Below are 121,896 nucleotides of genomic sequence, written 5' to 3'. Positions count from 1 at the left end.
CACGAGGTTTTTTTCCCTGATTCTCTCCCCCATCCCAGGGGTGGGGGGGGAGTAAGTGAGCGGCTGCGTGGTGCTTAGTTGCCGGCTGAGGTTAAACCACGACAGATGTCTGCTATTAAATATACCTACTGTCTTCTCCTGCAGAGACCTTTTTCTTGGAAAACTAAAACTAGCTGATGTGAGAACATCATGACTTGGGGGCATCTGACTCCGCTTTTAAATACCTGAAACTAACAATCAGACATAGCTGGAATTTATTACACTACTTTTAATCAATAACTAACATTTCCTTTCATTGGTAAATCCTATATGCTGGAAATATGGTATTTACAGTTATTTTACCGTGTTTAAACGTTCAATTTCTTAGCCTATAAAACATGGGAGTTTTTTAATTAATTTGGGTTTAATTTTATACAGTTCAGGCAAAATTGCCAAACAAACACATAAAATGAAGTGACTTGCTAAACTAAGAATTGCAGTCTTTCATTGAATCATCTTACATTCTTCTTTCTAAAAATATGACGTGTTGTATAAGAAATCTAGCTTTCATTTTTCAAGAATAAATTGCTGCAATGAAATGCAGAAAATGATTTCTTCTGCATATACAATCTGGCTAGTAATACAATTAGAAAAAATTTTAACAAGTCACACTTTAAAAATTCATGCAAAAATCTTGATAATATCTGTAATTTTTCAACAATTTTATCATTGCTTCCCATTCTTAAATGGGTATTTTGCAAAATGATTTTTCAAAATATGAGATACTAATAAAAATTCCATTATGTGACAGAAAACATCATTGCTTTCAGAATAAGTAATAAACATTTAGAAACCTATTTTCAGCGATATTTTATTAAAGTACATTGATTGCATGTACACAGTAAAAAGATTAATGAAAACAAAAAAATTACATGGAATTTGAAAATTGACAATGATGTAGTGACTGGTTTTCTTGAATTTTTGAACTAGATCTCATTTTACCAGAAACCACTTTTTTCCTGAAACAGTTATTAATTGAATTTTAATGTGAGTATTGCTCATTTTTGTCCCCAAAGCACATATCTCCAGGTATTTGATAGGAATCAGAACATGGCCTAAAACTGGTCAGTACCAGTGCCTTTGAAATTAAGTAAGAGGAGCTCATGTTGTATCTAAATGAGTTTATAAGATTTCTATTAAAATCCCTTTGAGGTTTCATTTTATATACATCGTGAAGCTGCCTACTTACGGGACTTTTTGTTACAAATGCAGACTTCTGGTGTGAGTCTGAAGATTTCCATCACGGGCAGGTTCTTCTTGGCAGGGCCCATGGCCGGGCAGGGTTGGGCTGTGAGGAGCTGGAGGCCGGCCCTGCTGCAGCATTGCTGGGGCAGGAGCTGATGGCCCTGGGGGGCTGAAACAGGATCCTGGGCCGTGGGCAAGGTGTGGGGAGCCCTGGAGGAGGCTGGGCAGGGACAGTCAGGTCCATTGCTGCCCCCAGGACCCTGACACCCTCTTAATATGGCCCCTGGATGAGCTAGTGTTGCTTCACTTCCCATGGGTAGCCCTGAGGTTGGTCCTAGGCCATGCCTCTGCCTGTGCCCCAGCTTGTGGAGCGGAGCTGACATGCTGCACCCCGCATGGGAGTATAGCAACGAGGGCGCTCCCCTTACCTTTCAGAAGGAAATTAGATGTTATTGCAGGAATTTGCCTGCCTAGAAACTTCAGGATTTGGCCCAAGCTGCTTTTTAGACTTTATATTGGGAAATTGCTTCCATTGTCACTGAAGTGCAGCCATCTCATGGGGGAGGTGTTGGCTGTTCAGTTGCCCGCTGGAATCCCTCACCACTGTTTAGGCCGAGTGGCCCAGGAGTAAAAAAAGCTCCACATCCAACTGAGACTGTAAATGGAACTTATTCAGTAGACTGTATTTACACAAGCTGGCATCTACTCAGGACATCGCTGGTAACATTCCTCATTTTTGTAAGAAGTTGTCATCATATTTCTAATGAGCACAAAGGGATGTGGGCACCTTTGGGTTCTTTTAACGCCATGGTTGGGAATTTGCTTAACTCTGACTCAGTGGGAAACGTGCTCTTCCCACCCACACTGCTTCTGGGACCTCCCTGAACATTTCTGAGAACCTTCTATCCAAATACTGATCAAACTATGCCATGCTTTGGAGAAACTCCACAAGAGAGCAACCAGAATGATTGGCGGTCTAGAAAACATAACCCATGAGAAAAGATTGGATGAGCCAGCTTTGTTTAGTTTCAACAAGAGAGCTGAAAGGAGATGTGAACAAAATCTTCAACAGGCTGCTGCAAAAGTGGGTGAATAGTCTATTTTTTGTTGTCATGGTGAATTGGACAAGAAACAGTGAGCATAAATTGCAACAAGGAACAAAGTAAAAGGTTTGAAGAGTGGAGAGCTGAAACATCTAAAAATGCCCCAAAAGCTGTCAAATTTCCATCTCTGGAAATTTCTAAGGAGGTTTTAAATGACATCTGCAAAGAAGGGGAAAAATGATCTGACAACTTCTCTTCTAGCTCTATCATCTATGATTCCATAGCCCACAATGGGTGGCTGATAAGATACAGCCTGAGGTACCCATGTATATCATTGATGGCTCTATTTGTCATAAATTGATGGAATTTTATACATTTGTACATGCACACACACACGTCTATGTATGAAAAAATATCAAACCCAAGTTTCTGAAATATATGGCTAAATGTGATTTCACTCTCTGCAGGAATTACTGATTGTAACAAATTGAAGTATGTCTTCAGTAGCGGTGCCATTTTACCAGAGGAGGCACAAGCACTTTGATCAGTCCTATCGCAATATTCAGACAAGATATGTACTTGAGGAATATGCAGCAAGAAAGTAAGTGCCATGTATTTCACATATGGAGCACAGAGAGGTTTCTATTTTGGGTAATCAGTTCTTAGAATCAAGATATTTAGCTTTCCCCTCCGCCCCCAAAATTGTGATTTATTCAGAATGGTAGTTTTCCAACTCCTTCCATTGGGATGCTCCTTGTCTATAATCTCCCACCAGCATAGCTAGACTTTCTAGCTATGTTGCATCACACCTGCACAGACATTTTAGCTCAGGATCTGCCCTGTTTACTACCTCCAAGTTGGAAATTCTTCCTTTTAGGCTCCCATTGAAACTCTGACTTAAGAAAAATTGCCATGAAATTTATTGTAAATCACAGAAACAGTTTTTTACCCATTCTTCCATATGAATTGAGGATATTCCTTCTCCTGAAGTTGGCTAGTCCTAATTATAGTTTTTGTCATTCAATTCCCTTTTTTTAAGTTAAATAAAGGTTTAACTCTCTCCTGTGAAATCTCAGAGTTTTAGCCACAAGATACATGTTCTTTGTGTCTCAAAGCCTGGAGCTTTGAATCTTGGTTGCTTAAGAATCACCATCCTCCCTTCTCAGTAATTAAGATGCCTAGCTAGCCTAGCTAGCTGTCTAGCTTGTCCAGCTTCCCTTATGAAAGAGGAGATTTTATGCAGAAGGTTTTGTGAAGTATAGAAAGGCAGGAATATTTAGAAATAGTCAATGTTATAGGGATTCTGTGTGATTTGTGTGTTAGACAGGCTGGTATCCTCGTGGTTCACTGAAGTGCTATCATAGCACTTGAATGACTGGAGACTGAGATAAGTATAAATTTAATAGAACTGAATGAAATAAATTGCCTAATGATCCCCAGTGACAGATGATGGGCATTAAGCCCTTGAAGGACAAGTGAGAAGCAGCACCCTAGTGCAGTCAGTGAGGAATGCAAAGTAGGTTCCTCACTGAACAGTGTTCAGTCATGGTATTCAGCTCATTTAAAGTAATTTCTTTGACTTCTGTGAGTTCATGTTTTAGCAGAATTCCTGGGTTATAACAATGTATTTTATATTTGAAGGGCTGCTTCCAGACAGGCTGCTTATTATGAATCAACTGGCTTGGGAAAAACGACATGTAGACTCTGTGCCAGGAGGGCACGCACCTTGGCTCATGAAGCAATGAAAGAATCCAGGAAAAGGTAAAGCTCTGTTGGTCCCATCTGACCTGTGTAGTGGCTCTGGTCCCATTTAGTATCGCTCTTTTGCCAGGGCTCTTTTCAGAGTCGACAAGACTGGAGGCTTCTCTGTCACTGTTCTTCACTAATCTATTTTGGCTGGAATACTAAATGACTGAGTGTCACTTTCAGTCTTCTATTTCAACCCAGGGTTGTTACCCTAATCCCCACTCTGACCCTTGAAAACAGCTTTAAAACCAAAGTAAATTAGAATCTGCCTGGGATCCAAAACTCATTTTTGAACAGATCTAGTCCACTATTCCTAAATTTCTCATTTGGATCAATTTAAACATTTTGAGTTCTTTCTTTAATATCAAGAGGGCTTACTGTCACGTCTCAGTTACAACCTTGATATGAAGTCCTATAGTAAATGTGCTGACAGCAATATTCCTGTTAGTGAATTTGACTGTTTCTGCTCTGCCATGCTCTACAGTGACTGTACGAAAGACATAGAGAATTTATACTACAAGAATAAATTCTGCCTTGTTTGTAGAAAATGTGTTGCAAAAATCATATACATCTGTATGGTTCTGGTACTTTGATTGTTTTGAAATATATATCCTAGAAACAGAATGTTCTAGGAAAATCAAACTAATTTATATACTCTAATTTATTTTTTAAAAAACTGTCTTAAATTTTATCAATATAAAAAAATACATGGCAGAACAAGGCTGGTATTTAAAGTACATTGAAATGGTACAAAGAAATATTTTTAAAATACCAGACAAATAATGTCTTGATCTACTGTTCACCGAACCTCATGCAAGTCTTCTCATTTGCGTCATGGCATGTTGGATTATGCTTTAAGAGTCTTGCCATATTCTATGGCAATGTTGACAACTATAATGACAGCAATGTTAGAAATGTCTGACATTCATCTCGCTTCTTTTGTCCTGTTGGCAAGGCAAAGAGTAGCATAGGCTACATACTGAATCAGCATGAATGCAGGAGCTTGAGCTAGCTCCTCCTAAAAACATTTATAAATTGGGGTTTTTTTAGGAATTCCAAAAAATATATGGAGTTAGATTTTCAGGGAACAACCCACAAATTTCTCAAAACATTGTCTTTTCCTGGTAGTTTCTATAATACTTCCCGCTTACCCTTGCCCAAGGACAGCTTTTTTGCATGCAGTGGTTCATCAATTCCTTGTGAACTCCTTGGTCTGTATCTTTCAGGTGAGGTCATGGAGCTTGCAGAGCGTAGATGATGATACATGATACAGCCCATGGAGCTAGCAGAGCTTCCCAGGTGCTAGAGTCAAAGGCATACCATAAGCAAGGCCCAACTCTTATCAGGGTGTGAACAGGCACAGAATATGCCTTCACTCCTCTGCCTTCTTGTGTCCATGGGAAGGAAAATTAGGGGCCAGAAGGAAGCCAGGCAGGTTCTTGATTACCAGAGGACTAAGACTGTGGGGTACCATGTCAACGTGACCACGCCAGCTTTCAAGACCTGAAGCTATGGCACCACATATACGGGGGAAAGAAAATGAAGGAAAATTCATATTCATTTCACGTGCTCATTAGGATAGGCAGATAGACTCTAAGTATAATTCCTAAACTAGATTTTACACCTTGCTGATATGATTTCAGAGCCCTCGGTCACCTAATGTGTATGAGTGACAATCTTAAAGCTTCATATGGGTTTCTCTTACCTGGTATTTTTTCTTGTCCTACAGGACTCATGAACAAAAGTCTCACGCAAGTGAAGAGAAAAGGATCCGGTTTGCCAGTGAGTTGTCTGCTTTGGAAAAAGAGATTCACACAGCCAGGCACCGTGCTAGAGAACATCTGGATAAACTTGCTATACAAAGGATGGTACAGTGCTGAACCTTTTTGTTCCTATCCAAGCAGAATTATAGGATATACTGAAATTTAGGCCTGTGTTTCAAATACCGATAGTGATTTAGCATCTTTACATTTTGTGGATTTAAGATTAGACCTTCTACTCCATTTGAGTCTGGTGCTAGACGCTTCTTTTCTTTTCCTGTGTTTAATAGGTAGAAGAAAATATGGCTCTGGAAAGACATGCTGTTGAGGAAAGTATAAGTCGAGCTCCTGAAATTCTAGTGCGCCTGAGGTCTCACACTGTCTGGGAAAAGATGTCTGTGAGCCTTTGCTTCACTGTACAAGGATATCCTACCCCTGTTGTACAATGGTAAGAGACTGGCCTTTCCTAGCCCTCTAAAAATGTTGTTAAGCTTTTTTCATTTGGAAGTTATGGCATAACTGATAAGTGTCACATACATAATGGCTATGTTAAACCCCCTTTATAATCCTCATAGATGTGCTGGATTGTAGCAGTTGATACTGCAGTGGAACGAGTGGGAGGACAGCTTGCTGAGTGGTCCTGTGCAGTGTGAGAAGCAAACTCGAATATTTCAGAAGGCAGACTGTGGAAGGCATTCCAGTCTTTCTGGCCATTGAGTTCCCTGATGATGAAATAGCAAATGGCAAACACACAGAGCTCACAGGCTACTTGCTAAGCCTGGGTAAACTTGCATAGCACCATTGTTGTCATGGGCTGTATCTGTGTTCACTTTGTGTCAGCCTCTGTTGAGGGGGACATGAATGTAACATCTGTGAAGCTGCCCTCCTCTCCAGAGAAGTGCTGTCCTGTATATTTGAGAGCCCCAGGCTGGACTGTGAAGATCTAACCTGAGGCACAATCCTGTTGCTGCTTCCCTTGGTTGTGCTGAAGTGCTCCACTGTGATCCAAGACAAAGCTTGCTTCCCATCTTGTGTCAGGGCTAGCGGACTGGAAAGTTCAAGTCATATGCCATCTTCTCTCTACTTCACTGCCTGCTCTTCTGGTTTGGGTGCACATCTTCTCTTTGCACTTTCTTACTGGAATGATGATCCCCCTTTGCCTTCATGGCCCAATGTGTATCTATCCATACATACTGGAAAATACTTTATGCAAGTGGAAAAGATTTATAAAGAGAGCTTAAATGATAGTAAATGATATCTGGATGTAAAAATCTACTAAATTAATGTAGTGAATAGTAGCTGATATTAATGAGTTCATTTTTTCTTGATTGTCAGGTACAAAAATGAGGAATTGATTACCCCTGCGAGTGCTCCAGCAAAGTACAGAATTGAAAGCAAATACGGAGTACATGTGTTGCATATAAACAGGTAGATTGTTCTGGGGAATATAACAGTTTTTTATACTCTACACCAAGTATTTTATATCAAATACAATTAAAAATTCACACACAGGCTGCAAGAGAGTTGTTAAATTCAGCACATTTCTCTGTTGGTACTCACACGTTGGGTAGAGAAGGTTCACTAAGCAGCTGAATATTAGAACATGAAATGAAATGAAAAATTAGATATTTCTATTATTTAACTCCAGCAATCTACAAGAAGATAGAAAAGAAGAGGTAAGTAGCTGAAAGAATGGTAGTTCCTTTTTTACTAGAATTATATCTTCTCAGCATTCAAAGTGGAAAATTGTCTGTGTATTTTATGTTCTTGCCATGACAAAGCTCTTTAAGGTAAGCAAAAATTCAGCTGGTCAGGGCAAGGATACCCAGTCATCAGTATTTTTTTTATTATGTGTTAGGTTCTGTTTACTTTTTGATCTCCATTTTTTTGTTCTCCAACAAGTAAAGAAGTGTAATTTTTTTTTTTTAAAGTTTCTAATTTAATTAATTTTATTTTTCAAAATGATGTTAACCTTGTAGTATAGAAAATGCCTGGGTAGAACAGCTTCCCAAAACTAATCCCATGCTGTCCTAAACAATTGAAATATTGCATGTTACGTGTGACTTGTACAAGTTTTTTTTAAAAATATAAAAACCCAAAGAAAAATGATGACATGACTGTGTTATTTAAAAAGAAAATTAATATCTAGAGCAGAGACACAAAACCACCCTTTTAATTTCTCCATAACATGAGCATCAGCTGTGCTGAAACAGCTGGAATATTTGTGGCTAACACTTGGCTAGCCAAACATTTAATCTTCTACCCTGTCTCCATCTGTCAGCAGTGGAAGCAGCCCTGAGCACAGCCTTGTGGCATTAGTACAGAAAATAAGTGCATCATTCCTTCTGCTTTTGGGAAGGACTACTTGCCTTTGTCATCCTGCAGCAAAGACCAGCCCAACTGTCCACCTTTTCATAGCTCAGGGAGCTATGGGAGGTACATATCCCTGTACAGAAGCTGGCAGCAAGAATCACTATGTTGTTGCTTCTTAAGGGATGCTTCTCAAGGAATAGCAGTACTTATGAGTACTTCTAAGATACTCATAGTCTTCTACCCCCAGGCCATGGGGGCCCCCGGACCACTTGCTGACTGCTCTCTGTATCTGTGAGATGTCTCAACACAGCTGGTCCTTCCCACCAACATTACTTTTGGAGATAAAAGCAGGAGGTTAAAAGATAAAAACTGGTTGTCCTCTTGCAATCCTCTCCCTTACAGAGGGAAAATGGAAAATGCTCTTCTTTGTCTGGATGTGTGTGAGTGACAGTCAGGAGATGAAACTTTGGTGACTTCCTGCTGGTGAGTGACTGTGACTGTGTTTATTTCCCTTCGTTAGTGTCCATGAGCAACTGCTTGGTGAGTCCAGATGCCGGATATGTAGTACGTAGGTTCCTTTTGTGACATGTTGGGAGTAAATTGCTTTTTGAAGAAATGAGAATCAGTGTTGATGCTGCTTTCTGAGCATTTGCAACCATCAAGCTGAAAGGTACTAATGGCTTACATCCCTTTGGTGCTTTTTTTCTCTTTCTTGTGCCAGTTATCATTCATGTAGACACCATCCACAATCAGCTTTGGGAGTGTTCAGACCCAGTCATATTTATTCAGACGTGCCACAGAGTCATTTATTGGCACCCACTCAGGTTCCCACACCCACCCATTGTCACCCACTGTTTACTAGTCCCAGACCTGTACGTACTCATGCAGGCTCCCTCACCTTCAACCAAGCTGCCATCTTCAGAGACTGTTGCTCCATTTCTTTTTCATTCTGTCTGGCAGTGTGGTCTTTTTGCCACCTAAAGATGCCTGGCTGCTCTCCCACAGGTTTCCCTTCTCCACTTAAAAGGATACTGAGGGATTGTAGACCCAGAGTTATTATTTATTTACCATAGATTTATACAGTTTATTAAATTAAAATTTCTAACCTTGAATTTATTTCTTTATTACTAATCTATTTTATTTCTAAACTTGAGCATCAGCCATATTTTCTGTCCCAAAAGACAGAAAATCAGCATGCAGGAAATGGAAGAAAGTTTTTATAGTGCATTACTAATATTAGGTGTTTCTTGTATTGAAAACAATGAATGTATAGGTAGTGGTTAAAATATATATATTATTAATGTTTTTATACAAATGTGTATCAATTAACTCTGGGTCTTCCATACATATCTTTGTGCACATATATTTGGAGTATTATTTTTTTTCCGGGAAGCAGAATCATTGGGATTTTCTACCTATCCACTTCTGTGCTCTTCTCAGCTGTTCATACCAAAGTGCTGAGCTGCATGTCATCTGATCCTCAGCCGCTCAGAACGGCCTTGGAATTTCTTGGCTACCTTTCTAGTGCTTCAGTGAAGCTCAGGGAACGAACTTTTCCTTCTGATGCAAGTGTGATATTTATTCCTATGAGTATTCCTTGATCCCAGTGGAAAAATTCTTGAGGCACTAAAACCAGAACGTCACCTTGTCATCTTAAAGTAGTAACTGGACACAATTTCATCCCCCCATGTTTGCTGTCTTCCAGGGCCCATAAGCCTATACAGCAGCCAGATCATTTTCATTTCTCTGTCTCATATTTTTATGATGCTCTGTGCTCAATTTACCACATTTTCTGCATGCATTCAGCGCTATTATTATCATATAGTGCCTCTTTCTTGCTCCTTTTAGGCTTCTTCAATTGGGAGCTTGAGCTCAAGGTCTCCCTTGAGCAGTAAAGAAAAGAGGTTTGGAGTTTCATTATATTTTTTGCACATCTTATAATTACAGGACAAGAGATATTGCCAGCCTGCACTGGGGTAGTGGTTCATCTCATCTTTCATCTCACTTCTAATAGATGATTCAGAGGAGACTGTGAGGAATCCTCTGAGGGAAAGCTACTGGTAGTTGAAGTGATTGATACGTGTCTGAGAGTGTGAGGGTTTGTTTAAAATGTATTTCTTTATCCCACCTAATTTAACTATGGATAAGCACATAATACAAGAAATGATTTCTCTATCAGAGGTAGTCAAGATGAGGATGCCCTGTTGCTTTATAGCATAGCTGCAAAATGTTTTCTGCCTTAGTGTATATCTTAGTAGTTAAAAATCATAACATTTTGAATTTCTTAGTTGCTGCTACTTGTTTAGCAACAGGTTTTGGGTTTTTTTTGTTTGTTTGTTTACTGTGATGCCTCCTTAAATGAATCACTTTTAGCTTTATGCAACTGTGAATGGCTATATTACACTTCCTGATATGTTGGCTGGGGCATAGAGGGGACAGCAGTATGCTCCTGACTGGGGGCATTCCTGACCCCCACCTCTCAGTGAGCAGGCAGGTGAGCTGATGGGGGCTGGAAGGTAGAAAGAGCAGGGAAGGAAGTTTGCTTTTCCAGAGCTCTGTCCGTGTGATGTGGCTGCACAGTCTCACCTATACAAGGCTCAAAGTTTGGCAGTATTTTGTCTTTTATTAGGGCCCTCTCCCTGTTTCATTAAGTCATTGCTTAAGAAGTGCTTGTAATTGCAGCAGAAAAGGTTTGTGGTTGCATCAGCAAAAATGTGTGGCAGTGCCAGCAGAGTGCAGTGTAATACCTGCTGCCAGTAGGCAGAGCTAGCCCTCTGATCAGGCGCTCAGCACCACCAGCATTGCTTTAAAAAAAAAAGCTTAAAAATTGAATGATCCTTCTCTTCTAACTATTCTCATTTAACAAATGACACTGTGCAGTCAGTACAGCACTATTTTAGTTTGATTAGGCACAAAAGGCTTGAGATGATTTAATCTGGAGACACAGAGAGTGAGGCCTGCCCTTTCTCCTGCTGTAGATGGAAGCAGAGCAGACTAGAGGCATTGCGGCAAAGGCAGTCCTCTGGCATAGAAGACAGAGCCTTTGAGCTGTATAGGGTTGATTGGGTGGTAAACTGCAGCTCCCAGGGTTTCGCAGGTATGCAGTACCAGTGAGTGTATAGGCAGCAGGCATGGTGTACTTCTGCTCTTCTTTCCTTGCTGGAATGCAAACAATAGCCCCCAAATGAAATGGTCAGTGCTCTTCTGACCTGTCAGTCACTGTCCCCTGTAAGATGGAATAGTTGGGAGCTTGAGGAAGTGTCCAACTTGTAACAGAGGTCCCCTCTTCAGTAAAAACAAACCCCAACCAAACAAAAGAATCAGTCAGATTTAGTCTGACCTGAGAATCAGTACATGAGAAGGTAATCTTGTAGAGTATTTCCACGTTTTGATATCATATAGCCATAACACTGAAAATTTTGTCATTTGGATTCAAAGGAGGCAATTTTAACTCTGTAATTTACTACATTCTGCTTCCTGTTCTTAACATACACTGAATTGTGTTCCAATTCAGGCAAAAATGTTATTTCACTTTTAACTCCTGTGTTTAAATCTACACTAGGCAGATGGATGAATATATGCATTTTAAACAGATGTATCTGCCTGGGGAATATTCCCTGCACAAACATTAGCACTTCAGAACCTCATGTGGATTCAGGGCAATTTAATTTTCACAAAAAGTATTAGTACCTTGGGACAGATACAGCTCTGCACTCACACTTCATGCTATCTAAATGTACTCTATGCATATTTTATCTGACCTTTGTAAAGATTGGAAAACACATTCTCCATCATGATGCAAGAATAACTGTTGGAGAGACCACACCTTGCCTCCGGGGTACTTCAAATATCGTTTCTAACTGGTCTTGACTCAATGCACTTTACAGTGCAATTTAGGAAATCTAGAGGTTTTAGCATACAGGGAAGTAGATAGTTTCCAGGACAATCCTCAGTCTGAGCATTATCTGGCATGAAAGGAGAGTCAGAACCTTATGTGACTTGCCATCCTGTCCAACTTGCTTCAGAGTGGGTATTAAACAAATGTGCTGTGTAGCTCTTACTAACCGCATACACTTCCAATATCAGATTTGAAGGCATTCCACTGAGTACTAGGCTATCTAAGATGGTTTGATTTCTCTCCTGGAGAGTCAGAGTAGAGATCATAACAAGGAACTGTAAAATACTTTCAAAGCAGTGACCTCCAGAAAATGGGCAGAGTTGTTAGGACCTCTTAAATAGCAGAAGGTGCCTGGCCTGGGGAATTGTTACCTGTACGTTCGTAACAGCTGTTCAGTACCTTGTTTCTCTTCATAAAACCAAAGGATGTTGTAAGAATGTGGTCAGTAACTTCTTTCTTTTGTTCTCCCTGAGAAAATTAATTATCATTCTATCGGTAACTTTTGTCAAATAGTTGTTTTCAGACATTGAACTTCTTGGGCTAAAAAGACAACCCTTTTGTGAATCCCCTGTCTGTTCTAGAGGCTTTTAGGATCATATTCTGTTTTCTCTACCTTGGAGACCATCACAAACAGGAAAATCTCATCAAGAGATGTATTGTGCTGTTCCTTATGAGAGCAAAACTATGGGGAGGGGATTGAGATGAGCACAGATATATATCCATTTAAAAAATTAATCGGGTATCTGCCATTCTGCTTCTTCATTTTAGGGAGACAACTTTGCAGTTCTTACACCTCTAAATTTCTGATGCTTTGAGTGGTCTAGCACAGACTGGGGCCTCGCGTTTGTTCAGAATACAGGTTTCCATAGTTTCTGGATTATTTTTACGCCACCTTGTGGTTAATGATAAATCACTCTTTAGATCCTGAATCCTGTGTAATAATTCTTACAGAAATGAGTTCCTATTGACTATTTTATCTGTTGTTTTTCTGGAAAATGAAGCCAACACTGAGAGCAGATGATGACTATTTTAAAGTGATAGTTAATCAGAATTAACCTCAGTTAAGATATATTTTATCCTTGTTGTCAACACTCTGTAACAACAATGAAATGTTAAAGAACAGTTAAGTTGGATTTGACAGAAGCGAAGCAGCCTGAAGTAATGCCTTGTTTATGTGAGGGAAAGACCTACTATAGCAATGGTGGGGTAGTGTTCATCACTCAGTTATGATATGGGTGCTGCATGCTGTCTAAATCATGTCCAGCCCAGGGATGGATCAGCACCTCATCAGCAAACGCAGTATGGCTCCCCCAGCGCATGCCCTGCCAGAGGTAAGTGTGCACCATCCTCCTGGAGGGTCTAGCTCGCCCAGGAGAAGGCTGGACACGGAGGTGGTAGCAAGACACTGTGCACCTCTGTAGGTCTTTGGGCAGGATGGTGAGCGGCCTGGACTGTGGGCTGGAGGGTAGGAAGCCTTTATAGGGCATGTATGTGGGGACAAGGACTGCAGGGTACGCTATGGCATGTACCTGCCACCAGTGCCTAGGAATTGCACGCCTGGACTCTGCCTGACATAGTAAGTTAAGGATGTCCTCTGCCACAGTGACCTCCTAGCATGGGATGATAGACTAATTCTCTTGTCCTTCAGGACAGGACTGTCAGGACATTCAGACTGTTTTCTGGAAATGGTCCCTTACTATCTCCTGAGCTGTGTCTGGGAATCCTTTTGGCGAGCTGGTGCACACCGAGGCATGCCAAGGGCTGTTCTAACACATCAACACTAGGGTGATCAAGATCCAGTTTCTGGGGACAAATGATCTAACACTGTTTAATTTACTAATACATATTATATGTTATTAATTATACTATATACTATGTACTATGTGCTATTTACTGTATATTCTACGTATATCTTCTTAAAGTAGGGATGTAGTGCAGAGTGATGAGAACACCTTACAGTTCCAGTACAGTTAATTCTTCAATGCCCCTTCTTGTAAGAAATTTTTGAGATACCTCATTTGTTGTTAGCTTGTTTCATTATAGCAAGACACTGTACTGGGCTGTGATAAATGTATGAACTGTGTACATTTCAGTATAGAGACATTATAACATGACTTAGAAAAAAAGCCTGTACTGCAGTTTTGCCTTCCTTTTGGCATTTTATCACCCAAGTGTTAAATAGTGTGAAACTGGGATAATAAAAAAAATGTTCTTCTTTAAGAAGTTAGTGCAAAGAAATGTCGTCAAGTCTGACAGCTTTCAAGCAAGTCCAGAATCAGTTAAGCTTTATATAGATCTGTGAACAGGTATTGGCATTTTTTTAAATCCTTCCTGAAAACAGCAACAAAAAAGTTAAATAATATCAAGCCTAGTACTTCCATTCTTTTAAATTGTTTTTCAGACTTACTTTGCCTGTCCAGACTGTAGTAGGGCACTCAAGGGCTTCATACCTAACTGCAGGCTTTTTGGTTAAGTGGCCTAATCTTAGGACTTACCCCTCTGTCTTTGATAATTAATTGTATGATAAACTTTGTATTTTACTGCTTTATTTTGTGAAATGTGTGGCTGAAGAATTGCCTCCAGGAGGAGCTGTTAGTCCTGTATGTTTAGAGAGATAAATCTCGATTTAATAGAGCTTTCATCAAGTTGTGTTTTAGACGTCACAGTACAGATAGTATCATTTTTGTGATATGACACTGTCCAGAATATATGCAAGAGCTGAAAAATAGGTGTCTGATGTGCTTGTCACAGGTGCTACATAACCCCAAATTGGCATCCTGTTATGCAATTTACATCAAACACTTTTACATATTCTTTCTTCTCCCACATCTGGGATATATGACCTCTTAGAAGACAAGTGCAACCAGAATTTCATCCCTCTCATCTGGAAGTTGCCAAGAAGATACAAATTTGTTCTTCTGAGAGGAAACTAAGTGCATGAATGCAGAACATTGTATCTCATCACTGGAAATTTCTAAGTGATCTCCATTAAATGCACTGCTAAATGAGCTACATAGAAGCAGGGTTTAATTGTGTGTGTTTCAGAGAGCACTCTGATTAGCTGATGGCTCAACCTAATAGAAATTCCAAGAAATAAAAAAAATCAACAATTTTGTTTGACAGACATATTGTAGAATACTTGACTAATGGAAAAGCTCAAGAAAAAATATTGAATTGGACCAAATAAAAAGTTTTGTTCATTCAAACCCAAAATGTTTTATTTCATATTAGAGTATTTAGTATGTTTCTGAAAGCAAGCAGAATTAAATTCTGAAATAATTCTTTTAAATTAAAATATTCATTCTGAAATGTAAAAATGAAGTAATCTACCTTTTTCAAAATTATTTCTTCATCAGGACTAAGTTCTTTCAGCAAAACTGAGGAAATCTCATTCTACTCAAATCTGCATTTGACCAAAAACTAGTCCAAAATATTTTTGACTTTTTCTAGTCAGTAGTTACTTATATTTATATTTATTAGAAATTCAGCAAATAAGTTTATTTCAACTGTAAATTTGAGCAATTGCATCAAAAATATATATTTGCACATAGTTCAGTTTCCTTTCCTTTACTTCAATTTTATGTCAATAGTTTTTCTCCTGACTGACCCCATTTTGAATAAGAAAACAACTGGGACATCAAAGTTTGTACCTATATCTTACCATCTGGCCATATATCTGCTAATGTAACTTCCTCTTCAAGGAAGGATGTAGTAAGTGAGACAGTCCATCACTGGGTCTTATTTTACATGAAGTAACTATTTTTTGCTTTATTTTTCATTACATTGTCCTGGCATAATAAATATATTTTCTCACTAAAAAATATGTCAAACCAAAACATTTATGCCAATAAACAATTTTGGTCAGTTTCCCTGGTTTTGTATTATTTCCTCTGGACTGCCTAAGAGATATGAGAGAGGCAAAAAATGCCAGTATCTTTCTGCTGGGAATAGCCATAGAGGAATTTCTGCAAGCATCACATGTACTTTTCTTCCATGTCTCTTTCTTAAAATATGTGGCAGAAGGGCAAGACGGATTAAGGCAGAAGGTTACATACAGAAAGGGAATAGCCAGATTGGCATCCTCCAGCTATCTCCTTTTGATCATTCTCTAAAGGTCATTTCCAGTTTGCTCAAGTTAACACAGCCTGCACACTAAGCTGTGATAAAACTGCAGTAAAAAAACAGTACCAGCCTTCTGACTGTCTTTCATCAACGTCTTGCACTGTGTGACACCAGCAAAGAGCTTTATACGCTTTCCTCAGGGTTGACGTAGCTTGGTTTGTAATGTCAATCATTAAGAGAATTTTTATTTGTGTAAAAAGTCATCTGTTTTCCTCCTTCCCCTTTTCAGAGCTGATTTTGATGATTCTGCTACCTATTCGGCAGTTGCAACAAATGTCCATGGGCAGGCGTCAACTAATTGTGCTGTGATTGTGCGAAGTAAGTCCTACCTCATGATTAAAACAAGAAATAAATACAATGCTTATGTCATTGAATGTTTATTGTATTTTTATTTATAGGGTTCAGAGGGGATGAAGAGCCTCACCCAGCTGGGATAATGCCCTTCCACTGTAAGCAATTTTTCTTTTTGCTTAGGTAGTTTATGTACTCTGATAAGAGTAATGTTTTACAGATGAGAAAATTGGATACAACTTGCTTCTTCTGGCTTTGCTTTCTAAGCATTCAATTACAATAGGAGCTGTCCAGATGCTTTTGCTTTCCCAGTTGCATTTCTAGATCAGCATACAGTATAATAGAGAGCTCCATCTCCTCTTCAGATCAGACAGTAATCTGTTTGTGCCAAGTACAATTTACTTATACTCAAGAATGTTTTCATTTTCTCATGCATAGTGCCCCTGTCATATGATGTTTGCTTTACCCACATTGATGTCCAGTTTCTGGAGAAGTTTGGAGTCACCTTTGGAACTGAAGGTGAAACACTGACCCTGAAGTGTTCTATGTTGATCACCCCAGACCTGAAAAGATTACGACCTCGTGCTGAGTGGTATAGAGACGGTAAGTTAGTACATTGAATAGAAGCTACCTGGAAAATGCTGGAGGAAACACTGAGGACACAGATCAGGCTTAGAACATGAGATTCTTAGAATTAAATTTGGAACAGAGCAAACAAATATCTCTAGTTAGAATTTATAGACCTGCACTCTCTTTCAATTAAGTGACTTGGTCAACCTTTTCTTGAGCACACATTTACAGCAACAGGAGGTAATTTCATATTATCTAACAACACAATAGTTAGAACATTTACTGACTAGGTGGAGATCCAAATTCACTTCCTAGATTTGACCATGATTTATAGTTGAATGCTGTGACTACTGAGCTGAAGGGTACTCACAGAGCAGTAAATTGAAGTTTGAAGCACTGAGGTATGGACGTGAGCCTCCACTTCCATCTCACTCCAGTATTTATTGTGAATTTTATATTAAAAGCAATTTAATGTATAGTTCAGAAATACTTATAGGAGCCAGGCCTGAAACACATGCCTTTGCTCTGCTGTTTAAGTGCCATGTTAGTAGGTTGCTTTCCTTGCCTCTTTTGTCAGTGAAAAACTATGGATGCCAAGTGAAGCGGTCTTAACAGGAAGTGCTGAAAATAACATCACTGAAGCATATCATGTACTCTGGTGGATGGTACACAAACCCTGCATGAGTAGTGTTTGTTCACTGCACCAAAAAAAGGTCTTGAAACATAAAATTAACTACTTAAAGTTTAACGGATAGCAGGCTATTGTAGATATTTAGCTCACCACTTTTCATCAACCACAATCTCTGTGTAGGATTCTAAAGTAAATATTCTGCCTGAGGATTTAAGGAAAGCCTTGGTTATTTGTGAATGGTGAGAACTTTCCCCAAAGGGACCACATTTGAGAATAGTGGACTCCCAAGACTGACATTTGGACTGGTACCAGGCAAGCAGACAGAAATTTCTATAGCTGACAGGATGTAATGCATAAACTAAGAATTGACAGTAAGATTAATCAGGCAGTCAAGAAAATTCAAGATTAGGAAAATCAGAAAAAGGATGCTTTTATTGCTGCTAGTTATGCCTTTTGTTTCATGTACATCATAGTTTTACATAGATTTGCATCTGATCCTTCAGGGAATGGACTGCTACTTACGGTTTCATTCCTATTTGTCTATCACTGTGGATACTTCATTGTGATGGAACTATTAGATGCTACTAAAACAAAAAATATGAAATAATAAAAATGACTTTTTTTCTTTGGTGAATAACCTAAAATCTAAAGCTCATCCTTGAACCAAGATTCTGTTCCCACTGAAGTGTACAGGGATTTGTAATCGGTATGAATAATCGCTCACCTCATTCTGAGGTGAGCTAACACTCTCAATGGTACCTTTACTTTGTCTCCTTCTGGGCCCAGTTTCTCAAAGTGCCAAACCTCTGAAATTTTGGGTTTGGAACTGCAGCTATGACGAACTGCTAATTTTCAACGGATGCCCCATATTGTTCCACTTTTCATCCCGTATGAATTTTTCTTGCATTATGGATAGTTGAACAAAAGCTTACGGCCCTTTCAGTTTAACCCTTCATAATGCCAAGATAATTCCCTCTTGATATGTAACATTATGCTTTTTGTTTTCCCCCTTATTTGACTTAAGTTTACCTTCCCTGTGAAAACCTGAGATGAAAACTTGGTCTTTTTGAAGCCAATAGTTTTTTTCTAGTGAGTCAGATAGGCTTTCATCTCATTATTCTACTTATGTTACAGGATGCAAACAGATGATGCAAACAAGCTTAGATTTGTCCTTCGTTGCATGTACATGGATCACAATATTTCCAAGAGGTGTACAGATGCATCAACTGGCAGAACTTGCTCCCTAACACAGCAGGAATTCATGCACTGTGAACGTTTGCTATGTGCTACAGTTCCCTATGTTGAGTCTCTTGAGAGCTGGAGGCAAAGCAAAAATGTAAACAATGAGAAGGTTAATAATTTGTTCAACATCACGTGCTTTAGACATTCTGGGTTTTTTTGAGAGGTAATACTTCATTCTACTCTTGCATTAAGACAAACTGTTTTTTTCCTAAAATTTTTCGGTTTGTGTTAATCAAATAATAACAACTAAAGCCCTGAGGTGGATACGTATGATTTACTTCTAATAATTATACACAAGAGAAATATGTGTTTATCCAGCATTAATAAGCTTCGCGCAAGTGAACCTTATTGAGGATGTCTACTAGACTCCTAGGGGCATATAAGTCAACTGAATCAAATCCTCTAAAATGGTTTAGGATTTGACAAACATGAATATGATGTCTGTAATTCATGGCCCACTTAGAACGATTCAAGATACTGAAAGAACTAAATCAAAATAATACTTCAGGAACGTATATCTAATCTGGATATGAGTTCAGCTGGTAGCAGGAGCTTTCTGTTATTGATCTCTAATGTAATATAAACATTATAAAGCTATATGCACAAGCATTCTGCAGCCATTTATATGGTAATCTAGAATAAAATAATTGAATTCAGGGGGAAAAATCATGGAGTGCAGAATTTAGCTGAAACTTCAGCAGATCAAAATACATGATGAAAAGAAGCTTCAGTATATAGTAATTACCCACCCTTTATATGAATTTTCACCAGAGTATTATTTTAGGAAAATTATCTCATGCACTGAAAACAGCATGTGAGGCTTGAGTCACACTGCCTCCGAGGGTTAGTCTCCTGCAGGTTTGTTCTTTGGTAAATTCTGGGAGAAGTGACAGAGAACAACATGTGAATAGACTGGGAATATGAGCGCAGTAGTGAGACCTTGTAATTGTAATATTATTGTGATGGCAGATGCATGAATACCTGCTCTAGTAGAACTTCTGAATAGGCTTGTAGCCTCCAAAATTTACTCTTCTTCTTGGCTTGTCTAGAAAGTCATCCATCCAGACTACACTAAAAAAGAGAGCCCCTGCTTTCTTAGGGGATCTAGTGGGTCTTTGGCCTTGTGTGAAGGAAAGAAGTTTTTCTGCCCTTACCAAACACGACTGCCTCCACAGTTTCTGGTCTCAGGTACACATAAAGGGTGGAAATGGATGATTCTGGCCTTAACAGACAATACAGGCTTGCCTACAGTTTCTATATATTCAAACTAGAGTATTCACCATTCCGCTCAAGCTTGGAGTCTAAATAAGTGACCTGCTTTTCGGAGGTGCTGGTCACTCAACTTTGTTTTTTCTTAAGGATTTTCCACAGAGCTCATGCATTGGTTAAAGTTTCTAGGTGAAGACATTTTCTGATTTCATTTAAAGTACTTCATGTCTCTCTACACAAAGTCTCAGTACTATTGTGACATGCATGACAGAAAGGGGACATGCAGATTTTCTAGGTAAGGGTCTCATGACTAAGGATCTCATGGGAAGAAATGTGACTGAATTTACTTTGTATGCTTCTCAGAAAACAACTGTATGATTTACTGCTGTAAGTTTTAGTAGTGTGTGTCTTCCAGATGTTTCATTATCTGAATGTGTGTCATTTTTTTATATCTTCTTATGCAGTTCAGCTGGTAGGTGGGATACTAATTCCTTTGCAATTGTTTGAGTGTTTGCTCCAAAGTGTATTTAAGCAATAGAATAATAAACATTTATAGATATTTAGCTCCTTTAAACACAGTTCTGCTGCACTGATTACAATAAATTAGTATGCAGTAGGTCTTAGGGAGTTAAAAATCAAAAATAATCCAATCAATTATTAAAAAGGGTGATATGAGAAAGTCCCTTGGCTAGCATAAAATATCCTGCTTATTCTTTTGCTCTGGTTTCACTAAGCAATCAGATTAATTTGCATTAATCATGGGTCACCACCTCTCACCTGTGAGAGATTCAAATTTAATTTTATTCACTGCTCAACAGGCATGCCTTGAAGATTTAAATTTAGTGTCTATTTATAGCAGTCTTCAGATTAAACTGAAATCTGGTCTTTAAACTTAGAGGAAGAAATTGAGTAATCTGACATTTGACCTGAACAGGCAGCAAAACTTATTAAAAATGAAACAAAGTTCCACCCTGCATTCATTACAGGGTATGGCAGGTTTTCATGTCATTGTTTCAAAATGTGAATAATATTTTTCTCTGTCAGGGTATTAAAAATTATAGTGATGGAAATTCTGTTGTTGGCACTGCATAGGGTCTGAGACCTCATATTCTCTAAAATTCACTGATCAAGTAAGTTTAGAGAGACGCAGCTCACTCTCTGTAGAGTTTTGATAGCATCAAACACCATCACTCTGAATAAAGCTGGCATAAAGGTTAGTTTGTGCTCCTGATTAGCACAGAGCTGCACTAGGAAGTAGGTAGTTCTGGCCAGCATAGTAACGTGGCTGATGGGTCTTCTCTTCCAGACGTGCTGATAAAGGACTCGAAGTGGACGAAGCTGTATTTCGGAGAAGGCCAGGCAGCTCTTTCCTTTACCCATCTGAACAAAGATGATGAAGGTTTATACACCCTGCGCATGGTTACAAAAGGTGGAGTGAGCGAATACAGTGCATTCCTGTTTGTCAAAGGTAAACTTTTCATCTGTTTCTTGAGAAGAAATTAAAAAGAGCAGTAGAAAGATTAGTTTTATTAAACAATCCCATGTAATGACTGAAATACAAAAGAAATCCAGCCTTGTGGTATTTCATAGTTGTTTGATTTATATAGCAGTCTGTGCTAGAAAAAACAGTCACCTTGCATGAATGGGGAGCTTCAAGAGGAGCATGTTCCTGAGGACATTTTCTTTCCTGAAGAACGAGATAAATCATTCTTGTGAAGAAACAGCTTGTTTCTTTCTTTACCATCTCCTTTCCTGGTAGGAAATAAACATCTTTGCATACTACCAGTCCTCACTGTGATGGTTTTAGCTCTAGAGATTGCCAACTGGGAATGAGCCTTGTTGGGCATTCTCATATCCTGTGCGTGGCCTTAGGAGGAGACACAGGAAAAAGCAAAAGAAATATTCCCACCACTATACCAGTCACAGTCATCTCAATAATCAGTGAAAAGAAGCAAAGTAAGAAATTGGCTCACTGAAGAGATACAGTTTTCACAAGGGACATAGATAAGAAGAGGTAAATGTATTAAAATAGAATAAAGGTCAGAATTTTCCCTTACATTTGCATGCACAACTCTCAGTGAAGTGAGAATGAGCTTCCACATGCACCCGTGAGCAGAACTTAGTTTTCACTTTTTTATTTTTTCATTGAAAGATGAAAATATCTGTGACTGAGCAGTTCTTTCACTCTTAAATACATTGGACAACATCCCTGATGGTGGCAAACTGGAGCACCCCACTGAAGCCATTGGAGCTATATTCATTTTAAACCTTGTTCTTGGAAATGTATTGGAATATATATGTCTTGCAGAAATGTCATCCAGACAGTTTGTGTGGGGTGGAGGGACATGAATGTTTTTTCAGGGGGTTGAGATCCATCTTCCTCACAGGACTAGTGCAAGGGCTATATCAGCTTTGCAATATGTCCTGAACAAGCCACTCTGCCACCCTGATCTCATTGGAAACAATTTGCTAAAGTTTTCTGTTTCCCAATTACCTTCTAAGAAAGAAAGTACCCAGGTCAAAAAAGCCAACTAATATATAATAACTTTTCTAGAAGTTTTTGTTGTAGTGGTGGGTCGATTTTAGGTACCTCTATTGTCCATTTTATACTATGTCTTATCCCTTTGCATGCAGAGGACCCTAGACTTGAGCTATGTCCTCTGGAGTCTCTAGTGTCCTCTGTTGGCCGTCCTTTTGCCTTTTTTCATGTAGGCTGTGATCTGATACTGAGCACCAGCCACCTCACAACTGGTCGCGATTAGAATCTATAAATTTAGACTCTATACAGGGTGTTTTTGTGTAATAGAAACCTTTCTTTGAAGGGAGAGAACTTCACCTGTTAGGAGACTTCATTAAGAGTTGTGGGTCCACATCAGTCAACATCTCTCAAAATGAAGCCACAGAAGGGTATCTTAATGGTGGAACATTGATTACTTATGCCTGTTAGTATTGTAAGACTTTAAATAAAAAGTAGCCTTAGAAATGTACCAGGAGTTTGCAAATCTTTTATTCCTTAAGAGATTTATTTTCCTCAGCTACTTGTTCTTTACTGAGTACCTTGGTCTGATAAGTAACCCACTCAGACACAGCTTTCAGTAGGAAAGAGCATCAAAAACACATGGGGTAGTTGGGCTTTTAATTCTTGTGAAAAGTAATAGATGTTTGATACCTAAACTACTTTTCTGTCCTCAAAAATATCCCCGAACATTTTTGTTTATGTAGAGATATAGACATTATGGGTCTGATTCATTAGTGCAGTGAATTAGTGTGTAATGAAATTTTTGGGCTCCCATTCATATAAACAAATAGCACAGTGAACTGGAAATCTTCCCCTTTGTCTTTGTGATAGGTTTCAGAGGAGTCAGGGTCAAAACTGATTTATTTTTATTTGTGATCCAGATGCTGATGCATTGATCGCGGGAGCACCAGGGGCTCCGATGGATGTTAAATGCCATGATGCTAACAGAGACTATGTTATTGTTACTTGGAAACCACCGAACACAACCAGTGAGAGCCCAGTCATTGGATATTTTGTTGACAAGTATGTAAACATTGGGATTTATTTCATTTTGTTCATTGCTGAAAACATGTATGTAATGAAGAAAAAAGAAATTACCATTATATTCTTCAATAAGTGGGTTCTTTAGATGTGTTTTTACAGACCCTCGGCACTGGAACTCAGTTGCCTAGTGTGTTGAATTACTAGATTGTTCCCTGGCAAACTTTTAGCCCAGATGATCTAGTACCTTCCCAGGAAGTTCTGGGCACAGTCTGGGAGTTAGCAAGGGCCAGGGGCCATTCCCAGTAATCACTTGCAGGCAGCCACATTTATCAGACACTAAAAATGTTCAATAGTATGGATGTGGCCAAATCAGAGAATAAGCCCTGGCAATATTTAATTTATAGAAGCCAGAATCCGTGGGCATCTTAAATTAGATTTAGTCTCTTTAATCTGTATACTGCAAAAGCTGAAATCTAGGAGTTATTACATTATCTTTTTATTTCTGCCTTAACAGAAGGGAGCTCAAGGCATGGGCTCCTGGGAGCTGGTAGTTTAAATCAGACTGGCAGTCCTCTCTCCTCCAGTCTGCTTTGCACTTTGCTGGGGTTTCAGCTCAGTGCAGGCAGCTGGGGAACAGGGGATCCAAGTGCTGTTTTGCATGTCTCTTCCACTGAAGTGCATGCTTACCCCTCGTAGCCAGAGCAGAACATCTGATCCTTAGTGTCTGAAACTGTCAGTCAGCAAAAACATTACTGAAATGATTTCATAATGTATACTGCTCTACACTTAAAAGCAACATTTGCAGCTCATTGCTATTTGCTACCCTGTAATTTGGTCTAGTTCAGTGACAACTGTCTGGGAATTGCTGGAAAACATTGGCTTATGAATGGCAGTCAGTATGAGGAAATTAACTTAAGCCCTGGGGACTCTACCATTCATATCCAATTTTTGCAGTGCATAGATCATGTGAGTATTTCACCTATTTTGTGTATAACCTAGTCAGCTGTGCCTTTTGACATTTTGCTTGGATTACTGCAGTGCCAAGGAGCCCTTGATCATGACCCTATTTTTCCTGGTACTGTCAGGGCAAAAGGCAGTCTTCTCCACAAAAGTTTACAGTGGCAGGACACAAAACAGATATGTACACACAAAGGAGCCAGTATGAGGACATCACTCTGCTTCTTGATGACTCCTACGCTCTGTGGCCCAACCATTGTTGGAGGGAAAAGCACAAAAATGCTTGCCTAAAAATATGACAGGAAAAAGATGGAAAAGATTAGATGAATGTTGCAATTTCAACATGTTCTGTGGAGATGCATGTTAAAAATAAAACTGAATAACTTATTCTTTATATGACAAGGAAGAGAACCAAATGGAAGGGAAGCAGAGAGTTGAAAAGGCCAAAAACCATGCAAGAAAAATGACCTTTGCAATTGCATTATGAATAAATATGAGCAAGGTGGGAATTGGTTGTCTGATCAGAGGAAAGAGTGTATAAAGTGTGTGACTTTCATTAATGAGGTGTATGGTTTAGGTCCTCAACTTAGTGAGGATCACTTCTGTGATTCTGACTTGGTGTGGGTATGATGGTATATATTTATTGTGGGATGATACTGATAAATGCTGTTTTCTGCCACTCCAAGATGTGAAGTAGGTTTGGAAAACTGGGTCCAGTGCAATGATGCTCCTGTAAAAATCTGCAAGTATCCCGTGACTGGTCTTTATGAGGGACGGTCTTACATATTCCGTGTGAGAGCAGTGAACAGTGCCGGCATTAGCAGGCCTTCTCGAGTCTCTGAACCAGTTGCAGCTCTTGACCCTGTTGACCTGGAGAGAACACAAAGTAGGTTATGTAAGGCTGAAACAGATGTTGAATATTTGATTTTTTGGGTTTTTTAAGATTCTGTTTGCTTAGTTAACCTAAGGAGCAGGATTTATTTCTTCCTTTGATTAAATATCTCACTAATTTCAAGGTGGGGGATGTAGCTGGAATGGCAAGGTCCATACAGACAATTTGGTAGGACCTAGGGACTCCATCTCAATTATGGCTGGTTTTGCTTAGCTTTAAATATTGTCTCTTTATCACAAGGACTAATGTTTTCAAAAGAGCTAATATGCCCTCGAAGCTTGTATCATTTGCACTGGGAGATGGGCCCTCAGATCCCATAAACTTCTATGTTTGCTGGTAGTAACTTTTGAAAAAGCTATTGAATATGTCTGTTTTAGTTAAAGAAAAAATAAAAATTGTCATATGAATTACTGGCTCACAGACTGTTGTATTTATCCACACCTTTTTTTCTCAGTGAAGTGCCAGTACTGGCACAAAGCCCCCATGCTACAGGTCAGGGGGTCTCTGATATTGTGACTTTTCTGGCAGATGGAAAAAGCTAATCTATCTAATGAACAAGCTCTTTCTGAAAGCTGGTCTTGTGCTCAAGGCCACTGCAGACTGCAAAGAGCCTTATGAGAGCTTCTCCATGAATAGAGTAGGCTGGCTTGCTCTGGGGAGTAGTTTTATTGATTTAGCCGTGTCCTAAACCCCTGTACAGATTCTGTATATCGTGTATTTGGACACCTTCTGTTTTGTGTACTCCTTTTTACTCAGAAGGGAATTAGACTCATTATGAAGACTGCAGAGCACTGCCCCGATGTTGCTTGTAAAATCTGAGTTGAATATGCTGTGTTACCATTAGCTTTATGATTAATTCCTATAACGAAAGTCCAGTTCATGATACAACTGTTTACTAATCTGCCACAGAATTGAATCCATCTACTGTGACTATGATTCTTGCTTTTTAGCACATCTTTAGATAGTACTGTCTTATCATGCTCTGTTTTCCTATGAAGGTGAAAGAACCAGTATATGACACTGAGTTGACTCCATCTGGGGAAAGATTTAATAACAGGGTTATAGAAATAGAGGTATACGGGCTTTTGAACAGGTGATGAAAATAATTTGCAAAATTTGTAAATATATTAAACTGGTTCAAGAAACTAATTGAATATTTTGATTAACAGCTATTCATGTGGATGAAGGGCGAAAGATTATGATCAGTAAGGATGACCTTGAAGGTATGTAGCATTTCTATGATTTCAGTCCATCTGTTTATAGTCCAGGAATTTAGCATTATAATTAGAAACATAGCTTGAAAAGAAATCCACCTAGTGAGTAAACTCTTTATAATAATAAATAAAGACAGATGTTTGCAAGATGGCTTGCAAGGCTGAGAGAACACAAGTGAAAGGTGAGGTCTAAAAGGACAGAGAACATCACACTCAACAGCACTACTTTCATTATGTGCTGACAGCATCTCCTCACCTTTTTGCTTTGGCTAGTGCTAAGCTGAGTTTAAACAGCTGAACATTGCATTTGATTGCCCACATTTCCCTTCCTCCTGTCCTTCTGGGAGCTAAAGATAGCTTTTTTAGATTGAATTTGATGATCTGAGCGAGTTATTTCCATTTTCATAAAAACTTACGCAATCCATCCCAATTCTTTAATTAATATCTCCATCTGAATAGAGGCGTTCTTAAGGTTAAGGTTATACACTAAATATTGCTTTTCCTCAGGAGAACTGGAGAGATCACTGCCAACTTCCAAGATAAAGCCTGAATTTCTTCTGTCTTTGGTTGTTTCTGTATGTGGTGATTATTTTTTAGGCTTGGATAATGATCTTTTCACTTAAACTGTCAAAAATGTTAACTACAATGGCTCAATAGTAAAAAAAAGTCTGTCTACTCTCTTCCACAAAGGTTATAAAGCTGTAACTCCAATAATAACATAGTAAAAGAGAAACCACCTGAGAACAGGTGTAGTTCAAAGGAGAATCAGACATTAAATGGTTTCCCCAGTGCATGGGCAGGACAGATGGAGTTTCTCTATTTTTACAATGGTACCCTAAATGAATCGATATGGGTGTTATAGGATCAGAATCACATTATAGGATCAGAATACATTTGTCTTACTTGTTAGGCTTCACAGAACGTACTCCTGCTCTCAGGATTGCCTGAGAATGATCAGAGGCATTAAATGGCCACTCTGGCATAAGCATGAATAATGGTATTTGGATTTCTGTTACATGAAAGTGCATATTTAATACAGGAGTATGAATATCCAAATACCATTGTTTATATAGATCATTATTTTTATCTGCAAGATTGGAGACCATTTCTGAAAAAGTGATCTCATAGATCACGAATGGATTTACTTTTTAGTGCTGGATGACCTTCCATTCTGGGAAAGCAGGCTGTACCATCATGTTATATCATTACAAATTATGTCAACTTTGGGGTTTTCAAGGATGTGAGAAAACACGTTGAGATTTAGTTATGTGAAACCAATTGGAAACCTTTTGACTTTATGCATTATGCTGTGAAGGATTATTGTAATTTTCTTGACTGTATGTCAGCAATTTTGTCTTAAACTCAGCTGATTCATGTGCCTTTCTTAAAGACAAAGTGTATTTGTAGGAAATCAAATATAGAAAGCATTGAGAGAAAATAAATTTTCGTTGGATATGTCAGTTTGCTTTAAAAAAAGTTTGGTTTTGATTGGGAAATGTGCATGGTGAAATAACTTCAGTGTACATTTTGAGCCTGGTTGGTTCTACAGATGTTTATAAACTGTTAAAACATCACTTCCATGATTTAGAGATTATTATTGAAACATTTTTCTCTTTTTTAATGTAAAATCCTGAGCATTTAGAGGGTATATGCTCCTTGTTAGCCTGAGAAATGGCAAAATGTACCTTAAAAGAACAAAATTTTTTGCTTTCTCTATTGCAAACCATAAAAATAAAATATTTGTAGGTATGTGCTGAGTTGCTATTTCTGACCTAGTACCAAGAGGAAGCTTCTTGAGAGCTATGTAGCTATGCCTGAAGCAGTCCATCATGGGTCTGAGCCTCTCCTATCTAGTGCTGTTTTACACCATTGTAATTCCTTGGATAGCGAAACCGGCTTCTTCTCACACTGCAGTGGGTGAGCATGACCACAAAGGGCCATGCTGAATTCCTCCAGCCTGGCCCAGGGTATGCAGGTCCTGCCTCACGTTCCTGGTAACCCTGCAGAGTGAGTGGGGAGAGGGGTTTGATCAGGCCACACCAACAGGGCTGGTGAATGTATTTTTATGTCTCTGATCCACAGTTTTTAGAAGTGCTTTAGACTATATGGCTGGTAATACCATCACGTTACAGGACACATTGCTAATAGGTTTTGCTTCTTTTTCTGTTTTCTGCTTTGTTTTAAGCTGCTTTCCTCCTTACTGTACTTTCAGATATCTTCTTCTAGTCTAATTTCCCATAATAACTCTTTAGACTTCTGTCTTTGATCAAAAAATATCTCATTTGCATATAGTGAGTAGGTTTTTTCCAAGGCATTCTGCCCAGCAGATAGAAGTAATTCAAATGTGATCAAAGAAAAAAAGTGTGACAAATGCACAGGTTATCAGGGGGCATATTTAACTTTTACTGAAAAAGTAAATAACTAGCTTTTAATACTGATGCTTTATTTCTCAAAATTTAATTGAAGTGAGCAAGTGAACTGCACAGATGATATCATAGCCCCTAATAGCTGAGCATTGCACTGCAGGGTGGGAGTTCAGAAAGATGAGCTGTAGCATGAGTGCTGACCCAGGGGTTAAACTGCTGTATAACACTCGCTACTACGTTTATTACTCTTCCAGGCGATATTCAGATTCCAGGCCCTCCCACCAATGTACATGCTTCAGAAATCAGCAAAACATATGTTGTACTTAGCTGGGATCCACCTGTTCCCCGTGGCAAGGAGCCACTGACGTATTTCATTGAGAAGGTACTGTACTGTACAGTGGCATTCAGCTGTAAGGTGTTCCATTGCTGGTGCAATTACATTCAGCTCATTTTTAGAAATACAGAATGAACAATAAAACTAACACTTTCTGTGATCTTGCAGGATTTGGTAATGGGATGTTAGAGAAGCATGAACAATCAAATGTCTTATTACATGATTTAATGAGCATTGAAATTCAAGGTCTGGGGAAAAGGATGCCCCTGTGCTAATTTGCTTACTACTGTATAAAATGAGAACAAACTACATGTGTAAGGTAGCAGTTTAATGGAAAAGAAACATCTTAAGATTTCACAATCCAACAGGCAAGACTGCAAGTTTGCAGTCTGCCTGTATTAAAGGGAAGTTTCTGGTAGTCCTGTGGTAAAGCAAGGAATAAGCAGTGACTCATAATCTGATCCTCACTTTCCTTTTTGTAGGCTTTTGGCACCCTCTGCTATACCCTGACATTTCCAATTTATTCCCTGTAAGGTCAGCGGAGAGGCAGATGCCCGTCTCAGGTTCACTGCTCCCTGGTAGTCTTCATGGCTGCCTTCCTCTTCCCTTTGACTTGACAGGGGACTTCAGTGATCACAGTAGGAGACGTTTGTTCTTCTCCCATCTAAGCTACTAAGATTTAGATACATCTGTCCCCGATCCAGGTTTCTAAATTAAGTATTTTGGATTACAGCCAGAGGTCATAATCTTTCCTCCTTGCTACAAAGTTTCCCCAGTAGGTAAATTGGGCCTCATGCCTGACCTGTAAAACTCTCACATGCCAAGCTATACTTAGTTTTTATGAATTATGCCTCTAGCATATGCCCCCTCTTAATGATCCACAAACACTAAAACTGTCCATAAAACTGCCACACATTCAATTTGCATCTTGAATATTGTGACAGCCTTTTCTCAGGCCCTTACCATGCAATTTTTTTTCTTCTCACATCTGTTCAGCACATTCCTCCAAAGTTCGTTTCCCAGCCAATCATTCTGTTCACATCACTCCTCTTTTTGCAGCCCCCATCTTGTCTTTTCCTTCTTAGTCACATCAAAATCTCCACTTCAAAGGACCTTTATATCCCATCTCTACATTCTTCATCATCCATTACCTTCTGGATGTTGAACCAATAGGTGTAAAGTGAAGTCCAGTCACTAGTCAAATTTTCCAGCAAGCATGTCCATGATTTCTCCCACTCTGCCTTTCATATTCAAAAGAAGTAATGAAAATTTCCATAAAATAAGTATCTAGTTTTCTTTCTGTACAATAAAACAGCATGTCTTCCTTGTACTTATTCCCAGTTGCATACATCTGCTCTTATCTATAAATTTCAATCATACTGACTTAAGGATTTTGAACCAGATCTTGCATGAAAATACCTTGTTGTTTCCAGAATATACAGAAATAACCCAGATAAAAAGCTCAGATGTAGATTTCCATTGAATGGACACCTATACTTGGTTAGTTGAACTTCATTCTGAGTATGAATTAGAAAATATATGTATCTGCTTGTTTTACAGGAATAGCTTTATATAGCTCCAGAAACAGTATAGAGCAATGACAATGATGAACAAGTCTTAATTAAATGCCAAACTTACTGAAGGAAAGTGAGAATGAGGACTAAGAGGCTATTACTAGAAAAAAAGGTTCATTATACCAATTAATATCTGAACCTAAAATCTTTTTGCATATAAATAACTTATATATATGAATAGCTCAGTCAGTTCATAGGTGAATGTTTGTTTTTTGCTTTCCACAGTCATCTGTTAATTTAGAAAAGCACAATTTCTAATTAATTTATTTCAAATAAAGAAGACTTAGTCCTGAAGAATAAAAATGTATTTTTAAAGGCTTCAAGAAACACAAAATGGAAATGAGTTCTCTATGCAATGTTCCCTTAAAATCATTATTTAACAGATAAATCAAACTACAGAATAAAATGTGATGTTGATTCTTTCCTCTGTGAAAATGAAATGCAACAATTAACATTTTTCATGCCAGAAAGTAAAATATATGGCAAAATAATGTTTATTTCATATTTTACATCTTTTTGTTATGAAGAAAATGGATGTTACATTTCTTTTTTCTGTTGAGAACACTAGGTGGGTTCAGTATCTATGAAAAAGATTTTTATGTATGGGCTCCAGCTGTTTACATTTTTATTATTTATCTATAGTAGGCCTCATTATATATAGGGTAGTTTTCAAGCACCCATGAAACACTGTTCCTCCTCTAAGAAGTTCACAGTCTATTGAGTTTTGTTCCCAGACTCTCTGTTCCAAAATTTTATAAACGTTTAATTTGTATGCACCTTTCTGTGCTTGAAGGAAATTTTATTTAAGCTATTTACTGGGCACTTGGGTTTTACTAAAATTGCTGAAAGATTCCATGACTAATTTTTGTTTTGGGTCAACAGTTTATCTGGGGAACCTAATGGACAGCAGACTTCTCTCAGAGTGCTGGTTTGCTGGCTCTCTTCCACGTGCGGTTGTGGTGATGATTAGCTCAGCTGCTGCATTGAGAATATTCAAAAGTAATTATTTCATTTGATGAATGCCTTTAGGGACATGACCTTACTCAACAGAATACATAAAGATAAAGCAGTGAGTAAAGTAACATCCCCCTCCCTACCTTTCTGCAGAATTTGGATTAGGACTTGCTTGCTTTATACCGAACCTTTGGGTGTTCAAGTGAGTTTTGCAGGACGTGAGAGTAATTCTTTTGGGTCCAATCACAGTTGACAGTCATGGCCCTAACTGAAGGCTAGCTGTATGTACAAGTGTGCATATATTGAAGTCTAAACAGGCAGGGAGACAGTGAGGTATTCAGACCTTTTTGTAGAGTAATGGAATGCATGAGCTATGAGAATTTGCATATGTTAAAGAGAGGCATTTGAGAGTGATCCTTCTCTTCTAGCTCTTAAATAAATTCATGACAGGATGCAATACAGCAATAAGTTCACTTTTTGACAGTTCACAGAAGTGATTCACAGCTTTTTTTTTTTTTTTTTTTCTGTAGTCCATGGTTGACAGTGGAAGCTGGCAAAGAGTCAATGCACAGGTTGCAGTAAAATCTCCTCGCTATGCAGTGTTTGACCTTGCAGAAGGAAAATCATACATTTTCAGAGTCTTGTCAGCAAACAAACATGGCATCAGTGATCCATCTGAAATCACAAAACCTATTCAACCACAAGATACTGTTGGTAAGGCATTAATTGTAAGACATTAATATTAAATACAATTGATATTTTACAAAAAGGAAATAGACAACTTTTATCATAATTAGATTAGTATAATTACAATAATAGTAATTGAATTGATTTTTGTTCAATACTGTGAAGGATTTAAAAAACTCAAGACGCTAAATTTTAGAAACATTCCAAAATTTTCCTAACGATCACAAGTCTACTTGCTGAGACCAATAATTGTTAAAAAGTTAAATTAATTTTAGTTATTCCTTCTTCAGGGTGCTCTATTAATGTGACTTGTCAAAAAATAGGATAATACCGGTTAATCGCTAACTTAGATAGTTATATTGTCTGGCTCAGGTAATTATATACTACCTAATTCCCTACAGTTTCAGCTAGATAAGGTAGCCTTTCGTTTCTTTCTTAGTATTCTAAGTTGCAAATTACTGCTGGTGCAGAATTCCTGTGGCATGCAGATGAGTAGGTTTCAGGGATAGGGGAAGATACATCTACATATTCAGGGGTAACTTTCTAAATGAAAATGAAGTCTTTATCTTCGGGCCACATTCAAAAACACAAGTGAAAATTTAGGGAGTGGTTATTCATCTTGTTGCTCAAATATTTGGTTTGCTCTTGCAGTTTTGCAGAGGTCACGTGTAACAGCCCCATGTATCGACAAGTGTCACCTTAAAAGCACCTATCTTGCTAGTACACTTGCTAGAAATATAAGAAATACTTACAGTATCCGACATACCATAGTTCACTAAATGTTGATATATATAGCCTTCTTAATGTTTACCATAATTTTAAAAAATATAATCCATCACCTTTAGCTTGATCTGTAACTATACATGATGAAATAAAAACATCTTTTGCTTTTATGTATTCTTGATTTGATGTCTTATTAATGCATATAAATTATTTAAACCATACAACATTCCCCAAGGTAGGGAAGAAAAATACTTTATTTATTTCACTTAGTACAGAAAATAGGCTATCCCTTAGGGGTTAACGCAGGATGTTCTGAATAAATCATAGCTATAGCTGAAAGCAGAAAGCAGAAGATGCTTTTTTAAAGAGAAACTGCAGGAGTATTTTCAGAGATGGAGTTTACCACCTGAGCTAAAATACATCAGACACACTTGGCTCCTTTTAGTTGCCTGCACATAACGGCATTTGACATTCCTGAGGGTAGCTAAGACAACTTCATGGGGATGGCAATCATTACACAGGAATTATGGGTAGCTTTCTCTCTTGAGCAGAAACTAGAGGATGGATGGGGTATCCTAGGCCATCCAAAATGACACTTAGTACTATGCAATTGAATTGAGTGGTAAAAGAGTATTCAGTTTGAGATTAACATCTAAATTTAGGTGTTTCCATCTAGGCATCTACAGGTGCTCTAGATGTCTCTGCTCTCACTGTGGCAATTGGAGCCTGGAGGATAAGTTGGCTGATGTTGCCATAAGTTGCCCCATGGCACCCAGCTATAGAATGTCTGCATTGGGGTGAGATGAATAATTTTCAGGACTCTGCCAACCACTGATCAGAGGCTCAGTTTAATTGGCCAAACAAACATCTAGTACCTTTTCAAATGCTTTCAGTTTGCCATTTCAGGGGGGTGTAGGTATTCAGTATCTCCTGAGTCATATCTGGCAGCTCCATGAAGAAGTCTCAGATACTTTAAAATGGCCCTAAATGAATTTGTTTGGGTAAATGAATTAAGCCCTAGCTCTTTGATGACAATGGCAGCTTAAGAACATGTGCTTGTAGACACTGACACATAAAGTCCTAAATGTAGGTACCTTTATCTCAGACTGAACCCATTTGATCTTAGAGACTTAATGCATACAGTACAATAGTGAGTAAGTATTATTTTTTATTTTGAGATTGAAAGGTTAAATGAAAAAAATGCTGCCTTTCGTTTCATGCTGCCTGTAGTTCACAATATATCAATCTGAGGAAACTAAAATGCCTTCAGCAGGCAAATGCTGGATGCCTCTCTTAACCTATCATGAAAGGCTGAGACACTGCCCTAGTTCCTTACATTATGAAAGCTCAGATGGATATTTTATAGTGTACAGACTGTGTGTTGGCCCTTACTAAGATTTTTTTTTCCATTTAGATCTTGATGTTTCTAGTTCTATTTAGGCACATTCAGCACGTTTAGATCAATATAAACCAACAGTGAACTTTCATTGCATGTAAAGTGAACTGTGTACTATGCTAATTTGGGAGAACTGTAGTCAACAGGTTGAAGAAAGCTTTTTCCACTTCTGCTTGGTGCTGCTGAAGTTGATCCTGGAGTGTTGGTTCCAGTTCTGGCTCCCTTAGTCTAGAGGGATGGATGTAGAGGAACTGGAGATGTCTGCTGGATAGCAACCAAGATGGCTGGGGGTCTAGAGATTGTGACCTGTGAAGAGAGGTGGAGGTAGCTGGGCTTTTTTAGTTTGGTGACTTACAAAGATGATGGTGCTGAACTGTTATCAGCAATGCCAGATGACAAAAAAAAGAGGCAACAGCCACAAATTCTAGCTTAGTAAATTCAGGTTGGACATACTCTCTTAGTGAAAAAGATGCGAGAGCACAATGCTGGAAGAGGTTGTGCAGGGAAGCTGTGAAATCTCCATTGTCAGAAGTTTTCAAGACTCGGACAAACCCATGACTGACAATCCAGCTTAGTGTTAGTGATAATCCCACTGCCAGTGACAGGCCGGACTAGATCCCCAGAGATCCCTTCCAATCAATGTTCCTATGCTTCTGTGAAATCCATCTAGCTAAGTTTAGCTAAGCACTTAGCATTTAAACATGTGCTTAAAGTTGTCCTGAAAAGCTGGCCTTTTCTGAATTAGGGTTGTCATTAGTTCACCGGAAGGCAGTATTTTTTAATACTCATGTTATCATACCTCTACAGTTTATGTGTATTTCTTACTCATGCAATAGTGCTACAGGGACATAAGCTATACATAAACCTCTTATTTGAGGGAGAACATATTTGAGAGAACATTTTCATATCTGTATGCCTTTATCCACACTGATATTTGAAAATATGTTCTCCTATGACTCACTCCTCAGAAAACCTATATAAAATCAGACAGGTAAGGAGCCTCATACCTTAGAGTAAGTTTACTCTAAGGAAACAAATAGAAAAATAAATATATTTATACACACATATATAGAAATATCCAGACTTATAGTGAAACAAATATATTAAAATGTATATCATATAGCAATATTAACATGGTTGGAGAAGTCATAGCTGTAGTGATGAAATATGATAAAAGTATACAGTGTTGCATCTACCTCAGCTTACTTTTATTTTTATGTATTTCATAATAGTATATGTTTTCTCTCTTTTTCTTAGTTGTCCCATCTGCACCTGGTCGGGTAGTGGCCACAAGGAATACAAAGACATCAGTTGTAGTTCAATGGGATAAACCAAAACATGAAGAAGATTTATATGGCTACTACATTGACTATTCTGTGGTGGGATCAAATCGCTGGGAACCTAGTAACCATAAACCTATTAAATATAACAGGTATTGACAATACTTCTGTATTTTGGGCAGGTTTGAAAACTGTAGGATAGTTTTAAACCAATTTGCGTGCTAAGCAATGGTGTTATTATGGAAAGTGAAAGTTGAATGAATGTGAAGAAAAACAGTCCGCAGACTCTCAGAGCTAAGCTTTTCAGATTGCAGTGCAGACTTTCTCCCCAGCCCCCTTTTTTTTCTCCAAAGAGAAGCATCTTTCATCTATTCCATAACTGAGTTATAAAAGCAGGTTCTAGAGACATGATTCTGTATGTCTTGGACATGAGTAAGCATAAAATAAATGCCTTTCTTAAAGTCTGAATTATGTTATGGGGTAAACAGATCTGATGCAGATGAGGAAGAGTATGAGAAGGAGAGGGAACTCAGAAGCTTTCCCATAGTCCATGGACATCAGGGCAAAAAGGCAGGCCATGTCTGCTATAAACATGGCAGGGAAAGTTCTTCGGCTGCTGACAATACTGTGCAGGAAATCCAAGTGTCCCATCCCAGAAACATCAGCGCTCTCTGACCGGCTACATCTATGGGTAAAGGACAGGAGCCCCTGTTTCTAGTTCCCTTGTCATCACGCTAGCCCTGTCTGCATTTCTGATGATTTCTTACTCCCTCCTGAAAATATCACACTTCATTATGTGATTCTTCAAGTAATTTCCTTTGTGACAATCATGCTTACTTTTATTGGAATCACTCACCAAATGCAAAGTTTAGATGTGTAATTTATATTTTCTTACGGGTATATGACAAGCACATCATGTTGTTTAGTGTATTTTGTCAGTTATTAATTGATTTTGAGTGACTTTGTATTCTGCTGAATCCTTTGATCAAGTAATCAAGGAATTTGATCAAAGAAAAAGTGGAGACTAATTCTTGGTCAAAGGGATTGAGACAGCACAAAAATAAGAAAAAACATTTCATTTGTTTATATGTGAACATATCCTACAATAGGACAGTTCTGACTATTCTATCTGCTACAATAATTACCTAGAACCTCAGAACAAAACTGAAAGCTATTTTTGATAGTGACTATGAAAATACAGTGAAAAATATAGTCCCTTCCCAGGATAGATTAGAATTTAGCAAGCCAAAGTTCAGAGCAAATATATTATGGTTTATCTGACTCTACCCGGTAGATCAGCACTAGCAATTTAATGAGTACTGTGACTTTTTTTCCAGTGTCCCATCCAATTATATTGTACTACATCATGTCATTGTATTACGGTTTCCCTCTTGGAAATACTTTCCTTTGTGAAGCACTCATGAAGTTGAGCTTTCTGATTGTTGCCAAGATTCCATGTTACAGCACAGAATGGTTCCTACAAATTACATGCTAATACGTGATGCTATTTTTTTTTAACCCAGGTTTGTTGTTCATGGTTTGGAAACTGGAGAGCAGTACGTCTTCCGCGTGAAAGCTGTGAATGCTGTAGGATTCAGTGAAAACTCACAGGAGTCGGAGGCTATAACAGTACAGGCAGCCCTTAGTAAGTACGGTTCTGTGAAACTCAGCTTGTTTCTTGAATGAGTTACATATTTTCAGCAGTCAACTCCTTTGTTCTCATTTGATATAACAGTACATTTTGCAGCCATTGAGCACATCCCCTTAGTGACATTTATGCTCTGGCATGTGGCTGTTCTAGAGAAAAGACATTGTTAAAAAAAAAAAAGTTATTCATAATGCCTGTTAGAAATATTGGGTCAGATTCACTACAATGACCAGGTTGCCTTCTGCTCCTCAGCTGTAACAAAGAAACTGTAAATCTTGATTAAGTTAGACAAGTAGCTTCTGGGTGATTTGGAGTGGTGCAAATCAGTTTAGCATGGAATCTGCTTCATTTAGAAGAGTTTCGGGAAACTTTATTACTGTGTGGCTGAACCAAACAGAAAATTCCCTTTGGCTGCTCCAGGCTGGAGCACAATCTACCTCCTCTGGTACCCTGCAAACAAAATTTCAGTGCAAGAACAATCCGTTGTGCAACCTTCAGCAGGAATGATACATGCTGAGTGAAAGGCTGGATAATTATTTAGGACAAAAAGTACACAGATCTGGGCTACTATGGTCCAATTTTCATTTCTGTACAGTTTCAGTTTCATACTGAAAAATTTAAAATAGAACACCTTTTCCCCACCTGAATTGCCTCCACCACTTGGAGAAGAAGACCAATAGGCATACTTGTCAGAAACAATACTCGAAAAGATTTATAATTCAGAATGGCTATTAGAAGATAAATGTGGACGGGGTGTTACTGACAAACTTACTCTATTTATTTGACTTTTTTAGGACGAAGCGTGTCTCATATGGGTAGGTGGTGCACAGACACTTGTACAACTATCACCCCTATGTCATAAATGCACTTGCACCTTTTATTTTGTTACTGTGTGTTTTGAAGATGAGGGTTGCATGGAGTGTGTCACTGAACAAAGAGCACATGGATCTTACACACACTTATGGGATGTGGATGGCTTTTATCCATTTTGGTAGCCTTAACAGGAATTTAGCAGGACTATTTATAGGTGACTTACATTAGCATGGACAGAATCTTTCTGTAGTATTGTTTTAAGGGCATTTATAGCAGTTTGCTATGGTCATTCTTATTACCAAGAAGTGGTAATAATTGCAAAAACACTGCAGAAAACAAAAGCAATACAAAAACCGCTAAACAACTTCTACACTGCAGTATTTTAGACTCTGTCCTAACTCTCAGAATGCTTATTTCCTTATAGCTTGTCCGTCATATCCTCATGGTATCACACTTCTGAACTGTGATGGTCATTCAATGACCCTTGGCTGGAAAGCACCAAAATACTGTGGAGGTTCACCAATCCTTGGTTATTATATGGATAAACGGGAAGCTAACCATCAAAACTGGCATGAAGTCAATTCTTCCCTTATTACCCGGACGATTTATACGGTTGGTACTTTTTAATCCTTATCCTTCTGGAGTTGATTTGTACTATTTCTTTGCTTTTGGCAGAGTTCTACTTTCTTGCAGAGAAGTTCTTTAAATACTTACTACAACAAAAATAGACACTTCTGTTGTGTATTTTGGAGTGCAACAAGCCTAAAAACTGGGGTAGAGAATCAGTGCCATCCCCTGCTATGAAATTCTAAGACCAATAAGGCCATTCAGATGAGGAAAGTTTTGAGGAAATTTTTGAGGAAAAAGGTGTGAAGCACATTTTTGACAAAAGAACAAGATGAGCTATAAAATGCATCATAAACGTTACTCATTAATGAGCACTATATGTATCACCACTGTAATAACATGCAGAGAAAGGAGAGAAGCATTTAGCAGGACAGGTGACCATGCTGTCTGTAGAACTGGAGACTTGTAAATGAAATGGAGATGGGCTGAGAACAAATGTAACTGTCCCTGTTCTTAGTCTCAAAATCTGCCTTCAGCTGGAAACTGAAGTATATTAATAAACCTAGCATTATGCCTCATCGCCTCCTTTCCAGAGTGCCAGAGTGATGACTTTAGTTTTGAAATAAATGACTTCTGGTTGTGCTTACAATGTATTGAATGTTTCTTATAAGAGGAAAATTTTGATGTGAACTTCCATGAGGAAAAGTTAGGAAAACAGGATATAGCAAGTAATTCATCAATCTGATGCTTGTTAAATTAAGTTAAACAATTAGATTTTATTCCCAAATACTGCTTAAAATTATTTCCACAAGTCAGCAACTTTCCTATAAACCTCAGGGCAGAAGTAAGTCTCTAGCAGATATTTGACACTAAAGTAGAAAATAACGCTGCAGATGAGCTCAGGAAGAATGTTTCATGCACAGAAGGCAGCTGGCAATACTTAGGTGTATGTATGCTTGTGAGTGAGTTTATAACTGGCATCTCTGATATAGCAGATGGAGCATGGATGTTGAGAAATAAAAAAGGGCGGGTAGGATAGGCATGAAAGGGCAATGCTAAGCAATGCTTTCCAGATATTTTCATTTTTTAATGGATTTGTAAACAAATGAGTGGTTAAGGGAAATAATTCAGGGAAATAATTCAGAGTTTATTATTATAAATTAAGGGAAATAATTCAGAGTTTAATTAATTGGATATGTAAGTCTCAGTCCTGCCAGTAACTATATTTGTGCCTGAAGGTGCATCTTTATACATTAGTTTGAATGACTGGAATCTGAAATACTGATGGGAAATAAAAGCAAGACAGCTTTTAGTAGCACAGAATATTTTATGACATACTGCAAGCAGAGAAGGCCCTGAGATATACAGTACAGCACCGGGAAATCACTAAAGGTATAACCCTCTCTGATTAAATAATTCTATGGGAACCCCACAAATATTCTTTCCTTTAATAACCTGTGATTTCAAAACCATTTTTACAGGCTGAGCTGCTATTCTGTCTTGTGAATCACACTATATAGCTCTCTATCTTTAGGAAATTCTGTCTAAATTGTATTAGTGCCTGACTTTTCCTAGCTTACATTGTTTGTTTTGGTCTTGTATTTGATGCTATCCCATCATATGTTTGTTACCATTAAAAAAATCACACCAAAATCCTTTCTCATCTCACATTTTCCCGGAGAATATAGTTATAATTCATTTATTCATGAAAATCTAAAACTGTTCAGTATCTCCACTAGAAGTACTACCCTCAGCTACCTCTTTATCTTGAGACATATGATTAAATACAACTTTGGGAAAATTATGCAGAGGACTGAGGTGTAGAAGACTTGTTTACTGTATTTAGGTGGTCTGGATAGAGGAAGGATGGAAGAGGGCTGCTACCATGAGGCGCTCAGGGTATCAAGCAGCTCATGCCTTATAGCTTGTCTACCTTGACCTCAAAATCTGAGATGGTGATGTGGTGATGAACTCATTAGATAAGTCAGGGATCATTTACCAGAGACATTTGCAGAGGTATAGTATGGATTCTGGTCATCCCATTTCCAGTGCTTACTTCCTCACTTTGTAATGGTAGGTAATATTAAGAGAATGACACATACAAGCCAGAAAATTTACTGAGAGAATCTTTCCCAGAGTTATATCAGCACACTGTGGAAATAATTGGATTGGCTTTTCCTTTAGTTTCCTGTTGTTTTCCTTTCTTCCCTTGTCAGTCCACTATGACCTCTTTAGACCAAAACACCATTTGAACTCTTGCTTAAGTGAGTGGCTTACGAATAGCCATTCATAAGCAATGCAAGAAGGCATTTTATGTTAGAACACTCTGCTAGTGGTCATTCGTTGAGTGGGCTCCCTGGACCTTTGCTCTAACCTTTTACAGCCTCTCATGCCAATATATTCAGTGCCGTTATTCCTAGGACGATGTGGCTGAAACACGGAAGTACAATGTAGATCTCTGCAGTGTTTGGTTTAAGACTAAAATCTTCAAATCAGATCCTTCTGGTACTCCAGCACAGCAGTAAGGCCTGATAATTAATTAACCAATGCTTATTTTTAAGTATTTAATTTATTAAAAGAATATAAATCATGGCTTTTGATATACTGAATTGTTTTCTCAAAAAAGGTAGAGGATTTGACAGAAGGTGCCTTCTATGAATTCAAAGTTGCTGCTGCAAATCTGATTGGAATAGGTCAACCTTCAGATCCCAGTGAGCATTTTAAGTGTAAAGCCTGGACTATGCCAGAACCTGGTGAGTCTATTAGTTCCTCATGAATTTCAATTCAATATAAACTCCTTAAAACACAGTCAGTGTAATTTTCCAGCTAAATTCTTTTGGTTAATTTCTGTCATATTACCTGTTGAGATTGCCATTGCTTCTGAGATCTCCTGTTAAAAGCTACCTCCGCATCCCCACTGATGACATTGAATGTCCTGGGAAGTGGGTGACCTTTACTTAGCTTCCTAAGTGTCTCCTTCTTTCACTACCTACATCAGCTCAGAGCAGAAAGTCTTCAGCCTTTAGCCTGTTTTTATCTCTATCTGCTCTTCACCCCTAGCCCTACAAGCTCCACTTCACACTCACCACCTGTACAATATATAGGCATCTCTGCACCATACTTGCAGTCTATTAAGAATATTCCTGGAGTTTCAGACTCCAAAACTATGTGTTTTGGTCATAAATAAGACACAACAGGGGCCTGTTTCTTGACATAGAGGCAAGTAGCACAGTGTAGCTCACACTTTACAGCTAAAGTCTCCCAGTCTCAGCTAGCATGCCCTTATCCATGTGTTTCTCCTAGATTGTACCTACTTGTTACCTGAGAGATTATTAGCCAGATGTTAGAACAAATGTGCTAACAAACTTACAGTAGGAATGACTGTGTGCTAGTACTCAAATCTGTGTTTAGGTTGTCTGTAGTTTAGCAGTGTAGATGTAGCTGAAGACTGTTAGTTGCAACACTAACTCTGTAAAAAATGTTAAATAAGAAGTATTGTGAATTCAGGACTCCCAGCAAAAGAAAGTTAAACTTTAGTCTGCCTCACGTGAGCATATAAATTTGTGCCTAAATGTTAGACATCTAGGGAATTTGTTCCCCTCAAGTTCTGTAAGTAAACTATGAAAGGGTTTTTGAAGGCCCATTCTGCTTATTTTATAACACCCTCGCTCATACCAAGCAACACTTTTGGTGAAGCTATTTCTGATGTCTGGTACAGATTTGCCTAAACAAAGTGTGTCACAGGACAGCCCATAATGAAACACAGGCACCTACCACTTTAATATATTTCTACCTTCTTTTCCCCCAAATGCTGTAAAATACTGCTGAGTTGTTAAATCAAATTATATTTATGACATTGAGCTTTGGTATGCAATTAAGGATCCATTCTAATACTTATTTGTGTCATCAGGAGCTGACACCTGCACACATTTGTTTCATGCCTAAATGTTCGTGCAGTTATTTTCTCGGTAAAGAAAAAAAAATCCAACCACTAAATCCGGTTTTGTAAAACTATTGGAATTTTTAGTGATTTCAAAAAGGCATAATTAGCATAAGATGGCAGGAAAATCTAAGGTTTTTTTTCTAGGTTATACGTAAAAAGTAAATCTTTCCTGGAACAAGAAACAATTCAGTAATATCATGGAATCATTTACTAGGAAAGACTCTCAAATGTCATCTAATTCAACTGCTTGCCCACATGCAGGATCAGCTATACCTATCTTGTTGACAGAGACTTGTCTAATCTATCCTTAAAGACTTCTACCCATGAAAAAGTCCAGGTTCTTTGGACAAGATCTATTCCCAATCTTACTATGCTTACAGTTTAAAAGTTTTTCTAATATTCCTGAATCTTTCTTCCTGCAATTTAAGCCTGGTTGCTTCTTGTCCTGTCCACCAAGGACATGAAGAAGAGGTTATTCTTTTCCTCTTTGCAACAGCTTTTCTATGTGTTTAAAGACTTTATGAGACCCCTAGCTTTCCCTTAAGTTGACAAAATCCAGTTCATGCAGCCTTCCCCATAGATCATGTATTCCTTGTCTCTAAATAAAACAATTTTTTGCTATTCTTTGTTCTTTTTCTGGTTGGTTCATGTCTTTCTTGAATGGCAGTGCACAAACTGGAGACAGTATTTCAAATAAAGATTTTTGAATGCTGAGCAGAGAAATGGTAACTCCACAGCTCCTACAATTATTTGCCTGCTTACAAACCCCCTTCTATTTGTCTTTTTAAAAAAAAACCTATTACACTGTTATGCTAAGTTCCAAGTGTACTTCTTTTTAATGCCCAGATTCTTTTCTGTAAAACTGCTTGTCAGGGAGTTGTTCTCCATGTTTTCTAGTTAAATTATTCTGAGTTCATAAATCTTACCTTCTGGATTTAATGACATGGCAAAGCTGTCAATAACAAAATTTTTAATCTCCTGACCTTAACTCCCTTTGTGTTAATTACATTTTCTTATCATCTTGTAATTAGTATAAATGCATCATCAGTGGAACAATTATTTTCCTTAAAGAAAGTATCTGTGATTTATACTCTCTACAGTGTTTTCAAAACGTCAGTGAAATTGCCTAGTGTGTAAACAAGTGAAGATTATCCTTCATTTTAAATGATATACAAAGAAATAAAATAAAAGGCACTTTCAGGAAATAAAGAGAGTGAAATTTCTATTTTCATAATGAACAATCTGACCTTTCTACTCCTTGGCTGATTACATTGTTCTCATTACGAAACTAGTTGAACAGAGAGTATTGCATTCTTCCTGCTTGAAAAAACCGCCACAAACAAACAACTCCCTCATCCCCCACGCAAATTGCCAAACCTGTTAAAATATTTCACAAGCCTTTTTTAGAATAGGTTTTTAAACAATGTCTTAGCAATAATGAAAAGAAATAATTGAGATTTAAGACTGGGAGAAAGAGGCTGACCCTCTTCCTTGACTTACTAAAGATATTGAAGACTAATGTAATGTGACTGCAATATACTCCCAGTGTCAACGAAATACTCTTCCACCTTTTCATACGGAAGGGAGGTTTCCTCAGAAAGGCCAAAACCCCTTGCAGGACTTCCAGCATGAGTGATGGATTCCTTGCCCAGAGCCCATAATTATTTCATCCTTCTGCAGAACTCTAGTCTTAGGTATCTCTGTGAGCCTCTGTGAGTTAGCAATGATAGCTAATGAATTATTTTACATGACTTTAAAAGAAATGAAATGTCAGTGGTCTCAGAATCCTCAGAATAGAACATACTTCATCACACATTTTCTTCTACTGTCTAGATTTCTAGCAGGTGCATCTGCCAGTGGAATTTTAATTATCTGTGGATATATAGACATTTAGGTTGAGATTTTTAAAGAGCCCTCAGAGAAGGCTTTAGGCTCCTTGAAAACTGCAGTCTTTCCATGAGAAATCTAGTGTTTATCCTCATAAGGTCTGCAACAGGTACTTATATGTTTCTTTTCTGAAATGTTCTTATCCACTACGGAGAAACACTTTTCTACTGTTTTTTGCTGTATATTTGCTGAATATCATCCTTTACAAATTTCATGTTCATTCATCACTGGTTAACATCATGTAGGCTGAAATAGCAATCAGGTTTATTTGTAAGGGTTTTCTACTCTTCTTTATTTTAAATGGTGAGCCGTGTTGTAGGGAAAAGTAGTATCTTGAACTAGGTCAAACTGACAACACTGAGAAAATCCCTAAGTCTCAGTTACTTTCAGCTTTCCTTACTCTAAATTTAAAGCACAAGAAGCAAGCTTCCAGCTACATAATTTGGCTGAATATCAGTATTCTGTCACGGATGTTTTCACCATGGTAAGAAACTGATATGATTATGCCTTTATAGTCTACTGCTATAAATAAATATCAAGAGAATAGTAAAAAATAAATGCTGCAAGTTAAACTGAATGGTACTAGAACAGTTTGGTGAAGGAGAAGGAAAGTATAGCAGGGAGAACATAACCTGATAGCTGCAAAGGTATGAACTCTCGCTTATTCATAGAGCATCAGGATGTTTTTGGTGTAAATAGTTCTCCTAACAGATGTCCTCTTGAGAAGTCCTTCTTGGCTATCGTTATCCACCTCACAATGAAAAATTCATCTGTCAGGGAGCGAGAAGCCTGATCTGAAGTCCACTGGTACCAGTGGGTTTTGGATTAGTCTGAAGGATCATGGTTCATGTATACCAACAAAAAATAAAAATCCTGATGCTAAATTATGAACCTGAGTCGGGCTCAGTGGAGCGACTTTGATGTGGGGCTGGTGAACTAAATAATAGACAAAAAACCGCTGTTACTTGTTGGAAAATTTTAAACTGCATGGATTTTCCACATGAATAACTTTCTTTTAAAATGGAGTTACTGAGATCTAGCTAAGAATGTATGCTTCAGAATACTAATGTCACTCACTGCATAAAGCAGGTATTGCTGTATACAGCCATGAGGGGAAAATGACCTAAATACCACATATACCAGGTTTATTGTAAAGGATGAGATTTTTGAAAGCAAACACAGTCAAAACAAAGTTAACGAGTCGTGCATTTCGGCCTCTAGAGGGCCAGTTTGCAAAACGTTGTTACATTGAAGTGAACTTCCAATATTTGAAATATTTTAGGTCCTGCCTATGATCTCACAATTTGTGAAGTTAGAAATACATCACTGGTTCTTCTGTGGAAAGCTCCTGTGTACGAAGGCAAAAGCCCTATTACTGGGTATTTAGTGGACTATAAGGAAGTAGATACAGAAGACTGGATCACTGCTAATGAAAAACCTACTTCAAAGCGCTATTTCAAGGTAACATTTTCATTAGTTAATATTAATTCAAAACTGAGTTCTAAAAACATCTGATTGAGTACAACCAAGATGTGTATTTGAACTTGGGCTTCTGCTAACATCTTCATATAAGTAAACAAAAGCGTTTAGATTGTTTTTTAAATTGGCTTTGCTTTTTATCTTGTTCAAGGTCACTGATCTACATGAGGGTCATACGTATGTTTTCAAAGTTCGTGCAGTGAATGATGCTGGGGTAGGCAAGTCATCTGAGATATCTGAACCAGTGCTTGTTGAGGCACGGCCAGGTAGTGAACTGTTTTATCTCCTCTGCTTCTAAAATACTGGAATACTTAGAAGTGAATTTAATCAATCTGATTTGATATTGTAGCACAGATAAGTATTTCAAGAGTTAAGAAGCTCTTAGCCTTAAAACTTAAAGAAAAAATCATGTGGATACAGAGGTACTGTCAAGACTTTTTGCTTTACTTACTGCAGGAAATATTTGATAATCGGTTATTTTAGTTTTTATTCTCGTAGACACAGGTGCTACTGCTGTGAGTGAAAAGTATGACAATATATTTATTAAAGCTTAAAGAGTGATAATAAAATTAATTTACTTAAACTGTTCATATCTTCTCATATTCAGTTTCATTTTATAGATTTGTTTCTCAATAAGCATTTATTATTTTTAGTATTCCTTTTCTTTGTGTAGAGTAAGAGTCTTGCTAGTATGTGATGCTGAGTCAGCATATGACATAAACATGCTTCAAGATCTGCAAGTAAGATCAGTATCTGTTAGTGAAGATGGACAAAATTTACGTGGGCTTTAGTAACTTCTGAATTGCAGCTCAAAAGAAAAATGCAGCTTTGACATTTGAGTTGATTCCTATTTTGCAGGAACAAAAGAAATCTTTTCAGGCGTGGATGATGAGGGTAATATTTACCTGGCTTTTGAGTGCAAGGAAGCTACAGATGCATCTCATTTTGCGTGGGGTAAATCGTATGAGGAGATTGATGATTCTGATAAGTTTAAGATTGAAACAGAAGGAAATCAGTAAGTCATGCCAATCTATCAAATTATTAGAAGTTTATCCTGTTAAAAATCTCACTAACATGAGAAACCCCGCTAATTATATCCTTCTTTATTGATGATTTTAGTTCTAAGCTGTACTTCAAAAATCCTGATAAATCAGACTTGGGAACTTATTCTGTCTCAGTTAGTGACACAGATGGGGTTTCATCCAGCTTCGTTATGGATGATGAAGGTAAGGTCCTTATCATCTCAAGTCTTTCTTCATTATATCACCTCAACTGCACTAAAAATTGTCCAAGAAAAAAAAAGAACCTCACAACTCTCACATTCTTTCTTATGCATTAAAGGAAAAACAAAAAAGACCACACAACAGGCTTTGTGTGATTACATGTTTTTCTGATTATCACAATAATGAAAGTGGGGATAACTTAAGGCAATATTTTCTTTAAAAAAATAAGATAAAGCATATGCCCAATTAGAATTGTTTTCTTTATGCTGGGACTATAATGCTGTTTGCAAATATCTGTTACACTTTCAGTTAGATGTCTGAGAATGTTGCTTTTTTCACTGTTTTGTGAATCTCTTTCTCTAGTATGTCATTTTTGCTGTGCTTTGACTTTATAGCCTTTCACATCTTATAATTGGTTCTCTGTTAACTGTAAAGCTACCATCAGATCTCTGCTTACCAAGGAGCCTAATATAGAGGCAGACCTTGAGGGTCTACATATAGTTTCATATAACTGAGATGCAGAGAATTAGTGAGAAGAATGTGAGAAAAAGGATGTTGCTTTCACCAGATCTGAATACCTTGGGTTAAATTATCCTTTGGCTTAAATTTACATTAGTTTTGCTTTATTTCATTGTAGCTATTTTGTTTCATCGGAGTTGAAATGAATTTGCTTCAGTCTGACTTTGGTTTACCGTTGAGAGGTGTTGAGGTGAAAGGCAAAGAGGAGGACTTTGCTATTTTTAAATAGCACAAAAATTACTTCGGTGCTTTCCCAGTCCACAGGCTGTAATTGCTATGCCTAGTTCGTTAAGCATGAAAATCCCTCTACTTACCTTCTTTCTAAGTCATTTAAAGAGAGGAGAAGAGACTGAGTGTGAATCTGATAGTAGGCAGGACTTTTATCACAGTGCGAGCCATGTCAAACCTCCCATTCAAAGTAGGTATTGAGAAGAAATCCATGTGCAGCCACAAAAAATATGGTTCTCCAGGACATGGACCATTTATGTGGAGTCTTAGTCATTACCAATATCTGCTTCTTCTAGGGAAGCTAAACTTGTAATATTTTTAATTTTGCAATGAATACTGTAGGAAAGACAGATATGCATTTGATCATTAGAACTTCCCTTTGGCTTAGTTTTGAAACATCAGTCTGAAACCTCTCTGTAGGTCTTGTCATCATCAGTCCTACCTTTGAAGGTTTTTTTGTAGAAGAGCACTGAAGGTGTTTCCCATCCCACACTTAGCCCATGTCTTCCCTGGTCATATCTGTCACTCAAAATTACACTTTTATTTGTACTGGATCCCTGCACAAGTGTCAGATTTTGTACCTTAGCTCTGAAACCCATTATTTCACTGTCCATTTACTTCCTCAAATGCTATAAATGATCCTGTAATTTTGCTAAATCCTTGACCATGCCATAAATCCTTGCTAATTTCCTCTAATCTTTACATTATCTGTAAATTTGGAATTGGCAGTAATGTTCATCTTCCAAATCTTTATTAGTAACGAATATGATGAATAGGGTTAGTATGAAAATCTAACAAAGTGATTTCTAGACTCTCACACAGCCTTCATGAGGATTTAGTGCATTAAATAGAACTTTCTGTACCTTTTTCAGACTAGCTTGCACTCAATCTTATTCCCTGCCACAGTAAAACAAGCTTTTCAGGTACAGTGTCAGAAAGGAAGTAAGCAGATAAAGGAACCTCATACCCTCCTTAGAAGCTATTGCCTCCCATCTTTCATTTAAATCCCATAGAGAGTTTAAAATAGGTTTCGTCCTTTGTTTAGATTCTTTTGCATAAGACAGTGTGCATGAAAATGCATGAAATAGGAACACTCCCTAAATCCATGTATCAGAATTTTAAGTTTCTTAAATCTTATTTTTTAGTCATCATTTTCTGAAGAGAGTTGAGTATTTCACATATAAGACTTAAGGAGATTATCTGCTCGTGCTGATATGTACCTTCTTTGACACTCATTTTCTGACTGAATTTTTCAGAATAAATTAAAACATGAGTATTTTTCTTAATTTCAGAGCTTGAACGTTTGATGGCATTAAGCAATGAAATAAAGAATCCAAGTAAGTTGAAGATCTGAATCTATTTGATACTTCCAGCAGAAATATAATTACGTACTAATGACTGGAGTTCCAAAAAGGTTCTTCCTGAGACAACGGCAGCTTCATTCTTCATGGAACAACTTGCTTCCTTATCTTTCCATTCATTTAGAAGAATATTAGTTTGCATTGAATAAAATCATTAATTTGATAAATTAATTTAAAAATCAGCCAACAACTGTATTAGATGTCTTTTCCCTGCATAAAATTTATTCTATATCCAGCATTCCATAAATAATATGGAGATACTAATATTTTACTAAAATAGTCCTTTTTCTCACAAGGATTGATGCATTATTGACTTTTGATTGCTTTTCTTTCTGCAGCAATACCTCTGAAATCAGAATTAGCTTATGAGGTTCTTGAGAAGGGTGAAGTTCGTTTCTGGATTCAGGCTGAAAGCTTATCACCAGATTCTACCTTCAGATTCGTTATTAATGATAAAGAAGTTGAAAACAGTGATGTAAGTACATATTGAGTACTATATATATGTGATTTTGTTTAATAAACCTTTATACATTAAAAGATATTCTATTTTTACAGTTGCTTAAAACCATGTTATTAAGGTCTGATAATACCTGAAAGGAATGCCAATCTTTAACTTGAATCTTTTTCACAGTACAGAATTCCTGTTGCAGAGTCAGCCTATTCATACCAAAAAAAGAGAACAAAGTTTAACCCTCAGAAGTTTGTATTCGTTTTGGGTAGCTAGATGGCCAACAGCCAAAGAGAAGGAGAAATTAGACACAGACCAGTATTAAACACATCTGATTAAAAGTAGCACACAAATATTTTAGGAAAATAGCTCAAGACAAAAAAGCTGCTTCAAGTACGGTTTTGGACTCCAAATCAGCAAGACATGCTGTTCCCAGAGACCCTCTGAGGCTACTGCTACTAGTTTTACATATAATGTTGGAGCCACTTGACAATGCAACAGTGATCATAGATATAAAACTTTTAGATGGTGTCACTTTCTATTTCTTTTTTAAGTTTTGGCCTAGACACTAAATGGGCGTTGAATGGCTGCATGGAGAAGAAAGGGCAGGCCACCAGCTTCCTGCAGTTTTATAGCTCTAGGAAGACCTTTCATAGAAAGGGACACAAAAAAGTGGTCAGATTGGGCTGACAAGAAAGCAAGGTCATGCCTTTGCAGGGCTGGAGTATGGTTCATCTACTGGGCATAAAGTACAGCACTGGAAACATCTTTTCCTATGAAGAATCCACCTCCAGTGCAGCTGTTTGAAAGGTTCAGTTTATTCCTGAGGCTGCAAAGCCTGGTTTTGGCCAGAGAAGCTTATCAGCATTTTTATACCATAGAAAAGCAAAGAGCATTTACTTTAATTACATATTGACAAGTGGAAGAAGAAGTGTTTCTGAGTAAAATACTTCTGTGTTTTCCTTACTTTAAGAAGTAATAAACTATAGCACTGAAAACGTGAATGTTAGTGACTAGGATGTATTGAAATGATAATACTCTGTCTTGGCAATGTTAGTGGAACAGAACAAGCTATTTTTAGTTCGCATATGTTTTGGAAGTGTTGACATGAGAGAGAGTCTTGAAGTGGAGCTGCATTATTTCACCTCTTTAATTAGTAACCCACAGGTGACATTTACGTTTGGAGACTGATGATATTTTTGTGGAAAGTCACATAAAAGCCTAGTATTTATGGTGCCCATAAAATCATTGAACTTCATCTTGCTGCATAATGGCAATAGTTAGAAGCCTAATTACACTCTAAAACCTGCCTGGAGACTGGGCTACAGTCACTGAACATGTTCAATAGACCGTTATGATGGTGAATTGTAGTCTGATTCTTGACATTGGCTGAAGCGATAAATTTTTCCTTCTAGGTCCTAACAGAGAATGGTTTCGGTAAGATTTTAAAATAATCTGAGAATGGAATGAACTGGGCCCCATTTAATCAGCTGTCATTTTAGTCTTTTAATATTTTTTTCCTTTACTCAAAAACAAGAAATAAAAAAAAATTCTAGAAGTGTGATAAAGGATCAGATTAAAACATACATCTTGCTCTTCTTTTTCTGCTTCTGGCAAATCTCAATTTAACATTCTCCCTGAGAAGTCATAAAATGAATGCAAGTGTTGTCCTTGACCTCTGTGGGCAAGAGACTGTAAGTAAGAATTTGAATTTGCACTTTTTGATAGTTTGGTGAAGTTTATAACTTCTCTTTTTAACCTACCTGGCCTACCTCCTCAACTCTTACAGATGAACTCTTACATAAGTAATTTTTCTACTTAATTTCCTGGTTAATTAAATATTGCCTTATTCTTTGACATTATATCTTTCTTTGAACTATATATGAGAAAATGCATATCCAAATTATATGAGTATTTCCCCCTGTTATTTTATATAAATGTTATACCTCAGTCTCTTCCAAGTAATTTATTTACTAAATTGTTATCCTAATCAATCTGTTAGATACTGCTTTGTTAATTCTGTTATCTTTTCTCTTTCTTCATTCTTCAGTTACCCCATTAAGATTTAAACTAGTACTATTTGTACATTTGAAAGTACCAGTAATGAATGCTAAGTATCTTGACTATGTCTACACTGGTCTTACAGGCTTGTTGTCCATAGAACAGTGAATTTGTTCTTGAGGCTGGCCAAGAGGTCTCCCTCAAAGCTGAAGCTTGGGGTCATATCTATGGGGTCATTCCTACTAATTTTGGATCAGTACTTAAAGGTTCTTCCACTTAAGGAAGTGGTCCCAGAGAGTTTAATAAGTGGTATTTTTACTAGCTTTTTTTTCCATCCTTCTTTCTTCCCCTTTCCTAAACTTCATCTATCTGTGGCTTTAGGTACCTTTTTCTAGTTTTGGAGTCCAATAAAAAGGTTAATCAAAACATTCTCTTTATAAGGCATCATGTCTCCTTTTAACAGTAACAGGGTCTACAACAATTTACTGCATAGAACTTCTAGATGGTGACATATACTTTTCTGTCCCATCATGAATGGAACAGTTAATGTGTAGTATCTTTGGCCACATTGGTTACCTAAAAGTATTCATCAAGTAACTTCTGTGGATTATTTCTACTTTGCTTTAAGGATTTGTTAGTTGAGATTCAAACAACATCACTGTTAGTGGGACACACAGTCCTCATGGTTGTCAGTCACTGAATGAAAGAGGATATTACTTAGTAAAAGGTGGCTGTATCTAAAATAGTACCTGCAAAATTCAAAACACATATTTTGCAAGTATTGTCCAATATTTGCTTGCAATTTTCTGTTTCCTTGACGATGCCTGCCAATAATTTATCTTTCTGGAATAATTAATAGAAAGCAAACACAAAAAAGACACAAACAGTGAAAAGCATATTTAACTTTGAATTCAAGTCAATATTTGGTGTTTGGGTATTCTGCAAGCACTTTAGTAGGTAACTAGATGTTTTGACGGAATTCTAATTCTCTTTTGCTGGACTTGGTTGATCTTTTTAGTTCCCAGAAGCTTTGTTGGTTTTGCACAAGTTACTGTTCTCATGGTCTTGCACTTTAGCGTTCTTTGAAAAGAATACCTAGCATTAGATGAGCAAACCATTATACCCTTCCTAAACAAACTTTTTTGGTGAGAAAATAAGATCCAGTATGGAGCTGCCACATATGTCTCAGAGATATTTAGTAGTGATGACTTTTTGGATTTGTTGTGATGGATTTATTTGGAGATCCACATTTGTGTCTACAAACATAATACTTCCAGCTATTTCTGGACTCTGCTAAGAACAGTGCTTCAGCCTAGCAAAACCCCTTGTTGAACTGAAAGCTGTAATGCAGATAAAGACTGGCTGTGTAGGCTCTTCTTCAAACATGCATAGTGCCATAAACTGTTATTTTTAAATCCAGACCAGCTGTATTATGATGACTCAAGGATTCCAAATGCAGCTGCACACAGAGGTTTCTGTCACCACTGGGATCTTGTACAACAGTAAATACAAGCACGGCCCTGTTTCCATAGTTTACAATTAAAAGGACATGAAGAAGATTGAGTGTGGAGGCAGGGATATAAAACATGATTAATTCAATAGGGAATCATAAGTAATTTACACTATACTAAAGTTATTACTTGTTCATTTCAGAGGCATAAAATAAGTTGTGACCGTTCAAATGGCATTATAGAAATGGTGATGGACCGATTTACAATTGACAATGAAGGTACCTACACAGTACAGATTCAAGATGGAAAGGCCAAGAACCAGTCTTCGTTAGTTCTCATTGGAGATGGTATGTTCACTGAAACATTGAAACTTTGACTGTGATGAAGAAATGAACTTCAATTATTCGAGTAATTTTGTGACTAACTCATTTTTCATTCACCTCTTCTAAAATTTAGCATTCAAGGCAGTATTGGCTGAGTCTGAGCTCCAGCGAAAGGAATTTCTCAGGAAGCAAGGTAAGACAGAGTAGATTGGTAACTTTAGGCCCAGTTTGCAGCTAATGATGCATCCCTGGTGAATACTAAATGCTTCCAACTTCCATTGATTTCCTTAGAAGATGAGTATATTGCACAGTTTGAGGAGACACTGAACCCTTGGTGGATCTTATTTTCCAACATTGTCATATGATACATGCAAGTTGTGACAGAACTTTCACTAAGTAAAGAAATAAAGTGGGAGTCCTTACAAGAGGTTATCTTTGCTCAATATTCATGAGAAGTGTGCCTACTGTAGGCTCTGATCCAACAAAACATTTCAGCACGTTTAGTTTTAAGCATAAAAATTGTGCCTTCAATATAATTGACAGAAGAGTAGATAGCATAGTGTCAGACAAGAAAGATGAAAAACCTGATCCTATGGTTTCTGCCAGGCAAAATTCCAGGAACTAAATGTATATTTGTTGCATAGTTGCTATACAGTTACAGAGTTTATTATATACTTGTTATAGATATTGTTTGCAGCTGAAAGTAAGAATTACTATTGGATACCTAATTCAGAATTCTATCACTGTGAAATCCTTAAAAAATTGAGATTGAGCTCTAGTTTGTAATGTTCTCTTGGCAAGCATATGACTTTTAGGATGAAAGTAATTATTAAAAATAATTAAAAACATTTATTCTAAATAGCTTAGGTAAGATTCTCTACATAAGCAATGTAATTCTATTATTTTCTATTGGGGGGGCGATTTTTTTTTTTAAATAGACTCAGGAAAGAAATTATACCACTTACAGCATAAACTCACAAGATCTTTCAGTTCTCAATGATTTAAGTGAGAGTCTGGGACTTTGCTACTTCCCAGGTCTGGATATTGCAATTATGGGCCCTGATCCTGCAGACACTAAAACATATAAATTTACTGACATGAGTAACCACAATAACTTTCAAAAGGCTATGTAAGTCAGTAAATTTACTTAAGGATATATATGTTTGCAGTATTGGAACCTCAGTGGGGAAAAGGAATATTTCCTGTTCTGCTTGTAATGTTTAACACATTTTTTAACTTTATATAATTTGGACAAATAATGTCTGGCATAGGATTTTTGCTTTGAACATTTAATTGGGTGTTTGGATAAATTTGTTTATTCTCCAGTTCCCTTTGCGTTAAATACATTGTTTGTAAACTTGTTTGTAGCTACTCTGCTTCTTTCCTATGCTTAGTTGGCAATTGGGCATAAACATATTTAGTAAACTAATTTATCTCAGTCATCATTTTACATTTTGAAATACTACATGACTTATAATACAAACAGAGATGAGCCTCAGGTTTCTAAGCTGTACTGTAGACACCTGGGTCAATATGACAAAAACTTACTGCAGGATTTTCCTTCTAGTGCATGGGTAGTTCAGGAGTTCCCTTTCATCGTTCTGGTGTAAGGATATTATAATTGTCATCCTTTTTCTTTCTTTCGCTGAATCTCTCTAATACTCTTCATTCTACAACATATGCTTTAAGACAATTTTGTTTCTTAGGTCCTCACTTCTCAGAGTTTTTGTATTGGAAAGTTACAGAGGAATGTGAAGTTTTACTTGCTTGTAAGGTGAGGAAATATACTTGAAATAATTTGTTAGAATGTGTTGATTAAAAATTGAGGCAGGAAAATGTGAGGAAAGATTTTGATATTTTTAAAATTAGAAGTTTCATATGAAAACTTTTTTTATTATTTAGAAATATTTAAAATCAAAATTTCTGACTTACTACTCTTCGGCAGTAGTCTTCATTAAAAAAAAAATTAGAGGACATTTCTAAATGTGTTAGGTGATCTAATTCTTTATAATAATTGTGAGCCATAAAAATCATTTAAACATAATATTCATCCTTTAATGGTCCTTATTTCTTCCTCAAAAAATAGCCACAAAAAGCTGGAGTTCAAACTCTTTCCTCACCATTTTCTGATTTGGAGGTTCCTCTACAAAAGCATCTGTTATTTAATCAACTGTAACCAAACATGCAACAAAGGCTACTGGAATTAAAGTTATAAAACATTATTTTTATCATGTTTGGCTAATGACTTTTGAATCTTAACTAATGCTAATGTGCATGGAATTCAGAGTAACTTCTGCTATTAACATCTTTATATGCCATTCTAAACTGATATATCTTCATTTTTGTTGCTCTTCTAGAGTGACTAATTAGAGGTCTGAATAACTAAGTTAATTGCATTGAACAGGTATCAAACTCTTCTTCATTGCCTTTTTCTGTAATATGGACTCTTTTGTATTAATTTTCTCCACTTCTTTTGAATAAGTTTTTGGCTTTTAATTAGACTAACTTGAATCATTCATTATGAACAATTTAAATGCACATTTGTGGGTTTTTTTCCTTCTTTTTTTCTGCTCACTAATTAGGAGGCCTTTAACCTCAATTTACTCCCAGCAGAACTGACCTGGGTGGTGCAGCTGCCATTCTGTGTGCCCCCATTTTAAGGCTCAACGCTCATTAGCTAACATGGTACCTTTGCTGGTACTGAGCTGCATAGCTGGAGTACTTTATAATCTCGACATGCATTTGCCTCAGGCATGAACCCTGCTTATCCTTTCATTCACATGGGGAATTAAATGTTGCTGAACCAGTTATACTAGTGTTAATTCTCTACAAATTAATCTGGAATTACCCTTCTTTTCATTGACTGTCAAGCCTGTTTATACCACTGAAACTGTGAAAGGCTGAGCATCTGATTATATGCTTTTCACCCATGTACTTTTTGTTCATAAGGCCAGAACATTTTATGTAAATGAAATCTAGGATGTGGGCTGTTTGCACACTTATCATTTTAACTATGCTATTGACCTTATAACGTTTGTTACTGTTAGTATGTGACTGGCCATTAGGTTCACATGGTGCTGTTGTTTATGCCTGTTTAACTGATATTTGCACATAGGAAGAGTTTGAACAATAAAGCCTGGATTTGTCCTACTAACTTCAGATACGTGACATTTACGTTAGAAGTGTGGCTGCCCTGGGCTATTTCTGTGGTAATAAAAACATCCAACGAACAATCTCTGCCTCCCCAGGCCATATCATAGCACTTGGCCCAGGTCTCTTCTAGGCTCTGTTTAGTGCTCCTGTGCAAAAATAATTGTCATGAGTGTTTTTACGTCTTGAAAGAGCCTGGGAAAATGTGAAGGAAGTACCTGCAAGAGAGAGCTTTTTGCCTTGACTTTCTCAAAGGCCATGGCATGAAATAGGGGAGTTAGGAAACCAGACCAACTGGAAGCTTGTGTAAGGCAGAGAACTGACTGTATGATCCAGGTTCGTGACATTAATAATGAACAAATATGGATTGTGTTACAAAAGAGTATATCAAAAGTAATACACGTTACCTCACGTACCACTTATTTTCTATGTGATTGGACCTGATTGACTTTTGATTGACTTAGTATTTAATTCTGAAATAGCTGGCATTGGTGACCTTGTTCTTGGTATTGTAGCCCCTGCGTGCCAGTGGGACTTGTTTGTCCATCTGAATGATAATTTGATGGTGTTTTCTTTTATTGTGTGCTTATTTTTCTTCATGTGCCAGTATCTACTATAATTTTTCTTCAAATAGTTCTAAATTTCAGAACATTCTGAAGCTACCTGCTCTTGCATAACTTTGACCCTTATTTGTACTGTGTCTGTTAAAAGCAAGATTTTTGGTGTGTGGCTAAACAGTGAAAAAGGTAACTTTTCATAGTAAATGTCAACATGAAATAACTACAGCACTGCAAATTGCATGTGTCCAAAACTCAGTCGATTTATTGTCAGATTGACTGCTAACAGTCTTTGATGAAAAATTGTTGAAAAGCATTAAAGGCTTGTTCCTTCAGGCTTTGTTCAAATAAAATTGCCACTCATGTCATATGACTACAGGAATAGCCACTTTGTAGTTACTGGTAAATGTAAAGTGCTGCTCACTTTTCTCAAGCAAGGCATTGCTTTGGGCCAGATTGTGATCTCAAATACTCTGTCAGAGATCCATAGCAACCGCACTGGTTATTAAGCAGCACTATATGTGATTAATTTGAGCAGGTTTTATAGAGATGTCCAGGAATCAGTATAGAAGGCCCTCCTATTTGTCTAGTGACCTCTATAGAGAGCTTTCATAGAGCTGTTCATCTATGGAATGACTTCTGTAATGTGAAAGGGTTAGAAATTGGTGCATGTTTTTTCCTCCAAGCAAGCCACTTGAAAACTATTGCAGATACATATTAACTTCCGGGCTGCCCTCTATCCATTTGTTCAGTGCTTTTTTAAGGAGGCTTTTTAAAGCAACTGCCTGGGGACTGAGAAATGTCCTGCCGGCTCTGTCCTTCTACCAAAGCCACGCTGACTGCGAATTCAGGCTACACACAGAAATACCATTGCATTTTTGTGATTTTTAGAAGGGTATGGGGATAGTGATGTCAAATAAACCATAGTGTTTCTGAAAGGGAAAAAAATAAAATACATTGCCAGGGTTTCTAAAAAGAGCTGGGATTTTAGCTTCTTTGAATTCACAGTTTGAGGTCATTCATCCAGCAATATTTTAAGCATCACCAATACACAATTTATATTTCAAAATTATAGCAGTACTTGAGGTATAGCTGTAGTCTATTTATGCATTGCTTAGATGAGCTGCTGCTACTACAGCAAAATTCTGGCTTTCAAGCAACTTCTCTGCATTTGCACTACGTTGTTAAGCCCCTTTGTGTTGGGAGAGACTGCAATTTGTAGGATTCCTCAAGTCTTTGTACTTCCCATAGGACACAATGTAGCAGAAAAAAAGGATTTCTGGTGCAGCTTGCAATTTTGAAGTCTCAAATGCTTTCAGCATAGTAATTTCAGTTGCTCTCTGCAGTTTAGCCCTGAAAGACATTGCTTAGGTAGCTAGGATAAATCTGCAAATTGGCTGAAGACTCTCTAAGATAGGGCCCAAGTTCTATGTTACACCTCTCTGGAGACACATGGCAAACACAAAAAGATAAAGGAGAGTTCAGCAGCTCTAATTTCAAAGATACTTCTCATAGATATCTCTAGACAAACTGCAACCACATAGCAAGGGTGTAAAACCCTTTAAGGGAAGAGATTGACAGGATTGCCTTTAAGAATTTGACAGGGTTCTGAAGCTGTAAGCTGTATACTTCTGACCAGTTCTGTGCTGCAAATAAATACTATAGGACTAAGGTTTGCTTAGTAGGACTTGGTTGATATTGTTTTTTTACTTAGCTTTATTTTACATATGTTATAAAAAAATTGGCTTCTTATGTTGAAAGTACCTGTGTGACTACCTACAGTGCAATACCTTTCTTCAGGACATAGCCAGGCTTATGTGCCTTTTCTGTTGTACAGGTTGCGAATACAAAGAGGGAGACTGTTTTCAAATGGTATAAGGATGGTTCTGGGATTGATGTTGACGAGATGCCTGATCTGCAGAAGGGAGAATGTCACCTCAGTATTCCCAGGGTACAGTATCACCTACTGATTAGAAATGGCAGCTTCTGCTTGACACGCTATAGATTTGCTAGACAGAGCACTAAACCAGCTATCATGATTTCTGTGAACCATTTTAAGAAAAAGCATATTTGCTACCCTTCAATTAGCTGTTGAGTAACTAATACTAGTAAAAGAGTATCTAGTTTTGTTATCAGCTCAGGCAGTTCATGCTTAAGTTACTTCAGAATCCTTAGGTGAACTCTATCTTGTTCTTTCTTATTGCTCCTTAATTTTTCAATTTGTTCAAGCACCTCATTTCTGACAGTGTTTCAGTTTTATTGCCTAAAATGAATAGGTTTGAGGTATATGACTTTTTAAGATTTATCTTTATGCAAACAGGATAACCTAACTTGTGTCTGAAGCCTTAGCTTGCATAGTTGCTGCCTTCGTCAAGTGCCAAAACCTCCCCAGATAGAGTTTTTCTGCTTTCAGCATAATGTGCATTCCATTTAACTGATTTATTTATTTTATTGATTGGTTTCATATTCTTCTAATTCCTTTCCTTCATTTCACTTGCAAGAGGATACTGACTTTCCAGTGGCTTCGTTTTTCTTAAGTAGACTTTTTTTGGGGAGGGCGGTTTCTGCTTGTCTTGAATTGCTCTTGTTACTTGTCATTCAATTATATGATGCTTCTACTATGATTACTTGCTTGTGGACTTTTATAAGTCTAAGACTCAATTAAAGAACCTCCAATCCATATATAATTATTTATATGTTTTCCTTCAGGTTTTAAAATAAATTAAGATAAAACCACCCAAAACAAAAACCCCTACTGCCTTTAATGCAGTATCATTATGTTAGATTTTAGAATGTAAGCTCTCCAAGGGTAATGAATTCATTATTTACTTAGCATAGATGTAATTTGACTACAGTTGCTGCTTGAATGAAAGCTACTGAGTTGATATTTGGACAGTTAAAGGATATAGATCTGTTGTTATGCTTTACATAGATTGATTAAAAAAAATAATCGTTTTGGTTGAAGAAAAATTGCATTTCTAAAGTTTGTGTGGGTTTAAGTTACCGTCTGTTGCATCTTACTACACTACTTGTAATTTCTACTGACCAGGATCAATCCTGTTTGTCTTTTTGGAACAAGAGCAAAACTACGGTTTCTCAAGGCAATTGAACTGAAATCAGAATATGTTTTAGGCTTAAGAACTAACTACAGCTCCATAAAAAACATGCACAAGCCATTCATAGTTTCCATCTCATCTCTGGTAAGATTATTTAACCAGAATACGGTACAATGTATGTTGTTTGATTTAGAAAATCATGCAGGGGTTGAGAAAATGTTGTATAGTATCAAGTTTGTCAGTAAACATCTTGTGTTTTCTTTGTAGCTCTCTCGCAAAGATGAAGGAGTTTATAAGGCGACACTATCAGATGATAGAGGTCATGATGTATCTACTCTTGAATTATCAGGAAAAGGTAACATTCAGCTTATTATATTGAAATAATGATCTCCACATGTTCTCAAGAGGTGTCAAAGATCTATCCTTGCAAATGGCAAGTTAGCAAACATTTTTAGGGTCCTTTGTGTTTCAATTCTCTTCTTACGTTATAGAGGCCTGAACTGCAGATCATCAGTTTAGGAGGGGTGACACTGAACATTGTAATCATTAATCTCTAGCACTCTCACAGGCAAGAAATGAAGTAAGTTTCTAATCAGAGAGACACGCCCTTTTATGTGAGCTCTTTTGCAGAGAGGTCTTTCTCAAATTTGTTAAGCTTTAATGTCTACAAAAACCCCTAAAGCACCAAAGTACTGAATATGCTGATGTGGGACTGTCAGTGGGGACTGAGAGTTATTTTGATTGTAAAATTGTAAAGCTGTTTTATGGGTTAACTGCAGTAGGCAGCTCAGCCCCACACAGCCACTTGCTCACTCCCCCTCAGGGGGATGGGGGAGAGAATAGGAAGGGGAAAAGTGACAAAACTCATGGGTTGAAATAAAGACAGTTTAATAGGCAAAGCAAAAGCTGTGCATGCAGGCAAAGCAAAACAAGGAATTCATTCACTGCTTCCCATCGGCAGGCAGGTGCTCAGCCATCTCCAGGAAAGCAGGGCTCCATCACACATAATGGTGACTTGGGAAGACAAACGCCATAACTCTGAAAGTCCCTCCTCCCTCCTTCTTCCCCCACCTTTTATTGCTGAGCACGACATCATATGGTATGGGATATCCCTTTGGTCAGTTGGGGTCAGCTGTCCCGGCTGTGTCCCCTCCCAACTCCTTGTGCACCCCCAGCCTACTCACTGGTGGGGCGGTGTGAGAAGCAGAAAAGGCCTTGACTCTGTGTAAGCACTGCTCAGCAATAACGAAAACAGCCCTGTATTATCATCACTGTTTCCAGCACAAATCCAAAACACAGCACCATACAAGCTGCTACGAAGAAAGTTAACTCTATCCCAGCCAAAACCAGTACAATCTCCACCCCTTATTCCATACCATTTATGTCATGCTCAGGTCCCACACTATCCAATACATCCTCATTAACCACCTCCTCCCTTCCTGTCCTTTGATATATACACAGATATCATTGCCTTAGTCTATGGATTTTCAAGTAAGGTGTATCCTGACCTCTGGAATAAACCAAAGGTACAGTAGTTCTCCATCTTATGGTCAGGGGTCCTTCCAGCTTCGAGAGACTGTACTTCAGGTATGGCAAGACTGTGCTGTGCTGGAAATGTATGGTGAAATGCCTATTTAGAGAATTCACAGTGTCTAATTCTGTGCGTTCAGGAGGCTTTGAAAATGTCAACCAGCAAAACCACAAGAACTGCAGTGTTAAACCAAACAGTGGGTCTCCTAAATGGCGGAGTTAGCCTTGAAACTTAAAGGATAAACACAGAAGTTTAGCATGAATGGGGCCCTGGAAGACTGCATATTGTATGGGGCAGTTAGTTCAAGCTCAGTGTGCATTGACATTCAAATGAAGATAAATGCAAATAAGGGTAAGAGAATCTAGTCTATAATGCACCGATGATAGGCATTTAAATAAGGTTTCATATGTTATCAGATATCACAATGAGCTACTGTAATTCTATGTATATTTAAATTTGTTCAGTAAAAAGATTGTTAGTTTACTTCTGAGTCTATAGAAAAGACTGATCTGGTGCCAACATAAATGATTTTTACTCAACTTCGGTAGAGAGCACTTCCCTGGGCTTCTTTGTTTAGGTCCCACCAACTAGGCCAAAGTGAAGCTGGATTCATTCCACCTGCATGTAGACATTTGACTCAAATAATGAATATTTTTTGCCAGGTCCTAATAGAGGGAGAAAGACATATTAAAAAATTAACTCAGTTTACCAAAGATCTTAACATTTTTTCTCAGCAGGTTGGGGAAGTACCTGAAATAAGAGGAAAAGATGAATATCAGACTGAATTCTTAAGCTGTGGTTTACCTCAGAAGGCTGTATCATCACTTCATAGTCTCTCAGGCATTTTTCCTCTGCATAAATTCTGCCCATTATTCTTTCAGAAAAAACATCTCATTTAGACAGTATAGGTAATATAACCCCACTTTCCCAGACATCTGTAATGTAATGTATATATAGTATGCAATTCGTGTCCTCATGTCAACATGCCAGTAGAAGCATACTGGAGTTTGCAGAGGGTTATGGAATTGAATTGCGGTTTATTTTAGCAGAGACAAAAAATGTGCAGATACAGATCAACACAGACCGAATATACAAGTAGTATTTTCTGAACTTCATGCATTTCGCTGTATTCCTTAGTCATAAAAAATTCTCCAGCCTTGAATGCGCATTCTTCAGTCTTGAATATGCATTCTTCAGATTATGGTGCTCTTTCTTTCTCTCTCTCTCTTTGCATCTTACACATTGACACTGAATAGGATTCTTCTGCTATGAAAGAGTTCCCTGCTCTTCTGCCCTTGTCTCCAGGGCTCTCCCCTTCTGCAAACCCATCAGCTCTGTGATATTTCAAAAGCTTGATATGATACCTCATTTCTTTCACTTGCTGTCGAAGGGGTTTACATTTGTCAAATGTCATCCTACAGGGAGCAGGTGAAAACTGTTTTCACCTAGAATGCAATAATTTCTCTTTCCCCTGCACTCTCTTTTGAACGTGAACTACCCAGTTTTAATGACCTTTTATTGTTTCTGGCCTGAGGGATAGAAAGACAAAGATTTGACAGCAGACAGCTGACTCCACACACAGCAGAGATACTGAGTGACACAGCACAGAATTCATATGCTGTACACAGACAGTCTCCAATTTATTCCATACACCTGTTGCAATTTTAATGGTTTTCTTTGCCTAAGGATGTGAAGATTTCCCATATTGCTTTAATTAAACTGAACTTAACAAAGCTATATTCTGATTGAATTTTGATGGTATATTTTCTTTTTATTTTTCTCTCTCTCTTTTTTTTTTTTTTCCTTTTCAGTGTATGATGATATAATTCTGGCATTGAGTGGGGTCAGTGGTAAGTAAATGCTGTCTTGGATTTTCATGTAAGTTTTTTATGTTAAAGTCATCTGAGCCTGAGGCAGACAATTTTTATTGTAAGTGAGAAATCTCTGAGAGTCGTGATGCTTATATTACTATGGACATGTTATTAAGTTTCTGAAAAGGCAGTTGACCTTGCTAATTGACACTATTAAAAGGGAACAAAGTATTCCACCTGGCTTGTTTGGTTTAGATACTGTGACAATGTTGTAGCAATAATTTTCTTCCTACTTCCCATTAGTAGGTGAACCTTGATACAGAGAGAACGAGATTCTGATCCTGCTCCTAGTGAGAAGCTGGGAGTCATTCCACTGAAAGAACAGGGGTTGCAGAAGAATAAAATTTTCGTGCAATTAGAATCATGACACTACTGTTTCATGGCAATTATATGACTAGCTTATTATTTCACAATGGATCTTGCTAGTTATAATGCTTGTATATGACAATAAAACCATAAACTCATACTGAACTTTCACCTGATACAAATCAGCAGATCCCCTTTGAGAGGCATGAACAATTGTCTCTTTGTGGTAGTTGAGAATCATGGCCTAGATCTTGAATTTTTTTTGTCCTGACAGTACAAGTAGTCCATTTGACTGTTTCCTGTTCATTCCACTATCCTGTTTGATCTGCATGTATTCTATTTTGCGTAGGTAAGTCAGCCTCTCCACTGAAGATCCTTTGCACTGAGGAAGGAATAAGGCTCCAGTGTTTCTTGAAGTACTACAATGAAGAAATGAAAGTCAACTGGTCTCACAGGTTCTAAGAATATTTTTTTCAATTTTATTTGAGAAAAAATGCTGTCTTTATGATTTACTATTTACTATTCTGTGGCGTTCATTTACTAACTGGACCACATTAATGAATTTCTTTTTCCAGCACTTCTTATTCTCTTTTTACATAGATAGTACATACAGTAAAAGAAATATTAACAGACTTGTCCAACACCTATCAGGAGGGCTGTAACAGCCAGGAAAAAAGAATCCACAGTATTCCAGCCTCTTATTCAACACAATGCCCACTCTTATTCAACAACAAGACTGTTTGTCTTTCACTACATTATCTGGTTGGTTCAAAAATAGCAAAGTATTCAAGCATAGTTTTCTATTCAGGGCTGCCCTTTTCTTTAAATGGATGAAATTCTTCTCCAGTACTAGGTGAATACCAAGGGTCTGCTCTCATAGTTTAATAGAAGTCTGTATTAAGAAAGGATTTTTTTTTTTCCCAAACTGATACAGTCTTAAGTAACACAAAATATTTTAATTCTGTTCCTCTTCTTTGAAAAGATATTGTGGGGCACAGAATACTTTGAGAATAGCCCTCAGAGCTGAGAATATGACCAGAAATGAGCTTTAAAGTTCCCAATAGTTTTCCACTCTCATGTTACATTAGTCTTTGACTTTGGAGGCACTCTGTTAATCTGTGTACTTACAGTTAAATGTGTGTTCAAATGCTTTGCTGTATCAGGCCGTCATTTGTTTGGAACCGCAGGTAAGGTTTGGAAGGATTTTAAAACTCTTCAAGTGGTTTCAACTTTCACATTCCTTGATGGCCTACAAAGATGACATACAGTGAACTGGTCTGACTTGGACAGGAAGAGGCTGGTTTATCAGCTGGTTCATCAACAACTAGGCATGTTGTCCTAGTTTTGCAATGTTGTCCAGCCCGTGATTTCTGTGAAGACAGGAACACAAAAAAAGTGTCAGTGATCATCAGGTTCAGGGAGCTCGAGAACAATTCTGCAAGGGTGTGCAGCTGTACTCATAACTCAAGCTTTGTATTCAGTAAGTTCTGCTCCGTCTTTCAGTAAATGTGATACTAGTATGATGGAAAGGAAAAGAAAAATATTTTTTGCCTCTGCCTTTTACTATATCTGCTTGAGTTTTAAAAGCGACTTTGTCCATTCCACCATCCAGTTCAAAGAAATATAAAACTAGAGAATGCTACATGGCTAATATGGAAATATCAACGTGCATATTTATATTTACATACACACATCTCCCCTCCTCCTAATATTTCAGGTTCTATAGTGTCTTACACATTGATTGTCTTGAAGATCATTGAACAAAGATTTTGAACAAATAAAATTTCAGTTCTTCCATGAATATAATGATTATAAGCCAGAGTTGTTAAAGCTAAAACAAAGACTACAACAAACAAACAAATCAACCAACCTCCCCCAGCATCTCCAAACCTCCCTGCTCTTTTAAATGAGGTTCTAGCAATTTTTTTCTTGGAAAAAATGAAAGGCTAGACAATCCATGGTTTTTTACTGTTGTCTGCACATTATGAAACATAGTGTGTAAATTTCTAGCTAGCTTTGAATTATCCACTATACTGCATAGCAAGGAACATAATACAGGTCCTAAAGCCAGCATGCATCATCCATTCATGGCACAGTGGGGAATATTGTATGTAGTATTTTCTAATATATAGTAGTTTCTATCCAGGTATCTAATTTGGCATGCTGAACTCAATGTAGTTGTCTTACAGAAAAGGAAATAGTAAAAATTCCTTTTCCCCATCAAAGTAACTCTCTAGCTATGAAGTGAAATCAGCCCTGTCTGGGCAAATAACTGATCAAAAAGAAGCTAATGCTGACTTCATCTATTAAAAATTCCAGCTAAAGATGCTTGGAGAAGAAGGATGAAAAGAAATATTACTTTAGTTAATGAATGAAAGAGGAAACTTCTCTTCAAACCATTGAAAGTGGTCTGGTTTGCATGCTCTTATTAAATAGCTTCTTCTCTTTCCACTCTTAATGACAGATTATGGACCAGAAGAACCCCTCATCTGAATCAGTAGGGCATTTCTTGTATTCTTAGCTTAGGAAGTGATGATAAGTCAATATAATGTCACTGTTTTTTAAAGACCTGTTTATTAATCATCTGCATTTAGGAGATTTGCTTCTTGTCTTGTTCTTAAAAAAATCGAAGGTGTATTTTGACTTGATGCAAGAATAATAAATTCTACGCAAACCTTTATTGTTTTCTTAATCGATTTCTGAAGTTAATGAGAGATAAAGGTTTTTTTCCTCATCAGAAAAGGTTATTTGCCTCTTGTTTACTATTCTGATGTATTCTATGTTAGTGTGTATGAAGTCTACAGAACTCTAAAGTCATGCACCATTTTCACATACAGACACGTATGTGCATATAGATATAAACACAGATGATTGTGTATGTGGAGAGAAGGAGAGTGAGAAGAGGGTGAACAAATTAATCTTTGGAATGAAAGCTCAAGCTAATGGTTCCAAAGTGTTTCATACCCCCACTAGGAAGAACAGAATCTTCTGGGAAATTGCTCCCATTAGTTGCAATTTATCTGTAGTTTAGGAATAGTGTGTTATCCTTTGTAACTTTTTATAAATGATCTCCTATGGAGAATATACATGAAAAGAATGTTCAAACTCATTTCTATTCATTTTTTTCCAGGGAATCTAAGATTTCTTCTGGTGAAAAGATGAAGATTGGAGGTGGAGAGAATATTGCCTGGCTGCAGATATGTGAACCCACTGAAAAGGATAAGGGGAACTACACCTTTGAAATCTTTGGCGACAAGGAATCCTACAAACGCACACTTGATCTGTCTGGGCAAGGTATATTTGTAAGACCATACTTATATGGCAACTTTTCATGGATTAAACAGAATTTACTGGCAATAATCAGAGGAATGACAGTAAAAACAGAAACCCTTTGGTCAGAACCAGTTGTAGTTTAGTTGCGTAACTGTTACGAGCTTTTTAGTCTTGTATCTGTTTTCACCACAAGTGGCATTGGGTTTCAAGGGTTTGGTTTCCCATTTTGCTACTGTGTAACCCTGTATGGGTTTTAAAAGAGCTTTAATATGGGTATGTGTTTAACTATTTATACTGAGCCCCAACTGCAAGTTATGTTCATGGACAATTACTCTCTCAATTGTTTTGTTACAGCTTTTGATGATGCATATACGGAATTCCAGCGACTCAAGTAAGTGCTACATCTTCTGCCTTTTAATGCTGTAACAACAGTGTCTTTACTTACAGAAAAGATATTTTATTAATAATTTCATTAATAACATTATGTATTTCTCTTCCTCTCTTCCTGAACAATTTTAGGGCAGCTGCTTTTGCTGAGAAGAGTAAGTTTATTTTACATTTTATCAAAGGTGTTCTGCAATGTGGTCTGGTGTTCTCTTTAAGGCATCCATCATGATATGCTGCCATAGCTTTCAGAGTTCTGCGGCTGCAGAAGTCTCCTGTTAGCACATAATACTGCAATAATAATAGTAATTTGTGGATTTATTTGTTTTTAATTCCAATGGAAACCCACTAAAAGTTTTACACATTTTGCAAGCCTCCACTGTATCTTCTTGGGTCTGCAGAGGTTTTGTGAGGTGTGAGCTTCTGGGTGTCATACAAGGAGGTGTTGACTCTGAAAGCTGCTGATGATACTGAATATTGAGATCTACCTATTAAGTAAAAAATTACCTGCTAATGCCTATTGGGCAGTGCTTGCTGAGACACAGGCAGTGGGGAAGCTTGTTACTGTTAGAGGCTGTAGGAATTCTGGTACTTTGATATCAGTTCCCCTTGTAATGACAAGATACTTCTGCCCACAAAGAGAGTGGCAGAACAAATGTTCCTTAGATCTTAGATACCACCAAGATGCTAAAAGCATCCTCCTTGCTTTGCTCTGTGCCCAAAGCACAAACTGTCAAGCTCAGCAGTAGCTTCAAGGTTGTTATGTGTATCAGTTTAGAATGCTATAGCACAATCTCTGCTAAAAAATCTGAGGGGACCATAAAATACATTAAAAAGAAATAACACAAAATATCATAAAAATTGTATTATTTTACATTTAATTAACCAGACACTACAGTTTTTTTAAAGATAAGTCCAAACAAAAGCTGTGACTAATATGGCACCAAGTTACAAAATCATCAAGAAATGAGTAATTTTGAGGTCTAAACTTCACGTGGTCCACATATTTTTCTTTAACTCCTAGATCGTGGTAAAGTCATTGGTGGTTTGCCTGACGTCGTTACTATAATGGATGGGAAGGTAAGGACAGTTTTTGTCAGTGAGTCATGCTGACTGGCGAGTGGTTTGCTTTGATGGCAAAAGGGGAGGGAATGCAGATGATTTTGTAGAAGCTGAAAGCAGAAGGAGTATAATCTAAATCACCTAATGGTAGTCATTTAATTGAGACATGCAAATTCTAAGTGAGCACAGGTACCGTGAGCTGACTACGCAGTCAAAGGAGGCACAGCCTGATTCAGATCTTAGGCAAGCAAGCTCAGCCTCAAGAGGAGCTGCTGGTCTTGTGCTGATTATGTAGAAGCTCTGAGTTAACTGCATACTCAAATTTGGCCTGGCTTTCAGCTCTGTCTACTGAGCAGAGCAGTTCAAGTGGAGAGTCCACTCTTGTCCTGTAGAGGAAAGTGAAGAGGCAGGAGGAAGCAGCCACTCTCTGAGAGCCAGTACAACAGAAACAAATATTAGGTCCCATTCTCCAGCATGCCAGACATAGACTGTTATGTCTGGTAAGAGTAAAGGAGGGTAAAGAACCTGCCTGGGCCAAGGGGCTAAACTCTCCCCTCTTCCTATATATTGGCAGATAGCCCCATTACAATATATAATTAAAGGAGATTGAAGGCCAGTGAATACACACATTTTTTGATGTCAGTAATAACTAAACGCCCGGATACAAAGTAAAAATTGGTAAACCTTTGCAAAGTCCCTTCCTAGGTCAGCTTGACTGGTGGAGATGAAATGTCATGATTCTGACTGACTGATGTCCCTCACTGGGATTTTTGTCATGGTGGAGTGGGATCTCATGCAACCTCAGCCCAGACTCTCTGGATACTAAGACAGAAGGAGAAGACTGTTAGTCTGAGCTGCTGTTAGTCGAGCTGCTGTTAGTCCTTACAGATGCAAGAAAGTACTGGAACTCAGTCCCTCCATCCTGGAGGTGAATTCCAGACTCCAGACACCCAAGCCTTCAGTCCAGGAAAGAAAAACTCCTTCATCCTTCCCACACAGACAGCAAGTTCTTGTCTCTTTCTCCTGAAGCAAATCTTCTTCTATTGGGTGCCCTGTCCTTCCCTATGGGGAGAAACTAGGTCTTCAGTATGAGAAGAAAAATTACTCAAAGAGAACAGGGTAAAAAAAAAAAGAAATCTGCAGTATTGTGCATGGTGCAGAGGAGGTACTTGGAAAGGATTATCCAGCACTTCTCACAGCACAAGAACTAGGGAATGCCTAATTACATGGTCATTACAGGCTTTAAAGAGTCATAAGGAAGTATTTTTTCAAGTGGTTCATAATTAATTTGTGCCTTAGAACCTTAGGCAAAAATAGATTTGGGTCCAAAAAAGAAAATAGGCAATATCATGAAAGGAAGTCCAGCAGGGGCCATTAAATACAATGTTCTCAATACAACTTGTGCTTATAACCAGTTTAAAAGCCACCAAATTGTGGAAAGCAGGAAGGTATACTGGGAATAGGATCACATTATTCATCCTCTCTATTTTTGTATACTTTCTTAAGTAGTTGCTTTTGACCTCTAAAAGACCTAGATGGACTTTCATTCCAACTGACTATAGCAGATCAGCTCATGAGCCAATGTGACTCTTACCATCTGCTGGCTATCAAAAGCATGTTGATCAGTCTGTTTACATCTCTTGTATGAAGTGCATCTTCAGGGACTACAGCTGTGTTGCTCTGTGTGGAAACTGTCTTTCTTATCACTGGAGTAAGACGTTGCACACAACCCTTCCAACTTTCTGTGTACTTGGCCATTTTCTGGATATCCAGGAGCAGTCTCTTTAGAAAGATGGGAGAACATGTGGTCCTTGCAGCAGATGTGAAATCTGCTCAACTCTGTACCAGGCAGAGATGATTTTCCTCTTGGCCCATTCCTTCCTTTGTCTCTAATGGGTGTTCACATGAGGTGAACCTTATTCTTATTGTGGTAGACAGAGGCACCTCACAGCAAGAAAGCTAGTCTTTTAGGAGGTTGGGTATAAGCCACTCTATGACCAACATCTTGAAACAGCCTAACTGTAAGGAAACAGCTCTGTGAAGTCACCCTTGACTGCATGCACAGACTAGCTGCAGTTTCCTCACACAATCATGCCCTAAAAACTGCAACCTTAAATTAAGGAAATGCTAGGTAGTGCGTTTCCAGAAGTAAAAGGCTTCACAGGAGACCTAATCATGTGAGGATTAAATAAATGAATATGTGAAGAGAAAAATCTCTGATTCCTGAAATCAGGCAAAACAAAATGAATCACAAGGAAATGAAACTCTAAAATCACCTCTAAATTAAATATGAACAGGTACCATGCAAGAGCTGTGTAAGTACAAGTTTAAGAAGTAACTATACAACCCGCCCCCCCCATGAGTTTTCCTCATGCAATGGAATGGTGTAACTACACAAATATATAGACACAAGACAAAGCTTTACTAGTGCTTCTTAAGAGAGTATAAATGATTTCAGGTCACATCTATAATTTAATAAATTAGAACAGGCCCAAATGATCTAAAATGACTGTGGAATATATCTGCTCTCTGGTAAGTTTTTAATATTAACTTATTAAGACTTGATTAATTATTATGAATTAATTATTAATTGCTCTTAAATGAGGTCACTTTTGAGGGCAATAATCATGAAATGTTGCCTGAGTTACAGAAAGGACAGTAAGATTTAAACTCATGCTATTAGACATCAGTTTGATTTCCCAAAATTTTATTTTCCTGTTTGCAACATTACTCCTTTAAATATTTTATAGTAAGGCTAGTTCCTATAGGCTATTAGTTAACTTTACATTCTACATGATGTCACTTCTTTAAGAGCTCTCACACACTTAAGTTGTCACTAGGTTGTACCCAGAGCATGTAAATCTTCCTTCAACATTCCCCTCTGACTTTGGAGGCATGTAGTATGCAAGACTGCTTCTATTTGTGAACATACAGCACTTTTGATCACTTAAAATTTCTTCCTGTTTTATTCTTTTCTCTGAGTTATGTCACACCTGTTCAGTCATCATCATTCAAGAAAAACATTGCACAAAACCATGCATATGTGCACACAGACGGACTTTCTCTGCTCCCTCTGGGTCAGGATTTGGTGAAACCTGAAGGGGAATATGGAAGGGAAGGAATATAAGGAAGTGTTCTGGTAGAAAAAATCAGTTTTGGGTTGTTCATTGTTTTTTTCTTCCTTTTTTTCCCCTAACACAATGGTGCATATGTGACATTCTTAAGATGACACTTAATTATTTAGGGCAGAATTTTGGGAAGAATGAGTTTCAAGCAAAGGTGGAAAAAGCAGGCACTAATCAATACAACTTCTCAAATGATTCTTTCATTTTATTTATTCTGTCATTACTGTACCTAAATACATAAAGTTTACATACATATACATATGGTGATCAAAATGGAGTTCAGTAGTAACTACATATAAATTTGGAAGAACAACCATGAAGATTTTATGGGCTTCTTCAATCTCAATTCAGTCCTTGGAAAATACCTGAACTGCTAGGATGGCCTACTAGGTCATTTCAGCTATTCTCTGAATAAGCTATACATGCGTGTAACACTTTTACAACATGTATTATGTATTATTTATTCTTCGTGAAATATTTCCATTTTACTAGTCAGCAGCACCTGGAATCAATGTCCAATGATTCATGTTACCTACTCTATTTTTAAGTGATTTTTTTTTTTTTATCATCTCAAGCAATAACCTCAGGAGGCCTTGGTCAGAAAAGATTTGCTCAGTTCTCCTCCCTGCTGTGTACAGGGAAACTTCAAGGATGTTTTTAAACCTATCATTGCCTGAACCTCATGTCAGACTAATGGGTTGTCAGGAGTCTCCTGCAGGCAGGACTGCAATGACAGTCCAACTTACCGTCTTCAGACACTGTTACCCTGAGGCTATTACTGCATCACAGTCACTGGTAAGATGGTGGAAAGACTGAATCAAAGGAAAAAAAAAATCTTAGGAACTCTACTTTTCAGTCCTCAAGAACATGATACCTGTCTTACTTTAATTAACTAGGAACAAGAAGTGCCTGAAAGCAATACTGAGAATGTTCTGGTTAAACTAATCTGACTATCCTCAAAATTACTTCTTTTTTCTTCCCTCAGACGCTGAATCTGACCTGTACTGTATTTGGAAATCCTGACCCCGAAGTGGTTTGGTTCAAGAATGACAAGGTCTTTGAACTTAATGAGCACTATGCTTTTTCACTGGAACAAGGGAAATATGTCAGTTTAACAATCAAGGGAGTGACTGCAGAAGACTCAGGCAAATATAGCATCCATGTCAAGAACAAGTATGGTGGGGAAACAGTGGATGTCACTGTAAGTGTCTACAGACATGGTGAAAAAATGCCTGAAATTAAGCCTGGCCAGCTTGCTAAACCCAGGGCAATACCACCATCAGAAGAAGTCCTCAAACCTGGAGGGCAAGGCAAAATCCAGTAAGAAGTAAAACTTGACACTACATTTGATAAACCAAATAGAATACATGAGCTGTAGTTGAGTTATTCCCACACATAACTAGTTGGTAATGTCCAAAGGGAAACTGAGCTTTTAGGAGTTTGATTTAGGGAGGTAACTGTGCTATGGTGCTGTACACATCTGAAACAATCTCATTTTGAATACATGTGGAACTTGCAAATAGCAAAAAGCCAAATGCCTACCAGAGGTTCCTGTATGCAATAACAAGTTGCACAAACCTACAGTAAACCTCCATTTCCACCCTCCCCAACCCTCTGCAAAAAAAAACCCCGACCCAACAACCCTCTGAGAACAAATGTCTCATCAGTAAAGGCAGTGAACTGAAGTTAGATACATATTCAGAGATGGTTCATGCTTTGTTCCACACACAGTCCCTTTGGCTTTGAAGCCTCTGATCCTGTAAGTCTAGTGGATAGTCTCTATTTAGTAGTGATACTGTTGTTTTATAGTGTGACTTTATCTTTAGTAGACTTTTACAAATGTTCACTGTTTACTCATTGAAGCATAGGTCACATGGTTGTATTTTGTTTTTGCTTTGTGCTAATAAAACTTTAAAAGTCACCTTTGCTACTCACTGCTCCAAATCACACATAACTAGTTCTGTTTACTCTCTTTCATTGTTTAATTATTGCTTATTGCACAATTTCACAGCTGGTAGCATGCAGACTATTGACTTTCAATAAAGAATGCAAATTATGGTTAATCACAGTCACTGGGTGGCACTTGCGACATTAATTTTACTCTTTACAATACAGGTCAAGATGAAAGCTTAAACTGGTACCAAAAGACATGTATACAATTCAGTCACTTAAGATAATTATGTCTTTGATTCTCCTCTATCCAAAACGAACAACAGAACTCTTCCACGGGTGAAGTGATGTTCTGCTAGGCAAAGATTTCAATATATGCTTATCATGAAACATTTAAATAGAATGGGCTTCAGTGAGATTACTTACATATCTGTCATACAATACATGATCGAGTGTTTGCAGTGCTGGCTTTTTCAGATCAGGTTCTCTGTTCAATAAAAGTCCATTTATCTACCTAGATGAACCTTTGTAATTTGCTAAGCAGCTTCCAGCAAAGAGTTCTTCTAATGGTAAGTAACACTGGTGATACAAACATCTCAGATGCAGCCCTCCTCTCTTGTAACTTCTTCCGGACTCTAGGATAAATGTGAGGAAAAGGGAGCATTGTGGGAGACAGGGAAGCTTGGATGAGGGGTGGCCTAGAGAAATGGCATTCTGCAAAATCTTCACTGGAGAGACTGGATCAAAGTGTTTGGCACAAGTAGCTTGTGTTTGGGGTCATGGCTGAAAGCCAGTGCTGAGTCTCTGACAGCCTCTGAGCTTAAATGTGGAAAATATGGAAATAATTGTTCTGGCTTTGTTTGTTTGTTTGTTTTTTTCTTCCAGCAGATAAACTGAAAAAACAGGAAAATGAACAGTTTCAGAGTAAATTTAATCTCAGAGCTTTTTTCCATTTTTTTTCCTCATCTATGTGACGTAGACCTTCCATTGTTTTGTCTGGCAAACAAATACTTCACTTGATTCAAAAAATGTTTTTTTTTTTGAGACAGATGAAAAGCAGAGGAAATGAGAAGCCAATTTACAAGCTGTCAGATACAGTAGGTTGGAGCACTCATCTGGGAGACAGGAGAACAGCATTCCCCTTCCCCCTCCTCTCCATCCATGGGGATTTGAACTTGTATCTCTGACCACCAAGGGTAGTGCACTAATCCCCAGTCTTCCCTGTATTTGGAAGTGCTGCTTCCAAATCCATTTTTACTTTGTCTGACTAGGTAAACAGACTGAAAAAGAGACTAGACCTAGGCATCCTACCTTTCACATGAGCATGTTAAATGCTGGATTTGAGAGGTTTTCTCCCTTTCTTGTACTTTATCTTAGTTTTCCGTATTAAAGGAGGGATTGAGGGTGTGGTACTGTAGACTATTTAAGAACCTCATGGTTTGAACAGATAATGATGAGGATGGATTCATTGTAGTTTCAAATTCCTCAAGTAAGAAAGACTGCAAGTCTCCTTTGCAACTCATTGATATCTGTGAGTAGTCATGATAAACAACAACAGGCCAGCTCTGGAGAGGAAATAGTCTTTAATCACACTTCATTAAAAGATGCTTTGATTTTAAATAAACAGCTTTTTGAAATATTTGTGTAGTTAGAGCCAATGAACAGTGAGTTTATATTTAAGTACCATATAAACAGCCAGGAATTACATCGGACAGTGATGAAAAATGCTTCTTTTGGGTGAAAAATTCTTGTCGCTATGGAACTACATTCTGTGTCTGGTCACTGAAGGGAAGTGTCCGAGAGGGTTAAAGACTCAAGAACATGATATTGCCGTGAGATAGTTTAATTAAGAAATTTTAGGACACAAAACAAAGCAAGGATTTATCCTCCAAATATCTATCAAAATAAGAAAAAATATTTTTATATGAATCTGTCATCACAAGAACTTCAGCAAATCTCTCAATAAAATAACTCAAATTTTCTTCTTTTCTATTCTAATTTCTTATTAAAGGCTTTTAAGGTTTTCAAAATCTTACTATGGCAGGCTCATAAAACATCAGAGACAGTCTCTGTAGCATACAAAGTGAGTATCAGCAAGAATTTAATATTATTCTTATCTCCTTCTACAGTACACAGGTTAATTTTAGCTGACACTATCAAATTATTGCATGTTATGGCAGCTTTTCAGAGGTATCCTTGGGCACAGGAGACAAGGTTAGTCTCATCTCGGTTGTACCTTTAGCTGGCCTTCTTAGTTAAGCAAGCTTCACTTATTTCCTTCCAGGCAAACAGAAATAATTTATTGTGACAGTTAATCCTCTGCTGAAGTACAGAAATTATCATTCACGGGAATATTGTATTCAAAAGGCTGAGGACTTCCTATAAACTGTTTCACATTTTTCAGTGTTCAGTGTACCTTTGATTCTTTTGTACACATTTAAAAATCTTGTTACCAGTGCTAGGAAATGAATTGGGTCAACTCTGCTTAAAAGGGACTATCTTTTCAGAGTGAATGTGCATCTAGTTGCCTGGAGGGGCAATACAGTTGGATGGATATTAGAGGGACAAACAGGATGCTCTGGTAATCAAGTCAGATGGAATACATGATGAGGCATATTAGCATTTGCACACACCCTTCACCAACTTGGTGTCAGTATTAGTTCAATTAATAAACATTTTGAAGGGGGAAGAGAAGAAAGTAAGATTTACTGGAGAAGGTCTGATGCCAAATGAGCCTATGCACACTAAGGTCAAGGGCGATTCACTCATTTATACTGGATGTGAATCTAGTCTGTTATTTTTACAGATCCAGGGGCCCATTACAGTGAATTAGCTATTTCTGTTACCTTTAAGAAGAAATGTTTCTATTAGAATGATTTTCTGTCACACTGGTGAGTTTTGTGTTGTCTGGGTTTCATGTTGCACTTTGCTGGGCAGTGCTAGCGTGAAATGGAGCATCGTCGACTTGTCATGGGAGGCAGATAAGATGTCAGCCAACTGTGCTGATGGGCCAAAGTCGTGGCTGTGTCTGTCATGTTGGCATTCTGCTACAAGGCTGGCAAGGCTGCCTTTTCTCCAAGCACCTGCTTCCTTTGAATCAGCTTTGATATGTTACTGTTTATTCTCTTGAAAACAAGTTCTATGAAAATTCCTCCTAAGGCCAATTTACAGGTGCTTTTTACGAGGAAAAGATTTTTTTTTTATGACAGTATTTGCCTCTAGTGTAAATCTTTCCCCAGCCCATAAGGTTCACTTGCATCCCACAGCTCAAAAACTTCTGCACACTTCATTAATCTGCTCTTGTATGGAGACAGAGGTTCAGTGATAACAGCACCCTAAGTGATGTTAACGCACAGACAGTTTTTAAAGGAAACTTTTGAAATATAATAAAGCACTTTATTTTCTGTGTTGTAGAACTAAGAATAAAACCTCTAGATGGCACCAGAAGAACAAGGTAGAAATGAGCAGATCTTAAAAAATTCTGCCAGCTATAGCATATCCATCATTTTGATGCAAACACATCACTTAGGGAATGGGAGATTATTAAAAGCATTATACTTACGCCAGTGACAAGGACAGGTCCAGCAAATGATTGTTTCCCGGAAATAGCAGGTGATTTTGCAAGCAATAATGCTGCCTCTTAATCTTTGCATGACACACATTAAGAGGTTAAGCATGCCTTGCAAAATATTGCAAGACTCACGTTACATCAAGTTTCTCCTTAGGATATGAAAACCCCAGCATATCAAATATATCTACGAAGGGAGATTTGAATTTGAGCGCTAAAGGCAAACCTCTCAGACTTAGCAGCTTCTATAGGTTTTCAAAACACTGTTTCTAATACTGCAAGGCCTATGCTCTACAATTTTTCTTCAGTCTTTACAGAGGGATGATTCCATTTGAAATTAACGGGAGGTCTGGGAGCAAAGAGCGCAGGGTCTGGCTCTCCGCACTGCCACTGCAAGATTCAGTGATGTCGAGACTGGTAAGAAACTACCAGTAGCCTTCTATATTAATATTTAATTCGTCATTGGAATGTGCAGTAACTCAGTACCAGCTTTGTCCTTGGGTAGTAGCTCAAAGTTTATCAGATTGTTATATTTTAAAAATAGGGCACTTGACCCCACATCATTTCCTTTATGAACATTTGAACTTTGTGGGGGTGCATTGAAGGACTGTTAACTTGTAATAAACTTGTCTCATTTTTAAAGTTAATGTAACTTCATTTTCTGTTATTGTTGCTCCTCTGTTACATTAATATTGTACAGCTGAGAGTCTGATAGGAAAAAGAGATTTAGACACCCTACTGCAGTTAGAAGTAACGTGGTTAATAGCTGCAGCTAAAGCCTTTTCCATGGTATCCTAAACTATCCAGCAGGGTTGTCCCATGCAGATTTCACTGGGCACCAGTGTCCCCCAAGAGGGAATTTGCCCTCCACCCTGCCGAGGGCCTCTGCGGGAAGCCATTATCCATCCGATGACGCTGGTGCACACAGCATGTAGAAGAGAAGCGGATGGAAAGAGCTACAACTTCTGTTAAAGACAGAACCAGCGTAGCTCTTTTTACCATTTTAAATCGTGGTAAAAATGATGATCAAAATTTTAGTCTGCTGACTTAGTGACCTCCACTGGACCATTTTGAATGAAGAAGTGCACTAAAAGCCAATCCAACAATTGTAAATCAACCCCAAAGCCAGCCCTCCTGATTGCAAGACAGTATGTGAAAAAGAACCCCACATAGTCGTGTGCCACTTTTGCTGTCTGGGAAAAAATGCCTTCCACATATGAAAATGGCAATCAGCCTCCTGCATGGTGCTTAATGGGAGGTAAAACACAAGACAACTCCCTGACTGGGAGTTATGAGGCCACATGCAGATGTCTCCATCTGAGCTAATCACTGAAACTCCCTTCTTAGAAAACGGAGAGAAACAAGTACTAGTACGGCACAAGTCATGTCATTTTAAAGCAGGTGTCTCAAATAAGTGAGATGAATCATGTCTATTCTTCCCACGGACTGTAAAGGGAGCTTAGTATAACCAGGTTGGATGGGAGACATCTACATGGCTGATGTTTGAAGTTAGGTGTGATAAATTCTGCACCATGTTTCTCTAATTTAGTTAGCTTTTTAGCTGAAAAATCTATTTACGGAGATGCTTCATAATAGCTGGAATTTCTGCTATGTTTTTACAGGCTGGCTTCCTCTACTGAACTCTTTTATTTTGAAGTCTTTGCTGCCTTCTCTGATATCCATGTTATTTTGAAATCTCTGTGCAAGCATTTGCTGACTTCCAGCAGCCACTTTGTTCCGACTCATAGTTGACTCTCATGATTTGGCCTTTACCAAGAAATTGTGTTAGGCCTTCTATTCTTTTAAATATGTAAGTCTTCATCCCAGTTTTTGATTGGCTGTGATGCTGCTGTTAGTGTGGGACTTGTTTCTGCCTTTGCTCCTCTCAGTGCCATCGGTCTGTGGCAACATCTCAATCAATAGATGCTGTAAGCCTTTCACGGTCAATTAGTGCCCTTTTGCTAAGCCCATAAGATATGCCTTGTGCAGCTTCTCTGTCGTGCTGGCAGGCACACCCTCTGGCTGGAGAAGCACCATTCTGTGGTTCTCATATGCCAAACTTCTTCCAGTGTGCCTAAGGCAGCTCAGTGACGGGCCAAAGCTCTGAATCCGCCTGCTCCTGGGCTTGAACCTGGTTTTGTCTTCTGGTTGTCTCTAACTAGTTCCCAGTTATCTTTCTGTCCAGCTCTGTTACTCTCTGTACTTTGTGGTTTCTTGGTATGATCTGTGTTCCTCTGTCATTCAATCTGCTGTCTTTTGATACTGCTTTAATGGCAGAATCTCTATCAGTAAATAAAAGTGCCAGGCTTGATTATCTATTCCTTAGGCCAACACCCTGTAAACATCACATTAACCTCTTCTAGCATCCACTGCAAAGTGTAATGTCACCTGAACTGCCCACCGGAGACAGTACTTGCCCACCCTCACTTCAGATCAGGAGGTGTTTAGGAGTGTGTGAGCTGACCTGCACCAAAACTTTGCTAAGGTCAGTCTGAACAAATAAAAGTACTAGCTAATTAAGTACAGTGCTATGATTAACTGGCACATTAGTACTTGAACTCCTCTGTAATGTATACAGCACTTTGCAGGCTTAGACCTTAAAGTTCCTGATTTTCTTCTTGGCTTTTGGAGCGTCCTGCAGGTCACGTGCAGTAAACACCTGTGGCAGCTTTTGCTGTTAAAGGTTATGTTCTGTCTTTTCAGGAACAGGCTGGGCTCTCGTGAGACCTTTCTCCTTATCTTGGCGCATACCCCCTGCTGCTCCAGTCTGTTTGGCATTTATGACTGGTCAATGGGCTTCCAGGTTGCCTCAGATGTGTCTTTTTTCTCCAAGTGTGACATGCGGACGTGTTTCACTTTGTCATCAGGTCTTAAACCTGCTTTTGTGTTCCCTTTAAGCACAATCACGTTTTACATGCACAGCTCTCCTTTTACTGGTTTCAGGCAGCTAAATTCCTATGGACCTTATTCTTTTCAGGCTTACTCATCTGAGGTAAGCCTGTGTCCCATCCTGTTGTGATTGCCTGAAGCGTCCCGTCGCAAATAAGAGAGTATCTCTTGTAGGCCTCTCTGTCTCCTGCATCATCATCTGTATTATAGTCCATTTAATTAACCATGATTTCCCTTCTCAGAACCTTATCCTTACCTCATAGTACCAAAGACTCAGAAACATAATTTCCATCGCTCTGAGAGCTCCGCATGATACTTTCTGATGGGGTCTGGTCAGGCCTTATGTCCATCCCATGCCAAGACGTGAACTGATATGACTGTTCCATTCCAAAGAACACAGCTAGTAATTCCCCTTCCATCTGAGCACAGCCTCTTTGGACCTGACAGGCTTTAATTGAAAATGCCATGGGCCAATGACTTTGCAGTAACTGTGCTCCAAAGTCTCCTCCTGAGGCCTCGGGCTATAATTACAGATGCTCCACAGGCATTCAGGATTGGCAGCTTGCTTCTATTAATCTTTATTCTTTCAGATGATCTTGTATTTTGATGTTAAAGAGACAGAACAGTGTCAAGCAAGTGACAAAAGCAGTGAAATCCACTGTTGATTAGCCAAAATTATCATTGGTGGCAACTTCTAAGGGAGCAGAGCATGGCAGGTGAGTGGAGTAACAGGGCTGAAATTCAGGAGAATCAAAAGATCTAAGCAGTAGGATAGAGTGACAGGAAGAGAGACACTGGTGAGAAACTGAGGGAAAGATGCTGCTGGAACTGGGGAAGACCATGTCAGACCACAAGCCAGAGCAATATGGAAAGGTACCAACTCTGAGATACTAAAGCAAGACTCGGCAATAACACCAACCAGAGTATGCAGGGAAGAAAGAGAAAAATTAAACATTCAACCACGCTTGCAAGCTGAGAAGGAGATTGATAGTGGGTGTATTCATGGCTGTATGAGGATATTTGCAGTGTGAGTCTCAGAATTTCAGTTTGCTGAAAGTGTTAGGTGGCAGAAGACACTGGCATCAGAAGCAGAGATGTGTGATTGAGCTGCACAAGCAGGTTCAAGCTAGTCAGATGAATGTAACAGTTGTTCTTTTAGTTACGACAGATATATCCCTGCAAAGCTCTGATCTTCTCCATGTGAAGACTATCAGGCTCACTAAGGGACTCAGCTACATGATTCTGAATAAATAAATGAATGTCTGTGACCAGATCGTCAAGACAAACTTGCAAAATCTCAGTCTCAAACTGTCTGGTAGTTAAATCTGTCCCCTTCCCAGGATCTCTGCACAGCACTGGACCTGCTAAGCTTAATACATAGAGTGATCTGAACATGTTATGCATGATGAGAAGTGGGACACTCTCTTCTATCTGAGGGGATGCTGGTAGGGAATCCTTTAGTTTGGGAGGTTTCTTCTCCTTACCAGCTGTCCAAATACTAATAACAGAACTAAAGACAAAAGAAAGTTTATGTTTGGGCCACACAACCTGATTAAATGTTCTTTTCTGGTTGACTGGCAGTAGGATGGATCTCAAATAGGGCAGAGCAGGAACTGCGCAGCTATCAGTATTCTCTCTGCAGCGATTTAATCTGTCAAGCTGCATACAGCTTTCTGCTTTGGTTTTAGAAAGCCAAAATCTTTAATAGAAAAAATAATAAGGGATACCGTGGCCTGCCAGTTTCACTGATGTGTCCCTGGCTCTCTGTACCCTGCTCCGGTGACACATTGTGGCCATAACCTTAATGTTTATGACTCTCTTGCTCTTCTGGCATGGTACAAAACAACCCCGAAGAATCTAGCATATGTTTTTCTCACCTGTAGAAGTACTTTGTTTTCAAGGTTTTCTTTTGTTTTCATTACCTTGCCATTGTGGCTATGAGCTATTGTGTGAGGAATTGCAGCACTGCATTTGGAGAAAACAAATTTTTGTATTTTAACTGCCATTTTCTGACTTTTAAGTCCTGCCTTGTTAGGTTTCTTTATTTTCCTGAATAATAATAAATGCTTCAATGATGAACCTACACCTAATTTGGAAGACAAATGAAGCTACTTCATGTAGCTCTTATTTTCCTTTTTTAATTTTTTTTGATGGCTAATCCCAGATGGGACACAAGTATCACATCCTTTTTTTACAAGGATTTGGTTGAGTGCATAAACTCTTGTACAGTATGGATCACATTTGAGAAGCTTGATAACAACTGCTGCAATATTTCTTTTCAACCCAGAATGGCAACATCTTAGCTATTATTTACTGGAAGTACATTTTATAGTGAAAAGCTTTAACAGACCACTGTTTAAACTCTTCCCAGAAACACAAAATGATGAGGACAGGATAGCAGAGAAAAGGTAGTGCACTTCAGGCATAAGAAATATCATGAAAGAAATATCACGGGCAAGTGAGACTTTCTTGAAAAAATTGAAGTTGTGAGCTGGAGTAAAATTAGCAAGTGGGAATGTAGGAAGCTCTGACAACACAACCTGATAAAAACAGATGTTTTGTAGCTCGTCCCACTTGTTAAAATTTAAAGAAGAAATTAAAGGAAAAAAACGAAAGAAGTTGAGCACTTCTACACAGTGACTGATCCACCATAAAATCTCAATTTCTCTCTGGGGTATCCTTCCCTAGAGGGATAAGTTCTTCATAGGGGCTACAGCACAAATACCTCTAGAAACAAATAGATGATTCTGTGTCTTGTATGATGCAGCATTCATGAAAGCATGTGAAAAAAGTAATGTGTGAAAATATCAGCAGTACTAGAGTCCAGCCCTCATTCTGTTGCTTGAAACATGACTAATTGATAAACATTCAAAACCAGTTATTAGGAGGAAATAAACCTCCTTGAGGCTAGCAGATTTCAAATTGGAAGCAAGTAGCTAATTTTCAACAGTGAAAATCAATTAACATAGGGAGCATAGCTTTCAATAGCAATTGAGACAGAGGGTCTTGCTGAATAGTTACACATTAGTTAAATCACAAGTTATTTACTAATTGCTGGTCAACTTAGTTTGTGTTTTTTTTGTTCAGGCTGGTCATTTATTTTCTTCCTGCCTTAAAAATCTATAAAGTAGTTGCAGTAGTCCCATATAAACTTGTGATATTAAGTGAAACCTTAATTCTTTCTTTGGCTCATGGATTTAGGGACAAGGTCTTGGACAAAAGAATAAATGACTCTGTCATCATGAAGGGTGTACAACTCAATAACAATGAGAAGTAACTGAAAGGGGAAGTTCAACTAGATGTTTCTGTGAGACATCTCTTCCCTTACTGGGGAGGTGAGATGAAGCTTTGCCGAGTGTAAAAGATATATGACAAGATACAGCTGTCATTGCATTCAGAGATGGGGATCATCAATGATCTTGAATTGGATGCAACTGCTTGTATATCATCAGGTTGAAATTTTGAGTCACAGACTTGTCTTATTATTGAAATAAGTGGGGTCATACTACGTGACATGTTCTTGGGCACTGGGAAGGTTTGGCCCCCAAGGACTTTATTCGCCCATGCTAATTCTGCTTATCAATCAACTGGTCATTCACATTTAATCCTGGCACTAAAATATTCTTGCAGGAGAATCTTAATTTGTGAGCATTTTGTGTTCTCTTGTGAGTCAAGAAGTTAAACTAATTTGATATTGCACTCCCTTGATAATGAAAAAGGATGATGAGAATAAGAGAGAGTTTACAGTAGTGTATCTCATTAAATCATTTTGCATTTCAGTAGTAGGACGGTTTATCTTTCAAGTGGTGTTTGTGATACAGGACAGATAAAAAAAGCTGTCCAACAGTCATACGAAAAATATGTCTTCATTATTTCTATTACAATAACATTCAAATTTCTGCTAAAAATCATGGCTGAATGGTGCTAGAATTTGTACAAAAAGTCCCAGATTCATCAACGAGATGTAATCTTGCCAATGGCTGCAATTTCTACTGCATCACTTCATAATTTAGACTCAAAGTCCTAGACTGATGTGAGTATTTCAGTTCTAATTTAAAACATAAGAATGCATTTCTAATCTGGTGGTGGTGCAGAAAAGCTTGAGAACATGAACTAGAAAAGGTTAGAAAAATGAGAAGGCAGCAAATAGAAGAATTTACCCTTCGGGGGGAAAAAAAATGAAGTGTATTTAACACTTCCCAGGAGAACTGGGCGTATTCTGTCCACTGTAACCACATCTTTCACAAGTGTGGCCTCCCCAGCTGCATCCAAAGAAAAGCATCCAGGAGTGGGCTGCTGCCACTGGAGCAAGTTGGAGAACCATCTGCTACGGAGCCTCTTTCCTTGGAGGTAGCATGCAGTGGGGAAAGGTCTCCTCAGGCCACATGAACCGTCCTTGTTACAACCACGACCTGCTCCTCATCACCATTTTTCCTTGTGATCCTTCCCTCATGACATGACAGAAGCAAATCAATTTATTAGACTTAACCCCTACTCCTTGGTTTCTGCTGAACTGTCTGAAGAGAGAGGGATGCTGAAAACAGCTGTACGCTGGATTATTTTTTCTGATGGGCCACATGAAGCCCCACTGGAAGTGAGGTGAGCATCCCTGGGTTATAATTTTATCATAAACCTGAAGGCATTTGGCTGATAGTTAATTATGCATGAACCTAGTGAGATGAATTTTACCTTCATCTGTAATTAAAATAGTGCGAGGATCAAGATTTACCAGAAAAGAACCTGCTTAAAACCAAACCCAAAACTTTCCTTCATACAGGAGTCTGATTTCCAGGCACAGCAATGTGCTTATCTGTGCAAGAAGCCTTCTTGATCATATTCGCATAATAGTCTACTTACTGCAATATACAATAATGCCATCTACGATTCTCATGACAGAACTGTTATCTTTAGCCATAAACTCATAAATAAGCTTCTTTATCCAACCAAATGTGCTGTCCTTTTCATTGTTGCAGCTTGTGCTTGTGCTACTCTAAAGCATATTTTTATACGCTTATTAACATAATTGTCACATAATATCTCTGCTCCTGACAAGACAAATACAAGCCCTTATTTTTCATACTTTTTGAATAAAAGAAAAATTCTAGAAGTCCTTTTACAAAAATGAAGATTAGTCTGAACTGAACTCACATTAAGGCAGATCTTCAGTATTTACTGTTTAGAGGGGAAAACTAAGGTCTAGGAGATACCTAGTCCTGGATGTGCTCATTAAAAAGATGCATAAATCAACCAGTTTAACTCACATTCACCGGTAAAAAAACAACTTACCAACATCTACAATGATCATTTACAACTTCATGAAACAAATGTTCTTTTAGCTTAAGGATGAAGACAAAGAGGAGAAAGAGGAGCTGATTTCTTATCAGAATATGAGTAGAAACACTCTCATGATGCCAAAGAGATGTGTTAAAGGTTCCCAATAATGATGAAAAGCAGGTCATGTACATAGGTGCCTAAATATGGGTTAATGAATATTTGGCCATGTGTAGCCTCTGCGCAGTGCTGCAGTGTTCATGAATCAAAGAACGGCAGCATCTTTGCAGAGTGCTGAATCCTAGAAACGTTAATGAAGCAGTATGCAGAAGTCATAACTGTTGCCACCGTCAAGTGGCCATGAAAATGATTACCTGGTAAGATATTGGAGGCAGATCTACTATCCCCCAAATTCTCATGGAACTCATCTGATTTACTAACTTCTCATTGCATCAAGATTTTTAGTTTGTCATGGCAACCTAGGAACAGATAGAGGAGTAGGATGCCATCAGGCAGCAGTCATAATGCAAGCATAAGTTAAATGACTCTAAAGTTAATGATCCAAATTCTTCACTGCAGCCGCGAGGCACACAGTGTAACTTGGGGGAGGTGCACAGATGCTGTAAATTACTTTGGATGCCGTTACCGTGAGCCTGGGCCAGCTGTGTATCAGACCAGACCGGTGGCATAAGTTACAATATTCTAACTGCTACTGTGAGTGGTCCTGAATGGCTGCTGTGGCAGCCATGTAATGCCAGTGTCATGCTGAGTCCCTGCCAAGCTTTTTTTCCCTTTCCTTCCTTACTCGGGCTGTAGGATTGAAGGTAACATGGGAACTGCTAGATTTTTTCTGCCCTGCTAGAAAATTACACCACCCTGAATAATCTTTCCATTGCTGCTGGCCTTTTTAATTCAGTAAAATGCTGTAAGTCATCCTGAACTCAAGGGACAAGCTAAGGCAATATACTTTCCCTTCATTCGCATTTGTTTCTGTTTTACATTCTAATTTATCGTAATAGCACGGACACTAATTTTGCTTTAATTGTAAAGCCTAGATCCAAGAAAATGCTTTTAGCGGTATCAAAAGACTATTCACCTGGGTAAAAAATGGTAACTGAAAAGCAATGTTATTGACAAAATTATCCGTGAGTACAACAGCATCCTCTCTACAGTTTTCACCGTGTGATGATACTAGTACATGTTAAAGCTGCCTGCCTGCTTTGTAGTGATAAATATTACCTATTATATTGCAGGGGCTTTTGGTCAGAGCCTTGTATATTTTACAGTTTTCTGAATATATTTCAAGATCTTCAGGTTTTATCATCTGCAGATAACTGTTACAGACAAACTAATAGAAATTAATCTAGTGGAAGAACAGGAAGAAACATCTGCAGCCAGGGACACCAACAAACAGAAGTTCAGAGGTAGCAATTGCCTCATGTGAAACTAGGACAGACCTAGCAGGGAACAGCCACTGTTCATCTGTGCAGTAAAACCCACACAGTTTAAGCCACAGCTGTAAAATTAATGGGGTTTTGGTGAGCTGCCACTCCCTGGGGATAATAGTCAGCCTACATGTCTAGATTTCTTACATTCTCCTTTCCTTATCCTGGTAACCTAGGCTGCTGAAGTCCTTTTTACACTGCCCTCCTCTCATTTTTTTTTCCCGTGGAATATGCCAGGAACTGTCATGAAGCAGTCACTGTATTAGGAGACAGAAACTCCCAAAGCCTGGGTAAATGTCAGCGCCGTGGAGCAACTTTCACCCCTGAAAGGTCACAGACTGCAGTTCCAGCACATTGTGGGCCAGTCAGCAAGCAACCAGTCAAGCATATCAGTTCAGCATAATACCACATTATTACATTTATCTAGCCAGCATTAAATGAGCTGCAGTCCCATGCTTTGTTTTCCTTGACTTTGAATGAATGAGGCGGCTTTCGCAGGCCATCCTAAAGCTGTTCATTCAAAGATTAGAAAAAGGCCACGGTGTCTGAAGGGAGATTTAGGCTGAATGGAAACACCTAACACCAAAACCATGATCCTCAAACCCTCACCCAGCTTCTGTCTAATCCTCACCATTTACATTTCCTAAATACCTAGTATAGAACATTAAAGCTACCTGGTAGCACCTCAGTTGTGATGGGGCCAGGGAGCTCCTGGGACAAGCTTACAAGCTTGCGTCTGTCTGAGTCTGCCTCTTCCTCCTGTGTCCTGAGCTAGTGTTTGCAGAGAGATGAGTCTTTGTCTTAGACAATTCCTCCTACAAAAAGCAGTACCTTGAAAGAAAGCAGTAATTCCTGCTCTCTTTTTTTTGGTTGGCGTTTTTTTTGTTTGTTTGTTTTGTTTTGAGGGCAGAGGGAAAAGGGTCTAAGGTTGCAAATCCCAAATGGAAGACTGTGCTGCCCGGTAGTGCTGGGGCACTAACTCAATGCAAACCCTCTCTTCAGGACTTCCCTTTAGGCTGCTCTGTGCTTGGTATACTGTTTTTTGTGGGTCGAGCTGTCCTGCATCGACGTGCCTAAAGGTTAGGTACCACACTGCTTAACATTTTGATTCCTAAATTCTTGTGGGATCTTATATTTTGTTGATTATGACTGTTTGCTGTGCATATGGGGAATATTTTGGGAGTAAGAATTTTCTAATCTATCAAATTTGTCAATTTGTCAATTGAATTTGAAAAAGTATGCCAGGAACAGGTGCTTAATTTTCTTGCATTTATATATATATACACATACTTTTTTTTTTTTAACCAAACAGCAGCACTAGGAAGACAGCAGTGGTGTATGCCACTAGACCCTTCATGCTCTTATCGATTATGTGTCACAATACAGTAGAGATTATATGTTGATTCCATAACCTTTTTAAAATATTAGCTGAAGTTTTCACAATCACCATGGCCAATTATTTAGAAGACTAGTGATAAATCACTCATCTGATGATTACTCACTGCTAATGACTTCTTTGCCTTGGATGATTTTTCTGTCAGAGATTATTGCACAGCCTATAAAAGTTTCTAAAGCTGTGTTTTGTGTGGGTGAGCCAACACTTCGTAGAAGGGTTCTGCATGTTACAACTTTGCTGTTTGCTAGGGCAGACTGCCGATCCCTGCCTTCACTTTTCTGAACATTATCAGAACATCTAATTTCTATTCCGCTTTAGGGTCATGCTAAGTTACCAATTTAAAACAGTTGCTGTGATGTTGACAGTTTTAATTTGTTCCACTTGATATGCTAGTAGGCCTGTTGTCTGTTCAAAGTAGATTTTGTGGTTCTGACAGAGACAGTTTCTGTATTTTCTCAATGCAATGCAATTTGTACCCATATTGCAGCTTCAGACATCTCCTTGAGGACAAGTCTAATTGAAGTTGCTTGATTTCTGTTACCAATCACAGCCTTTTCAAACTGGGTTTCTTTTCATCTCTAATGCTTTAAGCTTCTCCCGTATTAGCAGGCCCACTCAGGTGTAACATTTTCTCTGAATCTGTCTGCTTGACCACAGCCCTGTGGTTTGATTTAGTCAGTCTCCCAGCTAACATTTAGAAAGCACCTGATGAGCTCTGAGACCGTTTGATACTTATGAGAATTTATTTGTCCTTTCTTAAAATGATTGCATGTAAATTAAGCCATAAATCTAGCTCTGACTCACCTTTCAGCAAGTTGCGCCTTAGCTGGACTCCCAACGGAGCAAGGCAGGATTCAGCGTGGATGCAAGGACCACAATCTGGATCTCTGTCATTCAGTAGTCATTTAAGGGGGTAATATTTCAATAGTTCCTAAGCAAGTCACTTTACTGGATCACCATGCAGAACTGTATGTGCATTTTTTTCATGGGAAAAGAAGGATTTGTTGTTAGTTTCAACAGTACGCAGTGGGTTACGAAGGGGTAAACATAAGTTTGTATGCACTTGCGTTGGAATGAATAGCTTGCAAAAGAGAGAATGAGGGTGGAAAATTCCATGGGGGTACATTCTCCCATGGAAAAATATACAGATGTAACAAGCACAGCTTTAGATTTTAGGAAAAGCATGTAATGTATTACTTAAGGGTTTTACTTACATCTTTGATTTCAGCAAGATGGCAAGTGCTTGGCATTCGTGGATCTCTTCTATATTAAAGCCATAAACAAAACTCTGATAAGTGTAATTATCTCATCATTAATCATCTCATGATCTGGGGTTTTTTTGGACCTTCGTGTAACTTGCATTTTAAATATCTTTGGTTTGTGATGAATTTGTGTTAGACTCGCATTATAGGGGTATATCAAAACAACTTTTTTTTTTCTTTCCAAGTAAATAGCTAATCATGCAAAGCTTTTTTCTCAGCAATCGATGAGCTGTTTTTTTCTATTTGGTTTTCCATCTACGCACAAGGCTTATCCTCCCTCCATTTCCTCTTTCAACATTTGAATTTTTTTGTATTTTAGAAACAAATGTTTGAAGTCGGATGGTCCTTTTACTGAACAGCTGTGAGGAAGAAAGACAATGAAGGAGGAGAGGCAAGAAAGACTGACAGGAGAACCAGGATATGTGTACCAATGTCTTCAATTCCCCTTAGCACAAGCGGTCTTTGCAGTTGGGGGAACCTCTGCCCCCAGCTTCCCTTTCCCTCCCCTCAATGCCAGCTTTTTCACATTAGGAAAGGCACTTAATGAAGAACACAGGCAGGGGATTTGGGTCACACAGAGGAAGGGGGAGGATGGAGCCTGTGACAGGAGATGGTCAGGGTGGTCGGCAGGAGAGTTGTTTCTTGCAGTCTCAGCATGGTAGTATGTTCTAGCTGCAAAATACTACCAGGGCAAAACAATACTTGCCTCTTACTCTAGACTTCGGGTCCAGTACATAGAAGATTTACGGATCCTCTCTGTCATGTGATCTCCATATGCCAAAACATTGGCGTGGCTACCAAGTGTGCAAGGCAGGAGTCAATTGCAAGTTTCCTGCAAACTGTACAAGCTGTGTTTTATCATCTTTGATTTGGAGATGGGGAAATAGGACATAGAAAATTAAGTGATTTACTTGTAGGAACAAAAATACAGCCAAAGCTAGTAACAGTAGTAGAATTAAAGCACTCCCACTGCCCAGTTTTCTCTCTATTTCATTTAGATTTTGTCATGTCGCTGCATACAGAGACTCAAAAATTAATTTCGCTTGTGAAATAACTTAGGATATTAACTCAGACCTTTACAAGGTTAGCATATTGCAAAACCTTCACAAATATTTCAGGGTGGCTTAGCAGCAGCTAGATCATTGATTATGAATTAGCTGATACTTAGACATTGTGAAAACAGTCTAGACCCAGATCCAGAGCTAACACAGACCCATACACTTCCATTGAAATCACACTCCTCGAGCAAGTGCAGCATTGCAATATTTCCCTAAGTAGTAATATATACTAGGCAGAGTGTTTCAGAAATTACAGTATGGATATTATGGACAAAACTGCCACGCAAAGAATCATTATTGTTAATCCTTAATAACATATCATATGCACAAGGGTCCAATTGTGCACCATAAAGAATTTTTTATTTCAAAAGTCTTTTTTAATGTGCAGTATTTTCATCCCATATGTAACATTATAAAAGTTTCCAATTAAATAAAATTATGTGTAAGGAAAATCTCATTTTTATACAAAATCTAAATTTATAATAGTAAAAAGACACAGATTGAGAAAGGTTATTTTTTTTTGTTGCTTGTAAATATAAAGGTATGTAAGGAAACCTTTTCCCCACAGGGCTGATGACCTTTGAATGTATTATTAAGGGAAAGTGAATTCCTCAATAGAAAATCAGTATTCAGGCTAAGGTCCTGAGGATGTATTTGGATCCTGGTAAATGTTTGCTGATAAAATTCTATCTGTCATATCGTTGCCCAAAATAATGATGCGCCATTTTGATTTCTAAGTTAAATCATAGTGTGCTAGAAATGCATAGAACTGGTGCAGTTTACTAAATCATGCTATGAAAGATTAGAATTGTTCTGCATAAGCCTCAGGAGACTTGAGGTAGTCCATGAAGCTTTCATTAAGCTTTTTCTCTTGAATTTGTCATGCCATTAACTGATAAAATAAATGTACCAACAGACTTCTAGCTATGCTAGGACCTCCCAAATCCAGCAAGGTCTGAGGCAGAACTGTTGTATACTTACCTCCTCGATAGAAAAGTTTTCAGAAGGTTCAGTTTTCTCATTTAAATCAACTTCTAGCAAAGAAGAACACTTCCATAATAAATGTTTTCTACTTTCAACACTTGGTGGCTGTACTAATCCTGCCAATACCATGGACACTGAGAACAGTGAGTATCATTCATCAAATCTCAGACACGGGAAAGAGTAGATTTTTTTTCTTACATTCAGCAGAACTTAATAAATTGTTTCTAGAAAGGCTCTTTGCCATTAATATATAGTTTACATATACTACAGCTGTTTTAAGCCACTGAAACTACTCATGATACATATATTCATTACTGTGTGGTAATCAGTGTGGCTTTATTGGGTCAGCACACCAAATTGCGACGTATATTAGTTTGTTTACTTTTAAGAGAGATTGGAATGGAGATTTTATAGTCAGAGATACTAATTATAATATAATTTATTAGAGTTTACATCAGCTGCTGACATTTTAAATCCATAGTCCAAATTTATTAATTGAGCTCAGCAGCAGAACATCATATTCAGCTTACTGTTCACTCCTACAATTTGTTGAAAAATGATCTTGCTTCACCTTATGTATCAGAATCAGTTTGCAGAGAGCTTTTCTGCTGCAGAGGTATCTGTATTAAATTAGTACCACAGATTAAAAGAGAAGGAAACGTTTAAAATGCCATTAAAATTGAGCAGTAAATCTTTCACTTTAAAAAAGAGAGGAGGAGGAGATCTCATTTCTCATTTCTCATCAAAGGTAGGCAACTAATTAGTCTCACTCCAATTAATACTTGGGTTATATTGAAGATGATTGATTCTGTCTAGATTTTTATCCTTTGAACATATGGCAACAAGGAACATGGAAAGTTTTCATCTTTCATGTTTGTGCTGGTACCTTAAAGTGTGAATGTATGGGTTATGCACAGGCAGTGCTATATTATTTTGGCTGCAGAGATAAGTGCATGCTATTTAATCACTTTTATTTCCACTGTTTACAGCCAATAAAGAACAGATCTTAGCCATGCAGAAAGCATGTTGACCACCTATACAGTCTACAGATGGTTTTTGAAAGTGTATCCAGACTGGTGATTCCAGTGCAGAACAGAGAACATAACGATAATGGCGACACATAAAATTTAGGCTCAGGGTAAGATACAGAGTCTGGGCCTAAGATGGCCTTCCAAAAAAACAACTAGCCAGTCTCAATTTCCTACAGCCAGTCCCATAAAGCTTCCCACTCCCCCAGCTCCTGCTTGCTCCCCTTCTTCAAATCTGCTGTTTGAATCCGCACTCCCATGCACAAGCAGACCCTGACATAGGCTCAACCAGGGAAGGCTTTGGAGCTCCAACCTGCTTCCTCAAATAGGAACAGCTTCTATGTGCCCTGCAGAAATTGCTTGCCCACAGGCTAGCATAATACAAGTTTGCCTGGAGTTGTATGAAAGCAGACCCAGGGGGAAATGGGTTGAACAAAATTGCTTGCTGAAGACAGTATGTGGTATGGTGGAGGAGAAGGGTAATGGGTCAAGCTCAGGAGCCCAGGAACAAGGGCTTTTGAGCAATCTCTTGGACTGCTCATGCCTATAGCTGGGCCTGCCAATGGTAGGAGGGGTGCCAGAGAAACAGTTGTGCAGAAAAGCTGTAGCTTGTGCTGTTTCTAACACAGACCAATTACTAGTCTCTCCATTTTGGGGAAAATTTTACTGCCCTTTCCAACCCCCCAGCCCCTCATTTGAGAGATGGTGATTCAGAAAAAGAGTTTGCTAAGCTGAGTGTTGATTTACCGTAGAAAAAGTTAAATATGATTAGCTCAAACAGGTGCATACTTTAAGCTCTGTCATCTTCATTACGGGTTAGAATTTCTCCTGGCTGCAGAGAAGCTTTTTCCGGGAATGGAGGGCAGATCTCTGACAAGAAGGATGCACAACCAAGTTCCCTGAGTAAATGAATGCTGATCTTAGCATGCTGCCCTCTGTTAAGTTCAGTTGCTGTCTATAAGCTCTCTGCCTTTGTCTTTCTCTGCATTTCTCCAGTGTCCTTTATGCCATTTATGTTTTTTTTTTTTTTCTTAAACAAAAAAGGGGAGATGGGACTATTTTCCAAGGAACTGGGTAGAAATCAAGTGCAAATTCTTATACACAGATGTCCTAGAAGGTGAGGAGATGCAGGCAAACACAAGTTTCTCAGCGTCACTGAACACTGGTCCACTGCAGACTGCTACAAGCACCGGGCCACCTGCCTCAGTGGCTTTCTGCATTTCTGTTGTTCAGAAATGTTTCCTGGCACAGGTCACAGCAGCACATACTACAGCTCTTTGCTGACTGCTACTGTGCTGGCCTGCTACGAAGGGAGAGGATTGCTGAAATGTGGGCTTACCACAGCCAGACTTCTTTCCTGTTCTGCACATTTTCCTCTTCCACATGTACATGGCATGCAGAGGTGGTATAGAAGTAGGCTGTTACTTAAACATAGCTGCTCTTTGAGCCAGCAAAACTGCTGTTAGGCAATATTGCTGAGTAGTCACCCCCTGTTCAGTGCCATCTTTCCAACATCTAACCTGTCTCAAAGTCTTCTCGGTAGCATGAATTAGGCCCATGATGCTTAAGAGTGCACAGAAAATGAGGCAAAAGAAATTAACTCATCCTGAAAAATAATAAACAGCATAATTTGAACAGTATATAATTGAACAGTGTTACTTCTGTAAGCATTTTCTGGCCTTAGCTTGTAAATTAAATCAATTCCTGATAAAGAAATACGTGGAAATCCAATATCATTACTTTACTTGTTCATATACCTTGCTAGAGAATTATTTTTCTGTAACAAAGCATATTTTCTGCACTGTTGAACTACATCCATCTTAATGGGACCTGCCTCTCTTGGATTTATACATTTACTTGAGTGGGTGGCTTGTCTGCTGGAGAAAGGGAGTTTCTTGAATTATGAAAACAAGAAAATCTCATCTCCACAAACCACTGTCTACGATTTTTATGACACGATATAAATGTTAACAGAAGAGTTATTAATTTTCAAACATAATCATCAGTAACTATTCAGGTTTTTGCTTCCTCAGTAGTTTATGAACTGGCAGTAAATCTTATGGTGCTTTGGTGATTCACCTGAATCTGGGAAGAGAGTATTTCAGTGAACTGGATATGAAACCACTGTCCTTTCTTATTTTCCAGTATTTCCAAAGTACTTCTGCTTTTGCAAACTGCATCTTGAATGGCACCAACTGTGAGCAGTTTGTTGCTCTCTGATGAGGCACTTTGCTTTCTTGGACTGAAAGGGAGCTTCAGGAGCCAGATCCTCAGCTGGTGTGAATATATGAATAGTGCTGAAGTAAATACACTGCCATTTAGGCTGCCTGCTGATGTTCCCTTTCATTCCCTTAGAGTGATGTGTGTCATCCCACTCACACAAACCTAGCATGGCTGACATTATTCAAGATGCTATTTGCAAAGCAGAAGGACTTTGCTCACTGTAAGCGTAAAGGGGTAGTGGTTACTGTAAGGGTAAAGGGGCAGTGGTTCTCTATCCTATTCATTCTCTCCACCACTGAAAAGCTGTTCACAAGCTATTGGTTCAAGCAAATCACCACAACGTATTTCCTTCCAAAGCAGAAAGCAATAAGCAGTTACTCAAGGGTACACCAGTAAATTGAAGGCAATGGAATTATGGTCATTTACTCTGGTTGAAGGTCTGCCCTAGTTTTTAAGAGTATATTTTTAATATCTGACCAAGGCTTCATTTTTCATACGTTGGTTTCTATTGCAAATAGCTTATTTTCCTGGTGCCCACCAAATAAGTTCAGGCATCATCATGTACCATATGTAACACCATGCAATAATTCCATTATATTGGATCTAGAGACTGTGGAGCAGATACAGCATTGCATAACGAGTTGGAGGGAGGGAAAAAAAAGAGGGGTCATTGAATAATATGCAGCAGAAAGATAGTAAAAGAAGCCCCAAGGGAGCTCTTCAAGAAAAACGAGAGTAGAGTAGAAGACAATCAGAGAAGGTGGAACATGAGGAAAGAAGGGACAGAAGAAAGGTGTTTACACTTGTTTGGCACTCACTGTAGGAAGGCAAATACTGCTTTTTTCTTTTCTTTTTTTTTTCTTTTTATGGTCAGTGGTACCAACACCTCTAACATGGATGTTTTAATTGAGCAAATCAATCTAGTTCAAGAAAACTTTTGTAGATCTTCTACATGTATTCCATTTAATTATTAGTGATACATTTGATTAATAAGTAGTCATACTACAAACATTATTTTATTGTGATGTTGTAATCATAAACTTTTTGCATTGCTTTTAAAGCTATCAAATGGCTTGCACATTAAAAAATGCTAATGTCTTCACCTTGACTATAATGGGTACTTCGGGCGACTGTCTCAAGTGCAGACATCTGAGCTGCAGGCTTCAGACTAAGTGAGTTGATCACCACTTCTCCTCTGGAGAAAAACTGGAAGAAGGTGATTTGTGCCCTGGACAGTAGTGTAGATGTCAGTGTCTGAGGCTAGATGAGAGGAACGCCATGTGAGGTCCCCCACTACCTTTGAGAAGTTGGGATCTCTTGAATAATATCTCCTATCTCCTATAGGTCTTCCGAGTATGAATTTGTTATGTATACATAAGACACGCATATGTATCAAACCTCATTGAAGAAACCTGTAAGTAAGTTTGGACTGAGCACTGGCACAGGTCGCCCAGAGAGGTTGTGGAGTCTCCCACCTTGGAGATATGCAAAAGCCATCTGGACATGGTCCTGGGTAACTGGCTCTAGGTGACCCTGCTTGCACACTAGGTGACATCCTAAAGCCTCTTCCAACCTCAAACTTTCTGTGTGTATAAATAACAGATTCAATGATTGGGAATTAACAAATGTGTGACGCTATTCTACTGAACAAAACACCACTACCTCAATATCTTCCTGTTGCTAAGGATGTAGAAACGTTCGAAAGTCATGACATGCATTCCTATCACAGCCATAGAAATAACTATATACAATTAATTACATTTTCCTGACTGAAGGACAAATTAAAAGAATATCCGATATTGTAAAAAAGCCTTGGCTTACAGCTAGTGATCGTACATAAACGTGGTAAAAATAAAACTGTTTTTTTCACTTTTTTTTTTCCAGTCTTTGAATCATGTAGCTAATAACACATTCAAAAGGTATTAAAAGTTTAATGGAATTTACTGTAAGTAACATGCAGACTTTTTTATTCCTAAGGGATAATTATAATTATTTGAATTCTTCTGTTCATTAAAGATGTCTAAAATGAAGTTAAAGAAAGCATGTGAACATTCTTCCAAGGCTCAATTCAGGTATGAATACAGCATTGCTGCCTTGGAAAAATTTGTTTAGTGAAACAGAACACTTGCTTTTAAAAAAAAGCTAATTCCTCTGTTCTTTACTGGATTATGCATTTTTGTTGGCTGTATTGATATGGTTAGGGGAATAATCGCTGGAGTTTAATTTTTTAAACTGATTTGGTAGGTGTTCTGCATCTCTGTTAATTGCTCAGAAGAGAATACCCCCTGGAGCTAATTAGAAGAGGTAAAATAAACCTACAAGCAGGCTGGTTCCATCTCAATTGTTATCATAGCGGTTGGATTCTAGTACAAAGCCACAGTAAAATGTACCACATAAATCTACTACATAAATCTACCACAGTAAAAGTAGATGTTGGTAAACCAGAGTTTAATAACAACAATATCAAATGTAAATTTGTAGATTTGTAGATGTATAGGAAATACAGTCAGAAGTTGACAATAAAACACATCAATGTCTACCTTCTGTGAATCTCTTTACAGAAGAAAATCTTTGCAATATGCCATATTATAAAAAGCAAGAATAGTTTTGTACTGTAATAGATTCATATTGTAATATAGAGGAATCAAATGCATGAAACAGATGCTATGTGCAAATAGGGCACAGAATAGTTGACTTTACACCACAGAATCGACAATTCGGAGTCAGCAGAGATACAGGAAAAGATGGGTGTGTAGAAGACAGTGAGAGAATCCTGGTTAGCCCTGCACACAAATAGGTGTCATGTGGTCTCGGTTCTTGTAGCCGTTGTGGCAAAGGAAAACTTTAAAGAGTACTTGAAGGAAGATAATACAGGAGTGAGGATGACGTCTGCATCATTTTCTATACTGATTCTAGTCAGTCACAGCAAGCTAAACTCTCAGTCCTGTGCTTTCCTCTCTCCTAGGGCTGTGATCTCTCATCATAGCTAAACGCTGCCTGTGTTCCTCAGTGTTTCACGCCATTGTACCAAAATCATGTGATTCCTAGGCATATCCACAGACCACTGGTTTTCCTGGGGTTTTAATTTCAGAACTATTTTTGTTCCTATGTATCTGTGTATCTGTATATATTAATGTATACTGCACATTCTCGCCCTTGCAGTTTATCCTTCACAGAATCAGGCAGGTTTGTTTAAAAGTCCCAAGCCCCAAATTTCTGACATGTACAACTCTGCTGTGATTGAGTCTCCCTATGAGGACTATAGGGAGCCACAACTCCCTATGTTGTGGTTCCTGTGGTCCAAGTGGGTTCCATAACTTTCCCTTTCTTTGGTCTCATTGTCATGCTCTGTAGGCTCTGATTTGATCTTCACAGCACTTCAATTTTGTGATCCAGCTGCCCTGTTGCCTGGTGCCAATGCTCACCTTGCCTGCTGTGTGTCATCAAACAAATCTTTTCATGGTCAATCTGTAGTACAACCACAAAACAGAAGGACTGCCAAAAGGTGTATAGGACAACTACTCTTTAATTTTGATGGCATAAATAATGTGTAGGTCCAGACACAAGAAATAAACCACCTATACATATTGCTTATTATACCCAACACCTAGAAATAATCTCTGGCATATGGTCTGAGCCTTCCAGAGTGTCTTTTCCTAAATGTGCCTTTTCTTTCAGTTATAAACTCACAGAGTGCCACTCCTCCTCTTTTTTCTGTTTGTTCACTTGTGTTTGTTCATTCATAGCTGATCGAATAATAGAAACAAATTCTCTCTGCCACAAGAGCATGCTCTTATAGTTCCTTTCTCAATTCTGTGGTTTTAAAGTCTGCACTCATATTTAGTTTCTATGGGATGTCTAAATTGTGAGATTAAGTAGAGATAAAACAAACTGCTTGGAAGCAGTTTGGCAGCATAACACAGAGCTAAATGAAGGCTAATTTACTCAAATGAGAAATAGAGTATGTTAGTACACAGATGCAATATGTGTTGTGGATGACATCTGAGCTTAATTTTACCACAGCTCATCTGCTTTTAATCTTTTCATCAAGTTTAGACAAGAACAGTAGAATTGGCTTTACTTATCTTTTATACGCTAGTTTTACACAGGTAGGCATATTCAAAAATGTACAGGTCCTCACAGTCTGCTCAGCCTAAACAGATATGATGATATGATGCACAGAACATGTACGTGCATTTGCCACTTGCAGGGAGTGTCTGTTGAAACAAATTATTTCCTTACATTAACCCCCGCCCCGCTGCATCAAATTAACAGGTAAACCAAGTCACTACACCTCATAGAAGCAATACAGAACTACGTAGTATTTTCACAATGTTTTTAAATATATGACAATATGTCATGGTTCATTTTGTCTGCTCTTGGCAACATCATAGATACAGCGTTATTTTTGTGGTAGAATGTACTGTTTTTATAGGAGCCTTTTGGATAAAGAACGTATGTCTGTCTTTTTAGCTTTCTGAAGAATGTTGGACGTGTCTGATTATCAAATATTTATTCTCATTTAAGCTTGTAGCACTTCTAGTTTATAGTCATTATTTCAGTTATATATTACACTCTTAATGCACTTTCCTGCTTTTGTGTTTTTGCCTTGTGACAAAGCCCTGTGAAATACTTTCTCTGACATTAATTACAGAAAGCTGAGTAAGTTTGGGTGTTTATGATAAATATTCAGAAGAAAATGGGAACTTGCCCTTAAGTGCTGTAGTTTTTACTCCACATCTTAAGATGACCAGATGTTCTCATTCGTAACAAAGTGTTCATTATTTGTTATTGCCACTTTCTTGAGTTTACTAGCTGTTTTATTGAATATGTTTCTGAATCAGCAGCTGTCAATAAGCCTTGAAAGAGGTGTTTCTGTGCAAGGAGTCTTAACATTTTTGAAGACAATAAGTCTTGGGACCTTTGAGACTTCTCTGGTTTTGCAGTAATATTTCTGTCCCTCAGGAACACTGTGTAAAATTGAGGACTAGATTATTATACTTCTTCTGGAAGCCAATGAAACACAAGTGAAGAGCAATAACAACAGTGACTTCCCTGTAAATGCACTGCAAACCAAAGAAGGCTAACTTTTCCATTCAATTAGACAGTACTTTAATAAATAATCTCTTCAGAAAGTCTTTGAGCATTACTGGGGCTTCAATGCGCACTAATTTTTGCACTCAAACTAAAGGTCAGCTTTAAGCCCAGACCCACAGGCAATCTCTAGTAAGAACTGAGCTTAACCCATGCCTGCAGTTCAAGGAGATGATGGGAAGGTCACATTGAAGGCAAAGCTTTGCCTCCAAGTTATCCAGCCCCACTCCTTAAACTCTAAGCACTACAGCACTAAGTGACAAGCAGCAGATTTCTGGTTCCTGGTTTCCTGCCCTTTACAGCCCATGATTATCTGCTTAGCTGAAAGTAGAAGACTGATCCTTGTTTAGAGATAAAATATATACATAAATTAAGGTATAACTTGGGGGGGCTCTTTGAACCCTCCACCACTGTGTCTACTTTTCAGGGGAAGCTAGACATCTACCATCCCACGCCTTTCCCATGTGTTATTTGTGCTAACATACACTCTGCTGTCAAAAGGCAACATCAGCTGGAATTTTGTTACACTTTTTAGAACTAATTTTCTATACTGAGAAACAAACAAAAAATAACTCAACCTAAAATGTGAGTGTCTCCTAACGGTGTTACTGATACTATCCCCAACAAACTCTGTTTCCAGTGAATACACAAAGTCAAATCACTGATCAAGTGTCCCTTATTGCAGCTCTGGGACATGTGAGGTTTCAAGAATCTAGTTGTGTGTCAGAAGCCTCCAGTCTGTGGCAGGTTGGCCTCGGCTGGCAGCCAAGGCCCCATGCAGCCACTCGCTCCCTCCCTCCCCTCAACGGGACAGGGAGGGAAATGGGAAAACAAGAGCGAGAAAACTCATGGGTTGAGATAACAACAGGGGGATCATTTACCAATTACCGTTGTGGGAAAAACAGACTTGACTTGGGGAAATTAATTAATTTATTGCCAATTAATATAAATATTTAATTACTAATTCAGATATAGGGAAATAACAAAAAACCCAAGAAACAAACATTAAAACAGCTAGGGAAAACACCCCTCCACCTTCCCCAGGCTCAACAGACACCCCTCCTCCCCCTTGTTATCGCAGCAGGTACACTCTATCCCCTCCGTGATGGAATGAAGTGGCGCAGGGGGCATTGTGGTCTAGACTTTTTGGGTTTTTTCTGCCTCTCCATCCTTCTCACACTTTCCCTCTGCTCCTGCGCAGGTCCTCCATGGCTGCAGTCCCTTTGGGAATACCTGCTCTGGTGCCTGGAGCACCTCCTCCCCTCCTGCTCCTCTTGTGCCCAGCTTGCAGGGTCGTTTCTCTCACTTTTTTTCCTCACTCCTTACTGCCTGTGTGGTAGGTTTTGCCGTTTCTTAAATAATCTATCCCTGAGGCACCCCCATCTTGGCTGGGAGGCTCAGCTGTGCCCTGCAGTGGGTTGGCTGGAGCCGGCTGGAGCCGGCTGGAACCGGCTGTGTCTGGCACAGGGCAGCCCTGGCCTCTCCTCACAGAAGCTGCTCCTGCAGTCCCTGTGGCCAGCACCTGCACATAGGAACCCAGTACGTGGTTATCTTAAAACTTAGTGTGAGAGTATCCCGTTTGCATTTCAGTTGAGGACATTGAGATGCTGTGTACAGTATGAATGAACTTCTACTCCAGTTTTAAAACTAGAAATGCATAAAAGTTGAATACTTTGGTGTTTGCCAGTCATCTTGAAATCACTGTAATACAACTGCAGGTGAAGGTACATCGGGATGCAATGAGATCAGAGCCAAACTTCAGAGTGAATGCACCAAAAGGCATCAGTATATTCCAAGCTTGAAATCGGTGCTTTAAGAGTGTATTAAACTGGAACAAGGTAAATTTTAAACATGGGGAAATTCAGATATGATAGGTGTCCTGGTTTCAGCTAGGATAGAGTTAATTTTCTTCCTAGTAGCTGGTACAGTGCTGCATTTTGGATTTAGTGTGAGAATAATGTTGATAACACACTGATGGTTTAGTTGTTGCTAAGTAGCACTTATCCTGAGTTAAGGATTTTTCAGTTTCCTATGCTCTGCCAGCAAGCAGGTGTACAAGAAGCTGGGAGGGAGCATAGGCAGGACAGCTGACCTGAACTAGCCAAAGGGATATTCCATACCATAGAATGTCATGCTCAGTATATAAACAGGGGGGAGTTGGCTGGGAGGGGTGGATCGCTGCTTGGGCATTGGTCAGTGGGTGGTGAGCAATTGCATTGTGCATCACTTGTAGTCTCTTGGGTTTTATTTCTCTCTTTTTTTTGTTATATTCCTTTTCATTACTATTACTATTATTATTATTACATTTTTATTATTATTATTGTTAGTATTATGTTTTATTTTACTTTGGTTATTAAACTGTTCTTATCTCAACCCACGAGTTTTACTTTTTTTTCCCAATCCTCCTCCCCATCCCACTGGGAGGGGAGACGGGTGAGTAGCTACATGGTGCTTAGTTGCTGGCTGGTGTTAAACCACAACAATGGGCAACCCTGATGATTAAATAGAAAGCTTGAAAACTTGTCTTCTACTGATTGTGTTCTTTCTTGTCAGATCCCTTCCTCTAGTCTTCTTTCCAGTCTAGTTTTTATCAGTGGCTTTCTTGAAAAAATCCCAAACAGTATCCTGTGGATTTTTAAGAAAACATTCTTTCCATCACCGCAGAGTCTTGGATGTTGCACCCTGCTGCTGGCAGGCCCCTGCTCCTGTCAGTATTCAGTCAGTCTGCACAAACATATCAGCCTCTGCAAAAAATAGATCAGATGATAGTAATTGAGGTAAGTTTTATATTATTATTCTCATTGGCTAAAAACAGAAACTAAAAGACTCAATGAAATATAAGAGTCTGATAGACTAAAGACTACTAAGACAGTATGACATGTTTATGGAATCACAGAGGCACAGAACCGTTGAGGCTGGAAGGGACCGCTGGAGATCATCTACTCCAAGCCCCCTGCTCAAGTAGGGCCAGAGCAGGTTATCCATGACCATGTCCAGTTGAGTTTTGAACACAACCAAGAATCAAGACTACAACCTCCTTGGGCAACCTGTTCTGGTGTTTAACCACCCTCACAGTAAAAAGGTATTTTCTTGTGCTCAGATGTAATCTCAGGTGTTTCAGTTTGTGCCCATTGCCTCTCCTTCTGCTAGTGGACACTATTGAGAAGACTCTTCGTTCCCTCCCATCAGGTATTTAAACACAATAAGATCCCTCCTGAGCCTTCTCTTGACAGTCCCAGCTCGCTCAGCCTCTCCTTATATGTCAGATGCTCCAATCACTTAATCATCTTCACGACTCTGTGCTGGACTTGGTCTAGCATGTCCATACCTTTCTTGTACTGGGGCGTCCAGCACTGGACAATCCAGACGTGGCTTCACCAGTGATGAGTAGGGAGGAAGGATCACCTCAATTGTGTGCTAGCAGCACTCTTTCTAATGCAGCCTAGGATGCTCTTGGTCTTCTTTGCTGCAAGGGTGCACTGCTGGCTTGTGGTCGACTTGCTGCCCGGGACCCCAAAGTCCATCTCTGCAGAGCTGCTTTCCAGCCAGTTGGCCCCTGGTATGTACTGGTGCATGGGGTTGTTCCTCCCCAGGTGCAGGACTTTTCACTTCCCCTTGTTGAACCTAATGAGATTCCTCTCTGCCTAATTCTTCAGCCTGTCCAGGTCCCTCTGAATGGCAGCACAACCATATGGTGTATCAGCTACTCCTTCCAGTTTTGTACCATCTGCTAACTTGATGAAGGTGCTCTCTGTCCCAGAATTCAGGTTCTAAGTGAAGCAGTGTTGGGTCCAGTTCCGATCCCTGGGGTACACTACTAGTTATCGGCCTCCAGCAGGACTTTGTGCCACTGGTCACAACTCTCTGGGCCCAGCTGTTCAGCCAGTTTTCAATACACTTCACTGTCCACTTATCTAACCCATACTTTGTCAGCTTGTCTATGATGATATTATGGGACACAATGTCAAAAGCCTTGCTAAAGTCAAGGTAAACAACATCCACAGCTCTCCCCTCCTCCCCCAAGCTAATCATCTAATTTTAGAAGGCTATTAGGTTGGGTAAACATGATTTCCCATTTGTCAACTTGGGGACAAGTTGATCCTTGGATCCTTGTCAACTACTCCCAATCACCTTGTGGGTGTAACCTGTTGGGCCCCATGGACTTAAGTTTCTCCAGTTTGTTTGTCCAGGTGGACATTGGCTTTCCTAACTCCACCCCTGCACAATCAGACAGCATCTCTATATTCCATGCGGACCTCCTACTGCCTTTGCTTGATTTCCTGTTGGGATGGACCATTCTTGACTTTGGAGAAGGTGATCCTTGAATATCTACTATTTGGATTTAGATACATCTTAGGAATAAACTTTTTTAAAACCTTATCTTCGGCTGGTGGCAGATAATAAACCCACCAGTAGTGATACAAAAAAGGTAGGGAAGTTTAATATATTTGGAATGGTTTTTATTAAAATGAGTAAACAGAAGCATCTCATAATCAGTAGAACAGATATTAAAAGTTTGTAACAACAACAATGGGGATAGATATTGTATGTGAGAATATTAAAGGAACTATTTAAGGAGATTTCTTTAGATAATTAATTAAAATATTGATTTAATTAATATTGGAACTTTGAAAGAAATGGATGGCTGTGACTGTGATTTTTAGAGTTAAAGAAATTAAAGTGGACCAGTTTCCGGACATTGATCCTCAGAAAAAAATGATTGGGATTTAGAACTTAGTGAAAAATTTTAGTGTCTAAAAGTATAATTATAACCACATAGTAAGAAGTGCTTTTGGATAGATTATGTATATTTATATTGACAATTGTGCAGTATAATATGGTATCCAATGTCATACTACTTAAAAAGTTTGACCTATAGAAATAACAGGAACTCTATCAGATGAATTAAAGGCTTGTCTACTGCAAATCTCTAAATTTACTCTTTATTTGTTGCAAATAACAGAAGTCTCTCCTTGGACTAACATTTTAGGATTTACTTATATAGCAATTTTCTTTACGATGATGAAGCAACTTACCAGGCAAATCCAGCCATGACATGACTATTGATGGAAGAATAAGCAATGAGGACTGCATATTCTCATACAGGGATATAAATTGCCAAGGTAAGTGGTCAGATGCCAACCAAATGCACTTTAATGCTGAAAAATAAGTTAGTTTAGGTAAGAAATGCAGACAGTCTGCAAAAGGAGAATGTAAATCTTGGAAAATAGGGCTTCAAGATACCAGGAATAGCCAGCTCCCCATGTCCTCCACAGTGTAATGCTGGGGGCAAGAAGAGCTAATGTGATCCTTGTATAGGTAAAGAGTAGAAATCGAGTCATAAGCTTGCCTCTGGCTGCACTACTGTAAAGGTTAAAATGACAATCCACTGCATTTGCTTCTGTAATTTAAGGGGGATGTATGGAGGCAGCTTGAAGGAAGACACTCAAAATGATCTATGAATTGCAAAACGATGCAAGACTTACGGTGCTCAATCTATTGAGCTTACTGAAAAGCAGGCTGAAAGATTGTTTCACACATAAGTGAATCTGACAGGTGGAAACTTTCTAGCATTCCTAGAAAAAGCCAAAACAGGATTCAATGACTGGAAGTTAATGTTAGACAAAATCAGCCTTAAGGTAAGATGAATTTTACCTGCAGTGCAGGTAATTAAACATTGGGGAGGTGATGGACTCACCATAGCTCAGAGAAATATAAATAAGTTTACATATAGTAAAAAAAAAAAAAAAAGAAAAAAAAAAAGAAAAAAAAGAAAAAAGCTTTAATTCACCTTCTGAGAGCAATCATATTGCCCAAAGAAGTGCAGCTCAGCATTAGGAAAAACTGGATTAGAAAATACCATTTCTAATATTTTCACCAGGATTTGAAGGAAAGTTTTCCTCTAGGCACAATCAAGCAAGTATTTTGTTTATATATTTTATTTTATTTTGTTTTCCTCTCTCTCACTTCAGAGGTGACCAAGACAGTGTAAGGCAGTGCCCTGAGGTGGACCGCATCACCTGTCTGGGGAATAAAACAATCATTTGTGTTCAGAAAAATACAGCCTGAGCAACTGTCAGCACTGGAGTTGGAAAGAAATATTCTTGCCATTCAGACTCCCAGGGCTGCAGAGTTCCTCCTATTTTTTCTCCTTGGCAACCTGAAGTGGAGAGCACCTGCAGGATTATTGAGTTGTATATCCTCTACTTAGTTCTCTGCTATTTTGGGGCCCTGAAGTGCTGCTGTGCCCTGAGCTTCCCTGCTTCTCTGCTTGTGCTATGCAACAATCCCAGCTTCTGTGGAGTGAAATACTTTAACATAAGACAGCTGGGTTTTTTTTTTTTGTACTAATAAAAGGGTTGCTGGGTGAAAATAAATGGTCTGTGATATCCAGGACATCAGCCTAGATGATCTGAAGATCCCTGAAGCCTCAAATTCTATGAAGCGATGGAAGGTTAATCAAAGTGGTACATAAAAGCACAATAAGACCCATTCCTTTAAAAGGGTTATGAACCACAGGATCCAAATATAAATTCTAAGTAGCTCTTGTTCCCCTTCCCCCAGTAGAGGGCAATGTTTATGTAGACAAAATTTCCATTAAAATCATCATCATCCATCTGCATATGTATTCACAGGACTAAAACACTAGTGGCTAGTTTATCAGGTTAAAACATCAACCCAAGTTTGCTCAGTGGTTCTTCAAATGACATTGAAATAAAGGAGTTTGCATAAGAACAGGCAATCAGTGATATTAATACCAACTTCTCCCACATCAGCAGATACAAGTGTTTAGAAAGTTGCGCTGTTTGGGTGTTTGTCAGTGAGCAGGGAGATCACTGTAAGGCAACAATGTCAATAAGTTTAGAAACTGAGGTTTCTAATTAAATGTTAACTTTGTTTGCCTTGGGCTTGGAAAAGAGATAAGAAGCTGCTTCATGCTGATAAACAAATATGCATGCAACACAATGGGACAATGAGATCACTAACCTTGCTTTGCAATATGTGGAATTATTACTTTTTCACTTCATTTAAATAAGAATTATAATACTTAACAGAATGTTTGTTTACACAGGTCTAGGGCATGCTCGAGGTTACACTGATGAAAATGAAAATCAAACTTGATAAGGTGGTCTGTTTGTTGCTTGGCAAGTGGTGACAGATAATCACTACCATATTTTCAGACGAGTGACCTGTAAATTATCTGTAAATCCTTCTGTTTTATGAGCACTACAGGTGATGTATGTGTACAGGCAATGTAAAGAACTTAGCTGTGAAGTCCCTCCTCTCAAAAGCCTGCTCCCTCCTCACTAGTACTACCCTTGCATCTGAATCTCCTCATGTTACTTCTCCCTTGTTATTGCAGTCTTGTGTAGATTATTTGAGGATATGGATGTCTTGAAGACTTATTTACAAGGGTGCTGACTTTATGTCTATATGCTGAAATTTGTATTTCTCCTTTACAGCAGAATTCAAAATTGGAAACTTCCTAGTGCTTATAAGTGGTTGATCTTTTTGTTTGTGTTTTCAACTGTGTTTGGAGTAGATTTTGGAGAACTAAAGCTTACAGTCCCAGGTGAAATAATGTAAGTGACCTGCAAACATTCAGTGTCTTTTTTGTTGAGAAATGTGGTTCAGCAATGGAGAAGAAAACAAGAACAGAAGTCAAACACTGAATAAAAACCCATCACTTTGTTCTTTTATTTATGTTGCTTTAGGCAGTCACTAATGCTTTTTCAGCTCAGTTTGATCCACGAAACTCTTTCACTTGAATGGTTTGCACATTATAAGAGCTACACAGAAAATAGAATATGTAAGTGGAGGAAATTATTTTGTTTCCTATCCTTCTCTGTGCTTATAGATGACCCGTTTTGGGAGAGGAGTTTTAAAGCATGTGAATTTATCTGTGAGGCTGGTAATTGGACTTAAGAAAAAAGAATCACTTCTTTTCATTTGTTTCCTTTCTTTCTCCAGCCAAAGGTTATGGTATCAAACTGTGATGAAAGAATGTACAAAACAAAGTGTAAAAGAAGTGGAATTTGATGCTACATGATATCCCAGAGAGATCCAGGTTGCCTGAGCAGCCTATCCCTTCTGTAAACCCAATGAAGATGTAGAAATAAGTGACTTTTTCCATATGAGTCTGTAGAAACATGGTTCAGGCTGAATTTTCAGACTGTGTCCTGACTCACACCAATAGTCTCTACTACCTCACAAAATACATCTGCAGTTACCACTTTCTTTTGAAGTTCTTCCAAACCAATTTAATTCCCTTCTCAGCTTCTGTGTTCCTGCCCATGTTCCCCATGACAGTGTTTGAACCATGAGGAAATGGCCTTTTCTGGGTAGAACTACATTGCAGCCTTTCCATGGAATTGCACTTTCTGCACTGCTGTGCAAAGGTGGTGACAAGATTTGCTGGATAATAAGAACATGCAAGAATAAGTATGACTTTGTAAGGCAGGAAATTCCTGTTGGATGGATGATGTGGCTTCTTTTCTCTGCTCACAGGATTATTCCTGGATTTTATTGGAAGACTAGGTAACATGAAACACAGCTTCAGAAATGAGAGATGGAGCAAGGAACTTGAACCTATCTGAGGTTCAAGCCCACATTACTGACATTGTAGTTGAACTTAGCTCTTTCCAGAGACACACTTAGGCTCACTCTACTCTACTATGTATCTCACTGGGTATTGACCATGCATCCTTACAGTCAGATACTTTCTGAGACACTTAATCCTTCTCTCAGACCATGTAGAAAATAATAGCCATCTAACCAAAGCTGAATCCTGCTGAAGGGCATAAAAGTTGTACACTGGGACTACATGTTTTTGCTACTTTGACTAGCAAACGTGATAATGCCAAGGAACCCTTCTGCATGCTGAAACTTCATCATGTGAGTTGCCAGAGCAGTTTCTGGCATGCTTTTGAGCTAACACTTTCTCAAACGATTCCTCAGCATGGTTCAGGGTTAAAATGTGCCATGGACCACTCTCACTAGACAACCGGAGTCAGCTATCTTATATTGGAGGATAATTTAGTAGAATGGATGAAAGCTCTTTTGCCTAGACATGGTCTCTCTTGAAAGTTGTAACTTGGCATATCTTGTATACTAGTAAAGTCATGGTCTTAAGTGTTCTCTGTGGATCAAGCCCTGTTGTCTACAAAGACCACTCGTAGCCAGGAAAGTTTCTGGGCTCTAATATTCCTCTTCTAAGGTTAATTCTGATTCAGTGAAAGAGAAGACAAATAGACAACCACCAGCTATTTGAAAGCTCCAAATAGTGCAGAACACAACAGCAGACTCCCCTAAGCAAGGTAAATCTGACTGCTGGTCTTTACACTGCCTTCCTCTAGAATAGACTCAAAGCACTTCATTGCCTCTCTGTTGGTCTTTCGGTTGCTCGATTCGTCTGAATGAAATGAAGTTCCTGTTTTATCCTGTAAATGTAATCACAGAGAATTTTTTAATAGATTACTCCTTACTTCAGGTCCTTTGTTATAGATACACATCTGGTATCAAGAAAACTTGGGAGTATCTGGATTTAAAAATCATTCCGCTTAGTTTACACATAGATGTGGGCTTTCTACAGAGAGCTGTTGATCCTTTATGGTTCCAAGACTTTTCTTGTCAAATATCAAGGGTTTATTGCAAACCACAGGTATTAAATTTATTCTAAAATGTTTAAATAATGGCAACAGAGTATTTATTCTGCTCACTGTACTCAAAAATTGCTGAACTGTTTTCATCCATGTCACACAAAAATGCCTCAGGCAGAAAGCAGAGGCAGAAAATGCCATTATGAAAGTTCAAAATTTGGTAAATTTAAGTGTAAGTATAAACAAATAATTTTCAAACATAAAATCATGCAGCCTTAGCTACTGAGCTTGCTACATAATGCTGTTTCAGTAATAGGTGAACTTATCAAAGAGATTTTCTTTTGCTACCTTTTAAGCTAATCTTAGCCCAGATGAGTCCTAAACAATAAGGGCTCATATTTGTTTCATGCCACTGAAAACAGAATAAGAAGGTGCATTCATTAATAGCAGGATGACTAGAAGCAATCACTGTGATGTAGCTGTGAAAAAAATAAATGTGATCATGGGCATTATTGGGTGATGCTTTTTCCAGGAAAGATAAAGAGGTATTATTAGTATAAGGCACTGGTAAAATGCATTCAATAAAGATGATTCAAGGATTCTGAGATGGTAAAAGGGATGAAAAAATATTTTATGAGAGGAAGGTAAAAGAGCAAAAGTGCTTGTGTTTAGACAATATTGCTATAGGAACAAAGAGGTGTAAAGGAGCTATAAATATGTTTAGGCTGGGAATTAGAAGGAGTCTTGTCACCACAAGACTGAGGTTCTGGAAAGCTCCATTATGAACAGTGAGAGGAATCTGAGTGAGCTGGATCTTGGTCAGTTTATCAGTTTATCACAGTTATCATTGTCTGTGGTAATGGGAGAACAGATTTGACCCATGAGACCTCTTCCAGTCCTATACACCTTTACCCTGGTGCAACTTCAGTGTTCAGGGGGAGTATTCCTTGCAGACCCTCAGTATGTACAAGCTATGAGACAAAACCAAGCTGTCACAAGAGTTTTCTCTTATTTCCTTCATGTATTTTCTTAAAGGAACCCCTTTCATCACAGCTGACATGTTGACTTCTAAATGCAATAGCACAAGCATCAATTGCTTGAAAGTGTTGTTAAACACCTTGGATTTTTCCTTCCAGCCCCCAAAGAGGCTGAAGTGATCTAGCTCGGTCAGTATCATCAGGGTTCATGATCTGTGAAGAAGGATGAAAGGCCCCATGAGGAGTAGAATCTTCCCAAACAACTCTTCTTACACATTCTGCTTACTAAGTGCAGGCTTTCTAACATGAGAAAGGCTATTGGACTTGCAGTGAGTGTCAAAATAGAAATCACAACTCATAAATAGTGTATACATATATATAAAAAAAAGAAACTGATAGCTACAGGAAACCAGGAAATGACAAATATTCAGAACTGAGGCATGTCCTCAGTAATTTTTTCCTTTACCCTAAATGTACTCACATCTCAGAGGAATGTGAGTGAGCAGTTTGATCTTCCCAAGGATAAGGCTAAGAAGTTGTGGGGCAGAGGGTAATGGGAATGGATATGGAAGTGTTGAGAAAGAGGAAGGTTGCAAGAAGGGCAGGGATAATCAGCTGCATAAGAATTTTTAAGGCTTGGTGCTTTCCTTCCTGTGCCTCCTGCTCCTGCAACCTCCAGGTGCATTGCCTGGTGTGTTAATCGTGAGTGCTGAAGATGAAGAAGAACCTATTTTGCAGCATGACTCATGGGGATATCAGGTGCCTTCACAGTGAGAGGTGATCCTCCCCAGCTCTCCTAAATGCTGGTAAGCCAGGAACACTTCCCTTAGAGCCTACAGTACAATCCCATCACTTAGAATAGTAGACTATGTCTATACTAGTAAATTAAATAGTGTTTGAGTAGGCATTTGAACTGAATTGCTTTTTACTGCTAAATTGTTACAATGCTCCCTGGCACAGTTTTTGGCCTGGCCCAGCTAGTACTGTCCTGGTCAATTGGGTATGCCATAGAGTTGACACAGGCCAGAGACTACCCTCAATAGGTAACCTTCATGTGACCATTTTGTTTTAAGGCTAAGGGATCACCCCACTCTACTCAGTGCTTGTCAGGCTGCACCTGCAGTACTGTGTCCAGTTCTGGTCCCCACAATTCAAGAAAGTTGAGGACAGACTGGAGAGGGTCCAAAGGAGGGTCATGAAGATGATCCAAGGGCTGGAGAACCTGCCCTATTTGGAAAGGCTGAAGGAGTTAGGTCTCTTCTCCCTGGAGAAGAGAAGGCTCAGAGCCTCAGAAGGCTCAGATGAGGGGGACTTCATCACAGTATTCCAGTACTTAAAGGGTGCCTACAAAGAAGACAGAGCCTCTCTCTTCACAGGGAGCCGCATGGAGAAGACAAAGCGGCAATGGGTACAAGTTGCACCGGGAAAGGTTTCATCCCAATATAAGAAAGAAATTTTTTACAATAAGAACAATCAATCACCAGAACAACCTCCCCAGGGACTTGGTAGAGTCCCCATCGCTGGAGGTTTTCAAGATGCGATTGGACAGGTTTCTACATAACCTCATCTAGGCTCCCTCTCCCACAAAAGGTTGAACCAGAAGATCTTTCAAGGTCCCTTCCAACCTGGGCTGCTCTATGATTCTATGATTTAATGGTAAAGAAGTTGCCTGACTGTGTAGCCCTGGCAACATTTACTTTACAAGCACTGCTGTAGTCCCAGAAGTCCTGGCCAGGCTGGCAAGATTGTCATGAGAATGGCTGGTGTCTCTCCCAGCACAGAAAAGACAAACCAGCAAGCTCGCGATGTTTCAGGAGTGCCACCCTTCTGGGCAGTCCCTGGCATCCTTACTGGCCTGGTGCCTGGTGCACTCTGCTCATTGTGGGATAGACAGAGACAGGCACAGCATAAAGCCAGTGCTGAACCCACGCTGCTCTTCTACCTGCATGTACTACAGCTGGCTCCTGATGGCCGCTGTGCTGGGGGTTTGGGAGTAGAGTGCTCACCTAGCTGACTTCCACTCCCATTTGCTGAAGAGCCAGGAAGTGACTTGGACGTAGCTGGGAGATGGTTGAGAAAGTGCCATCCTCTCTTCCTCAAAGCTGTGACCATCCTATCCCAAGACAAGGCAAAATGTGGCGCTGGGACACAAGTGACACTCCGTTTTTTGGGCTGCTAGCATTTGTGTGCAGTCTTTCCTCTCTCCATAGCACCAGCATTGCTGGTCAGGACTGGGGAAGGTCTGAATAAAAAGAGTCTGATTTGGACTTGTAAACTCTGAATGTACAGTGCAGATGACAGAAAAAGGCAGAGCACCTGGCAACTCCTCTGTTGTGTGGAGGGAAATGAAATGTGCCCAGGAGGCATCAGATGTTGTCATGTGCGGTAGATGCTGCAAGTCAAAATGGTCTCTAGGATGCATACGGTACTACTGGCTAGCAGCACTCGTTTTTTTCCACCCGTGGTATCAAAGAGTTTCATTGTTAGAAAGATTTGTTTTGCCCAGCAAACTAAAAGCAGGCATTTAATCTGCAACATCAAGCAGGTTTTCTAGATGTCAGTCTGCCTGGAGCCCTTCCCACTCCTAACTACAAGGGTGAGGTGGGTGGCAAAAGGGGAGACTTCCTTCAGTGAAAAGAAATTATTGGGAGTCCTGTAAAGCTTAATGAGATTTTTTAATTTTTCTCAGCTGTGTGCCTTTCTTTCTGACAAGGCCTCAGGTGCTTTTTGTTGTAGCCTGATGGTCCAGGTACATGAAAGGACTAGGCATCTTATATATGAAGGCAAGCAAACACTGGTGTGTGATCTAGAGACACAGCATATATTTTTTTTCTATGGTGCCTAATGAGTATGGGCCTGTTCCTGCTTGAGAAGATGCTGGGAGGCCAGTTTAAGGTTGGGCATTGCTGAGTTTGAATCTTCTGCAGCATAAACACTGTCGTGCTGATCTTGAGAGCAGGCAAGTACCATGGCAGTCAGGGAATTAGAGTCCTGGAGCACAGCTGAGACTGTCCTTATGAGTGAGTCCAGCTGTAGCCTGCAAGACTGATAAACACTTTTGCAAAGCTGCAGAATATGCCAGCAGGAATCTACATCTCCTCCTCACTGCTTCGCAGCTCTTCCTCAGCTAAGGTCAAATGCTGGAATATAAAGCATGCAAGGTTTTTTTTAAAACCTCCTGTTTTCATTCCTCCAACAAAATAATGAATAAATGTATCTAAAAATGATTATAGGCAAAACAAAGAATTTAATCTGATCTGAAAGAAAAACTGTTTCATGTTATTTTCAGGGTCTTGTAAAATTTAATTAAATGTAGGTGAATTTTGTTCTTAAAGTCTTTTTTTCAAACAAAAAAAATTGTAAGCAAGTACTTTTTACCAAAGTAAAAGGTTTAATTTATTGCTTTTCTCAAAACATTATGTATTCTTTAAAAGTTCTGCTTCCTAAATTTGGCATACATTTATAACTGTTAGCAACCAATTTCTGAATTTTGTTCTAACCTTTAGTAAAGATCTACCAAAATAATACAAATCTCTGCACGTCAAGAATGTAAACAATCTGCTTTTGTATGAGAATATCTTGCTTCTGAAATCTTTCTGCTCACTTCATCAGTTCGTTAAATACATGAGAGTACTCAGTTCCGGTCCCAAACTGTAAGAACAAGTAATGTTTGTTGTTTCAGTGTTTGCTACGCTAAAAACTAGCTGTTCAATTTCTATGTGATGTTTACAGTGAGGTACACACGTTTAGAATCAGAAAGAGCAGTAATAGCTCAAGGTACAACTGTAAAGTAACTGCAGATAGATACATATTTATTTTAATTATAATTACTGAAAGATTACTGTAATGACAGGAAATTAACATATGTGTTTACACCATACAGAAATTAAAATTGATCACAAGATGCTGAATGTTGACATTTGTCACTCTCTGAAAATAGATTTTTTCTTCTTTTTTTTTTTGTGCAAAAAGCATAAATTACAGACTGAGATGGTAGTAGTACAGACTATGATGCAGTAGCTTATGACCATTTCATCAATAATTTCTATATCACTTATTCAATAAGGAGGGAAGAGAAAGAAATGAATCATCTACAGATTTGATAGGTTGGAATGTTACTAATTCAATGGCATTTCAATTCTAAACTCACTATCAAAGCCATCTGAGAGAGAAGTGGAAATTTCCTCCAAGCCAAGTACAGGCTGCAGCCCATAGCCCCACTGCAGGATTCTGTTGGAAATATTGTTCTGAAACACACTGCAGTAGAATAGAAACCAACTAAAGCTCATTAAATGAGATTTGTGAATCAGTTTGATTTATTTTTTTTTTAATTTTAGAAAGAATCTCTCATTTCCACCTACTCACTATAATTAAAAAAAAACCCAAACCAAAACCAACCTCTGAACAACGCAACCAAAAATTGCTTGCTATGTAATTCAGTTAATGTTGTGGCACTTTATTGTGCACTTGGGAGAGATTTTTATTAGTTCATATAACCTGAAACAATGGTGATTACTGATTATCACGTAATTAGAGCATAAAAGTTGAATGTTGATTAGGTTACACTTCTTTTAAAATCCTTAATGAACTGTAAGACCATTTTCAAATTTTAATATTCTTTTGCAACCAGATGATTCCCTTATACCTTGACCATCTCTATCAGTGTGGTACGAAATAGATTAATATATAAGTGAGAAAATATAATATCCATTTTCCCCTTAAAAGGTTTCTATTAGGAAATGATGAAGACAGTTTTTAAGTACCAAGCACTTTGCATATTAAAACAATCATGAGTTATTTTAACTGTCAGATTATTGTATAATATGTGCACAGTATGTACTTTTCCCAGAATTTAAAGAACTTTAGAAGGACAAAAAACATTTTTATGCTGTAGCTATTGCTCTACTATCTAATATCAAATATTGCTTCTCCTGTATTTTTACTCAGGCATTAGACAAAGATGCTTCAGAAGAGATTGCACACATTGGAGCAACAGTAGGTGTTGATCATACTACTGCTGCTGCTGCGGCTGAATTTGCTTATATCAACTACATCTATGACCAGAGCTCTTTTTTTTTGTTTTCTTAACAAGAAGGTCCTTTACTGTGGCGTACTATGAGGTGATAAAAAGGAAGTCTTCAAAACATTTCTTCATCATGTTATCCTTGGGTCCGTCATAGAATGGATTCTCCTGGCTAGGGCCCAGAACCTCAGAAAAGTGTGGAACAGTTCACTTATCTCAAAAGAAAAACATAATCTTATTATATGCTTTTGTAGTTTGGGCATACTAATTGCCCACATTGAGCCAGAACATCAAACCTAACATCCCTACATGTGTGGGGATGGAGTTCTCGGTTCCAGCAGTAATCCACCTCCACCCATAGGGAGGGTGTCTAACAATGCGGCAGAAGAGATACAGCAGACATCCTTCCCATCACCAAGAAACAGAGGTCTGCAGATCACTGAATCAGAGAACAGTTTGTGTTGGAAGGCCACAACGTTGGACACAACTTCTAACATATGTCTTAGATTAATGTTAAAAGATAAGGTAATGCGTGAAATCTAATGAAGCTAGAGTAAAAAATTTTAAAAAAATGCCTAAATGCCAGCAATATTTATTTTATTTAAAGTAAAATCAGAAGAGATGCAAAATATTTATGTCTTATAACTCATATTTATCAACAAATTCTTCTACAGCAGATAACTGGCATACTGTTATTCAAGGTCTGATACCTAAGATGCTGGAAACTATATTCCTGTTCAATGTTTAAATTTAAGCCCTTAGTTTTTTTTCAACTTTAGCTATTTGACTGAATTTACGTGTTTATAGTAACTTTTGAATTACAGTGTAAGTTTATAGTTGTTGAGAGCTTTCTTTCTAGATCAGATATTTTTTCCTCTGAATCAAATTTTGATTAAGATTAGTCCTCCTAAATTTCAATTCCACTTTCATCATTGTAGCAGGAAATCATGTCCCATTGTGTGTCTTTAATGTCTTTGCTTATATTGTGGTATCAAAAACTTCTTTCATATTACCATAAAATCTCCAGTTTTTTTGACAAGCATTTTAGGATGTTTCGATTTGCAGAAGTACTTCTAGGAAGTTCATGTTTGTATCATGTAATTTTAAAGGTTATTTAAATGTGCCTTTCAATATTTCTCTCCTTTGAGGTACTACATGGGATATAAAGCAATAAGAGGGTTTCTGGCTGGCCTTATAACGGGTAGAATAAACAAATAATAATAATGAAAATGAAAAAAAAAGCTCCACAAATTAAAAAGTCTCTATCTTAAAAAATCCAGCTATGTAGAATTCACTCTAATGCCATGTAGTGTAGCTAAAAAAAAAAAAAAAAAAATCCCACAGTTTTAGTAAGAAATTTATTTAAGATTAAGTGTAGCAACGTGTGTCACTACTAATGATAGGAACTGAAAGGTAATCAGATACAACAAATACAGAAAAAACACAAAGTTGCACAATGTTGCAGCTTCTTTTCTTCAAGAATTTTAAAAAATTTGGCCCCAGTTCTTCAGTTACATAACTCTTGAGATCTCAGTAGATATTAATAGTGTTTTAACTGCCAGACAGGAATTTTTGGTGTTAAATACAAATGGTAAAGAAAGAACTGTAATGAGGAGTGACTGCAAACTGTACTGACATGTTATGTTTAACTAGTATTGCTGTTCAGATAAAATTATATGCTGTTATCTGCAAGATTTTCTAATGCAGTCTTAAAGCTTGCTGCTACATTAAAATGCTCCACAAAGCATAATGTGGATATATTTGCTTTAACTGAAGATGGGTAAATGTACTGGTCAGTGACCTGATTTAAAAGCCATTGGACTAAAATTAAAAACAGATCCAAATCAAATAGCATACCCAAGTTTTGAGTAACAGTATAGGCTCATTAAACTGAAATTAATAGACCAAGCTGTTATTTACAAGAATTATATCTTCTTTTTTTTTTTTCCCCAGCTAATGATAGCCAAAGTATTTAAGACTGAAGAAAAGCAAAGTTAAAAACATGACACAGAGCAGTGCACTGTTTGTGAGGAATACACGTTTTTTTTTTAATACTTTGCACTGACACTACATATCGATGTTCCTCTGTTTTTTAATCTTTTACATCAGATTATTCCTGCACACTCAGGGGTTCTCAGGCATCTAACGCCTATGGATTTAGAAGATAAGTATTTAAATACCTTCAAGGTCCTGGGCTTTAATCCCAGCACTGATTTGAGGAAAGCTGTGTCTATGTAAGCATGTTGTGTGGTGTAATCAGAGGACAGATACAATTGAATGACTGGTGCTGAGGACTGACATCCACACTGCTCTTTGAGGGTTTTCTTCTGGAGCAGCTTGAGAGTGCTCCTGTGGACTGCATACCCATTAGCAACCGGAAAATGTTATGTGCACTCATGAAGTTTAGTTTCATCCAAAAGTAACTAGGTTTGCATGCTCCACGACTTCTCAGAGCATGAAACAAAGTGTAGTAAGTGGGGGAAATGGAGAAATTTGGTTTGAAAGCTTGTTCAGTCTGTTATATAAAAATGTGCTATATCCTATAGACAATTATTATTATAATGGTGCTACTCTCTTGGAGATACGATAAGGTGAGTTTTCCAGGGAACACAGGCCTTGTTCTCTCTCAATCAATTTTATTTTTGTTTAGTCCATATTATACATGAAGCTGACTGGAAAGTGAAGAATGATTCCTCAGAAAAATACTTTTGACATTTCTTCATGTTAACCACATTTTTACTGAAAGTATGAAACAAACAAAATGTCACAACTGGAAAAACCTCAAAAGTCTAGCTGCTGTTTTCCTTACTTGGTTCTGGATTCTTACTGCTGTGATGTATCATAACAAAGTAATTGGGAATTATGAAAACCAAAGTTTTAACTTTAAAAAGGTTTGATTTTCATCTTCTGCATCCCATGGGCTAATACTTGGACCTATTTATCATTCTGCCTCTTGCAGTGGTCAGTGCACATACAGGGGGTTAGGCTGGGTAGCTCTGGTAGTTGTTTTTGTCTTCAGAGTTTATTAAGCTACAAATCATCCTATTTGTTCTTTCCTTCATGGGGAGAATATGAACCACTACACTAACCTCAACAGACAAAAATTTTAGCTCTGCCTTAATGTACCCATTCTGATCTCCAGGTTTGAATTTTATGCAGACTTTCAGGCAGCTGGTGCCCTCTAAAATGCCACAAGTTGGCCCATCTGCCTTCTGCACTGTGTCCAGTTGTTGCCAAAGGTCCTAGGAGAAATCGAGCTTCCCCTGACCATGGGGCTGCCGGGTCTCGCTTGGCTCTAGCAGCCTGAGCAGTCAACGGACCTGGGGCTGAGAAGGAAGTTCAAGGAGGTTGGATAGAAGTTAACTGCATGTAAGTTTGTGGAGGGCTATCTTTTTTTGTTTATTTCTCACCAAATTAATTCTTCTGCATCATACTACTAAGGAGGCTTGATCTCACTGTGCTGCATATGAGTTCACAGTGATGGAAAATTTTTGTCTTAATATTATTAAACTAAATTTAGTTTAATCAAGATAAAAATGAAAGGTCTGTGATAAACAAATTGATTTAATGTTTCCTTTTTGCATTAAACTCCTTGGAAGTAGAAGGATAAGTTCAGCCACTTACACAGGGCTGTTCAGCATTTATTTTAGACAGCTTTTCTGGAATTTTTTTACTGTAGACAACATTTCAATTTTCTTTTAAGAATATGTTATTCACTTGGGAAATGGGGCATGTTTTGGGTTTACCTGGGATTTTTTGCAATATTTCTGTTTCTGTTTCTATGATTTCTATTTCTATTTGTATTTAATTTCTATTTCTAATTTATTTAGGTTTCCCTTCAATGCATAAAGCTTTCTTCATCACTTTTTGAATGTCTGTATTGGTCTTGGCAAAATGGCTTCTCCTGTGGCAGATTTAGACCTCAGTTTCTTCCATGAAAATGTGATTTCCTCAAGTACTGCAGGACTCAGTTCTGGATACCAGTTTACCACATGAGTAAATTTACTGATGCCAAAATCAAATTACGCTTTTGATAGCATGTTTAAATTTTCATTATAAGTCTGCTAATAAATAACTTCCATAATTCAAAAAGTAAGTATCTGGGATTTTAAAAAGTCCTTTCTGTTCTACTCTTTGGGATTTTTTACTCTTTTTGATTGAACCTGAGCCTTTGATTTATGAGATATATATTAAAATAACCAATGGGTTAGCCAAGTTCCCACTGGAACGCACAGACTGACAGCATAATTTTACTGAAAGATATAAATCTTCAGTATCAGACAATATGCTGAAAGTATTTTATCAAGTTGATGTCAACCATTTTGTAACTTTCTATCAAACTTCTGTCTTCCACTAGAAGTATACTGTAGGATAAGTACATGTATTTTTCCTTAGCAAAAAAGTTGAGTCAGCGAAGATAATCTTCCTATCTTAAAAATGGCTGTTCAACCAAAACATAATTTTGTTTCTTATCTGTCCCTACTTCTTGCTAGGTTATGTGTTCTCTTTATTTGTTTCTTTAAAATCATTCCACAGGATAATACCTTTTCCCCTGTCATTCCTGAAATAGGACAGAAATATCTCCTTAAAATATTGGTGAAAAGGTGATTATGTTTTTGGAATGCCACATTTTATGCTTTCTTGTAACTCATGCACATGGGCATTGACACCTGCTTAATCCTCTTTCCTTGCCTTAACTTAAAATAATGTATTAAAGTCTAGGAACTAAAGACAAATATGGTTTTATCTAAGTCTTACTATTCTGTGCTCTATAGCGTCTCAGGCTTGCGTGAGACAGCTCCCCAAACAAAGGGTCTAATTCAGAAGCATAGATGTTTGGCCTGTTCCCTAGAGGGGCAGAAGATAATGAAAGTTTGTTCCTACTCATTCTGTACAAGTGTCATTAAAAATATTTTTGATTCAAAGCTGTTTTCTGATCATCCATAAACAGCAAATGTTGAGGGAAGAAAGGAGAATGGGCATACATAGACCTTCTGTCATGGCCAAGTCAGGTCACACACAGCCCCTAGCACAGGCAAGTGAAATGGTAGGAGTGGGGAAGTGGGAAGAAAGGCAAAGGCCGTATAAGGAGGCTTGTGGGGAGAAATGGTGCTTATGAAAGACAGGAAAATATGGAACTCCTGAGGAAGATGCTGTCTGGGGACAAGAAAGGCCATAGAAAGAGGGAATGAGGACTTGCAAACCATACTGCTAATATAACAGGCCAGAGACCATGCTTTGGTCCTGAGACCAAGTGATATGGCCCAGCTTGCATTCGTATGCCCAAAATCTCTTTTCTTCCAGACCAATTCCCTCCAGACTGTCTCCGGGGAACAGTCTCTAGAACATTTAACAGCCCAAGCACTTTACAAACTTACTTAACTCCATTATAGAACTGCTGTTTACACTACTATACCTAAAGGAATGATGTTCCAGAATCTTGTAGTTTAACCTTATAGTTTAAAAAAATGTATCAAATTTCAGCCTGCACTCATTCATGGTTATGTCAGACCAATTTGCTTTAATTTTTAAAGTTAGAATTTGTTTTGCTTCCTTTGTCCCTGTCTCCCCCAAACATAGTCAGAGACAGCAGTCATATTCCAGTCTTCATTTCCTGAATTAAACCAGCAAGTTCTTGAAAATGTGTTAAAGTGTGAATCCTTTAAAGAACATAAAAGAATCATCTTTCTTTTAGTATTTAAGCAATGTACAGCTCAACGAAGTCCTGCTTCATGCCTGCAATCTCTTGGCACAATTACAGTACTAATAATAGTTGCAGCAAGGAAATTTTTCTGTTAGTGACGTGTTGAATCTGCACCTTTTTTTATTCCAAGCAGTGTCAGGACAGCTATGAACCAACTGCACTGTATTGTGTGTGATGGATGTTTAAAATTCCTCTGAAAAGACATGCAAAGCCACAGACATGTTCAAAGACCCAAAGTCTTGAATCACAGTGCAATGAAGGCATCTAATTTCTTTCTAGTAGTGTCAAGGAGATATGCATCAACACTGAAAGAAACATATCAAATGAAGAGAGATGGAAAAAGAGCATATG

General features: G+C 38.3%; 1 protein-coding gene across 1 annotated transcript; it reads left to right on the top strand.

Annotated features, from left to right (window-relative positions):
* The first annotated feature begins 2,761 nt into the window (after positions 1–2,761).
* Positions 2,762–74,202, top strand: MYOM2 (myomesin 2). Its single transcript, XM_050893545.1, has 36 exons — positions 2,762–2,868; positions 3,909–4,028; positions 5,743–5,881; positions 6,064–6,221; positions 7,109–7,201; positions 16,336–16,424; positions 16,505–16,555; positions 16,836–17,000; positions 21,356–21,517; positions 23,449–23,590; positions 25,195–25,394; positions 26,570–26,623; positions 29,235–29,362; positions 32,373–32,556; positions 35,906–36,080; positions 37,452–37,573; positions 38,814–39,001; positions 41,583–41,709; positions 46,069–46,247; positions 46,417–46,531; positions 47,124–47,280; positions 47,385–47,491; positions 49,528–49,572; positions 49,935–50,071; positions 53,699–53,843; positions 53,953–54,012; positions 55,526–55,593; positions 59,364–59,477; positions 60,850–60,937; positions 63,925–63,963; positions 64,640–64,745; positions 67,421–67,584; positions 67,918–67,954; positions 68,083–68,105; positions 68,972–69,027; positions 73,120–74,202. The coding sequence occupies exons 1-36, from the start codon at positions 2,762–2,764 to the stop codon at positions 73,456–73,458; spliced, it is 4,383 nt and encodes a 1,460-aa protein (XP_050749502.1). The 3' UTR covers positions 73,459–74,202.
* The last annotated feature ends 47,694 nt before the right edge of the window (positions 74,203–121,896 follow it).

The sequence above is a fragment of the Gymnogyps californianus genome, chromosome 3 (genome assembly GCF_018139145.2).
Source record: "Gymnogyps californianus isolate 813 chromosome 3, ASM1813914v2, whole genome shotgun sequence".
NCBI lineage: Eukaryota > Metazoa > Chordata > Aves > Accipitriformes > Cathartidae > Gymnogyps > Gymnogyps californianus.
This window is presented reverse-complemented; position numbering and strand designations above follow the sequence as displayed.

What these genes read in the sequence shown, in the direction of transcription:
- MYOM2 (XM_050893545.1), top strand. Translation starts at nt 2,762, where the DNA reads ATGTCTTCAGTAGCGGTGCCATTTTACCAGAGGAGGCACAAGCACTTT. An exon ending in GAGGAATATGCAGCAAGAAA is followed by an intron (nt 2,869 to 3,908) that starts GTAAGTGCCATG and finishes TTATATTTGAAG; the next exon opens with GGCTGCTTCCAGACAGGCTG. An exon ending in AAGAAGTTGAAAACAGTGAT is followed by an intron (nt 50,072 to 53,698) that starts GTAAGTACATAT and finishes TGTTCATTTCAG; the next exon opens with AGGCATAAAATAAGTTGTGA.